This window comes from Xenopus tropicalis, chromosome 9 (genome assembly GCF_000004195.4).
Source record: "Xenopus tropicalis strain Nigerian chromosome 9, UCB_Xtro_10.0, whole genome shotgun sequence".
NCBI lineage: Eukaryota > Metazoa > Chordata > Amphibia > Anura > Pipidae > Xenopus > Xenopus tropicalis.
This window is the reverse complement of record NC_030685.2, coordinates 59,875,034-60,019,212: the sequence shown is the minus strand read 5'-3', so window position 1 is coordinate 60,019,212 and position 144,179 is coordinate 59,875,034. Positions and strand designations below refer to the sequence as shown.

The window sequence follows — 144,179 nt, the reverse complement described above, 5'->3', positions numbered from 1 at the left end:
AGTGATTGATTGCCTGGTCTGTAACCTCTTGCCCACATGCCAGGGCCACACCCCTTCCTCCGACTGAGCGTTCTCCCTTCTATTGGCTAAGGCCACACAAGCAGTTTAGTCCTCACAATATGTTAACAAAAATAATCCCATGAACAGGACTGTGCATGGCCGCCTGGGATGCCATGGGCAGTATATTATGCCGTTAGGATCAAACACATACCAAGGGTAGAACATCCCTCTGACCTCTATTTGAGGGGCTTTGTTTAGTTTGCACAAAAAAAAAACAACAATGCATTTTTATTGCTCAGAAAAGCTGTGATTTTGGCAAATGTGCTTAAATAAGAATATGCTAATTGGGGTTCAAACTTGATTCACTGCAGAGTTTTCAGCTGTTCCCTTATTATTATCATTATCATTCCCTTATTATTATCATTATCATTCTATTACTATTATGAACAATTTTTATAAAACACCAACATATTGCAGAGTTCTGTAATAAAAGGATGTATGAATTAAACATATAGGTTGCATACTGACCAATACAAGAGGAGAATACAAAATGAAGGAGGAATTATAAGACATAGGGTTAGTTATCATGGGGCCCCATACTACTAAGTTAGCAGGGTCCTTCCCTTCATGGGACAACAAGTCAATGGGGCCCCAATAAACTAAAGACACACCTCTAATCCACCCTATCCATGCCCCAATTATGCCTTTGTTCCAGCCAAACCTCACCCACTTCCCGAAGCCCCCCCCAATTGCTCATTTTCATCTGTAGCACCCCCCCCGCCACAGTGTGTGGTTACTTACTAGCTGGGATGATTGTAACAATATGATCATAAATCTGGTCATACACTTATTGGCAAATTAGGCTAAATAGGGCTGATCATTTGGCCTCAGGTTGGATCATAATGGGGGCCTGCGGAGACTCATTTGGTGGGGATCACATCAACGCGCCACTATTGTCATGTCTGGTAGGATCTACTGATTTTTGCTCAGATATCTGTTGGGCAGGCACTATACATGGTCCAGTAGGTCCTCTTGGTCTGGAGGGGAGAAGCTAGTCTGCTTGTCTGCTAGTCTGACACCAGAAATGATGATATTTTTGCAACTATTATAATATTGTGTTTACACAATATTCTTCATCATTTTCTATAATGGTATTTGCCTAAAATTGGGCAGATCTCGATCAGGCAGGTTTCATTTTTACTGGATTGGGGACTGTATCGGCTTGTTGATGTTATTGTTGTATGTCTATGCTCGCCGTTGTAATTTGATCACTTGGCCCTGGCATATCAGAAGATCTGCTCATTTGGCGACCTCACCAAATGAGCAACTCTTTTTGTGTATGGCCACCTTTACTTTCCTATGGCCATGTGACTTGTGCTCTGATAAACGTCAGTCACACTTTACTGCTTCGCTGCAAGTTGGAGTGATATTACCCCCCTCCCTTCCCCCTCCCCCCAGCATCCGATGGGAAGTTAGCAAGATGGCAGCTACCTGACACCTGTATTGCTAAAAATGCTCCCCATCTAGTGGTACACATGAGAATAGCATCCAATAGTAATACACTGAAGTCTGGCCATGACTCCTCCAGTTACATGGGAGTAGGAGAAATAATAGGTTCTCTAAAAGCAGTTCTAATGTGTAGTGCTGGCTTCTTCTGAAAGCTCAGACTGAGGCACAATGCACTGAGATGGTACTTACACACCAATATTACAGCTAAAAAATATACATTTTTCGGTTCAAGAATAGAATTTTAAATGGTAGAGTGAATTATTTGCTATTATTATTATTATTATTATTATTAACATTTATTTATAAAGTGCCAACATATTCCGCAGCGCTGTACAATAAGTGGGTTACATACATTGGACATACAGAGTAACATATAAAGCAATTAATAACCGATACAAGAGGTGAAGAGGGCCCTGCTCAAAAGAGCCAAATCTGTTCAAAGTTGAACATGTTGAATGTGGCCCCCACTGGGAGAAGGAAGTAGTGGCAAGATGGTAAAATAAAGTAAATCTGTAAATCTTCCTTTTGCACGAATACATAATCTTCTACCTTCATTGCTCATTATTGCCCAGTGACTCTTATGCGCTGTGACAGGAATTTGCTGTGATAAAATCTGGTGCAGGTTTCACAGGTAACAGAATCCAGCGCTGAACTGAATGGGGAGAGGCCTGTGGGAAGTAAGAGGGTGACTGCTGTGCTCAAGTTTGACCCTGTCTCTAGGGAGAATTACCTCACGGCACTCACACATGTTTGTGTTTATTAAATTATCTTTTATTTAAAGGCAAACTGACAACTTCAATAACAATGGATATTAACCACTTGAGTTATAAGGGTTTCTGCCGTCTCAGGTTCAGTTCCAATATTTCAGCAATGTCCAGCCCGAGGCACTCCGTCAGTACTGCATTCGTTTATGGACTAGATATATTGTCCCTTTAAACACAATTTAAAACAAAGATTGTATTTGTGTCTAAAAAGAATGTGGAATTGTACAAAAGTAGAGAAGTTTTACAAAATGACCAGAAAAAAAGGTATAGTCACATTTCTGTATAGGGAAGTGTAATACTATAATTAAAGGGGAACTTGCAAAGTAAACGATGTGACTTTCTTTCATTCTACAAAAAGAGTTGGAGTTCCCCTTTAAACCTCCTTCCTGTTTCTTGTGGGCCTTGAACGGGCTTAAATAGCGGAATGATCGAGATTAGAACATTTAACAAGGCAAAGTAAACAGTTCCACAGAATGTGAAATTGTATTGAAATATGTATTTTAATTAAACTGCATAGCACTGGTGAGCACTGTATCAATAATTAATAGAAGGGGGGGGGGATATGGGATGATAGCATGCCTCTAATAATGAAGGATCAGTTTTACAACTTTCATTAAGACAGTTCTTAAAAATAATGTTAATGGTTTTTTTTTATGTTGAATGTGGACTGAATGTTTGTGCATTATGCTTGGCTGGCTTCTCTGCACAACAAAACATATCGGAATAGTTATAACTGCTGCCCCCTGCTCCCCCTATGATGGGAATAGTCTAAACATGACAATTACCTGAGAACGCCAGTGCTTTCAGGTAATTCCCACTTGATACAATAGGAGACATAGAAAAGCACAATGGGCAAATTGCCCAAAACTTGCCCTGTCACAGGCCTGATCATATGAATACGGCATACAGGGGCGTAACTATACAGAAAGCCCGGGGGACAGAGGTCTTGACCGCAGGGTCTTCTTCCTTCATAGCTGTAAGAAGAAGGCCCCCTGCCCAGGGTCACAGGCAGGAGATCAGGTGGAGGTAGGCCGGATAGGTGCCCACCAGGCCCCTCCTAAAGGTTTTTGCAGGGGGACCCGACACGCTGTTGTTACTCTGCTGCAGGCATAATAATTAGCAGGCTGCAGAACTGACAGAGCATAGTGGGTTTTATATGATATTTTTCAATGAAAATGGCTTTGTTTTATCTTCAAAAGTATGAGAGGCAATTTAGTACAATTTAGTTCTGGCACATACATGTAGCACTGGCAACTGTGAAGAGGTTTTCTCCAGTACTCATTTACTGTCATTTCATTTAAAGGAAATGATTTCTGTTTACTCATAAGTAATGTTAGGGGTGTAACTTGTAGTCACTAGGCTCCTATCAAATAAAGTTCCTCCACCACAACTGATGCAACCTGAGTTGTGATTCCTGCCCTAACACACAAATAAATCTTATACATTTATACGATTAAAAAAAATAAATAAAATGCAAGTAAGAAAAAAAAAATATATATATATTTATACACAAATATATGCTGATTCTTCCAACTGCCCAATAACATAATGCTCTCCGGTAGTGAATAGCCTTAACTGACAATTGTTAAACACAGCACTTCATATAGAGGTAACCTAGTGCATTTTATTGCTCACCAAAATAAATATGAAAAAAATGATTAAAATCCTATATCCATTCAAAACAATGATTAATAAAATAATACTGGCTGCTTGGCAGAATTGTTAAATAGGAATCTGAGGCGAGTTACAATGCCGTATTTCAAAGCTTTTTGGAAAATAGATTTCTAGATAATAGCTTTGCCCACTTATTGTGAAGAAATATTCCAGTGGGAAAATATGCTCAGCGGGAGTTGGTAAGGAATTAGTACAGCTTTGCAGTTACATTATATCCTTAGATTAAAGCTGCTGTACAAGCAGGAGAATACACAAGCTCTAAATGCAGCAGGATGTAAGTTTAAATGAGGTTTGCCAGGATGGCATTTGCTTTAACATGTGACATATATAAGACTTATTTGTAGAATATTTTCAGCTATATATATGTTGTCCATAAATTCCAGCACACCAAATATAGGAAAAAAAGATTATTTAATCCTGCCAATATTATCAAAATATACAAAAATAAATGCACACTGTGCAAGAAAAAAAATATAACTTTTATTATTCATAATGATCTGTTTAATTATGAATCATAAAAGTTAAGTTTTTTATACTCTTTGGTGTGCATCTAGTTTTGTATATATATATATACTTGTATATACTTGTTACTTTTATAAGATTTTCAAAGGAATAGTTATCTAGGTAAATCCATCCGTTCTATATTCTGGATGAAATGTAAACATGGCCCCTCTTTGGGGTCAAAATGCCGATACTGCCTGTGTTGATTCATCTCCCTGAATCCTCTGGTTTTCTACTTTAGCACAAATCATTGCCTTTTCCTCCCAAGTGACTTGTACATGTACCCAACTACTTTTATCTGTCATGTTTTTCTAGCCCTATCAGTGGAAATTCCCCTAGCCTGCCCTTGTGCCATTTGCAAGGTCAAATACATTTAAGAAAGGAAAGATACAGGAATTGACAGGGCAGGACTTTATAAATGATAACATTGTTATTGAGATTTATTTTGATGACTCCATAAATGAGTAATTATATCATAAACTCCAATGGTGATTCACAGCCTAGAGACTCCAGATACAGAGCCAGGGTTGCAGAGGGAATGTAAGGCAGGGCACTACAGAAGGGCTAGCACTCAGAGACTCACTAAGACATAACTGCTCATTATTTCCCATCTCCGGAATCTGACATTCACAGTTTTATAACATGCCCTGTAGCAAATGTTACTGTGACTGTTTGCTAAACCTTTCTCACATTATTAAAATCCCCATCCAGTGGCAACTGGGGAGCTGAAAAGGGATTCCCTGCAGAGAAAGAGAAAGAGCAATACAGATAGGGGTTTTTAGCGCAGGGAAAGAGAAGAAGCAGTGCTGTAGAATATATTTCCGCTTAAGAAAGGAAAATAATAAAGGAAGGATTACAGAAAGCTTTGACCAAGGAAAATAGTTCAGAAAAATCAAGGAAACTGGATATTTAGGAAGTGACCCACTACTCTCTGGTCATAGTACTTTTATTCATATCTTTCTCTGAAATATCTATATCTTCCTCTTTGCATTCATTCTTGGCAGGCTATAGTGTTATGCAAACAGTACAAGGGAATATATTAACAGTTCATTGAACTCACTCTGCAGATTTGCATTTATGACTATAAAAAGGAGCTGCCATATCACTTGACTTGCTGATGCCTGATGATTGATGAAGGGTAGTCTTGAATAAAATGTTCTGCTGCAATTACATGGACATATTTTGCTTAGGTATTAAAGAAGGCCAGAGGGAATATTAGCTTTGGCCCTCAACCATTAAGGAGGAGAGATATAGATAAAATAGATATAGATATAAATAAAGAATATAGAATATTGATCAAATTGCAAGGATAGCAATCAGCTCTGGCGTGTTGCAGGTTGGACGTGATTTATCTAAACCCTGAAGAAGGGGGGGCCTCACTTGGACAGTAGGCCAGTAGGCTGGGCACAGGCTCCAGGCCTGGGCTCAGGCTCAGTTATCTAGGAGGATTAGTGGAGTTGGCTACAGCTGTTTAATGTTTGTAGTACAAATGGTGATGTTACAATAAGTTATAATGTTACGTACGTACATATATATGTATATATTAGCATGTGAATCACAGGGCATTCATGGGAGTTCCGTGCTCTGTGATTCCCATGCTGATATTTATTCATACAGTAGCACCTGGGCTCTATTTTATGATCTATTTTTGGTGTGTGTGCTGTCCATCTGATTTGTGAGATATGTATATGTTAATATCTGTTAAACACATGTTAATCCTAAATTGTGTGTTTGAGATAGGGTTGGGGAAAGGGTCCTATAATGAATGGCACTTGCACTTATAAATGGCCCTTAAGGACTGGTGTGGGCAAAAAAGGAAGTTTCACAAAGGCAGAACCTTCTTAATGGTTTATAAATATGTTTTGAAGAAGCAAATTCTGTATTTTGTTGTATTTGTCGTTTACGATCTGTTAAGAAGATTCTGCATTTGTGTAACTTTTCTCTTTTTGCCCACACCAGTCCTTATCATCTCCCACAGCGGCTCTGCCAATCAGATAACCCCTTTCAAGAGAACACCTGGGGGCAGGACCTAGATCTGTTGGCTGGATTTTTTGGTAAACAATTATACCATATGCAGAGAGTTTAAAGAGCAACTTAAACCTGTGCAAAATACACCAACATTATTATTTCATTGTCTGCGTGAGCCCAACCTGAATTGCTAGTCACATTAAAGGGGTAATTCAACCTTAAATTAAGTTTAGTGTGATGTAGACAGTGATATTCTGAGACAATTTGCAATTGTATGTTTTTTTTTAGTTATATAGCTTTTTGTTCACCAGCTCCTAAAGTTAATTTAAAGGTGGACCACCTCTTTAAAACATGCATATGATGGTTTAGCAGTACTAATCAGTACTACACAGTTGTCCTGTATGCAATCAAACATTATTATTATTATTAGGTGCTAGTAGAAGCTTTGCACACTGGCTTGGTTCCACTAATCAGAAATAGGAAATCACTTTAACCAAAGAACTACAAAGGCAATGGCACACAGCAGGACATACTACTCACCCCTGCTTGTACTGGTGGCCTAATGTGCACAATATGCTGCAGGTAACTCTCCATAGACATAAATAGAAACCACAGAGAGTGGCAAAGCACAGTTCTAAATGACCCACAGAGCTTCCAATTCATTTAAACTGGTGATGATCTGTGATCAACATTTTTGATTATGGAATGGCGTATGTCAGCTGGTCAATGACAGTTGCAGAGTACTCTTGCACTTCCACCTCATTGCTAGAAATGGGCACAATGGGCAAACTGGTACCAGAAAAAATAAGATGCAAGCACTTAATGTATAACTATCGGGGGCATGCAAACTGGCACAGCCTCTTCAGATGAACAAAAATCATGTTAGGTAACAGTGGAATATAATAATATTTTGTTGGAAAATTAAAAAGAGAGAGCGTATAAGAAAGAAGCCGTTCATTGTATTAACAAGTCTAATACAGGAGACTCCCCAGTGCTTGACAGAATCACACGTTCTCTGGCTCTTAGTATTCATAACCCTTGGTGTGTCCGGATACAAAAGGTCCATTGTGTGGGCTTAAAGGACCAGTTAAATCAAAGGAAAGTTTTAAATTTGACCTGGCATTCAGTTTATTTCAGGTCTGTACTAGTAATTATGTTTTCTTTGATGTAAAAGCCCTGGTTTTTATTGTTTTGTATTTGCCATCAGCTCTGCTGGTTTCAGCCATCTATTATAAAGCCAGTCTGGTCTAATGTGTCCTGTGGAGCCTTAGGCTAATGTCATACAAGTTGGCTTTTCTGCTGGCGTATTTCCACTGAAGAAATACCCAAAACTGCCCATTTTGCCAATCTCAAAACCAAAAAAAAATTCACACTTTCTAGAAATGTTCAAAAATGGACAGATAGGTATTTTTTTCCCCCCAAGTCAATTTATTTTTCATATTGATACAATATTTTTTTAAATCTGTCTTTTCTCATCTTAATGTTTTTGAAAGGATTCTGTCATGATTTTTAAGGTATACTTTTTATTTCTAAATTGCACTTTACATATAATAATTCAGTCTGCCATTTAAAATGTTATTCTTATTCCAAAAAAACTATTTTGTTTGTGTTAATTTGCGTAATATTGATGTGTAAGTAGCCATCTCAGTGCATTGTGCCTGAGTCTGAGCTTTCAGAAAGAGCCAGCGCTACACATTAGAACTGCTTTCAGGTAACCTATTGTTTCTCCTGCTCCCTTGTAACTGGAGGAGTCCCAAGCCGGACTTGGATTTCTTACTATTGAGTGCTATTCTGATATCTACTGGGTGCTATCTTGCTACCTACTCATTGTTCTGCTGATCGGCTGCTGGGAGGAAAGTGAGGGGTTGATATCACTCCAACTTGCAGCACAGCAGTAAAGCGTGACTGAAGTTTATCAGAGCACAAGGCACATGGCTGTGGCACCCTGGAAAAGAAGAATATGGCTAAACCTAAAATTAAATATAATAAAATCTGTTTGCAGTTTAAAAAAAAAAAAAAAGGTTTCAATGCAGGATTCTGCAGGAGAAACTCTATATAATCTATCTGGGCATCCAATTGTTGATACCCAGATCAGCCCACTTTGACCCAGCATGTGATTGGCCAAATGGGGCCCACATCCACTCATTTTTGTAACCTCACCAAATGAACAGATCTTGTAGTCTATGGCAGTCCAAAACTCTGCTAATAAGACATGCGTTTGGTTGGCAACCTTTTATTTTACTTACTCAGGATTTGTGAAGAGTTGCCAGAAAAAATCCATAGAAACCTTGCACAATTTTAGAAAAAGGTGTTTTCATGATTGCCAAAATTAAAGCCAAAGAAAGTAAATACCTGAGAGCAAAAAAATGAAAGGATCTGTAACATTTCTCATGCATGAAGTTTGTGGAGAAACATCAAGAACTGTTTTTTTAATGATAAATCTGCTCTTGATTATGGGGCTATTTATAAAGGTGCTTCATAGTTTATGTAACACAAAGCAAGGTAAAAGTTGATGCAATATAACTATGTTCACAAATCTCTGTTGGTATTCATACTCATGAATGAACAGCAAAGGGTCATTTATAACTGCAAGTGCAGTTGCAGAGGGCCACTTAATTAGCCACAGTCAGTTGTGCAAAAAATCCTACACATCCTTACTTGCATCATAACACATCCAAAGACACTCCTTGCACCTCCATATACAGTAGTTGCACTTGGTGCCTGCCTCCTGACTTCACTTCCGTGCTGCAGCTCTGTGCTCTGGGCTCAGATTACAGTAAAGAGGGGAGAGGATTTTTTTGAGAGCAGGAAGCCTGACACAGAATATCATGTAAAGAAAATAGAGTTTTTTTTCACTGGGGACTCAGACCAGCAGTTCTGTATGTTTATGTCTGTATTTGCATAGATGTTTCTGATTAAGCTTACTTAGTTTTTACCTTTCCTTCTCCTTTAAGTGCTAGTGCATCTATTCACATGAAAGAACCCCCGTGGCGGCAGTTCCATGTTTCCCACCGCAGGGGGCATAAATAGTTGCCGTTAATTTGCACCATAAAAATCGGCTGCACATGTTATTTTGTGACACTAACCAGATGTGAACATTTTTAGCACAGTTGCGCCCAATCCTAATCAAAGGCCAAGGGCAAGTACAGCAATTTTGACATCATTGGCAACATTGATCATCAGCCACAATTGTATCAGGCACTTCCCCTGGCGACCACAATGATGTTAGAAATATTGGAAAAAATACTTCATCCGAGTTTGCACTTCTTCATTTGTGGCTGCACATGACCCCTCAGGTGTGATCAAAAATAATTTACTAATTTAAACATTTTTAAAGTTTTTCTCTCATGAAGAAAAATTATACCATTATTTTACACCATTTTAGACCTGCTGTAACCCGTGGGACACTTTTTAGTGTAAAATGCTGTATAAGTTGTGTTCTCTGTAATATTACATGTGAACAGTGGAGTAACAATAAAGGAAGCAGTCAGGGGCCCTGACCACGGGGTCTACTTCCTCTGTTGTTGTATATAAATCCCCTTTCAGGTAGTACAGCAAGCGGGGAGTGGGGATTTGTAAACAAGCAGGTGTTTGGTTGGCACACATTTATTGACCCATGAAATGTTTTTTCACTATACTAGGGAGCTTTCAGTATAACTTGCACCCTCTCAAAAGTGAATAGCAACTTAATTCAGCCTCTTGTTTGGCCTTCATGTTTGTCATCCAGGATTCCCCAATTCTTTTTGGAATGGAGACATCTACTCCACAAGCTGGAATAATTCTTTATGTGGATAAGAGAGATCCCAGTGCATTTTCAGATGTACAAACACCCTGAGTATTGAGTGTTAATAAATACACCACTAAGCCATTATGTACAGCATAGTATTCCTTACAGTAATACCTCTCAAGGCTTTGAAAATTCTGACTGACCAGTCATTCTCAAACATTGTATTAGTTTTACCTCCTGTGAGTAACATACTGTAAGTTGTCCCAAAGTTGGCTCCATGAGTGCTTCTTTTTTACACAATTTGACATTTTGCAGGCTCTGTATCACAACACAAAGGTTTTCTAAGATCAGCAGTGCCCAAAAGATAGGTTGTAATTCACCAGCAGATCTCTTACTGGTGACCAGTAGATGCCCTTATCCATTAAGTCACCATTCTGTGTATTTCCCATTCAGATTTTTTGATACAGTAGCTTTGATGGAGTTTTGCTAAGAATATAAAACTGTGTTTTATATTTAATTGTAATGCAACTAAGTTATCATCTCTCTGGCAGTGTAAAACATGAGATTGTAGCAATAAATGCACAAAAAGTAAACCCCAGATGCAGAGCAACGTATAGCAGGTTAGATGCTATAGAATCAGTTCTAGAGCAGATATTAGAAGACGACTCACCAGTAACTCAGGGCTCGGATTTAACAGCACTGGACAAAGTTGCACCTGGGCAGTAAAGGTAGCCATATATGTTTAACCAGAACAATGACAGTAAAAATATAAATGGGATGGCATGAGTTATTGCCAAGGTGCAATTTTGCCCAATGTTGATAAATGAACCCAACTAGCATATGGTGCATGCAATGGTCATGTAAAGCCAACTTTTTGCATGTAGCATGGGCTGGTTTGTTTTTTTGCCAACAGGAGCACCAGCCCATGGTATCAGGTAAGTGAATACAATCACTGGGGGTACCTAATATTTTGGCACCCCCCAGTGATTCCACCTTTCCTTCTCCATTAAAAGAGACATATAGGATAACGAGAAATCCCTCCAAATTTGTAGGCAATATTGAGCAATATATGGTGCTGGTTTCCCTTTGGCCTAAAAATTAATATTATACTTCACTTTATTGGAGCTCTGTAGAGATCCTCCCTGGCCCTTGCCCATGCTTTAAATGAGGGTTTGGCATATCCCAATGGTCTCTGCCAGAAGCACAGTAAAGGTGGGCATGTGGTGGGAGACAAGGAGACCGATATTGGTAAAGGCTTTGGATAACGGTCGCCTCTTTGATCAAGCAGGACTGAAAATAATGATAGAGCACCTTTGAAGGTGCCCAGACATCTCGATGGTCATGGGAAAGATCATAATTGTCGCTTGTATGGCCACCTAGGGGAATAGCAAATCACAACCCTGCAGTCATACAAGCAAATACAGGCTTCAGGTCCCTATTAGGTCAGCCTGGGTGGCTGCTGATTGGTTCCTACCCTACAGTCCAGTGTGTTAAGTGCCGCCGGCAACCCTGCATGGCCTGGGAGAGACAACAGCAAGAAGTGGAACTGATGGGCGGGACTAGTAGGGATTTTACAGAAATTTTCAAGAAATCAGCATGAAACACTACTTTTTTAAGCCCATTCCTCCAATAATGCACTGGTATATACTTGGTTTTCACAAAATAAGAAACAGTTCCACTACTTAATTTTTCATAGCACTCCAAACAGTTCCACAGTCAAACATTTATAGGCATTTATTGCCCGATTAGGCATTTATTGCCCGAGTGCAGGAATCCTAATAATGTTACGCTACGAGATATGAGTTTTTAGAAAGCAAAGCCAAAATGTCATATGTTGTTTGACTTTCCATCCGTGCTCTGTACACAATATTTACATTATCCAGTCTTTGTTTGCAATCCTAATAAATGTGTCAGCAAAAGCCATATCTTCCTCTTTACATTGTCTATGTAAAGTCAAAGTTAAATATGCCAAATTACTTGTATTATTTACCCAGGACTGACATCTCAAAATCATGCACTGTGATTGCTAGTTATTGATCTATTTGCTCAAAAGCATACAAATTAGGAATGTGGTTATGTCAGTCTAGGAGAATAGCACTAATTGCCAGTCACCCTGGAGCCGCCCTGAGGCGGCTCCTTCAATGCCACATCCCAGAGTTTACCTTTCCTGCACCAAGGGGGTCCAGGTGGGGCTGCTCCACTATAAAATTATTATATATTTACCTATCGCAGTCCAACTATATCCTGGGACCAAGTTTCATGGTCTAAGAATAGCTTATTTGTTGGTTGTTTTCATGAAGTCATCCATTGCCAAGGTAATAATAAAAGCAAAGTGACCATTGGAAGTGTTGATTTTATCACCTTGGCTATTACTTGTCTCACATCTGTTCAAATTGTGCTTAACACTGAACAATGGCTTCAGAATTTGGCTTTTGTGGCTACTAAAGCAAATAAAGTGCATTAACTCATGGGCCATTAACTCAAGGTATGAAAACATAATTTTGCCTTTTTATAGGTCTCTGGTAAGGCCTCACCTTGAGTATGCAGTGCAGTTTTGGGCTCCAGGCCTTAAGAAGGATATTAATTAGCTGGATAAATATGCGCAACTAAACTGGTAAAGGGGATGGAAGATTTAAACTTTGAGGTTAGACCAGTGATCCCCAACCAGTGGCTCATGAGCAACATGTTGCTCACCAACCCCTTGGATGTTGCTCCCATTGGCCTCAAAGCACGTGCTTATTTTTTAAATTCTGGTTAGGCAAGTTTTGGTTGCATAAAAACCCAGTGTAATTGCCAAACAGGGCCTTCTGTAGGCTGCCAGTCAAGATAGGAGCCATAAAATAGCCAATTATAGCTCTTATTGGCACCTCCAGGAACCTTTTTCATGCTTGTGTTGCTCACCAAAACTTTTTCCATTTGAATATGGCTCCCGGGTATAAAAGGTTGGGGGTCCCTGGGTTAGACTGTCAAGGTTGTGGTTTCATATGAAGCAGCGTAGGTTCTTCAAGGTAAGAGCAGTAAGGTTGTGGAATGCCCTGCTGAGTGATGTTGATCTATCTATGCACTGGGGCTCATTTGGAAGAGTTGGACTTTTGTCTTTTTTTCAACCCAAAATGAACTATGCAAAAAGTATTCACTAATGATAGGGTGTGGCATCCATAAATGAACATGAGCATGTGAATCATTTTTTTTGCCAGGAACACTGATATTAATGCGAGATATGGAATTTTTATTGCTCACAACTTTCTTTCATCTGTCTTCTACCCGTGCTATGTCAGTTGGGAATGCCTCGTAATCTAGTTCCCACTATAAAGTCCATTGAGTTGCACTGATTTCTATTTTGGATGCCAGAATGGCTCCCACATGGCCTGGCCTACTTTAAAAGCTGGTTGGCTTTCCGTTGGAGCTATATAATTTAACCTATATCAGCAGACAATGCTGTTTGGAAATGCAAAAATCTTTGGCAACCACAGAGCTTAACCAAACAGTTTGTATTGTAGCACAAAATAACATCTGCTTATCCTTTATAGTTGCCAGATTTGCTAACCACTATTTATACTACTTTTTTTATTCAGTGTAATGGCTGCAACATTTTCTATTCAGAGTTTTTATGCTATAAAATGTCTCTTTTTCTAAAAGGATAAATACCATATTTATGATTTATACTTTCAGTGTTTTTAACATGAACTATACAGTGCTTTTTTATATATTTAGAAATGAGCTAGGGGGTTCCACGGTGTTTGGCACCTGATTTTGAAAGCTAAGAGAAAGAATCATGTATAAATGACCACAACATGTATAATGTACCAAAGAGATGTTCTATATGCTCACATGATTCTATAAACTCTTGCTTTTCTGTTACTTTAAGGTAAAATTCATTGAAGTGAGGCCTTGGTGGTGATTTATTAATATGAGCTAAACTGAACCAGAGAAGTTGTCAATTGCAACCAATCATATATATGCTTTAATTTTCTAACTTGTAATAGCCCAGTCACAACAAATGTCTCTTTGGTTGCCACTGGGAATTGCACTGGTATTAGTTATTACTCATGTTAGTAAATCAGCCTCCTTACATAACTGTTCCTTCACACTAAAGGTTTCAAATAGTATATGTCTTCTAAAACTATCGTAAAACTTAACGATACCACAATGAAAATTCTGTAGCTGCAATCGGCCATTTTTTTGCACTTTGCTGACAGCAGTCTCCATTTTCTATTTTTCCAAAGGCCTCTGAACTCATTTTTCAGAGCACAGAGACCTACTGCTTGCCCCTTGAATAGAGGTATGCTGGTGTTAGAGAGCACCCTAACACGAGCTGGACCTTCTCAAAGCATTATTCTGCGGGGGGCAAGTACCATTTAGGAATAGCATCAATCAGGCCCGGACTGGCAGTATGTGGATTCCGGCAAATGCCAGAAGGGCTGCTGTGAGATCTCATAGACAGTCACTATTCAGTTGGATTGTGGGGGGCTGTTTGGGCCTCTATGTGCTTGTAATGCCAGGACAGATATTGAATCCAAAAGGTTTGTAAATGAGCCTCCCTGTGCTTCACATGCAGAGATCCCTTTATGTTTTCCCATTACAACTCTAGCATTTAAAGCCCTCTATTTGAATATAATGCATCAACTGGTTAAAACAAAATATTTTTATGTGTAATTTTAAGTAAATAAGCTGTGGGGAAAACTAGGCAAAATCACAACAAAAACGTTAATAAAAATAGCAGTGAGTGACCTCCCAACTGTGACTCAGATCAACCCAAAAGCAGAAGTTCCCAATACCAAACAAAGCGTCAACAGAAGAAAAAAGAGCCGCACTATATGATGTCACCACTAAACTCTAACATAATGGGAGCAAAATGCCCCAGCCATAATATAATAAAGCCCTGATTCAAAGTGCATTGATGTTAAATACCCTCTATTAGAACCACAGTACATCCCAATCAAGAGCATGACGTGAGACTTTGATAAGAATTCCCCCTTACCTCCTGTATCAGTCAGTATTATTTGTATGTTATCTGTATGTTGGATATATACATGGAATATGTGGCTGCTTTCTAAATGTGTTAAAGGGGAACTAAGAAAAATTTGTTTTACATTTCACTGCAGTGTGCTCCTCTGAACAGTTTTGGAATTTGTATTTATTTTCAGTTTTTAGCAGTGTCTGAAATAATAGCAGTTTTAAGAGAATACCAGGCTTTTTAGTTCATCAGCTGGCCTTCAGAGTGTCAGCGACCCTAAGGTTGTTCCTCCTCACTCAAGATAAGGGTCACCAGAGGGCGCATTCACTTACCTTGACGCAATGGGCAATTTTTTAAGTGGAAATGCTATGTTTAGTTCCCACAAAGAAATTCTGTTGTCATTGTTAACACAAATGGACGATTATTTTGATGCGATTTTGCGGTATCTATCGCAGTTGTGTCTGATTCACCAAAATGCGATAGCAGTATTGGGGAGCTCAACTCTCTGTTAACTTACCCAAATGGGTATCAGGTGCAAATACTGGAAGAACCTCACCTTGCATGGGGGTCAATATCCAACAGCAAAAAAATCCAGTAGCACACTGAAGTTGCAAGCCATGTAAAAAAGTTTTTATTTGCCCAAGTACATACAAAAAACAAGAGCAACGTTTCGGGCCCCTCTGGACCCATTCTCAAGCAGTTTCACCAAAATGAACTCAATTGTCCATGTGCTTTGTTGCAAACCATCCATATATTTTCTAAGTTTGCCTAGCGTCATTTCTGGAGTTCACTGGCATCATTTCCAGAGTTCAATGTGTAAATGAGGTCTGCGCCCGATTCTTTAGGTGCAGCTGTTGACACAGGGCACTGAGGGAAGCTGCCGCCTGGTCAGAAGGTAGCAGTAGCTTTTGGGTTCCCTTGCATCAACAGAAGTGTCCAATATGGAATGCAAGTGGCAGCAAGCACTATACAGAAGTACAATTTGGCACAAGTACCCTTAATAAAAACAGTTTTAGGCACAACTCATTGTGGGGACAATTGCAATTGGCCCACTACACTTGCAGATGTAAATGAGCCCTCTGGTATTGGCAGTCTAAAACTGCAAAACTTAAAACTGTAAACTGCAAGGTGCTCTGACTAAAGTTTTTTGGGTTTTAATCCTAAAAATAAGAATAATAAATGCAAATCCCAAAAATAAGAGTTTGATTAGAATTTGCAGTACAGGTATAGGACCCATTATCAAGAATGCTCGGGACCAAGGGTATTCCGGGTAAGGGGTCTATCCGTAACCCTAGGGGGCTGATTTACTTACCCACGAACGGGTCGAATGGAGTCCGATTGCGTTTTTTTCGTAATGATCTGGTTGCGCATTTTTCGTAGCGTTAAAACTTACGCAAAAAGTTGCGCATTTTTCGTAGCGTTAAGTTTTAACGCTACGAAAAATGCGCAACTTTTCGCGTAAGTTTTAACGCTACGAAAAATGCGCAACTTTTTACGCAACTTTCGTAATGGATACGAAAAACTCGCGTTTTTACGCAAAAATCGTATTGGTAACGAAAAATTCGTACAGAATCCGAAAAAATCGCAAAACATACGAAAAAGTCGCAAAATGTTCGTTTTCAAGTCGGAACTTTTCCAATTCGGGTCGGATTCGTGGGTTAGTAAATCAGCCCCTAGGTCTACTAAAAAATCAATAACACATAAATTAAACCCAGCAGGATTGTTTTACCTCCAATAAGGATTGATTATATCTTAGTTGGGATCAAGTACAAGGTACTGTTTTATTATTACAGAGAAAAGGGAAATTAATTTTTCAAATCTGAATTATTTGATTAAAATGGAGTCTATGGAAGACAGGCTTTCTGTAATTTGGAGCTTTCTGGATAATGGGTTTCCGGATAAGGGATCCCATACCTGTACTTATTTTTGTCCTCAGTTTTCTTATTCACAAAAATGTTAATTGTTCTGTGTTGCTCCTTTAAAAAAATTCTTCAACTAAGTCAGCTTTCAGGCATGGCCCAAGGCAAGAGCCTAACTGTCACTGACGCACACACCTAGAATACAGTTTCTTTTACCTGTTCAGGTTCATTAGGGTAAGGCATCTGTGAGCGTGTCAGAATTTGTTTCTGTTTACTAAAGTCAAAGCCAAAGCCCATAAAGAAGAATGCAGAAAATGTCCCATTTTAAATCCCACAGGAGACGCATAGCAGTCCTGCTGCAGACATTGGCATGAAGCTTTTTCACTCTCTAACCTGTGGGCTGATCCATCCATCACAATTTAATAAAATAGACATTCTTGGCAAAAGAGTCAAGTTGAAATTTTGTAATAAAAAAGGAGGTTTACAGGCATGTGATTTCATATTTTGGGAATGAAATATTCATATCTGATCCCCTCTGGCAGTAAAATGCAATCAATGTATTTTCTTTTCTATGTAGACGCTCCAGTTCTAAGTGACAGACAACACAGATACGTGTAATTAAAGGCAGCATAAATTACAGTTACAGCATAGATTTCACGTTAAACTCTATAGATTGTATTTTTACAGCGCAGAGCGATTCCATTTAACAATGAAACATTGATTTAATCATATATTTATTTATACTGAAAGATTTGAGCCTGGTGTGTTTTATAGTCGCAGTTGGCCAGGGATTCTGTTTTCTAATAACATTCGTTCTTGAATGCAGCTCATAAATAATAGAGTGGATTCTTTGCTTGGAGGCCTGGATAAAGCATTGTGCCGAGGCGGTGTACGCACAGGAACCCTGCAGGAAGCTATTTAGGAGGGGAAGTTATTGTCATTTTTTTTCTTCTCTTGTGTTATCATGGAATAATTAAAAATTGGAAGCAGTTAATAGCTCGGCTCTTTACCCTGCAGCTCCAAAGCCTCCCGTTCAGGTCTGAATCCTATCAATGGGAATGTGGGTTTCCTTCTGGATTCAGGAGCAGAGCAGGTGTTCAAACAATAAAATAAGACCCCCCCCTCCCACCCCCTCCCCTAATCTGCCTCACAAAAGCTTCCCCTATGTTTACCAGAAACAGGAAAATTTCCCCCCCCAAAAAAAACATCCTGTGCCAGCACCTGACTTCAGATTTGTTCCTTTATATTTTCTCACAGTTAATGGATGTTATTTATAAAGAATAATGCAGTGTGCAAAGCAAACGTGGAAATAAAGTGATACTTTGTGTGACACACAATAACCCCCTTCCCTGTAGAGAGTGCTTCTGCGCCTCGCCAGCTCCCTGCATACTGATCTCAGTTTCCCTTGACACTGAACAAGAGGTTTCAGACTGACTTTTGAACTTGAATTAACTTTGACTTTTTCTGTGGAATTGCAGCATCTACATCAGTGCTACTGACCTCTTTGTATGCAGCAGAATCACACTGTACTCATAGGCATAGGGACCAGAAGCGACAGGGGGGCCATGCCCCCCTCAATTTCTGCCCCTCCCCCATTTGTTAACAGTGGCACTGCACTGCAGTTATTGTTAAATTGGTCAGGGATGGCCAAACACTTTGTAACTGTGGGTAGGCTTAGAGACAAATTGCACTTCAATCTGCCTGCCCAAACTCCTGTCTAGTATACTAATAAGCATGGGATTGAGCATTCTGCAGGGGTTTTAACTTTGACCCCACTGTCAAGTGCCCAATCCCACTGCACAGTTCAATATTTAGGGACATGTACAGTCCTAATCAGATACTGTAAAAAGTTTTCTATAACTGAGATGTGGGGGCAGCCATAGCAGGGGGGTTGCATTAATCAGCGAGAAGACTGGTAAAGGGTTCAAGAGAAGAGAGCTAAAAAGAAACATAGATGGGTTGGGGGGGACAGAAGGATTGAGAGCATGAAAGGTAAGGGAATCAGAGAGCCAACAAAAAAGAGGCACAATGAAGAAATATGGAGAAATGGTATTGCAGAATAATGAATGAGAGGAGAGGAATGGGAAATATTAAAAAGCAAAATGGTAAAAAAGAGAGAAGAAATGGAGGTTGAGCAAGGAAATGCTGCTCTACAAGGGAAGTAGAGTGGAGAAACGGTTGGGGGAGATAAGGTATTAGTATTAGTGGCGGGAAAAGTTAGCATGGAGGTGCATGGAGATGTTTTTTTCAAAATGCCTCGGATAATAGCACTCCTCCAACAGAATCCTGTATTCCAATCTGTTTTTCAAAAGAGCAAACTTTTTTTACATTTAGTTTTTAAATTTGACCTGAGGCTAGACATGTTTTTACTTTCCCAGGTGCCCCCAGCCATGTGCTCTGATGAACTTGAGTCACACTTCTGCTGCATTGCAAGTTGGAGCTATATCCCCCTCCTCTTCCCCCCCCCCCCCCAGCAGCCAATCAGCAGAACAATGGGAAAGTAGAAAGATAGCAGATGACACCTGTATTGCTAAAAATGCTCCCATGCCCCACCTAGTGGTAGATCCAGTTACATAGAACTCAATTTACATTAACCAGGAGAAACAAGAGCTTATCTCAAAGCAGTTCTATGGTATAGTTCTGGCTTCTTCAGAAAGCTCAGGCTCAGACACAATGCACTGAGATGGCTACCTACACACCAATATTACAGCTAAAGAAAAATTAATTTATTGGTGCAAAAAAATGTTTTAAATGGTAGAATGAATTATTTGCAATGTGAATAGTGTAATATGGTAATACAAACTATACCATAAAATCATGACAGAATCCCTTTAAGGTTTGATAGTGGAATGGAGCAAAACAACTATATTGGATAGTGCCTTACTGTGCATATATAAGCAGCAATTTCCAGGGCAAATGATAAAGTGGCTGAGAAACTATAAAAGGAAATGGAGAAAAAGGCATTAGTTAAATGGTATTGGGCTTGCAGAGAAAGTTAAGAACAAAGGAGGTAGAAAGAAGAGGTTGGGATGAGAGCAGAAAAAAAAATGGAAAAATGAAGAAGCGTAGGAAGGGATGATATTAAGGAGAGCAGTGGAGAGGGGAGTCAGAAAAGTAGAACTGAGGATACAGATAACGCATATGGAAATTGCACAAGGAAAGAGAACTGGAAGTAGAATGGAGTGTGGAAAAGGTTGGACGAGAGGTAAGCAACAAAGGAATTCAAAGGGGGGAAGAAAACTGGTAAATACAATGCAGGAAAGGAAGAATAGAAAGGGGTTGCATTGGGAGAACAGAATATGCTATATACCAAGACCATTAAAGCAGAGATCATAAGAAAGGTACTTAGGTAGTGGAGGGGTATGCAATGTAAGGAAAGGTAGATAAACTTCAAGAAGAAGTGAGGAAAGAAGTAAATATGAAAAAATAAGAATGTCTGGGATGTGAAGAAGACATAGTTAGTGAAAAACATAACAACAGAAAATGCTGAAAGTAGGATAGCGGTGGGAAGTAGGAAAGCCATATGTATGTATGTATGTATAACTTTATTTATAAAGCGCCACAAGGGTAGGCAGCGCTGTACAGTCTTACAGAATACAAAATTACACACAGGGAGGACAAGTGATATAATAAATAAATACAATAAATACATATACTGTATGTATATATATATATATAAGTGCCATGTGGTATGAGACACAGTAGGAAGGAGGTCCCTGCCCCGTAGAGCTTACAATCTGAGTATGAAAAAAGATGACAAAAGCAGAGGACAATTAACAAAAAACAGCAGCATGGTAGGGTGTTGTAAATTGTATATACATACGTATTGCTGAGGGCCTGTGCTTTTGGCCACTAGCAATGCCCCTGTTGGAACCTTACTTCCTTTATAATCTGACTGGGGCACAAAGCTCTTTGCATCTGCTACCTTACGGGTATAGTCACAGTGTATTTCTCCCTCCTGCTGGTTAGATAGTAGCATTGCAATAATTCCAGGTACCTTGCTTCTTGGTGGTGGAAGGGGGGGGGGGGAGAGTGGTGCTCATGTCCATTGCCTCTCACTATATAATATACTTGGGACGCCAGTAATCCATAGCCTCTGACTGTATATAATGTGCTAGGTGTGACAGTACCCACTGCCCCTTATGTGTAATGTGCTTTGTGTGCTTTATGTGCTTGAGATGTCAGTAGTCACTGCCTATCTTTGTATATAATGTGCTTGCCGTGTCAGTACTGACTATTACCATGTATAGGGGGTTATGTAATAAAAAGCACTAAGGAGCAGTAACCAATAGAAACCATTCCGCTGGAAGCATTGCTATTATTTTTTTTATTCACATAGTTCCTTAATGCAGGGTTCAAAGGGAATCCTCTAATACCTGGTCAAAGGCACGTGCAAATACAGGGTTCCTTTTCTTTGGCAGAACCCTAAAAGTAATGTCATTTTAAAGCTCTTACAAGGCTATGTAATAAAAGGCACTAATTTTGCCCAGAGGCAGTAACCCATAGCAACCAATCAGCTGGTAAAATGTACTGGTCTCCTGTTTAATAGCAAACTTCTTATTGGTTGCTGTGGTTACTGCTCCTGGGAAAACTTAGTGCCTTTTATTACATATGGGGAATAATATACATGAGGTGTTGGTATTCACTGCCTATTACTGTATATAATGTGCTTGCCGTGTCAGTACTGACTATTATAAATATAATTTAGTGACTACCCTTTCTGCAACCGCATGTCAGGGAAACCATCCAGCTTGCTGGGACATAGAGGGGTAACTGCAGTCACTATGTTGATGGAGCATTGAGCTCTTAGTTAGTAAATGAGTCCCCTTTAGTTAAATTGTCATATCCCAGAGATGACTCCCTTTCTCCCAACTAATCATCTAAAATATAACATATCTGTAATAAAACATATCTCCAAAGCCATCTCTATTTCTGGGCAAAAAACAACGTTTTTCTAGCCTAGTTGTTGCAGTATTTGTAGTTAATACACTCACAAGAAGCAGAATGATTTAGCAAAGGTTACACTTTCACAGCCATTAGCACATTTTAGTCAATAGCCCTTGTGATTACCCATATCTAATGTGTAAATACATATATGAACAAACACATATACAAACACAGACACACCCTAGCACATACATGCTTACACAGTCATAAAAGTTGTATGAATTTATAACTGTTCTGTTAACTGTTGTAACGTTCCCAATGAACAGATCATTGATATAACAATATTTATTAAACAGCAGAGTTAAAACCTAATTGAAGTCGCCTTTTTCAGTCAAGCTTTTGATGCATTCATCTCTGTGCCTCAGCAATCAGAATTATCCTGTAAGGTGTTCAGGGTCAGAAGCCATGAGGCTTGAAAATGTCATCCAGCGCCAATATTAGGAGATCTTATTTTCCTATTACTTCCGATGTGGGGAGCAGAAATTGCTATTTGCCTCAGGGGCACTCTCCAAGGCCTACATTTTACAAGCTATTAAACATATCTTATATTACAAGCTATTAAGCACATCTTAGATGGTGATGAAGATCTGAAAATGTCAGAGTGAGTGTAATTACTAAACTGGTGAGATGGATTTAAAAAACCTCATATAACTTGGCAAGGGGTCTTGATTTTCTTTCGAATCACCTATTTCCCCTTTGCAGATATTAATGAAAAGATAAGGCTAAGGCATTGCTCTGCCAGACTGATCAGAAATAGAATCCAATCGACCAGTTCTGTTCAACCCCAGATCAAAAAATAACAGTGCTCCAGCATCCACTGGATTGTGCTTTAATAGGGCAGAGAACATCTGGGAAACATTAGTGACAGTATGTTATATTAAAGTCAGGTGTTGTCCATTCTGTTCGCTTATAATTTATGTTGCAATTAACAGCACATTTTTCCAATATATTTTTCTAGTCCCACCTTAAGTAATGCTCTACAATTTTGGATTTAGGGTTGACTCTTTAAGACTGGGACCAGGTGAGAAACATTTGTACAGTGCAGAAACTTGTGGCACACCCCTTGAATCGAGGGTTGCTTGTAGAGTTGCCACCTGGTAAATCAGCAAATAGGGCCAGCACCGGTATTACAAATTTACAGGAAATGTACTTGCCAGTAACTTTGTAATACTCTAGAAATCACTCCCTTTTCTCACCTTCTCCTCTGCCAATCAACCCATAGCCACACGTCCACCTCTGCCCCACCCATTCCACCCATTCCACCCATTTCCTGGCCCCTTTCGTCTTCGGTATTCGATTAAAATGGAGTCTATAGGAGATGGGATTTACATAATTCGGAGCTTTCTGTATAATGGGTTTTCAGATAATGGATGCTAAATCTACGCACAGGCCGAGACCAGAGTGCACTATCCTAAGGGCTGTGGCAGACACGGAGATTAGTTGCCGCGCAACAAATCTCCTTTGTCGCGGGCGATTAATCGTCCCGATATGCCATCCCGCCAGCTAGAATGTAAATTGCTGGTGGGGTGGCATATGTGGCGCCGAAATCGCCAAAGTTTCCTCTCAAGGCAACTTCTGCGATTTCAGCAAATCACCATGCTGCATATGCCATCCCACCGGTGATTTACATTCTAGCCGGTGGGATGGCAACGGTGGGATTGCGCGGCGACTAATCTCCCCCGTGTGCCAGAGCCCTAAGGCTGCACTTAAGCTGTAAATTCTACCATAAACCTTATTTGGTTATCTATAAATCAATGCAATTAAGATTATCAATTTCTTTAATTGTAGGCGCAGGGCACCTGAGCCTCCCATAATTCAGATGAGTTTTCTTTTTGTTGAGTTTGTTCCATCACATACTGCATAAATGCAACTGTGTGTAGTTGCCAAAAAATGTAACCAAACAGGGAGGAAACAGGTGGAAATTAACAAGTTAGACATGCATTGTGTTGAATCTCTGCAAAAACACTTCTTCAGCTTTCAGCCTCCCTCTTGTTACAAACCTTTATTATATGGATGTGGTGGAACAAATATGAATAATCTCCACTTCCCATAACAAATACCCTTGATATTGGTAGTTTATAATATACTAGTGATAGTATTTGATCTCTAATTTTACTGCAATTTACTGGAAAAGCTTGCAGAGATTTCCATTTTCTGGAAACAACAGGCTATTACTGACATCGCAGTTAATAGCAATTACTTTACTAATGATTGACAGTAAATACCCTGCTGCTCTATTTCCATATTTCAAGCAGACTGGTGGGGAGCAGCTAGTTTAGCAATCATCAATTTGTTATAGCCCCTCCAGGTTTTAAAATGAGAAAGAGGGACACAAATAGGTAAGTTATTATGAAGATATAAAATAGGGAACAACAAATCGGATTTAACTCTAAACCATAGCTAGACTCAAGAGAAGGGGTGATGTAGATGCCCATTTTGCACCATTGCAGGCCAGAGACTAGTGTTGCCACCTGGCTGGTATGTTAGTGTCTTAGTCAGTAAAAACAATGCTTGATCCCTATGTTATTAATAGGAAAGAAACATGAATACATATGAAGGATGGTATTTTTTTGCTGAGAAGGTGGCACCCTATGCTTATTTGTTACTGTCCTTTACCAGTTTCCCCAGTATAACCTCTCTCATCGCATGCTTGAAAGTGCATCATGGATAGTACCGTAAGTTTATGGGCAATTTATTGTTCCCTTTGTGGTATATTTGTTGTTGCTGCTCCTGACTGTGGTTCCTTCACAACTGTGTTTACACAAAAGGCAAGTTTTTTTTGGGGTTTGATGAGGAATTACTCTACTGATGACTCATTTCTCTTTTTAGCTTTTTGTTTGTTTGTCTGAATTCTGCATTAATAAGGACAAGGCCAAATTGCAGTGTTTTGCATTTACTTTGAATGGCATCATTTTTTAAAATCATTATGTATAATATTAAAGAATGTGAAATTGAGTTATTCTTACCCAAAATGTTTTATATGGACCTGAGAATTGTTGCAATTGGTATGATTCCAGACAGGGGCACAAATAACTTAAGGGCTTGTACCAGTAATGCAATACCTGGAGCATTTCACAGATAACACCCCCTTCCCCCCCAGTGATGTCAGGCCATTCCCATTGGGATGCCAGGACATTCCACCAGCTGACTACTTTTAAGGGGATTATAACATTACATATAGAAAGTGATAAGAAGCAAATGCGTGCATTACTCAGATTTATGAGGAATGAAGCATATAGGGGAATACATAGCTACAAAGCAAAAGGCAATTACACAAGCCTTCAGTGTATTTTCTAGTATCACTAAATCTGCATTTGAAAAAAGACACTCATGTATATATACAGATATTCCAGCAGTCCGCAGCTTGTGTATGGTGCCATCTGACTGGCCTGCCTGACCAATATCTGGATGAAAATCAGACAGATAACAACCAGGCAGATTTGATTTTGCTGTTGGATCAAGGACTGCTTTTGTGCATATGTGATGTGATCATTTGGCCCTCAAGGTAGGCATATTGGCGAAAGGATCTTCACAGTTCTGTTCAGCTTAAGGGCACTAAGGGGCACAGAATCATACTTCTTAGTGTTCATTTCACATCCATCTGGTGCATCTGCAATATGATTCCTATCCAGTGTGAGTTGCAGATTGCTTCTTTGCACCCTGTGCCCACTTGCACTCACTGAATGACGTGCAAATGAGGGGGTGGGAGGGGAGCCATTCACGTGCCTTACCCCACCCACACATCATAAATACAATGCTGTATTCATGGTGAAAGCACAGGTCTTAGTGCTAAGTACAGGGCAGTGTGCAAAAGTGTGAAAACACGTCAGTTTGTGCCCACTTCTTGCACCCTGCCCTGCACTTCATAAATGAGGCCCCTAAGCCCTTCTTAAAGGTGTTAATGGAATGTGCCATCAAAACATCACCAAGCAGCACATTCCACTGCCTCCCCCATACTGAACAGCAATTATATATACATTACATTCATATTTACATTAGACAAATAAAATAGAAAAATCATTTGTAATAATGACAAGTACAGAGCAGTGCCACTAGAGCTATGCAGTGCAGATAAATCACTTATATGTGAAATGGGACACCTCACATTTTCACTGGAAGAACCCTCCAACACATATGTCTTTATCATAATAAGGGTAATACAATATGTGTAATGATGTGCAACAATTCCTCTGAAATCAGGTGTGGAATGCAAGTGCAGAAAGCAGGTTCCCTCATCAGGGTAAAGCCAGGAAAGAGCTGTGTAAGCGGCCTGTCCACTGCAAGTTTTCTGTACTTTCACTATAATGGGAATTGCCCACAAGATGCCACGGCCAATGGCTGTCTTACCTAAAAATTGATGATGGGTAAGCTTTGTGGGTGTTCTTGGGTGATTCCCAGACAAGCCACAGCAATTTCTGGTGTTTCTCCCGTGAATTTTCCCGTGAAAATTTAAGACCAAAACTTTCCTGAAGTCGCCCAAAGTTTCCGTGCAACTTCGGGCGACTGATTTGATGCGTATGCCATCCCACCGGCGATTTAAATTCTTGCCGGTGGGATGGCACATAGGGGATATCAGTCGCCCGCGGTAGTGAAGATTTATTGTGGGCGACTAATCTCCCCATATGCCACTGCCCTTAAGGTATGGAGATCAAAATTACAGAATGACCCTGAGCATTCTGGATAATAGATTCTATAACTGTACTGACATAAAACTTTGGGGAACAAAATTATTCTTATCTCTATTACTCTGTAAAAAAAAAATCTCACAACTACACAACAGCTCAATTCATGCATTCGGAAGCAGTAACTAGTAATACTTTAATTTCTCTAAAGTGTGTTACCTGAGCAGTACTTGTGCAACCAGCAAACAGGAAATGGCAATTTTCTAAAGGGTAGTTGTTTGTTTTGTGTCCTGTGTATAGCAGAGCACATGCCTAGTGAAGAATGGTAACTAGTAAGGGACAGTCTCCTTAGCAACCAAACAAACAGACAGTGGAAGCCCAGACATGGCAGGGAGAAACTGGCTCTCCTGCTCCTGCTGTTGTTAAAGCCATAACAGATTTCTGCTAATCCGACCCAGAACGCAGAGCAAGGACCCTACCTCACTCCCTTGATTTGCTGTTTATTTTTACTGCACTAGCAGCCAAATATTGGATTTTGTCATAGCTGTAATCTCTCTGGGAACTTGTGCAACTGAATGCAGAAGTCATGTCTCACACGTAAGTAGAGGCGATTGGCAATTTCGATTGGTTATTCACTTTCAGGAAACAGGAACATCCCTTATCTGTATAGACTGGGTGTTATGTGTTCACTATTGGACAGCTCATAATTCCCCATTTATTTCTCATTTCCTCTTCTGTATGCTTTATTCTGTGAGTAGACATTACTAGCTCATTCTGCGTGTTATTTTTTTCAAGTCTTGATTTTGATTATGAATGGGAATAATCCCCGTTTCTGTCATTCTGAACATTTTCAGCACAGTTCCATAATGGTTTTTAACATTACAATAATATGATTACATTTTTGGATGCCCAAAGCCATGCATTCAAGCTGAGGAAGTAATTAGGTAGCTAATCCAATAGATGGAATGCTTTATTAAAGGAAATAGCATGTGGTTAGGAACAACTTTTAGTGGTTTAAACATTAGGCCTCCATAACACTCTTGAAATGACACTGGAATTCTTTTCCAAGACAAGGGCCACACAGGCATGTGGCCTATGTGACAAGGAGCTAGCGTCACTGCAGCCTGGAATGCTGGGAAGATGGGTGCTGACAAGTGACACTAGTGATGTCACTGCTGAGGTAACAAGACTGGCTGCCCCATGGAGGGGCACATAACTTCCATGGCTTTAATGTCACTTACAGTGCTAGCTTTAACCCATACATGCCCAGTGAAAAAGTATCACTGCCATGCACAGCCTGTGGCATTAACCTAGTGGGTGTCTCTGTTAAAACTTGGTGGGGTGGGTGCAAGTAATTGCCTACAAAGTGTGACATTTATTTTGCCAATGTATATCTTTTGATTAGTCCTTGTTAATTTTATTACTACAATTATTGGGTATTATGGAATTGAGATATACTTGGAGAGTCTAAACAATGCACGTGAAAGAAGACCTTTTATTTACATTTATTTGATTTCAAAAGTTCTAAATATTCACCTTTTTTATTGGTTAATACTATTTGTCAAGCAGAAACCCCTCTTAAAAACTATGGCATATGGGACAAATTCAAGCTTTTAAATTCTAGTCTTCATAGTATTTGCTCTGACCCTGGCAATGTACGCACAGGTCAGATGAATATATGCTCACTGATGAATTTCTGTTCACCTGACCTGCACACCGTAGTCTTGTTGTAATTCCAATCGTTTGAGTTGTCGGCAACATGAATGAAGCAATAGAATGTGTCTGAATGGCCAGACATATGTTGACATGAAGTAGCATTGTCGTTAGGAAATAACTCTCTGTAACTGAACTGTATTTGAATCATGTCTTCTAACCCTCCTCACCGACTTCAGATTTGGCCACTTTTAGGCCAGATATCAGGTGGATAGCCCCTGGTTGCAGCACTTGCACAGTTATTGTGCTTGCGCTGTGTGTTTTACTCACTGTTCTTGAATGAGAAGCTATCCAGTTTGGATTTCTTTCGGTATTTCTTACCGTAGCAACCAGGCAGTGGTTTAAATGACAGACTGCAATATGAATAGGTGAGGGGCTGATTAGAAAAGTAAGTAATAAAAAGTAACAATAACAATAAAATTGTAGCCTCACAGAGCAATAGTTTTTGGCTGCTGGGGTCAGTGACCCCCTTTTGAAAGGTGGAAAGATGTAGAAGGAAAGTAATTCATAAACTATAAGAAATAAAAAATGAAGACCAACTGGCAATTTGCCTTTCTATAACATACTAAAAGTTAACATAAAGGTGAAACACCTCTTTAAGTAAATGTGGTTTCTGGGGAATCTTATTGCAATTTATTGGTGCTTTTCAGTTGAATGCGTAGACTTAACATTTAAAATGGGCCAGTAAGTAACACCTTCTTAAGACAGGTATTAACTTTACAGCTCCCTTGTGTCTGTGCATTCTGTACCCTGTACAAAAACAAAAATACCTTCACTCGCACACCCTCAGCTCTCCATACAAATTCACCACTCGGTGCACACTGCTGGAGGGGTCGTCACCCTCCCAAAAATCCTATATAGAAAAAATAGCACTGGCACTCCGGAGCTGTATAAGGGAATAGCCCTTTAGGTATCTTTATTATGGAAATGCATTCTGTACCCTGCATACTGGGGAATTGGAGCTAGGTGCAAGTTAAGGTTGCTATACACGTTAAGATCTGCTCCTTTGGCAAGGTCACCAAACGAGTGGATCTTCTCACGACGTAGCAACCTACGGCCGGTGATATCAGGCCAAATGATCAAATTAAAATGGCTAGTATATGGGTCATTGGACGAAGATTGGGGACAGCATCAACAAGCCGATGCTGTCCCCAATCTGATCTGAAAATCAAACCTGCTTGACCGAGATTTGGCCAATTATAGGCCACATATCAGTGGGATAGGTCCATACACAGGCATATAAGCAGCTTAATTGGTCTGAAGGTATCAAATCAGCAGCTGAAATTTGCCACCTTTACAAAGAGCATGTATAGACACAACTGTCTTTATGAAAAGCATTTAAGTGCACTCATTTCTAATGGAGTCCTAAAGTATTTGAGAGCTTCACTCAGGTAACAAATAGCACTGATACAGAAAATTTGACCCCATGCAGTGCATTCCATTTCAGAATTTCTGACCTTAGTTCATATTTCTGGAGGATCATTGGATGCTGGCCTTTTCTGCAGGTCCCCCCCCCCATAAAAAAATGTATTCTGCATCACTATTGAATAAAAAATAACAGCCAGATGGTAAACAAAATAACCTTGCTTGTCTATACTGTGGTAAACAGGTAAGCAACTAGGTAACATGGCCAGCCTTCTTTTCCATCCTCCCCACCCATGCATGGTGATGACGTGCTGGGGGAGGTAAGTTACCCTCCATCATTACACCTTAGGCACATAACTCTTCTGCCTACCTCTAGTTCCAGCCCTGGTGGCAACTATAATGCCAGCCACATTGCCTTTTTCCCAAAAAAGTAACCAACTTAAATGAACAACCTGCTTTTTAAAAATAAAATCTGTGCTTATATCATATTGCAGAAAGCAGTGTTTCTTAACCCTCAAATTCAGTCAATGGCTTGGTGACCCAGAAACTGGTTAAGTACCAGTCATGCACCTTATTATAATGGCTATGTTCTAGTGCAGGAATAAGTTTCACTGTATTAAAGGGGATCACGTGAACCCATTCTAAACTTATAGGATATGTATCCATGGCCTAAAGAGTTATCAGAATGTTTCTTTATACCTTTGCCATCTTCCCTTTGTAATTGTTTCTCTGTGGCTGTTATGTACCCAGTATAGCTTCCTCGATATCATTCAATTCTAGGATTTTTCCACATATTGTTACTGCTGATACCTTGAATTCAGATAAAAAAAGGCACCTGATGCCATCCTGTATGTGCCGCAGCTCCTTAATTCTGCACCTTTTTTTATTTTAATTTGATGTCTGTCAGAATTTCATATTAACTTGTTTTATGGGGATATCCTCCTATGCATAATTTGGATTGAAAAGACCTTTAAAAGCTCAGTTAAATGTGAAACAAGAAAAAAAATTCTCTCTATTCGTCGCACGTGGGGAGCGGGTATATTTCCATGGCACTTACTTGCCAGCCTAGAGTGTGGTACCGGATTGATTTATTGAGTCACACTGTCAAACTCTCACTTTTCTTTTCATCTGATCCACTTTATCAAACTATCTAAAAACATTATGTTTCACCAAGCAGAAGCCGTCCACTCGAGTCTGGGCATTTGAAGATCTAATGTGCTGCAGCCAGGCTCCTCAATGGGGCTTTTAATAAGTTCATTGCCCTTCACGCTGGTTATATCTCTGTAAGACTTGCCTCTTCTCTCATCCTTCACAGGAATGAACAGATCTGAACACGGGATACGTAGTGCTCCCATTAATTCAGCCAAGACTGAGAGAGATTTGCCAGAGTTATTTTTAAAGGTGAAATGTGTGTAGCGATCAGGAGCGTTCTGCCTCATTATATCACAGCTATTCCTTGATACGGCAGATTTGTTTAATAGAGGAGAATCAGTAGATTAAGCATTTATGACTAATCTTCTCTACATATAAGCCTTGTACTATGTCTAACCTGGATAATATATGGATCGTTAGGGCATTCACTGTTAAACAGCTTTTTTTCTGTGGGTTATAACAAGCAGTGAGGCAAAGGTGCTGATTATGCATTCATAGCGGTACAAAGACTATCTGTTCCTAGGGGATTGGATAAAGATATGTGCAGTGTAGGCTATGTATTGATCCCTTTATTTCATATTTGAATTGTGTTTCTCTTTTTACTATTGTAAATACAAGGGCTCATTCAGGCCTGGACTGTGGATTTAGGGAAATGCTAGAGGGGCTGCTACAAAAAAATGCCATTGGCAGTCACTATTTATTGGGCCTATGGGGGGCTGTTTGGGTCTCTCTGTACTTAAAATGTCAGGGCTTAGTTTGAATCCCAGTCCAGACCTGGGCTCATTTATGCTCACAAGTGCTGTGAGACAGCTGCCATTTTGAGCACAATTGGCATGTTTTCTTCCCCATAATGCAGCGTTTCTCTCAGAATTCTAGTATTGTAGTCACAAGGGGAATTTGCTCCTGACACTGATGTATCAAAATAAGAGAAACTGTACTTTGTTGCAAAGTGATGCAAAATCAGATGCAATTGCACTAAATATTTTTGAAGTCCAGTTGGCATGATTCCCGGTGTTTGGCATGCAAGTGACACATCCGCCATACTCTTTAGATGCAGTTGTGCCGTGACCATTGATGTGTGGCTTTGAGGGAACCATGGACCCTGGTCTAAAGGTGATGGTAGCTCCAGGGTTCCTCTGCTGTAATGGGCACAGCAGAGCTTAATTTGTAATAGGCTGCGCTTGCAACTACAGGTATGGGATCCCTTATCCGAAAACCCGTTATCCAGAAAGTTCCGAATTACAGAAAGGCTGTCTCCCATAGACTCCATTATAAACAAATCATTTTAATTTAATTTTAAAAATGATTTCCTTTTTCTCTGTAATAATAAAACAGTACCTTGTACTTGATCCCAACTAAGATATAATTAATCCTTATTGGAGACAAAACAAGCCTATTGGGTTATTATTATTTATATAGCGCCATCAACTTACGCAGCACTTTACAGAATAGAGGGGTACAAAAGACAGAGCAGTTAACATGTACATATAAACAATTCACATAAATGGTTTGCAGTTACATTGGATGAGGATCGGAGACACTAGGGGGAGGGCCCTGCTTGCAAGAGCTTACATTCTAAAAGGGAGGGATGAGACATAAGGTCAGGGTAACTAGCATGGCGTTGGAGTTGTAAGGTGAGTAGGTGATGTAGGTTTGTAAAGTGACAGTAAGTGCTGAGTGAGAGGTGAAAACCAGTGGTTAGAGAATGTTTGGGGGGTTTAGGTTATAGACTTGAGTGAAAAGGGGAGTTTTAAGAGGCCGTTTAAAGGCTTGGAGAGTTTGGCAGTGCCTAATGGGATGGGGAAGGGCGTTCCAGAGGATCGGTGCAGCGCGTGAGAAGTCCTGGATGCGAGAGTGAGAGGAGGTGATGAGTGAGGAGGAGAAAAGGAGGTCAATATTTAAATAGTTTTTGCAGACTTCAATTATGGAGATCCAAATTGCAGAAAGATCCCTTACACGGAAAGTGCAAGGAGAACATTTTGATGCAAGTACCTTTAATGAATAGGGGTTTACGCACAACTGACTATGAGAAACTTTGTGTGAAAACAACTGCGCTTGTGTAAATAAGCCCTGTGATTTTTTAGTACACAGTTTTTAATTTAGTATTAGAGGCATTACAAAATGAAGTTTGTTTGAATGTAAAAATAATAAAGCTATTGTATCCATTTTATAATTATTCTCATGTGTACCATTAGAATAATAATAATACAATTCACGGGTTAGTGCTCTAGATGTGGGCAGCCAACCTCTGCTTCTGCCCCTCAAGCTGGCCTGAAAATCAAATGAGCCATTGGTTTCCTGATGTATTGTGGCAGCAGCCATGCTGCGAGTAAGGTTTTTTTCTTGGTGAACAGTGAGTTCTTTTATTTTGTTAAAATGTCCCTGATATTTAATGCCATTTTACTCCAGCCACTTGATGACTTGGAGTTTAAAAAGTTCTGGTAGTTTGTTTTAATTGTAACAGTATTTGATTATGTGATGAGGGCATGTCTCCGAGGGGTTTTGTGGGTCAGTACATTTCCTCATTGCATATATTAGAGGCAAAGGTTGCATAAATCTAGTTTTCTTACACCCTTAAGGGTACTGGTTTTCTGATTTCATTGTGTCAAGCCCCCTTTGAGGTGCAACAATTGTTAACCCCCCCTTAGCTAATAACAAGGTACATGGCTGTATCCAGGGGTGTACTTGCAATGAGGCAAATGAGAACCTTAACCAGAAATCAATCTCTTTTAGTGCATGGAGTTGAACAACCACTCCTTTTGTGTCTTTATGTATTTGGGAATCTGGGATTAAAATTATTAGTACCTTTGTCATTTCTGATATTGCCATTAGAATCCATGCAGAACAAGTTCTATTAAATATTAGCACAATGCCATGCTTTAAGTAGGCTATTTATATTGGGGTGTCATTTTGTTCAAGTCTGCTGCTGGCCCAAAAGCCACAGTCATTTAAATCTGAACTCCATTTACTTTTATGTATTTGAAGCTACATTGTTTCAGGACTAGCAGTTTAGAAAGGGACAAACAAATTCTGATTTCAATTGCAATTTCATTTACAAATAGCTTTCTTTTTACTGAATGTTTGGGCCTATGGTCCAAGGCTTTCTGGTGGACCCCTGGCATCCCAGTCTGACGCTGACCAAAAATATACATTTTCTATCTACTTCAGTGGATGTATTTTTGCTAAACAAATGCTCTTTTATCATTAGACATCTCCCAGTTTAGCCCCTTTCTCATGCAAGGGATTATTAAACCTATGAATAATGAATTTATTATCTCCAGTTGAGATATCTCTTACTACCCTCTATGTACCCTGTAATGTAGAGAGTTTACTCTCCCTCACAGCCACATACCTTCCTCTGTACATTCCAACATTTAATTGAAAGCCCTGATTATAATACAGAAAGGATTTAGCCTCTTGTCTTTCTAATCTTGTCTCCTAATACCATGCTGTCATTGCTATCAATCTTTCCACTCTGACCCATGGCTTTTCTTCCTTCTCGTACCCACACACCCACGCTTAGTTATACACTTCCTTCAGACTGCACTTTTTCAGGGAATTTTATCTTGTTCCTAAATCCCCAGAATAAAGCTCTTAACATTTTTCAAACATGCTACTCACCTTCTCTGTATCTGATTTATTCTTTATGTCAGATTAATAAAATAGGGGTAGTGATATTTAATGGGATACTGACTACCGCTATGGTGCATGAATGTGGACAGGAGAATGTATCGGTGCCCCAATGTGTGCTTGGGCCTGTATAGTCAATCCTAAATGCCACAGTGAAGATGTTGTTACGCCACAGGTGTTGACGCACTGCAGTAGTACTAAGCCACTACTCCCTGGCTTTTATCGTTGCTTGGTTTCCTTAGTCTTTCCTTGAACCCTAGCTTGTTGCTGTGTTGTATTCCTGTGACCCTGCCTTACTTGTCTCCAAATCTATGTCTATGCTAACTTCAGACTGATTACACATTGAACCTATGCTGCCTGTTTTGATTCTGAATCTGCTTCCCCTTTGGATACTCTGGATTTTTTTGGCTCAAGTCTTACCAGCTGATCCTCAGGTCATTAACTCCCTGTTTATCCTTTGTATGAGTTTTGGGTTGTGTGCAGCAGCAAACCATCAATGCATCAAGCTCCCTCGCAAAAAAATCCTAGGGGAGAGGGCTGGCGCACACTAACAGGCCCTCCAACCCTCTACCCTGCCCTGCCGTGCTGCCACTGCCTGCAAAGAAGAGAGGGGGCATAGAGGTCACGTTGGAAGTGTTCAGCTGGGGAGGGAAAGTTACTTTAGAGCAGAACCTATAATCTGGGCCCCTTTATACTCTGGGCCCCCCTGCGACCACAGGGTCTGCTGTATAGTAGTTACGCCACTGGTTGTATAAGGCCCTTGTGGATCTCTCTCCATTCTGTTAAGCCTGACAGGTTGGTAGGTAGGAAGTTGTTTTTTTTGTTTAAAGGAACAAAATAGCCTGTAGGACCTTTTTGCCCCTGTGCAGCAGAAGGCTGTGAGTGCCAGGACAGGCAGAGACCCAGTTAAGTACATATAAAGGATCTGTTCTCCAGAATGCTTGGGGCCTGGGGTTTGGCAGGTAAAGCACCTGGTTTCTCTGATGAAGGTTTTCTGTGGGGAACCATAACGCTGAACAAATAAATGTAACTTTTATGCATTAATCATGGCTGTGCAAATGTGTAGTTCTGCCCTGGCACCCAGGTAATAGTGTATGTTTTTGTTGCATGACCCAAACTGTACATTACATATTGCATGTATATATGTATATGTTATATATTCTATAGATCAATACATTCTTATTTAACAAAACAAAAACAAAGGTATCTGGAATTTTTGATTCAGTCATCCAGTACTAGGATTATTGGCTGTCTCGACCTGTGGTGTGTTATATGGGACTGTCTGAGAGCAGGTGCCTTCATGAAAGAGCTGAAAAGGACAAACATTCCTATACTGGCTGGGATTCCCACATCAGAGGGTTTCTTTCCCAACCCTGTGGTTTTTCATTACTGCCTCCGATGTCAGGTTTCCTTGGTGCCTTTGTTTTCTTCCTTCAGACGCCAGAGATGGGGAAAATCAGGACGTTCTGCTAGTACTTAGTTATGCTCATAAACTGCAATTGAATTCAGCTATGGCAAAAGGTGAGAGGGGCTGTCTCTGCTTTAATGTCTGCGTGATAAGAAAGGAGAATTAAACAGCACCCCTGGATTACCGTAATGCGATATAGCCTGAATAAAAACACACAGCTCTGCCCTTGTGTGCAATTCTTCAAATGGCTGCAACTTAATTTATTCAGTAGTTTATTGATGACACTGAGCATAAACCTGTGTATATTTTACCTTGTGATTCATGTGGCGTGGTGTGGCGGCAGCATTGGATACAGATGAGGGGTTCCTGTAGATGCCATCCTTTTCCATTGCCACAGGGTGTGTGAGGGCATTATAAGTGGAGGAGTTTCCTAACAGCCCCTCTGGGGCATAAATAGCTATGTACTATCATGTACGGAGTCTGTGCCAGAGTTTGAACATCCCATTTGTCTTTTCCACAAGCTGGGAGCTCCCTTAACCCGCTTGGGCCTGGCACAATAGTGAAATCGTGTCAGCTTGACTATATCTGGCCCTCCTTTCGCAGAAATATTCCCTCTTTTGTTACACCGTTGATTCTGTGAAAAGACTGACCCAAAAATTGAAACAGGACCACCATATGTTCATAAACAGTCACCTAACAGATATATGATCCCTGACTTTTTCTTTTTTGCGTACACATTTGTTTTACTTGGCAAGGGTATTATTACATTTTTGTTAGGATTTCAAAACAGTTCTACAAAACAGAAGAAGACATTCATTTTTTAACTCTCAAGAGTGATGACTACAGGTTGAAGCTAGCAAGCGGTAACTTATTGAACAAGTCTTTGTCTTGTTGGTATAGATATAGTCTGGGAGCATGCAAAGTGCTTGCATCATTAAGGGTGTGCTGAGGTGAAGCCATTAAGAATCTTCTCCGCTCAGCACAAACATAGAAAGAATTTGGCATCTGCACATTAAAGCTGCCTGAAGACATTCTTAGCTGATGCATTGCCAGTCTCACTATTATACCCAAACAAAGCATGCACCATGGTGATACTGGATCCCATTGCACATATGCAAACTTAGCCCCACCTCAGCTTAACATGCCAGGGACCTGTAACCCCTCCAGCCAACAAAAGCTATTGAGATCAGAGATCTGCAGCTGCTGTGTGCACCAGCTAAACTCAATAGCCAAATGTGTTAATATTGCTCTGTTATTCTTCATGCTGAAAGACTTTAGAAATAGAGAGCAAGGTTCATTTAAAAGGATTACATGAATTAAATATAAAACACTTTTTTTCAAGAGCTATTTCACTGTCACTTTGAACTACAAGTAGTAAAGCTCACCACACAATCGTTACATGCTCAGGCATAGTAAGGTGCCCTGGCATCTGCTTGAGGGATATTCAAACAAACATAGGGCAGATACAAATCAATTGGTAAGGCTTAAAACAAATTAGAATAAAGCATGTAGCTGCCAGACAAGATGGTTAACTGCATAACCTTTTTATCAGTCGACGAAGAATAGGCTGGACTTCAGCTTCCAATTTATACTGTGCTTTATGGGGTTCATTTTTTTGGGCCAATGTGGCTTGATCATCCAAAAGCCCCTTGGGGGGCATTAGTGTAAAAAGGAAATTTAGGATTACTTTTTCTCTGTGAGTGTGATTGGTAGGAGGTGTCAATTTTTTTTAAATTTCTTAATAATGGGCCACACTTTTGCAGACCAAAAAAGAAACACCTGAGGATTCACATACCATTTCACTGGATATGGCTGGTCAGGATATAGTTGCAGTTACATTGCAGCTGTTGTAAGTGTGCATCCTTTTACTGCATTTCTTGGATTTCCTACACACAGTCCTGTGAGCATTGAGGGACTGACTGATTAGAATAATTCACTTGGAATAACTGTGAATGTATTGGGGGGGGGGGGGGGGTTATACAGAGCTCATTATTTCCTTTTAGCAGGTTAGCCTGTTATAGTAGTATTTTAAGTAAAAGGGGAAGTAGGTTCATTAAAAAAGACAGTTTTCCTTTAGTACTTTATAAAGGCAATATATATTTATAATATATATATATTTTTAAGCTAAATACATTTTCAACAGGAGTCCTATTTATTGTGCTGATTTTCAAGGTGTATTTAAGTGTATTCTGCCTCTGATTCTACCTTTTCTGATATGCAGTGCTTTCTTATGTTAAACCTTTCAGGTGACCTAGATCCTTGTGACATCAATGCATTTGCTGAAAATGCCCTCCTCCAGCTGCAATACCAATAATGATACCTGTTTATATTGCACCCATATCACATTAAAGGGGCACCTCTGTCTATATATAAAGGGCTTACATTCACTTTATTTTAATACATGCAGTGAGTTTCACATACATCAAAGAGGATAAACAATAATAAATAAAACAATGCCCCCAAATAGCCAGATTACCATAAAAAGAAGAATCTTTTGGTGTGGCTGTAACTAGCAAAGGTTGAATTACTTAGTTAAGCAACATGGGTATGCTGCTTTACACTCTACACCAGGGGTGGGCAAACTACGGCCCGCGGGCCACATCCGGCCCGTTAGCCCTTTCAATCCGGCCCGCAGTCTCTGCACGCACGGGGCGCAACCATATAAAAGAATGCACTGGGGAGCCGGGGAACAGAAGGACGGGACGGAGGAAGCAGCGGGTCGCTGGAGGAGGGAGCCGCAGGTCATGGCGGATGCTGGGGGGAGCTGGTGGGAGGATTTTGAGGAGAAGCTGGAAGATGCTGAGGAGTGGAACTGCAGGATGCTGGGGTGGGGAACTGCAGGATACTTGGGTGGGGAACTTCAAGATGTTGGGTAGTGGAGCTGCAGGATGCTGGAAAGTGGAGCTGGGGGGGAGCTGAGAGGCCCCATAATTTCTGATTGCAGCCCCAGGCGCAACGCTGTCCCGGCCCGGTCCGGCCCGTCTGTTAGTCAATGTGGCCCCTGAGCCAAAAAGTTTGCCCACTCCTGCTCTACACAAACACTAATGCAACAGTTAATTGCCTTCAGAGTGCAGAATTGGTCAGTTTGTGCTTTTAGTATTTTAAAGTTCATCCTTATTCATATAGGTTTTAAATTAAGTAAAAATCCATTAAATTAGTCTAACATTATTGACAGGACATAGAGAAAAAAAAGGTTATGGAATCCATCCACCTATTCCATCCCAGTGTAAAAAACTAAGGCAAAGGAAAGGGAATTATTCCTACAAACAGTGGGGTAATTTATCAGCACTGGGCAAATTTGCCCATAGGCAGTAACCCATGGCAACCAATCAAACTGTTGTATTCATTGTTCTCCTGCAGTTGGCTGAAAAAAAGCTAATCGCTGATTGGTTGCTATTGGTTACTGCCCCGGGCAGTAAATGAGCCCCAGTGAGAGAACAGTTAGGGAAACAGAGAGAAGGAAGCAATGGCACATTAAACCAGCCACAGCCAAAAATAATGGGCATAGTCTTTCTATATGGTTCTTGAAAATAATCATTATCCCAGCTGTTTTACTACAATTTCACACCATATCTTTTTTCTTTTAGGTTTTATAACAAGATGTGGGGGGAAGCCCAGCAAGCTCTGTGTCACCTCCTTCAGCAGGAGATGCCAGATGTTCCCCCGAAGCCTGAGAAGGATCGCTTGGCAGCTGCTCAGTTTCTTAGCACCTTGTATGTCAGATATTTGCAGATTTTCCGCAGCCTGGAATTGGCGTATGATCAGATGACACACCCCCAGAAGCGGAGGGTGGTCAGGGTTGTGCTGGATGGGGTGATGGGACGAATCTTGGAGCTCAAGAACGAGCTGGTTGAGTTGGAGATCTCTGAGTTTCACTATTTTGATGACATTCTGCAGGATTTGAAAATGGGACCAGTGAGTGTTTCTCTTGTTAAAGAGCAACCATAAGTTTTATATATATTGTAATTGCATGTGTCTCAGGCTGTGTGGCCATGACTTTCCTTGTCATCACTTGTAGCCTTCCTATTGTTCTATAAAACCCTACCAAGAAGCCAGAGTGTGGTATAGTCTAGTGTTCATGATATGGCACCATTTTGAGTGTAGTCATTTGGAAACAGCAGAGATATATGGGTATATTTATCAAAGAGTGAAACTACAGCTCACCTCAGGTCCTTTAAAGTTAAACTTTACCACTTTATCTATTCATTTCTGTGGGATTGTTAGAAGTATATTTATCAAAGGGTAAACTCTCACTTTCATTGATAAAAATGCCCTTAAAAATCGTATAGAAATAAATAGAGAGTGGTGGAATTTTACTTTGAATGACTGTGGTGAACTGTAGTTTCACTGTTTGATAATTAAACCCCTATGTGAACAATGCATTATCTGAAACAATTCTATATGCCTATGGCTTTAATAAAGAGATACCAACAGTGCATTAGGATACAGTGGCCCTTTATGGCAATACTTTTAAACAAACTGACTTTGGAAGTTCATACAAACTAACATTTTCTACATTTTTATTTTTTTGAATTCAGCAGAATTGTGGCCAAACAATTCAGTAAGCTTAATGGCCAAAACAGCAGTCCCATTAAATTTGCACTTAAAGTTGGTATTAAAAAACCATAAATTCTATAAAAAACCTGCTGAACTGTTTTCTTTTTATGAAACTTTCTCTGCGGTGTATTTCATGTAATAGAGCTTGTAAATCTGAGGCTATATCTAAACAATATTTAAAGGCAATACAACAAAACCAACAGAATGCTGAAGCAGCCATAAATTATTTCTGTCTGCTGCCAATATCTTGGGGTTCAGGGTGATATTCCCAGCAGCATAATTGCACAGAAATTCATATCCTACTGTCAGGTCATTTTATTCTTATAGGATAAAGGATTATGTGACCATTGTTGATATAAATTGATATAAATTGCCTTTGGTTCTTTGCCATAGGAATGCCTTGAAATTCCCATTCCAAAATACTTCATCAAAGAAAAACTGAAAGTATTAAAGGAACGGGAGCGAATTCTTTCAGACATCTTGCAGCGAACTGGAACTCCAGATTCCGAAATGGTACGTGCCTGTTTAAATGGAACCATGTTTCAAATCCATACTAATGTAAGTAGGCATGTATTAGTTAATGAGAGTTCTTCATGCCTACCCCCATACTGCTAGTATCCCATTAAATCTTCTATTCAGCAAACTCCATCTCCATGCTGCCAAATGCCAAATGTAGGTCTGTACTATGCCCCATCAAGGATACCAGAATAAGAGACACTAATTCTCTCTGCATTCTGTAACTAATGGGAATTACACAGCTGTATAAATGTCCCCTGGCTCACAGGGAGTCCCAACCCCATTTGATCATTTTGATATAGTGGATGGAATAACACAGGTTTTACAAAAAATAAATCCATTTGTTGGTATGGATTCTAATACCCCTGGTTCTCCAACATAAAAACAGAAGGTATGAGAAAATATTAAAGAGGCTCTTGTTTTCTTTTTTCTAATAGCTGCAATGTTGCCCTGATAGTGTTAAAGCTCCAATTATTAATACCATTTGTATAGTGATGATCTGTTACACAAGACATTGGTTATTATTCACATCAGTCCCTGTCCTAGTGGATCTTACTATCTAAGTGCCCAGGCCAGAATTGAACCAAGGACCCCAGTAATGCAAACCACTGTTCCACCTGCAGCACATGCGCAGCTTCCCAGATACATCAGGCCAATGCAAGATATAAACCTTAATCCCCAATCCTATCCTCACTTGCACTACACCCCTGGGTGCCACTCTGTGCAGGAAACTTTTTCATGGGCACAGAAGGGATGTTAAGACAGGTATAATGGCAGAGAGTAACTATTCTTTGTAGGTTTTACTTATCCATTAGAAAAAGACTTAACTCTTTTATGTCCCTTTAACATGGCTGTAAGCAACAATGCAGAGCTGTCAACCAGACAGCTATGTTGGTTGGGGGAACTGCGGCGCACAAAAATTTCCCCCCGCCCATACCCAGAAGTGACGTCACAGACATTACACATGCTTCCGAAATGCGTAAAATCACAGCTAAAGCTGAAAAATTCTTCCTTCACAATTGCATCAAATGACGTCACTGAACACTCAATGTGTGGCACTTAAAGGAGAAGTGAAGGCTAATAAAGTTAATCTCAAGCTGCAGGCATACCTTCAGTTAACTCAATAGTGCCCTTAAGTCTCCCCATATTTCACCTGCTAAGATGATCAGAAGCCAAACAGGAAGAAAAAATGCTGAGCTCTGTAAAGAAAGTTCCCATAATGCCTCACTCCTGCACCGAGACCAAGACCAAGTGAACATGCTCAGTTAGTTAGACTATGAGGAAGCTTCCTGCTGATTGGCTCAGATACACATTCCTAAGGGGGGGGGGGGTGAGTTCTTAGCATTCTTGAGGTGGAAGGGGAGCAGGAGAGAGCAGAGAGCTGCGTGTCTCTGGCATATGAATTACAGACACAACAAATCTTTTGACAGAGTATAGCATTTCTGTGAGTGCTTATGGCTGTATTTACATAGACCTTTCTGATAAAGCTTACTTAGTTTTTACCTTTCTTTCTTCTTTAAAGGCTTAAAGTAATACTGACACAATATTGATCATATTGATATTGATGGTTTTAATGCATAGGGCTGCATTCGTAAGGACTTGTTACTTGAAGTCCCTAAACCCTGTTTTTCCAACTTGACTGTCCCTTCTCAGCCTGTCAGTTATAGCTTCTAATGCTAATGGACTCCTGCTGCACAAATATGGCAGCCCCCTCATAGAGGAACATTGGGGATCAGATAGGTAATGTAAAAGCATCAGGCAAATAGTTTTATGGCAAAATTATAAAGCTCAAGTCAATGATATCTTTAAAAACAGTTTAAATTTAGGTGTCAGTATCTCTTTAAGAATGGCAATGGCTGACAAATTTTAAATGACCAGTAATCGTAAAAGTTTCAATAAGCTACATTATCTGCATCAAATATACATGTGCCCCAATACCCAACAATGACATTTAAGCTGGCCATACACGCACAGATATAATTGTTTTGCACTATGTGTGGCCTCATAACTTTCATCCCAACAATTTTGTTGTTTAGTCGATCGAACAGGTTAGAAAATAATGATAATTTCTGTGCATGTCAATATCCATAGGTAATCTGCAATGTATTTCCAGGACATAACTTTCGTACAATTGTTGTCTGGCAATAATGGTCAGAACAGTGTCCCATTTGTTAATTTAGGACTTTAATCCTACAGTTTTAATGTGAATACTAGTTTTAGATTGTTGCATTAAAATGTCCGATTGATACCTGAGCGTTTGTCATAAAATGACTAAAATCTAAACATGTATAGCCAGCTTTAGGGGCTGTTCTTAAGGCATATGGGAAAATGGTAGTAATCTGTAAATTTCTATGTTTTTTTAACCTATTGAAACTACAGAGTGGCCAGAAATATTTCATTCATATATGAGTTCTGTGCAAATTCAGAGATCCCCTGCAGCTGCACTGCCTGGATGTGAGTTTACAGCTGCAGGCTTGTTGTCCATCTCCACCTGATATTTGCCCCATTCTTTGCCTATCCAGCGTCTGTATTCCTGTGTGCCTTCCAGTCCTGCTCCTGCTTGTTTGTTTACATACTGACAGGAAGGAACACATTTATGATCCGCAATCAGGGATTTTGTTAGCTAGACATCATCAGCTATTCCCACTGGATTCAGCTTATTGAATCATAATGGAGAAAAATATACAATGTAAATAGTGTTAGCTTCCATTTATTTATACAATAAAGTATGCATTGCTAATTGTGTGCACAGAGCATTCCTTGCATGTTAGCTTTTATACATGGAAGTGGCAGTTGTCATGCTGATTGAGTCAGTAGATGAGTTCTTCATATGCATCATTAGTAAAAAAACAATTGCTTGATTCTGTTGATCATTACAGAGAATGATTGCGGTGTATATGTGTAGATTCAGATTTACTGCTTCAATTAAAGGGGAACTCCGCCCAAACACAAATTAAGCTTTTTGAAAAGTAAACATAATTTCAAGAAACTTTGCAAAATACATCATTTAAAAAATATGCAGCATTTTTGAGATTTAATAATATGGTTTGGAATAGTTATCTAATCCTGGCCCTGTTCTGATGATCTGGCCGACTACTTTGACAAGTAGATAACAGCAGACGACCTGAAGCCTGCATCCTCCAAATCCCACAATCCCCTGCACACGTGATGTCAATAAGAAAGGAACATCACAGTACAAAGCATTGTGGGTTATGTAGTTCCTGCATGCTGTCTGTAAGCTGTGGGGCAGTTGTTAGATTTTGTAACATCAATGTTTTAGTCCCTCCTCCCCAGCTAGGATGTCAAATGATGCAGAAAGAGAACTGCTGGATTTCAGCATATAACAATGGCATTTATTCATACTTTTTGAAGGAACAGATTTCAGTCATAGGTATATTAGGGGTTTCTGTGCTGTCTGGGGCTTTTTGGCCCTTTTGGTTCGGAAGCCAGAATTCCCATTTAAGGAAAAGTTTAATTATTGTAAATTTTACACTGTAAGTAAAACTCTGCTGATTACATCTAAAAAAAAAGTCTAATATATACATACAGGTATTTTTATTATGTCCCAGTCTGTGAAGCACTAACCACTAATAGGTGAATGAATGGCCGATAAGCTACCCATGTATGGCCACCTTTAGTCTGTGTTTTACCTTATTACACGCTCAATTTATCATGTCTGCACCACCTTACAATTATACGCTGCAGTCCTACATACAATTACATGGAGTGAAACAGGAGCCAGCCCTGTGCTGTCTTGCCTGTACACCTGTATTTTATTTCTGGATTAAGAAAGATATGTCTGTTATCTTTCTTAATCCAAAATTAATATAAAGACAAGATGGTACAGGTTTAAACATAAAGGCCTGTAAACCTGTCCTTAAATAATAGAGACAAATTGATTGCCAACACTCAGGCAACCAAATAATAAAAAAAGTAGGTGTTAGTATTACACTACCAGAACCTGAGCCAGAACTACCACTCCTCTCCTACAGGCAACTCTCATGTTTCAATAAAAAATGATTGTCAGAAGTTCACAGTCAACCTGCAACAACTTGCACCATTCCCTGTGAACAGAGGAGATGTCTGACTTGCCCTTACATCTTATGCACAGATAGTAGAATACCCACAAGTGTGCTGGCATATTAATGCAGGGTGGAACCCCAGAGCTTCCACCTGGTCAGGAGGTAGTGATAGCGCCATGGTTCCTCTGCATCTATAGATGCAGTAGCACCTGATTCAGAATGGAAGGCAGGAAGGACTGAGTGGCACAGAGTGCAACTATACAGTTACATTTTGTAGAGTGCATTTTGACGCAAGTACCTTAAATGAAATTGTGAAAATAGGTGCAACTGACTATGGGGAAAAGCGCAAATTGTCCACTGCGTTTGTGGACATAAATGAGCCCTAATATTTTTACTGTGTAGTCTGCTATTCTGTTACTGCATGAAAGAAGAAAAAAATGCAACTACAAAAAGTATCTTTATCTTTAAAAAATAAATACATAAATAAATAAATAAATCACATATATACATTTTTACCACTATTCTAAAAGTGATTTGCTGATCCATTTGAATGTAGCACTGTAATAATGTGCATGTATAGATAGTCCCTTTGCAGCTTGCATATTAGGTGTGATAAATCCAGAAGGCAGTGAAGGGGTTAAGTGGTGCTTAGGGGCCTGTAAGCAAGTTCAGGGAGGCTCTTTGTGAAGATTTGTAATGCACTTTATCAGGCCGCTCATTAATCCTCTCTTCTCTTTCAGGAATCTCTCATGCTAATAACTCTCTGGGTGCAAGACAGGAAATATCTGTTTGATTCCTGATCTGTTAGGTTCCACTTGTAATTTATCGTCAGTTCTTTAAATACTTGAGCTGCTTTTTTAGGGAGGAGAGGAAAAACAGTGAGAGAGAGACTTTTAAAACATTAGTAAAACACAATCACTGTGAAACTACACAGAAAATAAACTACTTTCTTACCAGAATGAAAGAATAGCACCTTCCACCCTGTAATAAACCATTACTAGGTACATGATTACCATTATCCTTTATTTATACTGTGTCGACATATTTATGTAGCCCTTATACAGAGATTGTTCATCATTTACATCAATCTCTGCCCTAATGGAACTTAAAATTTGTAGGGCTCATTTACAAATACAATGCATTGGCAAAGGGCAAAATTCTCATTCAGATGGCTGTGTTCTTTTACCCACAGTGCAGAGCTGTTTTCCAGAATCTCAGTGTTATTGCTGCCACCCAGTAAGCAGCATCTGCTGTGACTTTATGACTAATATTGTGACTAATATAAATGCTTATCAACAAAACTGCAATGCATGTGTTGTCAGTAATGGCACTAGTGTCTGATTCGTTAGGTGTAAGTCAGTCTATTAGTGGAAATAGAGAAAAGGGGAAACCCTGATGTGTGGAACCGATTGTTTGACTTTTTCAGTTAAAGCCCAACCTTTGATTAAGACACCCCCCAGCTCATATCAAGTATACAGTTGTTTAAAAATACTGATATCTCAGTAATTCAGCCAGAGGTGTTTCAGGGCTCAGGGCTGCCCTGAGGTGGCCATGTCAATGCTGCCCCCCCCCCAGCTCTCTAGTAGAGCAGAAATTCCAATTTAAAATTGGAATTTCAGCTCTTTAAGTTACCAGGCTGTTTGCCGCCCCTGGTAACTTGCAGGGTGCTACCACCTAAGTTTCTCAACTAACCTCATGGCAGCAGCATCCCTGCATTCAGCTATAGTTACAACATTATCTAGTACAGAAAATATATTTTCACCCTTAAGCTGGCAACACATTAAAGGTTAAAAGATCTGCTTGGTTGGGGAGATCACCAAACGAGTGGATCTTTCTTCTATATGCTTACCTTGAGTTGGGTGATATCAGATAACACTGATGGGATAAAGGCCATCGGGATGAGGACCACATCATCAAACTGATTTAATCTTTATCCCAAAGGGATATTAAACTTGCCCAGCTGTCATTGGTTGGGTAGCACGTTTTAGGGTGCTATACATAGGCCAATAAGCTGACCACCTTAAATCTCACCATGACCTTCAAGCTGGACTTTCAGGAGTATCTAGGAGTTCAAATAGGTATTCGCCCCAAATCTCTCCCTAATTGGAATTTGTTTTCCACTGCTTTAAGCCTTCTGTTTGGGAGCCACTTAACACATTTTCTCCTAAATTAAAATGTCAAGGAACTACATGAGTTGGTATCTTTATGGTATCTTTCTGTACAATATTTGAGCAAAGTTAGTGGTTTGCTGCTGTAGTGGAAGCATCCTGTTACTTGTTACTTTCATATGACTACATCCTAAAGATGTCAGACCATGCTTTGGGATACTAGGATACTTTAATTTATCATTGCATGTTCAAATTTGGATAAAATGAAAATGACAATGTCACACAAAGAAATCTATGAAGCCCCTAAACAGACTGGGGTCCATAAAAATCCCTTGGAAGGCCACATCTGACCTGCTGACTTCATTGGACAGTCCTGTCCTCCCACACATATGTATCAAGATTAGGACATTATTAATAGATGTGCAATGTAAAAAACTGATCTCTTGTTTCTCCCTTCTCAGGCAAAAGCTGTGAAGCAGATGTCCCTAGATGAAGCCATTCGTGTGATTCAGGTGTCAGAAAGGGCACGCCAAGGGCGCCTGAGAGCAAAGTTCATGAAAGAGATACATCTAGAAGAGAAAAGGGAGAGGCTTGCAAAACTGCATGGCGAGAAAGCTTTAGACCCTGAGGTAGCGGCGCTGCTTATTCAGAAGGTAAGCCCCATACAACTTCAATGGAAAATGTGTGTTGTTGAATTAATGCCATAAAGAAATTACATGTAGAATATTAGTATGGAGGATATGGGAATGATACGAGATGACAATGAAATGCAAAAGTAGCTGCCCTATGTTTATAATAATAGTTCATTAGCCTGAATCTTGCAAACTAAAGCAGGCAGAATTGGTCCTTAAGACCAATTTGGCAGCTTATCTGCCTGTGTATTGGCACCCCCATGGGCCTACCAGACTGACATCTGGCCTGAATTTGGCCAGATCATGATCGGGCAGGTTTGATTTTCAGTCAGATTGGGGATTATATTGGTTCATTGACATGGTTTTCGGCCCTAGGGCCATTCTATCTGATTAGCCTGATATCATTCACCTTAGGTGGGCATATTGGGAGAAGATCCGCTCGTTTGGCGACCTCACCAAATGAGCGGACCTTACTGGTTATGGCCACCTTTACTCTTGGCCAGATTTGTGAACAGGGCACAAAAGGTCAGGGTAGCAAATATCGGGGGGCAGCATGCAGCCTTTTGGCCACATCTGCACTAGGTACTGGACAGAAGATTTTGACAGCTGATTAAATCTCCCGCTCACCCAGTCCCCAGTGCAGCCAATTAGTGAACAGCGGCAGCAGTAGCAACAGAGAGGACTAGGTAAGAAAGGTGGTGCAAGGGGGTGCGAGCTTAGGGGGTTCGAGCAGCCTAAGGACGTACCAAATTTAAATCCAGCCCTGTTGGTGAAAATATGCATACAAACTTTTGATAAGTTGGAATGTTTGCACTGGTGAAAAATGGCCTAGTAAAAAGATGCACATGTGCCAGTGTGGAGTCAATACTCTAAAACTTGTCGTACAAATGTGGCAAATGTTCTTTTTTAGCAAACATTGTAACTTTAACCCTTTAGTAAAAATCCCGTTATCTGTGTGCCTTGAAATGCCAACCTAAACAATGAATATATATTAATTACCTGCTATATTTTAATGACTCTTTTTTTTTTCTTCACGATTTTTGACAATTTAAAAAATCTGCAGCAAAAGTGTTTTTTATGTGTTTTCCAAACTCGGCTTTATTTAACTATAAAAATCCAAATAAAAACATTTGGCAGCTATAATTTTATTACACATAGACACTAAAGAAGCTTGAAAGTGTTTATAAATAGTAGAATCGTACCAGTACAAATGTTAAGTTTGGCTGCCAAGCCCCAAACCATCCGCTGGGGAGCAGAATACCGTAGAGACATGGGCGTGCACTCCAGCCTTACAAGTTTCTGGCCTTTGTGGCATGTAATCATAGACATTTATAGAATCATGTGATGTTTGATCCAGTTTTTTTCCATGAATTAACATGATTGACTTTTTCTAATGTATTTCTTTTTAATAAAAAATTTAAGATACAAACTCAATTCAGTCATATTTCTGTATAACTCAAATTCCCAAATTGTTAGCTAGGCCAGTCCACCGTTATAATGTTATGACTGTAAGGGAGGAAGAATGAAATGTATTCACTGATAAACTGAAAATGTGGCTATATGTTTATAAATCACTAATCATAAAATAATTGAACATTTGAATCACTTCTGAGCTGTAGATAAAATCTTTTTTCCAGATGGAAGCATTCCTTTAAGAAAAGCATTAAGTGTAAATCTTTATTACGGAAACAGCTCTTTTACAGTCTCTTTAACTGCAGTGTACAGTGTTTTTTGTTAGATAAAATCTTTAGAAACATCCATTCTTAATTTAATACAAGAAAACCTGCTGAACATATTGCCTATTATTATCCTTTATTTATATAGAACCATTACATCACACAGCACTTTACAGAGATTATACACCATTCACATCACTCCCTGCACCAGTGGAGCTTACAATCTAATGTCCCTATCTCATTAACACAACAATTTGATAAGAAGCCAACTGACCTATTTGATTTAGTAGTAGGAAATCCACGGAGACACAGGAAGAATATACAGACTCTAAAAACTGGGCCATGATTAAAACTATACTCAGGACCACAGCACTGTAAAGTGGTTCTACATGTTCAGAAATGAGCCATTTGGCTGATTGTGACCAAATTGCCTGACCATCTTGGCATGTATTCCACAACAGGGGTCAACAGACCATTCTGTGATTCTAGTGGATCCTATTGGATCAGTGTTGCTCTGAAATTCTAAAATTTCCTCTGTCAACTTCTTGGTCAGTGCCTGGTGCATTGGAATAATATTATCCAATTATTTTCCCTCATTAGATATTTAGATTGTTTGGTTTAGTAATACGTTTGTTTTAGTAATAGAAGGGTAGCAAGTAAAGGGGCCAAGTAAAGCAATGGCAACTAAATTAAAGAACAGTAGCAGGGCATGGTGTTTGTAAAGCATGTTTCCAATATTATATTGCATTAATTCCTTACTTCAATAATGTTGTACGGGACTGCCAACTGGAGGACTGTAGGCCAGAGGTGGCCTTCCAAGGCATTTTTGGTCCCCAGTCTGCTCATAGGCTTCATAGACAACATTGTGCCACATCATCATTTTAATGTAATCTGGCCCTCAGTCATCCTGTATGAAACATGATGGGCCCACTACATGTAATAAGTTGGACAGCTTTGTTTTAGGTTATCCTCAAATTGTATCATACACACCACATAGAAGCCATTTTCTCTGTTTATGTATGGGGGGCGTGAATGCTCAAGCTAATCTCTCCATCTTGTTCATAACTCCTGTATCACCCGCGTTCCTTTCCTCTGTGTTTTCCTCAATTGCTACTTGCTCTCTAGAACTCAGGAAGCTGATTAGATTCCAGCCATATCCTCTCTGATTTTCCGTTCTCACCACAGGTCTGGCGAGGCTACATCCAAAGGAAGAGAACCAAACAGCACAGAGAGACGGAAATGATTTTTCTGGGCATGGTAGGTTCACCAGAGGCCAGTGTTTTTCAGACACATTCACTGCCAGACCACAAACAAAAAATCTTTCACTTCCAGTCTCATTCTCCTCTTCTTCTCCTAAATAAGCAAATAGACACATTGATTTCATCCAGCATCACAATTAGCTTGCATTCTTCTAGAGAGCCAGAGAAGCTCAGAACGGTACATTTCTATATATATATATATATATTTGTTTTTACAGAATTTCTGGTGCGATTTTGCTATTTATTTTGATCTGTAATTTAATTCTTGTTCTTTACTTTTTTTCTTATCATAAAACATGCTCACTGTAATTGAAAGAATATGTGTCTCTTTAAACAGCAGCATTGGCATACTGGTCCCTAAACAACAAAAATCAAGGGTCACAAAAACATAATTGTAATTGTACCTCCTTCTGTGTCCTTTTTTCCAAAGACATTGCTCATTGGATTAAAACTAGGGCTTCTTATTCCTGCACAAATGAACAATTCAAAAGTAATTGCAGATATTATTTATAGAAAAGCCGGCTTTTGGATTTTAGTTTTGTGTTTTTTTGGAGGGCAATAGAAAAGTGTTAGAAATAGGCATGCATGAAATCAAATAATTTTTTGATTCAGCTTAATGTTGGATCCTCCACAAAATATTAAAAGCTTTAAAGTGACATTGCTTTTAGCATTCTGCTGAAGAGAAGGAACCCTATATTTAGCAGACAAGTACTTTGCTGGCCTAGCCAGTAAAACACCTGCCAAAGCTAAGGCAATATAGTTGCCGGTAAAATTGCAATGCCCTGAACCTGGGCGACACTTACCCTTTTTTTTCTCCTCTGCATTCAGGAACCATATGAATAAAAAAAAAATCAAAAAATCAAATAGAGACCCACGTGCCCATATTGGTACAGATTGCACTTTTACCATGATATACAAAAGGTTTTTTTTAACAATGAGCAAGAAATTTAAAGTAATGTAAATGCCTTTAATTTCAGTGGTCATGGGAAACATGCTGTATAGTAATGCCATTGCTGTCGTGTCCAACTTTATTAGTAATGAAACTGGGTAGGGTTGTTTACAAACTGTAAGGCAGGATGCAAAGTGCAAAAAACTGGCACAATTTGCCATTTTTATAAGCATTTAGGATAACCTTTATCCATCCCATAACATGTGCATTATTGAGACATGCAAGGGAGCAGTGGTAAATGCAAGCCACAAGGGTGCCTTATCCTTACCATTTGCCCTATGGCCTGCGCCCTCCTATGCTGTGTTTTTCACTCATGAATTATGAGTGCAAGGAGCCCCCCCCCCCCGCCAAACTTGGAGCAGAAGTACTCTCTGAGTAAATGCAGAGTCTTAGTAAATGACATATAGTGCTTCTTTTGATTGTTATCAATTTACTGATTAGCTAGCACAGAGCAACACACTCAGTGGCACCCTCGTCATTCATATATTTCACATTTATTGTTGTTAAGAGTGTTTTTACATTCAAGTATTAATGAAAATTGTTTGCACTGAAAATTACATTCTGGGGTTGATTCACTAAAGTGCGATAAATTTTATAGCACGTTTTTTTGCGTTAAAATAGACGTGATAATTAGCGCGCGATTCACTACAGTATTATCGCGTGCGTTAAGTCGCATATTGCATGCGTTAATTTTCGTGCAACCGCATGCGTTAAATAACGAATGATTCACAATCACTTAGGCGCAAAATATCGCATAAGGCTATGCGAAAATTAACACCTTACTTTCATGCGTTTCGCAAAACAATCTGCCAATGGCAAAACGCATGAAAAAATTCGCCACGCAAAAATTCACCACACGTCCAAAAATTGACACAGGCGTCAAAAAATAATAGTCGCGGGCAACAATTTTTTTGGCCGCACAACATTTTTGCCGTTTCGTAGATCTTTCGAAAGATTTGCGAATTTTTCACCAAAGAAAACCAGAACACATTTGCTCATCAATAGCAGCTACTATTTATAAGCATCTACTATTTATATGCTACCATTTATATGCTACTATTTATATGTCGCTACTATTTATATACACTATTTATATGCGGCGACAATTTATATGCACTATTTATATGCTACTATTTATATGCGGCAACTATACGTGGGCGTTATTTAGCGCATGTACCGTCAAATACCGCACGAAAATAGTCTTCGCGAGTTAAATAACGCATGCAGTATCGCGCGTGCTTATAGTGAATCGTGCATTAAGTTGCGAAAATTTAGACGAGATTTTAGACGAAAATTTTTAGCGCACGCTATAAATAGCGCACGTTAAAACGCACTTTAGTGAATCGGCCCCAATATGTACTAAAGTGTACTGTATATAAAGATTTGTAACTGAAATGTGTTTTCTGTAAGTGCTTTTGCTACTCACATCAGTCCTGTACATATGTATGGAAGTTATTTTCATGAGCCGCACAATGTGTTCTGGGATCAGAGTTGTCCCAGTTTCTGGGCTGACTCACTCACTTTGGATTCTGATGGCGAGATTCACATTCCCTTTCAGCACACACGGTTCCTGTTGCATAATGGTACATCACAAAAGTCTGTTGGGTGTGGCAGTCCAAATGAGGTCCAGTTCATTGGGTCAAAGCTATTTACTGCAGCGGAACTGCAGGAGGCTCTGTGGCCATTGAAATGTCAGGAGCTTGTGCCAGGAATTTGTACAAAATGTGATTTAGTACACATTAAGGGGGTGCATGCCCTGCCTGGAAATGGCTGTGCCTTGTGCAAAGCACAGCGCTTTCCTTTACAAAATCCTGTTGCAAACCAGGCTGTTCTATTAACCCTTTCCAAAGTCTCCATTCACAGATTGGTATTGCTCCCTTTTGAGAGGAGGAATGTGATTCTGGCAACTAAGTGCAGAGCCTGATCCCATGGTTATGAGGAGCCAGATGAGGTTTAGTTGGAATCCTATTAATACAACGAGCCCATTGCCTGTATCTGATTATAAACTGATGGACTAAGAGACATCTGCACAGCTCTTTGTTATTCACATATTTCCTGTATTCCTATTCCATAGGGAGCAATGTTTCAGTCCTACCAGGGTACACTAAAGAGAAAAGGTCTTGTGTATATTAATCAGCTCCTGACAAAGCAAAGGGGAGAAGGTGTAGAGGTGGGAAGAAGGAGGGACTTAGTAACATATATAAATTGAGAAAAGGTGGACATAGCTGAAGGAAAAATCATAATAAAATTTAGAAAAGCAAGGTAGCCTGAAAGGACTTTAAATGGGGAAATTGTTCTGTGAGTGACATGTTCTGCAGAACTTTACCAAGTGATCCAGCCAATAGTTCCCTATCACATTTACACACAGTATAGTCACTTTTATCAGGATCCAATTGACATGGTTATTTTGGAGTGTGGGAGGAAACTAAAGGACCTGGAGGAAACCCACACAGATATGGGAAGAACATGCAAACTCCTTGCAGGTAGTGCCTTGGCTGAAATTGAACCCAGGATTCCGAGAACTAGCCTATACACTAACCATTTCACTGCGCCCATAGGAAGGTAAATGCTATGCAGAATGCGGCACTCACAGGCACAAGGGCGCCCTGGACAGTACAGGCATCAAGTACAGGGCTCTAAAGTATCTTGAGTCCTTTGGGGCCACCTCATTTTTCATCTGAATGAATTTCAAGGAAGGATGTACCAGGGGTGGCATACTTCATGCCCAGGTGTTCCCCACCTCTCCATAGTGGGCCATGATGTGCAGGCACCAAAGAGTGTTGATCAGGGAAAGGGGGCAAAGGGAGCAGGTGGTTAAGGTACGCTTGTCAGATGGATCCTCTGCAGGAGGACTAGGGGTAGGCAGAAAGGAGAGGTAGATAGCTCATACCCCCTCACTGTTGCGCCCTAGGCACGTACCTCTTTTGCCTACCCCTAATTCTAGCCCTGCATCTGTACGCATTGCTGACATTGCTTTTTTGCACTTTGTAGCTTGCCCCTATACCTTCAAAAAGGAATTTCATATACACTGAGGATTAAAAAGACCCTCACGGGCACAATAAAAAGTCTATGGGAGCTTACAGCAGCCCCTTCACATAACCTTGCACAGATTGCAAGTCCAGGCCTACAGCTAGTTTTTATGGAACTAAAACTTGCCCAAAATCCAAGAATTCAAAAATAATCATCTGCTTTGAGGCCACTGGGAGCAAGAACCAAGAGGTTGGTGAGCAACATGTTGCTCACGAGCTACTGGCTGGGGATCACTGTACTAAGGACTTCATGCTGGGCTTTAAAAGTTCCAATGTGGAAACAACTACAAACCTCAGTATTTTGCAGAAAGTTGAAGCAACACTTTCAGTCTTACACATAAGGCAAAACAGTAAAGATATGTCTTTAACACTGCACGGGTTACATTTAACTCTTGGAATTCCCATGCCCTGATATCTCACAAACTTGCTTAATGGACCAATGAAGAGTTATAGTGGTGGCAGCTTGGTGCATGCGATGATTTTATCTATTTCTGTTCCTCGCAATGTCATTTTTCACTGTCTGGTATATGAGACATAAAGCGAAGAGAAAAAATAATGTGTATGTGCTAAAAACTAATGTCTTGTACTTAATGCAGCAGCTCAGGATGTAATAGAAAAGCACTGACTGTGTGGCATTAATATAGCGTGATACATTGTCGTCTCAGAATGAAATGACAGACTCTCCACACTACTGTGTATAATGGGTTTGTACACATGCAGGGAGCTTTCTGTGACTTCTATGGCAGTTTTAAATACATTCTATTTTTATCTGCTGAATCTGCCTGACAAATTATCTCTTATGGACACTTTACATAAATATTTATGCCTGTGTTTGTGTGGGGGCAGAACAGTTTGATTTACAGGGTAATGCTTTGTTTAATGACCCACTCTAAGCTTTCTACAGAGCCAGAGACACATATCAAATATAGTACACATTTAAAGGCAACATGCCGAGTTCTTCCTGTGCTCTGCTGCTCTTGTTTAACCCTACCTTTGCTCCCCTAGGCACTTCAGATTCACTGAGTTCGCTTTACTTTTCATCGGCCCCTCTGGCCTCAAGCATTCCACATACATTACCTTTTCCATTGTGATGCAAGGGTAATGGAACAGTAAAACTGTAGAACTGTAGGATGCTATCTCTTAAAATGAATGGGAATAGTTTAGACAGATTAATAGACCCAAATGCCCTAAAATCTCAACACATTTTTATAAATTTATAGTTCCTAATTTCGCCTGCCCCCTGTAGTGTTCTAAGTACAGTAAGATATATTTTGATAAAAACTTTTTCAGTGGTATAGTGGACCGCCAGGGCATTTGTTGAAACCTGTTTGTAATTATGGAGATATCTTTAGCAATGACTTAATAGAAGCTATAAACTTTTTCCTATCATGCCATGGAAAAGCCAATATATTTATTTCCACGTAATATAACAAACTGTATAGACTGGCGTCACACAATCCAAACAAACCACATAAGCTAAAAATAGTGATGGGAAAGCTTTATCAAAATGATGCACTGAAATAATTTTAATCTTTAATGGTGGACAGAAATGTTATTCGTATTGGCATTTCATGGGCACTGTGGTCAGTGGAATATGCCATTCTGCAAGTAGATAGCATGGAGGGCTGCTGCTGACCTGTACTTTTGGCATGGTTTATGGTAGGCCCAACGTACAGGGATACTCCAAGGTAATTACAGGCAGTGCTGGACCAAACTAGCCGGCCACCTCACCTCCAATGAGGGAAACGACCAGTGGGCAGTAGGGGTTGATAAGTGGCAATGGGAAGTGGGTTGCAGGGTGAACTTGCACAGAGCTTGAGGGACCGAAGTATGTACCTAGTGATTCCCCCGCTATTGCATCACATGCCATTCTGCCTACTTCTACCCCTTGTTCTGCCCCTAATTACAGGCAGAGTAGCTCTAAACTGATATTCATTAATGGCATTTATTATCAACAACAAAATGTGCATGAAACATGTTTTCTATACAACATAAGTCTCCTGTCCTTAATTAGATCTGTCAATAACCAAACCTCCTGTTAACACCACATGAGAAGTAATTGGCCAGATCTGTGAAAAATCCCTTTACACTAAATGACATTGCGGTATTTGCAAAACCACTGAGAAACAGTCATGGTGTAAAGCAAACTACTGAGCCTGAACAGACTGCAGTTGTATTTGTATCTCGACTCTCCCAGATGCAAGGTGACATGAAAGTAATTATAAGTTATGAATTGTTTCTGGTCATTCCATCATTCTGAAGCGATGGGAAACCAACAGGGTGCTAATCTGTAATGATAGTCATTGGTGGTGGTCAACTGTCAAGGAAAACTGAAGGATCATAAATATTTTGGGTCTCAAATGTAGTCATGCCATTGCATTTTATCTTGTAAAGCTTTATGTTATGTGTGTACAAATAGTATTGTATATATTAACATCCAAGTTGCAAATATTGTGGTCTTATATAGGTTTTAGGTATGGGATATGTTATTCTAAACTCCTTATCCATAACGCTCCAAATTACAGGAAGTTAATCTCCCAAAGACATGATTTTAATTAAATAATTCAGATTTTTAAAAATAATTTTCTTTTTTTCAGTGTAATAATAAAACAGTACCTTATACTTAGATCTTATAACTAAGATATATTCAAACCTTATTGCAGGTTAAAAAATCATATTGGGGTTGTTTAATGTTTATATCATTTTTTACTTAAGGTATTGGGATCCAAATTACGGAAGAACCCCTTATACTTATCCATTCTGTATAACAGGTCCCATACCTGTAATATAAAAGGTAGATATAATATATCAAATTTCTGTAAGCTGCAGCCAGTGATAGATCATAAATATGATGTGGTAGGTAATACCTATTTAATAAAATCAATGGAATTGGTTAAAATAAAGTTTATACTAATATATAAAAGAAAGTGTTGCAGTTCTTGTAGAATATGAAAATACACAATTTCCTGCAGGATTCCTAGTCTGGAACTGTGCTCTGTATTTTCCTTCTCCACATGCGGGTCTCTCTTGCTGCTGCTCTGTGACACAGTCCTGAACATTTTAATGATGGCTCAGCACTGCTGAAGTGACGATATTAATGGAGTCTCTGTGGGTGCATTAATAGTCAGTCTTTCACAGCTAATGGACTTCGACTCTCCCCAACCTTCTCCTTCTCTCGTTTTCAGTCTGTGCAGATAGGTCCCTCCATAACGGCCTTCTAATGTTTAATGTTCTCTGCCGGTGCCCAGCACGTGCTTGGAACAGATGTTCTGGGTCATTAGCCCAGGGAAGCAAGAGCTAGAGTGGGCCTGCAATTTGGAGAATGTCCATTAACATGCATCCCGCATTGCTTGCCCTCCCCAAAACCTTTCCAGCCATCACATGTAGCAGTGGGAAAGTATGATATATGGCAAGGAAAGTTCTACATACGCTTACTTAATGTGCCAGGCCAATTCTTCTCAACGCACAAATATTTTTTTTAGCTAATTGCCTTCCTGGTCACTTTATCATCCTTTTGAGGTTCGTCCCTGGAGCTCAAATGCTATTTATCTGTTTTCGACTAATAAAAGCAATAGGTTTTGAGAAGATATTGAACTAGGGGTAGAAAAATTAGAAATTTATATAGCAAGAAAATGTGAGTTGTTCTTGATCTAGGCCACTGGAAGGCATCACACAACCATCTCAATCATATCTTTAGCAATGATGTTTGTATTAATGGTGATAAGGGAAATTTGGTAATGGCTATGGGATGATGCTTCCGATTTCAAGTACTTTAGGCTTGTGCTGTACTTAGTAAAAAATATCGGGCATTGGTATTCATTGCACTGCTCCTATGCTAAATAACAATGTTCTAAAACTCTGCCTTGTATAAACTGTTGAGGACATCTTGCTCTTTCGTTTTCCTTGTACATTCAGGTGGTATTTTATCCTTTTATTTCTGTACACAGTAAAATATGAATACACACACCGCGCCTCTAATGATCATAGATAGATGACGACCTTATATATATATATTTATAGCCAAGAATGTTTATTGCACACTTATACACTGTAATCATTCTGTATACAGCTATGAAACCTGTTATCCAGAATGCCCAACACCTAAGGATTTCCAGTTTATGTATATTTTTGTAATATGGATCATCATACTTTAAGTCTACTAAATAATGTAAACATTAATTAAACCAAATAGGATTGTTTTACCTCCAATAAGGGTTAATTATATCTTGAATCAAGTACAAGGTACTGTTTTATTATTAGAGAGAAAAAGCGAAATCATTTATACAAATTTGAATTATTTGATTAAAATTAAGCTTACTGGCTAATGGATTTCCAGATAATAGATCCCATACCTGTAATATGTTCAATGGAATATAAACAGATATAAACCATAGATACAGATGAGTGAAAAGAATGCAGCAAAACAACTCAAGGACAAAGAACAGCAGTGATATTCCCTCTGATGTGGAGCTCTGAGCAAATTGAATGCAAAAGTGGAACCAGTTATTCTCTTTTTGGAAAGGGATTTGTAAAAAGAATTGAGTGGCATGATCATTATTATTAGTAGTAGTAGTAGTAAATACCCAAATTGTCCAAATCATTGTAAACATAAGTGAAATCAACATTTAAAAAGACTATTAAGAGACAGTTACAAATCAAAGCAAATGATCAGATTACCTTGTGAAAAGATATCAAGAGTCACTTAAAAGGATAATTAATTGAGGTTAAAGTTAAAGGAACAGTAACACCAAAAAATGAAAGAGCTTTAAAGTAATAAAAATATAATGCACTGTTGCCCTGCACTGGTAAAACTGGTGTGTTTGCTACAGTAACACTACTATAATTTATATAATAAGCTGCTGTGTAGCCATGGGGGCAGCCATTCAAGCTGGAAAAAAGGAGAAAAGGCACAGGTTACATAGCAGATAACAGATAAGTTCTGTAGAATACAACAGTGTTTTATCTGTTATCTGCTATGTGCCTGTGCCTTTGCTCCTTTGAATGGCTGCCTCCATGGCTACATAGCAGCTTATTTATATAAATTATAGTAGACTTTCTGAAGTAAACACACAACTTTTACCAGTGCAGGGCAGCAGCACATTATATTTTAGTTACTTTTATACACTTTCATTTTTTGGTGTTACTGTTCCTTTTTACAAGGCTGAATATTAATGGGGGTTTTAAGGAACTTTAGATACTTTAAGTTTAGGAATAGGAGAATAATTTATAGGCCTACAAAGCAATCTGATCAATTAGACAATGTGCTCTTAGGAGCAGTCATTACACAACGGCAATGATGGCTAAGGCAATACACCGGATCACATTTTATGAAATAATGCATGGAAGGTTAACGCCACCGGCCAGACTAAGAGAGGGGATACACAATGTTTCTTGCAGAACATATCTGGTAAGCACGTGGTTTGGTTGGGGAGGATATAGACAGGAATGCTGTTCTAACTTATAAAAGGGAACTTGGGTTGAGCGAGTGCTGATGACTATCTTTAATTATTAAGGTGAGGAATGGATGCTTAAAAAAACTGAACAGCAAAAACTATTCCTAGAAGTATTAAATGTGTAGCAAGAGATGCAAAAAAAGCATCTAAAGCACCATGGTTACAGACAGCTGAATTATACATGAACGTTTAGAATGTTTAGTAAAATTCAAGCAAAAAAGGCAAAATATACTTAATTCTAAATACAAGAATATATACATGTAATTACAGTAGGGTTTGCAGAAGTACCAACAAAGATAAGATTGGGACATAATATCTTAATTGCTAGTGTCAAGGCAAAGCATAGATTTTTTAGAAGCCCAGCATTTTTCTTACTTTCCCCCTTCTGGTTTTATAACCATTTACAAGCCGTCAGCTCCATTCTGTATGGACCAGTTATAAGTGCTAAGGTTTTTTGTACTACCAAGGGAACACTGAATTTTTGTGATATTTAGCTGACATGTTTAATTTTTCTATAGTCCTTCCTCAAAATACCACATTTGAAATTCATGGTATATAGAATTTTAAGGAGGGTGATTTCAACTGACTAAAATAAAGAAAGTTCATATATATTACCTGTCATTTATCAAATTTAAATGGCTTGTCCACCTTTGAGTTAACTTTTAGTATGATGAAGAGAGTAATATTTTAAGACAATTTGCAATTGGTCTTCATTTTTTATCATTTGTGTTTTTTTTAATCTCTAGTTTGGAATTTCAGCAGTTATCTGATTTCTAAGGCTCCAATTACCTTTGCAACTAGAGAGTGGTAGCCTCACAGATCAATAGTTTTTTGGCTGCTGGGGTCAGTGACCCCCATGTGTAATTTGAAAAGAGTCAGAAGAAGATGGCAAAAAATTAAAATAATTTAACAAAACTATAAAAAATAAATAACTGCTTATAATTTGCAATTCTATAACTTGAAGGTGACCCCCATATGTAATAAAAGGCACTAAGTTTGGCCAGGAGCAGTAACCCATAGCAACAATAAGATGTTTGCTTTTAAACAGTTAGCCAGTAAATTCTACCTGCTGATTGGTTGCTATGGATTATTGCTCCTGGGCAAACTAAGTGCCTTTTATTATATAAAAGAGTACTTGAATCCGAACTGCTTGCAAATCAGTTTTGAATTCTGTCATACTCCACTTATGTTTAAGCTTTATTTCCCACAAGTTCACAGTGGAAGTAAGATCCAGGGACTGACTGGCCTATTTTAGCACAATGATTTGTTAGATGACAGTGATCTTTATTATATTTCCTCTACATATGTATAATGTGCTCAGGCAGGGTCGAATGGGGGGTGCAGGGCCTACCAGGGCTAGTTCCTCACGGGCCCCTGCACCCCCAAATGGGCCACCACCATGGCCTTCACACCGCCCAGCAGGGTCCATCACCACCCGTCTGACCTCCGATTGCATGTAAATTAAACGTTCCTTCAGTGTGTCGGGAGAACGGAGGCTTGGGGGAGCATCCTGCAGGGATCGGGTCTTGGGCCCACAAGGGCCGGAGCCCATCAGGTTTTTTCCCAGTGCCCTGGCAGCCCAGTCCAACCCTGTGCTTGGGACCATTGCCTTGCTGAACAGTTATTTCACTAATGGCTTCAGGTTTCTTTAGAGAATACCTATATTGTGGCTCTCTATAAATTTTCCTTTGCCAACTCCTTTTTTTGGCAGATTATAGCAAACTTCAACATCTGATTTGATATATTGTTTGTGGACCTCACAAATCTTTGTCAACACCTTGATGTTTCTGCCAATCCATAACTTAAACTGGCTTTTAGCATTTAATAAATCCAAATGCTGCTGGTTTGGAAATATGAGCCAATCTTACCCCCTCCTTGCTTTTTGTGTTTTTCATATTGGCGAACCATGTTATTCTTGGGCTTTATATCTTAATATTTTGCAAAATATATTGCTTTGTGGTTGTCATCCCTGGGTGTGTGGCAGGACTGTACATGGTGTGAGAAAATAATTAGTGGACTAAGCAATATGATAGTTTATAAGGTTCAGAAATACAGTTATTAATTTGTCATATGCTCAGTCTCTACACTGTACGCTTTTCCTCTGCAGTTTGTGATACTTACTGGCCATGAAATGCAACCCTGGGTCTCTGTGTGGGTTCCATGATTGTATGTTCTTTTTACCAAAGTAAAAAACAGTATACAAATCAAATCTATGTTATGTATAACATAAGTACACCCCCAGTAAATGTTTTCCTGTTTGGAAACATCATGAATAAAAGATTGATAAGAGTCAAGAGTAGATGGGTCTGAAAACATTTATGTTCTATGAGGAAATCAACCAAGACTGGGAGACAGGGTGTATATTTAGAACAGGAGGATTAATAATACAAGAAATTGTGCCCTGAAGCTGAAAGGAAGAATGTTAGGAAGTACTAATGTACTTTGTTTAAATAAGCTGAGAACTGCCATGGAGATGGTAACAAGCATTGCAAATAAACAGACTGCCTGGGACAAACACAAGGGTTACCACATAAAAACCTGGATTAATTCAGAAACCATAAAATAAAATTGGCAACTCAGATGCACTTACTGGTCTTCCACTGTTGCTGACTTCCTATCATTAATAGCAAAGTTGTTTACAGTATTTGTTTACCAGAATATACACATATGCCAAAGACATTATTTTTTAAGTTCCGTTGTTTGGCAGATTAATGCAGACATAAATGTTATATCCTTCTTGTTCCTCGTTATTTCCACAGAATAATTAGATAGCATAATAAATAAGGGCAAATCACCCTGAATGCATACAGATTTGCCTGATTAGGCTGTTTAGTAACCAGTGCCATGCGATTAAGGCTATTTATTTGTTGTAACTGTCGTAACTAATTGCTTGTCCTTAACTTCATGTGGTGAGACTGAGCAGATGTATGTGAGAGCTGCATAGGACAGAGGCTGCTAGCACATCATTAGCCTGCATGGTATATGGTCTGGGGCCCACTGCTAACTGTCATTCACGTTCTTGGCAGCATTGGCCACTTCCCTACCCAAAGCAAAACAAAATCACCAATTCACACTACTGATGTGCATGTCCGAACATCAAACCTCTAGTTATATAGAAATATAGTGGTGAAGCACAATATTTCCACAGGGATATAGCTGCCATCATGAAAGGACATATTAAAAGCTGCCTGCCCCCTTTGAAATTATCTGCATTACAAGTGCACTTAAAATGGTATTTCAACTTAATACAATGTATATTTGCTTTGTTTATGCAAATGACTGTATTACAAAAAGGGACTGAATAGAAAATTAAGGAATACAAAGTAACAATAGCAATAAAATTGTAGCCTCACGGAGCAATCGTTTTTGGCTGCTATCATCAGTGACCCCCGTTTGAAGGCTGGAAAGATGTAGAAGAGAAAGGCAAATAATTCAGAAACTATAACAAATACATAATGAAGACCAGTTGCAAAGTTGCTCGGAATAGGATATTCAATAACATACTTAATTTTAACTTAAAAGTAAATTACCTGTTTAAAGAAACTCAGTAGGATTGTTTTCCCCTCAGTAGGGATTCATACACCTCAGTTACAAGGTACAATTTTATTATCACAGAGAAAAGGAAATCATGTTTAAAAATAAGAATTATTTACTTATAATGGCATCTATGGGAGATAGCCTTCATGTAATTTGGAGTGTTCTGGATAATGGGTTTCTGGATAAGGGATCCCTTCCCTGCAATAACAACAAACAGCTATATTTCTATTCTGTGCATGAAGTGCTTTACAGAATCTTTAACATTGGCTTGAGAAGCAGACAAGCTGGTCTTAGAGGGGAGGAATGTCAGTTTCCCCTGCACATTCTCAGTTCTTTCTCCATGTGGCTGCTTGGTGACAGTCACACTACCCTAGCAGTGATACTTTGGGGCCTTTGAGCCCTGCAGAAGTTATCACAAGTCTGCACTGGGCTACAGAGCGTGTGAGAATGTATCTCTTAGTGGAGATTTGTGGTAAGGAGGAAGTGCTAGAAGATAAATGCACAGAAACGTAGCCTATTAGGTTACAAAATATACATGCAGCGAAATTTCCAGTATCGGATTGTTTTACTTGAAGCACCACTAAGTGAGGGGAGATAAGCAAGAAAAATGGCCAATAAAAGAAAATGAGATAAATTATGTAGATAAATGATACTCTCTTAGTCTGTTAAAACTTATGACATTCTCAGATCCAAAATAAATACAAAGATTATTAATAAGGTTTCTGAATGGATAAAGAATGGATAAAGAATGAACCATGTGCTTTGTGCACTTGGATGATTTCATGGGAAACGGGTTTAGGAGACCTGAAATCTAGCACAAAAGTTTAACATGTATAACAGATGCCTTATAAAATGTTAGCGATATCTGAAACACTTGGCATTCGGTCAGGGTAACCTCTCTGATTTTGAAACACAGCCCCAAGCAGTTCATTTTGCTGTAAAATCTGTCTTCTAGCATAGAGCATTCAGATGTAGAGGTAAGGAGCTGGCAGTTAGAGATGTAAGTGCTATGGCATGCAACCATTGCTCTACACCAGCATTCATACCTTTCCATTATATAGACCAGCACTCAGTAGCCTGGCTGCAAAAATCAGTATCTACAAAATCAAGATGTACAGTTAATTTTACATATGAATAGATATATAAATATTTATACAGACAAACACCACTGTAGTAATCTGAACTTACAGTATTTATGTGTCCAAAATGTGATTTATTAGAGAACAAATCTAACATTTCGACTGGATCCCCAACTTTTATCAGAGATATATTTATATTTTATTTTATATATCTATATAAGCATATCAATACGTCTGTATAGGTGGGTATATATGTATACAGCAGCGAAGAGATCCGCACTCACAGGACTTATAGAATTAATCTGGTGTTTATTGAGAAGACTAATGTTTCGGCTACCTCAGTAGGTAGCCTACTGAGGTAGCCGAAACGTTAGTCTTCTCAATAAACACCAGATTAATTCTATAAGTCCTGTGAGTGCGGATCTCTTCGCTGCTGTATCTAATTCTTCACTTGGACCTGCACCCAGGCTATTGTGACCCGATTGACGTGAGTGCCGGCTCTCTCCTGATGCATATATATATATATATATATATATATATATATATATAACTAGTGGACTATTGTCCTTTTTCATTTTATACATACGGCAAAATCATCCCCTTTCAGCCTCAATTATGAACACAAGTAGCAGTAAAATGGACTAAAAATTAAGCATATATTGACTCTATTCAAAAAGGTACATGCTTCTTTGCAACTTGCAGAGAGCACCAATGTGCACCTTCAGCCTGAATTATACAAAAGCACAGATAATGCTGCAGTGGTTGCAGCAATACCAGCAAATTATTGTGCCAAGCCAACTGATTTCTAATGCCATTATTATTGTTGTGCACCAGAGGTGACACCTTTCAAACACAAGTGCAGGGGGAAAACCATGGGGCAGATTTACCAAAAATGAACTCACTGACATTCTATTCATTCCTATGGGGTTTTTTTTAGAAGTGTGTTTACCAATGGGTGAAAGTAAGACTTCACAATTTGATGAAAAAGCTTCTAAAAATCCTATAGGAATTAATAGAAGATGGGTGAGTTTTTAATGTGTTAAGCTCTAAATTGACATATTGATTAAACTGCCCCCATGAGTCACTACTTTGTGCGCAATTACCAAAATGGATGATCATTTTTTTCCATATTGGTAAATGGCAAGTAAATTGCAGCGAGGACAACATAGTTTGTTCCTGTAATTATGCTTACATTTTGGAAAAAAATACTGCATTATAGGTAAAGACATTGTGATCTGTGTCCATATTTTGCACTTTGCATATTGAACTACAATTGTAAATGAGCCTTTTTTGGTACCATGTCTTATAGACCAAAAAAAGGTGAAAAACTGATGCTGCAACTAATTTTTCAGTCTGGTTTACAAAAATTATGAACAACCCAGCTATAGTATGCCCATTTCTTTAATCCGCAGAAAGACCAACAAAACATATTTGGGAAGGATGATATAACAAGAAGTGACAGAACTTCTTTAAACCAAAATAGAACATGTTCTGGTTCCCATACTGCACAAGGCTGTGCTGAGTTATCTTCCTACGTCAAGGCCTCTAAATTATAATACATGAACATAGAACAATGTCGAGCATCGTCTAAAGGAGCAGTTTCCCAATCCTATTGTTTTGGGATTTCTTTCAATTATATAAGAAACACTTGTTATTCTTCCGCTGGGTTTGTTTGTTTTATTATTTAGTGCTTTTTCCGTATTTCTTTCAAGAAGGAAAGAGGGGGCTGCAGAGTCATTTTCCTACAGTCCATGTAAGCAGCTGCTGGCCAGGAAGCTGGTGACAAAGCAATGGCAGTGAATGAGCCAGACACACGTGGATCAGTGTTTTGAGCCGTGGGAAGTACACAAAGGGGAACTGCAAATCTCCTGTCTAATCACTCAGTACAGTAGAACTGCATTATATCCAAAGCACCTGAACCTGTTAATTTGCTTCCTTTTTTGATGAAGCTTTGTATGTACCAAGCAGGTGCCTGTCACACAATAACAAAATATTACCCACAAACACCTGAAATAAATATAATATAAAAAGCTACATTGTATTCCTATTCACAGCCAGAACATGACTTACATTACCCAAAATCCACTCCCCAGTCTTTCCCCCAGTCTTTCCACTTGGCCTATTCACAATACAATAGTTATATTTGTTTACAAAGGAACATGTTTATGTAAATAACATAGCCTTACACATAATTAGCAAAGTAAACACATAGTAGACACTGGATAAATGCTTTAGTTGAGTTGGTTGTTAAATTTAAGCATTATACTCTCATTATATACTCATTTCAGAATGCAGATTCACAGAAACTAAAGCTAGATATTTAAGCTGCATGTGGCTAAGTTTTCTTTATTGCTATATGCTTATTTACCAATTATAAGCCATCATTTCTGTTTGTTGTTATGGCAAAGCATACACTAATGACCAAAAATATGTGGACTTCTGTATATCCAACTTCCTATTTCAAAACCAAAAGTAATAATATGAGTAGCTCCTCTCTTTACTGCTATAATAACCGTACCCTTTATTTTTTTTAGGAAGAGCTTCCCCTATATGATGGTACTTTATTGGTACTATATGCTTCAATTCTATCATGATTTTTATGATGTACTTTTTATTTCTAAATTTACACTGTTTACATAGCAAATAATTCACTCATAATTCGCTTACATTGAACCAACAAATGTATTTTTTTAGTAATAATATTGGTGTGTAGGCATCTCAGTGCATTGTGCCTGAGTCTGAGCTTTCAGAAGGAGCCAACGCTACACATTAGAATTGCCTTCAGGTAACCTATTGTTTCTCCTACTCCCATGTAACTGGAGGAGTCCCAAGCCGGACTTGGATTTCTTACTATTAAGCGCTTTTCTGATATCTTACCAATACAGGTGTCAGGGAGTTCCTATATTGCTACCTTCCCACTATTCTGCTGATTGCTCCTGGAGGAAAGGGAGGAGGGTGATATCACTCCAACTTGCATCAAGAATATTGTTGTATGTAGTGGCATCTGTGTCGAAAGTCATAGGTGTGGTTTAAATACTCTATTCAAATTATTTAAAGGGACAACCCCATTCCATTCATGATAATTGGGGATTATTTCTGACATTTTACTTTGTAAACATAAAAAAACACGTATAATAACTTTCATCTCTGAATATACATATTAATTCATATGGGTGTAAGCTTTTTTGAAGGGCTAGGCTCAAGTGTAGAAGTGCCAAAAGCCACAGAATTGCATCCCATAAAGCCAAATATAAAGATAATGATGTTCCTTGCATTCCAGGTAGGTTAAATTAGAAAATACCCCATAACACTAGAATAGAAAAGATCAACTAGGCTTGTTTTATTGGACCTAATTTAGGTACCATTTTACTTAGCCCTTAATGCTGTGCCTAGTAATAATACTATGACTATAACCTTTGCTGTGGGATGTTTACTGTCATATACACTATAAAAATAACCCTTTCATTTAAATATGAGTTCTGTTTATGCCCACAGATGCCACCGCCAAACTTCAGCAAGGTTAGCATGGCAGAGGTACTTGCTAGAAAGACAGAATCAGAACGTTGTCAGCTTCAGGAACAACATGAGGCTGAGTATCAGCATGCCCTGGTTCAGATTAAGGATTCCATCCGAGAGACAGAATCCCTGGACATGAAGGAAACGCTGCAGGAACAGATCCGTCAGTGGTTCATTGAGTGCAGGTAACATATGTTCAATATTTAAAATGCTACTCACAACATTGGCATCTCTGGGCCACCAGGAAAAAAACAGGGTCTCTGTAGAAATCCTTTATTATCTAAAAGTAATATCTCTATGATATACACCTATACGCTAGCATGGAAAATGATTTCCACTTATCCTGGTCCTCAAAAGGAGGAATCAACATATAGATGTTTCCTCAAAAGATATCACCTAATACCCCAATTCGAGAAATGAAATATAAAGAGATAACACAGCGGTATATCACCCCTAAATGTAAAATCGCCATGCAACCTACTTCCCTCCAGGTTACAAACACTTAGGGGCTGATTTACTAAGACATGAATTCGAATCCGAATTGGAAAAATTCTGATTTTGCCAGATTTTGCGCAACATTCGGAATGGCAACGAAAAAGTCGCGATAATTTTCCGAAAAATCGGCAAATACCGATCATTACGAAAAAAACGCAATCGGACACATTCGGCCCGTTCGTGAGTAAGTAAATGTGCCCTTTAGTGATGGTCATGCCCGATAGTTAGACATTTTTGGATTGATATAACTCAGATAACTTCACAATTTCTGAGCACCCCCTTAAATGTACATCCTGAATATGACTTATTAAACTTCCATACCCTGACCTTCCTAACTCAAGCAAAGACCACAACATATGGCAACAATGGGCAGCAGCTTGGTCATAGCTCTAAATGGATTTCCTCTACTCTGTCGCTGACACAATTCGTTTCCAGAGTAAACTACATTCAAAAAATGCATTCTTGCTGCTATCTTAGAAGATAATAGGGAGGATCATATGACAATCTGGCAACAATGAATTAACTATAAAGAAACACAGACCTTTCTACAGCAAATTTCCCAAACTAATATACAGAGATCTGGAGTCCCCCCCCCCCCCCCCCAAAACAACCCCATCAGCTTATCCCTATTATCTTGTTTGTATTAATGCAATTTTCACTACATAATAATAGAAATTGTAGTGACAATTTATACTTCTACTCCGACTGTACCTAAAAATGTACTTCTACACATTATTGTAACGCAAATATATAAACACAGAGATTTTTTTTTTTTTTTTTAAATTTAGCCTAAAATGGCAATAAATGAAGGTAAGCACAAATTATTTTAGCCCATTTTCTGAAAAAATACTTGTATATGGTTCATATTTGTTCTGTTCTTGTTCATCAGTGCCCTAAGGCTATTGGCACAACAATCCTTGCTGAGTTCTAGAAAAATGCTGAGCCTTGTATGCACATTATGAACAATAGGCAGGACTGCAAATACAGTCAGCCAAAGCCTCCCATATATATATATATATATATATAGAGAGAGAGAGAGAGAGAGAGAGAGAGAGAAGGGCACTCACCAAAAGCTTCATATACTGCCTGGGTGCCATTTTTGGAGAACTGTATACAAATGGGAAAAAGACACAGCACTCACAAAATGTGATGCTTTATTAGCAAAATCGACGTCAACATATATATATATATATATAGAGAGAGAGAGAGAGAGAGAGAGTAAAAGTACTGTACTCCTGTGAACTTCACACAAAAAAGTGTTTTATTTACAAAATTGCAAAACACCCACTTTTTTGTTTGAGAAGGTTCTGTGAGCACAGATATATATTTATATATATATATACACAATAGCTATATTTTGGGGTAAAAATAGTGTCACGTTTTGAGCCAGTTCATCTCCTAATAGCTATCAGGATCAAATTCAAATTTTGCCCTTTAAGTTATTATTAGAATGCCCTCTGTCAATCAGTGGTTAATTGTGGTATTATGTTATACTGACCATATGTATCTTAAGTGCTGATCACAGATAACAATCTTCCAAAGGGCTTACATCCTAATTTCTTTTGCTTTACCAAATACACAAATGGGTAAAGTTACTTACCAGTAACAACCAACAGCTAACCTTAGGTTATAAAAACATCTCCACCTACTTACAAAATAGTCAAATCATTACAAGGCTGCACTTCATAATGTACTCAGGTCACTTGAGATTAAGCAGTAAATTGTTAGTGCGAACATTTTGAAAATCTATCTCAAGGGCAAGAGACGGGTTGATTTAGTGTGTCCATAAAAACAAACCCTACCAGTCTGAGATTTTATGTTTCAGGCTCCCATGTGGATATAATAAAGAGATATCAAAACAAAGAGGATAGCTGGCTGCTAGGTGATGGCTCTAATATGTAATTTAAAGTGCATAATACAAAATGTCCTTCCATGGAGGGTTTAAAACTATTATAGATGGAGCATGAAAAGAAGCTTCTTGTCCTCTGTGCTCTGTCATTTCTTTCATATCTATAATATTATTGCTTTGGCCTCCTCTGGCTTTGTAAGCCCATCTATGTATATGGCACATGGTGCAATTTTCAGTTGCAAAATGCCATGTCTTTTTACCCACAATGCAGCATCTCTCCCAAGAATATGGCTGCAAATTAGCATCCATTTGGCAAATTGCAAGTTCCCTTGTGTCAGTGCTTGCGGATGCACGTAATTTATCACAACCATCTGGGTAGGAGCAATGGCGCTCCAGCAAGTTGTTCCGAGTATGTATAGGGGCAAGTACCTTTGTGAATGGTGTCAATATACACAATTTTTTCCATTTCAGTAACTTGCACTTGCATACAGGACTGTATTTAGGTCTGGATACTGCCCTAGGCATTGAACCTCAGCCCAGTACCGTGGTTGGTACAATTGCAGACAGCCTGCCTATTCTGCACATGCCTACAAGCCTTGATTGCTGGGAAAGCATTTACCCCCCTTTCCACTCAGCGCTGCTTCCAGATTTAGCAGCAAGTATCCTATGACAGCCTGGGGGGTGGGTTTTTTGCTCATTTTTGTCATTTTTCTATTTGCTATATAGGTGCCTGTGGGTCACCCTATAAAGCTGCTGCTCTAGGCAAAGGCCCATCGGTGCATATATGGTAGATACGGCTCTGTTTGCATAGTAAATTAGACTTATGGTAGCCATACACCTTCAGATCATCTCGCTTGGCGATATCGCCAAGCAAGCGGATCTTCTCCCAATATCCCCACCTATGGGTGGGCAATATCGGGCAAATCCAGGCTAATTCGGTCGTTTGGCCCTGGGGCCAAACAATGGAATTAGAACGACGGGTATAGGAGAAGTCGGATCGGGGACTGCATCAATGAGCTGATGCAGTCCCCGATCGGACTAAATTTTTATAACCTGCCTGATTCCAGGCCAGATATCAGTCAGCCAGGCCCGTCGTTGGTGCCCCTACACAGGCTGTTTAGCTGTCGAATCGGTCTGTGTATGGCTACCTTTAGTATGTTTTCATGTATAGAAAGCAGCTGGACTTTTTTTAGCCACCTAATTGGTTTTGAATTAGTAAATAGGTTAAAGTGGACCTGTCACCCACACTTAAAAAGCTTTATAATAAATAATAATTAAACAAGAAACCCAATATCATTTTTTTTTATTACCACATCCATACCCATTATAAAAGCATTTAAAAATCCCAGCTGTCAATCATATATTGCCTGACCCGCCTCTAAGGCATAGGGGTGGGGCAGAGAGTTACTTTCAATTCAATTCATTAGATGTTGCTGCCCTCCTCACATTCCCCCTCCCTCTGAACCATGTAATTATGTAACCAGTGTATGGATATGGGCATCAGGCCCCCCCATACTGGCACAGAAACAAGATTTTGGTAGAATTCATAGTTACATAGTTAGTTACATAGTTACATAGGGTTGAAAAAAGACCAGTGTCCATCAAGTTCAACCCATCCAAGTAAACCCAGCACACCTAACCCACACCTACCAATCTATACACTCACATACATAAACTATAAATACAACCACTAATACTAACTGTAGATATTAGTATCACAATAGCCTTGGATATTCTGATTGTTCAAGAATCTAGGCCCCTCTTAAAGGCATTAACAGAATCTGCCATTACCACATCTCTAGGAAGGGCATTCCACAACCTCACTGCCCTCACCGTGAAAAACCATCTACGTTGCTTCAAATGGAAACTCCGTTCCTCTAATCTAAAGGGGTGACCTCTGGTGCGTTGATCGTTTGTATGGGAAAAAAGAACATCCCCCATCTGCCTATAATCCCCTCTAATGTACTTGTACAGAGTAATCATGTCCCCTCGCAAGCGCCTCTTTTCCAGAGAAAACAACCTCAACCTCGACAGTGTCACCTCATAGTTTAAATCTTCCATCCCCTTAACCAGTTTAGTTGCAAGTCTCTGCACTCTCTCCAGCTCATTAATATCCTTCTTAAGGACTGGAGCCCAAAACTGCACCGCATACTCAAGGTGAGGCCTTACCAGGGACCTATAAAGGGGCAAAATTATGTTCTCATCCCTTGAGTCAATGCCCTTTTTTATACAAGACAGCACTTGATTTGCTTTTGTAGCCACAGAATGACACTGCCTGGCATTAGACAACTTGTTATCAACAAAAACCCCTAGATCCTTCTCCATTAAGGATACCCCCAACACACTACCATTCAGTAGATAGTTCGCGTTTATATTATTCCTACCAAAATGCATAACTTTGCACTTATCAACATTGAACCTCATTTTCCAGTTTGCTGCCCAGTTTTCTAATTTTGTCAAATCGCTCTGCAAAGCGGCAGCATCCTGCATGGAACTTATAGTTTTGCACAATTTTGTGTCATCAGCATAAATAGAAACAGTACTCTCTATGCCCACCTCCAGGTCATTAATAAACAAGTTAAAAACAAAGGACCAAGGACTGACCCCTGCGGTACTCCACTAACCACACTGGTCCAATTAGAAAATGTTCCATTTACCACCACTCTTTGTACTCTATCCTTCAGCCAGTTCTCTATCCAATTACAAATATTATGTTCTAGGCCAATATTCCTTAATTTGATCATTAACCTTCTGTGAGGTACTGTATCAAATGCTTTAGCAAAGTCCAAGTAGATGACATCAACTGCCATTCCAGCATCGAGGTTCCTACTCACCTCCTCATAAAAGGCGACTAAATTAGTCTGGCAAGATCTGTTACGCATAAAACCATGCTGGCACAAACTAATAGTATTGTGAACTGCAATGTATTCAACTATCCTATCCCTTATTACCCCTTCCAAAATTTTTCCTACTACTGATGTCAGACTAACAGGCCTATAGTTTTCAGGCTGAGAACGGGATCCCTTTTTAAATAACGGCACCACATTAGCAATCCCCAGTCTCTCGGCACCATGCCAGACCTCAATGAATCCTGAAAAATTAAGTGAAGAGGTTTGGCAATCACAGTGCTCAGCTCATTTAATACCCTGGGATGAATCCCATCCGGCCCTGGACCTTTGTTTACTAGAACTGGGCATATTAAAAGGGAAGCCTTCATTATCTGGCTTCTCAGATGTATAGACAGATGAAAAATAAGAGTTAAAAATTTCAGCTTTTTCCCCGTTCTCATCAACCAACGTACCTCCCCGTGATAATAAAGTTCCCACCCCTTCTTGCTTCATTTTTTTACAATTCACATAATTAATAAATAATTTTGGATTCTTTTTACTCCTAGCTGCAATATCCCTTTCCATCTCTATTTTAGCTTGCTTGATAGCTTTTTTGCATGCTTTATTTGCTTCCTTGTACCTGATGAAAGTTTCTGCTGTCCCAGCTAACTTGAATGCTTTAAAAGCACGTTTTTTCTTACCAACCTCGACAATAACACTTTTATTCAGCCATAAAGGTTTTGCTTTGCGATGCCTCTCCTTGCTTACAAGGGGGATATACTGTTGTGTATACCTGCAAAGCAATGTTTTAAAGATGTTCCATTTTCCTTCTGTGTCTAACCCCATGAAAAGCCTTTCCCAGTTGACACATTGCAGAGATGCCCTTATACTGGCAAAGTCTGCACGTCTAAAATTGAGCGTTTTAGTTACTCCCTTATAGCGCTGTCTCTGCAGCATTATCTCAAAGGAGACCATGTTGTGATCACTGTTCCCCAAATGCTCACCCACACAAATGTTAGAGATGAGTTCAGTATTATTAGAAATCACCAGGTCCAAAATAGAGTCATTCCTAGTAGGTTCTTGAACCGCCTGAAATAAAAAGTTGTCATTTAGCATATTTACAAACCTACTAGCTTTTTCTGACTTAGCCACCCCATTACTCCAGTCAATGTCCGGATAATTAAAGTCCCCCATAATAACAACTTGACCCAGTTTTGAAGCCTCCTCCATTTGCAACAATAGCTGGGCCTCATCCCCCTCATCTATACGGGGTGGTTTATAGCATACACCAATGACCATTTTCTTTGTGACCTTCAGCCCTACTGAAATTTCTACCCAAAGAGATTCAACGTTTTCATTGGTAATGTCTTTATTACATGGCTTTAAGTCTGACTTTACGTAAAGACAAACCCCTCCACCCTTTTTAATCTCTCTGTCCCTCCTAAAAAGTGTATACCCATTTAAATTCGCAGCCCAGTCGCATTTATCATCCCACCAGGTCTCAGTGATACCTATTAAATCATAATTTTCAATACATGCAATAGCTTGCAGCTCCCCTAATTTACCCGACAAGCTACGCGCATTAGCCAGCATGCAGCGGAATTCAATGCCTGCTTTGATAACAGTGTCCACAAAATGGGGCCGGCCTGCTTGCTGCATTTGTGAATTCCGAGGCTGAAGAAAATAAAATTAAAATAATTTATATAGTGTAAGTAAACATAATAGAAAACAATTTGAAATTATTTCTTAAGGTGACAGGTCCCCTTTAAAACTTGTTGTTAATAGGGGGCAAAGATAAGAGAGATAGGAAGGCATAGAAAAGGGTGCAACTCTGTCTGGAGGTGATGCGACTTGTAGCAAAGGATGTAGGTATAAGAACTTATTTAAAAACTGAAGCATATATCTGTTATGTTTCAAGTTGCCGCTATTTGATGGAACTGATTTTCTCTATAGAGAAGTGAAGGAAAGTTTTCCATTGAAAAGTACTGCAACCATTTTAGTCTAGTGCCCTGCTAACCCAAAGCTGGATTTCATTTGCTGCAACAAGTTCATCTAGCCCAAAACCAGCAATCATTTTTCTTCTTCCTGCAAATTACTCCTCCATTTTTTTCCTTCCTACAAATTCCTTCTGACATGCCTGGTAGACATCAGGGCAATATGGAATTCTCTTATAGGGATGCAGACTAAAGCAGGTTTCAGAACTTGGCAATAGAAGCTGCCAAGTGGATTAAGATACACAGCTCTAGAATTCGTTATAATAAAAGTAAAAGCCATTAGATCAGATAAGAATTGCACTCACTGTGATTTATAAAATGGGGGGGTGTACTTTCTTTTGACACCAGCACATGGATTTGTAACAATGGGATGTTGCTGTCCCATGGGAAAGGGGAGGTTTTTGCTTCCATCATCATTCCAACAGACTGAGCATTTTGTTGGCATACTTAAACAGGCTGAGTGTATAAAATGCTTCTCATAAAGCTGTGTATCCATTCAGTGGATGTCCAATAATCAGCATGTCTGGCCACCAGTGTCTCACCCCTTACCCTATCCCCTTTTGTCCATACAGAATACTCAGTCTGGATATGTGATTTGTAGATGAATTCTGTGTAGCTACAGAGACACCCTGTGCTTATATGGCTGTCTATTGGGCTTGATTTCTTCGGTTGACATCATTCCTGGATCCTCCATTGTGCCTTGTACTCTGTGAAGACTTCAGAGTAGGTGATACAATGGAGGATCTAGGGTGTTCATGCTCAGTCATGGAGCTGCCATTGGTTTTGAAAAGAATGGTGGTTGTACATGCTTGCGCCACCAACATGTGCTTGATGTTGGAAGAGGTTCGGCTAGTTGGGCAATGGCAGTATATCAATGCACACCACAGCAAGTACTGCAAAGAAAACATTATCAAGATATGTTCTTTATACACAAAGGTCAGATATTGCAGTTCAATGTTAGCTTCCCTTTACATTTCCTTCTGGTTAGTACTCACATTAAAATCAACCTGTGATTGACCTTTTTATATATATTTTATGTACTGTCTTCTCTGGGAGGTCCATAGTTGTATTGGCCTTTAGCACCTATAAAATAATTCTGTTTTAATACACCCCAAAGCAAAGGGGGGAGCAGGTTATTATAGAGAACCAAAGGTTAAAGATATGGAGTCTCCCAAAACACTTCATGATGATATCTCCCCTCGGGTTCTTTATATAGCTTCTAAATGGAACTTGAAGTTTGTTTGTGGGAGGGAGATGAGCGAATGAGTTCAGCTCTTTATTAATTCATTCTGCATTACTTTTCCTTCGAGGCTGAGCATCACACTAAATATTTTTGCACGACACATTGCTGGTAAAGTATGAACTTGCAATGTGTTTTATAAATGCTGTGGGATTTATCTCACATAATAGAGTTTAGCCTTTAATCCTTACACAAGGAAACAGGCAGGCAGTTCTGCATCAAGGATCATTATGTGTGCTATGATATCCAGAGAAATAGCTAGCTTTTAATATAGTTAAACTTATTTATTTTCCTGTTTTTAAGCATGTGGGGTTGTATAATAAATTGATATTACAATACTATATACAGTTATACTGTATATCTAAAATAGGTAAATAGTGGATTCTCTGCATTTAGGAAAATAGAGTAGAATGCTGTGCCAAATGCACTAAGAATACTTATGATATTATGATACTACAACCACTTGCTACAGATACCTTTGCACTACTAAAATAGTTTAATTCTACAATGTACAAAACTAGTGTAAAAAGCGACAATTAGCAGTTATGGTTTGTCTGCCTATGTACCATACACTAATAAAGAGGAGAGTACATTGCTGATGCACCTATAGTAAACATTCTCCCCTCCAGCATCCATTTCAGTATCATTACACAGATAATGATCTCACAAAACTGTACTATACTGCTGAGTATCTTGATAATGGACAGACTGCTGTGTAATGTTGCTGGGATTGTAACAATGGATAATAAGCATGACACACTGTGATACAGAATAGTTATGCCTTGGTAATGTACATGCTGTGCTCAGTGATTACCTACATGCGAATAATAAAAGCCATATGCTGTATAATAATTATTCTAAGAGATGGAAAGGGCTAGATAATAGCTAAATGTATGAGGGAATATAGTCTGCCTCAGGCCTGGACTGGGATCCAACATAGTTTGTGACAATTCAAGTACACAGAGGCCCAAACAGCCACTACCAGCCCAATAAATAGGGACTGTCTGTGGCATCTTACAGCAGCCCCTCTGGCATTTGCCAGAATCTACAGATTGCCATTTAGGGTCTGGTCTGTCTGCATTATAATATGGCACCAACAAACTGAACTTGACGCAAGCAATAGAATATGTGGCAAGAGAAAGTTTGAAGCCTTACACATTTGCAATGAGCACAAATGGATGCAAAATTGAGCATGAAATGACCCATGCACCTTTTCTGGATGTTTTAATAATTAAGCACCAGTGCATTACACTGAACCTTCTTGCTTCCCCTAATGTATTCATCAATAGATGCAACTGGCTTGCAGCAAATAACTTGGCTGCTAATGCTGTTAATGCCGCTATTGCCTGAAGTGAAGCCATTCAGACACAACTACAGTGGAAATAGAATGCACAGCAACTTGCATAAGAAAACAGCTGCTAATTCATGTCCATCTTGATCTATTGTGTAAAGGTGCAGTAGATGCAACTTTGTGCGCCACTCCCTTTAGTGTGCAAATGCTTCAAGTACAGGTTATGTATTTGCATGCATAATAGTGCAGAGGTGCCTACGTCATCACAATCAGTCACATTAAAGCACCACAATTGGTACAATTTTTAATATTTTAAGCCCCACTTACACCACTACATTGTCTGACTGTGAGCTTAGATCCTGGGTGTGCTACAATACCTATTACTGTTTCATCTCTGGTTACTGACTCTTGGCTTGCTCCTGACTATGCTGACTGATGTTTGCTTTGACCCACGTCTAATTCTTGACACTGATCCTGATTTGCCCTTTTGAGACCACACCTTTGGACTTCTGTCTTTTCAGTCTCTTCCCCAGTGTCAACTTTGACCATGGAATTTTGCCAAGGCACCCTTAGTTTCTAACAAGATTCCAGATATAGGAAAATATTGGTTTATCAACCATTCAACCACAGTTAAAAGAATATATAGAAGAGTAGATAATCACCAAAAATGTCTTTTAACTGGGCTTCAGACATATATACAAGAGCAAAATAAGCTTTCTCCCCAAATCTCACACTAACTGACTTTCAGGCTAAGCCCCTCTACCACTGCTCCAGGCCTCCTGGTGGAGCTAGCCCGACACAGGGATCTAAGGTGACAAGGTCTCTGCAACGCACACATATGCTAAGGTCAATTTCATTAGGAGCCAGTTAACCTGTGTGTATCTGCCATGTTAGAGAACCTTATGGAAACTCCTGCAAGCAAGAGGCAACAGCTCACAGTACACTTGAGTCCCTCCTCTGCTGGGTGACACCCAGGGTGTTAAAGCCCCTGTCTGCTCCACTAACTGCCCTGAGCCTTTCACTCCTATAATGGGCTATTAAAGAATCTAATTACTCCTACTAAGACTTCCTACCCAAAGAAACACAGTGGCATCTAAAATGCCTGGCCAGTAGAGGATCTACCAAGGCACCTCTAACCTGGAAAGTTTAGCTACCGCCTCTCAACTTGTAATCCCTACATACATATTTACATAGTTAAATTGGTTTGAAAAAAAGACCAAAGTAATGAATGTATATTGCAAAGTTGTTTAGTTTCTTTTATTTGGCAAAAAATTATATTTTGGGTTGACTTTAAGAAAAAGTGTCAGTCTGTATTTAATTGTGTGACGTTTTATCCCATGATCTTTTTATTTTGACACTCTCTACTCTGGGACTGCTGCCATTGGGACTTTATTTTAGGGGAACCTACCGGCCATTGTTCCATGAAAGGATAAGAAATAGCACGCTAGTTCTGGGAAACCATGAAATATCAGTATTCTGCTTTTGATATATTCACATGACTCAAACAAGTGCAATTTCGCCAGACATCTGGTACATGAATGAAGTGTGCAAATAAACAACAAGTAGAACTCTGGTAAAGTCACATGACATTATTTTATATCATTGTCACTTGGGTTTTCATTATAGCACCCATTCAAATCCCAGTCTGCAATGTTAAAAAGCTGCAAACTGAATATAGTTGTCTCAGGAATGGAAAGCATCTTATGCTTTTGCTTGCCTATGAATAGACAATATTTGTAGGCTGCAACTTAATTAAAGGGTTTATTGGCTGGCACCCACTGGAATTATTGTAACCCTCACAATGCTTCAAGGATATTTTAGATAGGTACTGAAGCAAAAAAAAACATTATCCGCAAGACAAAGGAGGAAAAAATTCCTGACATGCTTCTGTAAGCAGAAAAAGCTACCGAATGAATAATGCATGTCCCAACTGGGGACAGGAGAGAGCTAATGAGCGAGCGGAAAGCACAAGGCTGTTGTAATAAGTGACCCAGACAAGCACACTGCCTGCTTCTTCTAATTAGATGCCACTCAGATCTGTTCAGTTAATCCCTTTACATGACTGTTTACCAGGTGGAATTCCAAATCAAGTACTTCATGACAAAATGAGCATACAATGCCACCGACATCTTTTTCCTGTGCAAGCTGTTTGGAAAATGAAGGATTGTCATTAACATCATCATCAGTTGAAAACACTGGGTCTATATTCAAATTTGTAGGCCCCCCACCAGCCTGCAAACCCTGGGGGAAATTACATGCATCTCACAATTATATAGGAATTGTACATCAGTTAGGATTCTGTACTCCCAATCTGCTTTCAGTGCTTCCCAAATGATTTCTTTGTGTGGTTCTATGACACTGTCACCCTAAATAAAGTGATTTATTTTAACACTCTACACCCACCAAGACCTTGGTACAGGACAGACACAAACATGCCCTCCACTGTATAATAAAAGAGACACATATTTTTTATTGAAGAACTGCTCACTAATTGCTTTTATAGATATGGAAATATATTATTTGATTCAATAAAAGGAATGCTAGCAGATGTTTTGATCACCTTATATGCCGTAAACCTAAAGGTTCTAAAGTGCCTGATAAATAAGACAAGTTTTGATAAATAACAGATTGCCTGCTTGAAGGTGCAAAATGGTAGACAATTTTAGAACATGGATAACTGGCCAGGATTGGTGGGGCCCCATGCACGTACAGGTATGGGATCTGTTTCCAGAATGCTTGGGACCTGGAGTCTTCCGTATAAGGGATCTTTCCAAAATTTGGATCTCCATGATTTAAGTTTACTAAAAAATCATTTAAACATTAAATAAACCCAATAGGATTGTTTTGCATCCAATAAGGATTAATTATATCTTAATTTAGATCAAGTACAAGGTACTGTTTTAATATTACAGAGAAAAAGGGAATCATTTCTAAAAATTGTTTAAAATGGAGTCTATGGGAGATGGCCTTTCCGTAATTTGGAACTTTCTGGATAACGGGTTTCCCGATAAGGGATCCTATACCTGTACCAGTAATTGTATGGACCTTTTCATCTGCTGTTAGTGTTGTGTGAATGGCCAAAGGTCTTTCAAGGTTCTGAATTGTAATCATATGTTTACTCGCCGCTTTTTGTACTGTTTTATTCACAGAAATAGTTGGTAGTCATAAGAGGACAACCTCAGTTAGAAGCAAGGAGTCTTTAAGTCAATGAAGAGCTGTTTTTTACACACCTTCATGATAATTCCCATGGGCGTTTTGTGTTTAAGAATGTTCCATCGCTCACTATGTGAGTGCAATGAGCAAGTCATTTAATAATTTCTAAGACTCATTGAAGGTACCATGGAACCCTTTAGACATTTGTTATGTATAAGGGTTGGCCTGTATGAGCAAAGGTTACATGAATAAACTTCTAGAGCAGAAGACCAGCAAGTGGGTGTAAGCACATTGCTTTTCTCTTTCTGCCCTCCTAGACAGCTGCCTTATCGCCTTGCCCTTTGTTGCACCTCTGGAACTGGGCTTTTTGTTTTGACATGTATCTCTATGTTACTTTAGTGAGTTTTATTATTCACCTTTTCTGCTCTTCTATATGAAATGGGACTTTGGCGGCATGCGACATACAAAGCTGTGTTATTAGCAAACTGTGATCTGGCTTAATGAAGTTCATTCCCACACGCTGAAATAGTATATTCCCACTGGACATTATTATATATATTAAATGAAGCCCGGTTCATTAGAGAGCTACGGTACTGTGCACAGTGTCAGTCACAGAACCCAGCTTTATGCAAAAAGCCAGACATTTCAAAGGGTTTTGTTGTCAATGGAAATACTGCTTCACCATGATTTCCTTCAGTGAAAGCACAGCTTATATAGGTTGGATTTTCTCATTCCTTTTGTCCCTAGTTTCAGACCTTCCATTAATTAGAGTGAGAACAGTTACATTTTGAGGCTGCACATCTGCAGACTCCCTTAACATGTAGGAAGCTATGCCAACAGAAGAGTACTGTAGCCCATGTCTCCCCAATTTACCATATTTCTGCTTTGTGGAATACCACAACCCGGTTAAATTGTCTGCAGGTTAAGATACATATCCAAGATCCTATTAAAACCCTCTGGACATCTCATTATGCTGAAATATGCAGATCTTTATATCTCACAAGCATTTCATCATGCCTTGTAAAACAAAATAGGAAAAGTTATGAAATCTCTTTATGACAACCAGTTGGAAGGGTGACTTGGAAGGACCCTTTAACTTTCCAAAGAAGTCACAAATGGGAATTCCTAACATCTGGAATCAATGCCTTTTATGGGGTGACACTGGATTTGTAGGTAGAGAGGGACTCTCATGGAGCTTCTGAATGTCTAAATTTATGAGCTTGCTGACATTAATGAACAGCACAGAGAGAGGCAGTCTATTTAGGCTGAGACGGAAGCGCCTAAGATCCTGTGTTTTCTAAACTAAGTTGAAGAGGAATAAATCAGAAATATTGTAAGTGAGACGTGTAAAGGACCACTGGACCTCCAGTACTTAGGGTCATTTATCAGTCTTTATTCATCGGTCTGGTGAGCATTTAGGTGTAATGGATGTGACATCTGCACGCTTCCTCCTTTTGCTTCCTGTTCAGAAACTGGAAACATTTCACCCTCCAACATCTATCTCTTTATCCCATCCCAATTCTACTTTGCTTTTGTAGAGTAGCTTGATTTTAGTACATAGATGTGATGCTCTGCATTATGAATTTCAGTTCACTCAGTGTTGATTCAAATATTTTGTATTGATTTGGCCAAAATCTAGGGACCTAATAATTAGATGTGCTTAATTCTTATAACTAAAAATGTGTGCAATCTCTTTATTTGACTACTTTGATAAATGTAGAAGAGCATTCTATCGCAATTGCAATAAAAGGCATTAGTTTCAGGTGAATGTTTTTATTATTATGCTTCATTTATATAGCACCAACAGTCTTTCACATCAACCCCACAATCATAATTCTGTATGTTTTTGAGGTGTTGAAGAAACCCAGAGCACAGACAGAAAATTTCCCGGTTTTCCGGATAAAGGACCTTTCTATAATTTGACCTTTCTATAACCTGAAGTCTACTGAAAAATCATTTAAACAATAATTAAACCCAATAGCATTGTTATGCATCCAATAAGGATAACTTACATCTTAGTACTTAAGGTCCCCATACACGGGCCAACTATAGCTGCCGATATCGGTCCCATGGACCGATTCGGCAGCTAATCGGCCCGTGTATGGGCAGAACAGAGCAGCCTGGCCGACCGATATCTGGCCTGAAATTGGCCAGATCTCGATCGGCCAGGTTAAAAAATCTGGTCGGATCGGGGACCACATCGGTTCGTTGATGCGGTCCCCGAACCGACTGCCCCATGGCCGCAAATGTAATTGGCCCCAGGGCCAAACGATCGGATTATTTTTTTTTCAAGCCACTTGCTACCCGATATCGTCCACCCGTAGGTGGGGATATCGGGTGAAGATCCGCTCGCTTGGCGACATCGCCAAGCGAGCGGATCTTATAGTGTATGGGGACTTTAAGGTACTTTTTATTATTACAGAGAAAACTAGTAGTACTTGAAGAAATTATTTGGTTTAAATGGAGTCGACAGGAGATGAAAATAATTTTGAAACATTTATTATTTGATTAAAATTAAGTCTATGGAGGGGTGGCCTTCGCCCAATTCGGATCTTTCTGGAACAATTCCCATACCAATATATATACTGTATATAAGCAGCATGATGAGCGGCACTCTCAGTAATTCCCATAGGGATACTACAGTTGCAGTTATAGATAAACAAAAGGTGCATGAACTTTCTCATAAAAAGCACAGATGAAATTGTTTGTAGGTGTATCTGTGTTATGGGACTGGCAAGAATAGCCATGTCTGTATGTTCTTCAGCATTTGAATTTATTAAATTTCATGGGAGCAGTTGGTTTTGTGTTACAGGACTGACACAATCGCTAATAAGAATTGACACGCATATTTATATAGTGTTAAATCTCACGCAGCCACTAGCTTTGTTATTCAGCTGCAGAGCAAAGAAACATGGGCCTGGTACCTGCTAGCATCAGTAAATTACAAATTTAAGGTTACCTCTAAAAATGCTGAGTGATTGCATTATCTTCATTTTGATGAATAGGGGTAAGGCCAAAAAACCACATTAATAGCATTCGACTGTTAAAGTGGCGAAGTGCATCTGGTTTCTAGATTTATTTGGGATATCTGTCTTTTAATGTCCATTAGAAACATCTGCTGTTGCATTTAAATGCTGTGATTACCCTTTGAGCCCTAATTATTGCTGTATTTTTTCTTTTATGGTAGAGATTACCAAACAACAGTTAGGGTGAAGACACACTTTTTAAAAAGTCTGTTGTGGTGACTAATTGCAACAACTTTCCCACCATAGGTTAGAATATAAGCCACTGCGACTAATCACCCAAGCGGATTCGCTGCACGGATTAGTTGCTGCGACTTTAATTGCTGAGTGTCTTCGCCCTTATGCTTGCCAAAATATGAAAATCTGCAACCACTTCAGGTATAGGATCCCTTATCTGGAAAAGTGTTATCCAGAAAGTTCCGAATTACGTAAAGGCCATCTCCCATAGACTCCATTATAAGAAAATAATTCTAATATTTAAAAATTATTTCCTTTTTCTCTGTAATTATAAAATGGTACCTTGTACTTTATCCCAACTATGATATAATGAATCCTTATTGGAGGAAAAACTAGCCTATTGGGTTTATTCAATATTTAAATGATTGTTAGCAGACTTAAGTTATGGAGATCCAAATTATGGAAAGATCCCTTATCCGGAATACCCCAGGTCCCGAGCATTCTGGATAACAGGTTCCATACCTGTACTGATTTCTCAGCAAATCAGATTTTTACCATAATAGATATGAATTTACTAGATGTCTGCAAGTACCCATAATAAACACTCACTATACATCTGTATTTACATAATTAACATGTGAGTCAATTATTATTGTGTTATGGTTTGCATGGCGGTGGTAGTTAATGGTATTAATAATCTAAGCTTTGCAAATCAGCTCTATACTTTATATCTGTGTTCATTCTATCTCATTAGGTAAGAAATGCTCAGAGATAGGAAGGGGAAGCTGGAATGAAGATTGGGAAAGGGAGAGAGAAGTGACATAAACACCAATGTCAATAGTAAAAAATATTTGGCAGCATCCTATGGTGTGTGGACAATGTGGAGCCTTTATTTAATCTGGTTTTGTAATTCTTTTCTACTGAATTCTATTTTATCCAGCTTTATATGTGTACTTTTGTATTTGCCATGCTAGTTGTTAGCACTTGCTAGCACTACTTATACTGTTGTACAAACCCAGCTTTCAGTAGCAGCCATCACATGCCTATAACCTAAAATGAACAGTCAAGATTACAACAATGATTATGCCAATGTGTCATTTCATGGGGCCACATAGTGCTACCAATATGTGTTAACTTGTTTCCAGTAACCTCACTATATGTACAGTAAGTACTCATCTATTACTATTATTATATACAGAATTCATTTTTTATCTTTCAGAAGTGTGCACAAGCAATTATTCACTAATAAACTATGTAATAATAAGGAATAGTTCATGTAAAAGAAAAATGCAAGATAACTGTTATCCAGAAAGTTCCGAATTATGGAAAGGCTATCTCCCATAGACTCTATTATAAGAAAATAATTCAAATTTTTAAAAATGATTTCCTTTTTTTCTGTAATCATAAAACAGTACCTTCTACTTGATCTCAACTAAGATATAATGAATCCGTACTGAAGGCAAAACAATCCAATTGGGTTTAAATGATGTTTGGTAGGAGACTTAGGGGCTGATTTACTAATCCACAAATCCGAATGGGAAAAATTCGGATTGGAACGAACATTTTGCGACTTTTTCATATTTTTGCCATTTTTTCGTCACAGGTACGACTTTTTAGTAAATTGTCGCGACTTTTTCGTAGCCGTTTCGACTTGCGCGAATTGTCGCGACTTTTTCTTAGTCATTACGATTTGCTCGTATATTGTCGCGACTTTTTCGTATTGAGCGCTCGTAAACGGCGGGCAAAACTCTCAGACTTTGCATGATTTTGGAAGCCTCCCATAAGACTCAATGGCACTCTGCAGCTTCAACCTGGCCCAAGGAAAGTCAACATACTGAAGCTTGAATGAATCCGAAACTTTCGTACTCGGCGCGATGGCTACGAAAAATTCGTGACAATTCGCGCAAGTCTTAACACTACGAAAAAGTCATAACGGCTACGAAAAAGTCGCGACAATTTACGAAAAAATCGCAAAATACCGATCATTACGAAAAAAACGCATTCGGACACTTTTCGGACGTTCATGGATTAGTAAATGTGCCCCTATAGGTATGGAGATCCAAATTACGGAAAGTCCTTTATCCGGAAAGCCCCGGGTCCTGAACTTTCTGCATAACAGGTCCTATACCTGTGTCACCTATTTCCCTTTAATAGTTGTATTGATTTAGGATTTGTAATAGTCAGGAAATAAATAGATATTATACTCTAAATGCAAGTGAACCAAGATGGAAGAACTGAAACAGTTACAAGGACAATGGGTTAAGTGATCCATAAATAGAAATATTTGGAAGTTTCTGAACTACTCGTGAATGCAGCGTGAAAAATGCTAAGCTTCAGGTTCTCACCTATGGATTAAAATTCATGTGTTAATTTGCAAGGATTTGATGTGCTTACAGACATTAGAAAAAGCTGCTTAAATAGGCTGTAATGTTAATTAAAATATTCTCACAAGGATTTTAGTGTGATCTTTAGAGACATTGCCTTTACATGTACTGTACAAAGCAGGGTCACAAACTCTGCTGTGTGATAAGCACTAGGAATGGCGAAATGAATGCTTATTCCTATCATATATTTATATATGTATTGGGCCAAAACATGGATGCTTTACCTCCGAAGGAAGATGAAATCAGCCCAGTTTTGTGTAGTTATTTCTTTCTACCTCCCTGTGCAAGTGATGGTGGCGACATAGAGAAGCGAGAATTGGATATACTGTAGTACAAGGAAACCTGAATTGGATTCAAGCTAGTGTGTATAGGTGCTAGAGAAAGGCACACAAAGTATAAGATGTACATAATGCAATCATAATGCAATCAGCACTTGAAAGTCCTCTGGCTTAGGTATAGTTCCACCCCTGTAATATGAAGTCATATGTAAAGGATATATCCCTTATCCCTTTATGTGTTCCTGTGCTTTGTGGATGGATTCTGTCTTCAGATAAATAGATAAATAGCAATGAATCAGATACAGACGAATGTTTATTGCTTGCAGTCCTTATTCAATGGAACTGTTACCGCATTAAAACGATAGATTCAGATGACTGCAGGCTACACAAGTCAATGAATGACACCTCAAGTTCTATGCAACACTCATCCAGAAAGGCATCAACTTAGCCTAACGGATCAATAAAGTTATTTCTGTAACTAGATAATTGCAAAGCATAGGGGGTAGCTATGTACATATAGGCATATAGTATTACTGAGGATATATGTACCCAGCCTTCCCAATGCAGACCCTGGGAGGGCAGGGAGGGGGGTGATACAGGTGTGAGCTTAATGATCAGTGAAGTAAATAATGAACATGTAGTTAGAGAGAAGGAAATCCACCAGACTTGGCATGAAGTCCCATTAATCCAGAAGGATGTTTTGCTTTGAGCTAAGTCAGGTGAAGAGAAAGCATTATCAGATCTGTTTAGGAAATATGTGGCATTCTTGTAAGGACTTCAGCCCTGCTTATACAAGAGTGTGGGTTTTGTTTCCCTTGTTTCTCTGTGTTTTTTACGTTTTAAAATGAAACACTCCATAGAAAAGGTTATCTGGGTGAATGCATTCAGTGTATTGTGTTTTCAGTATATTATATGAAGTGGAACTGCACTTTAATCCTCTCAGCAGGAATTAAGCCAAAAACACAAAGAAATATGGAAGGAAAACCGCAGATTAAGAAGCGTGCAGCCCACCCGCAACTCCACTTTCCCTGCTTGCCATGAAACCACAACCTCTAGTCAATAATTTGTCATATTCATGTAACGTTTCTAGTGTGTTCTTTCTGTATTTCTCCAGCCACCCCTGTTAAGTAAATCATTTGCACCAATGTGACAAGGGTTCATTTTCAGTTTACTTTCCGATGTCTGGTGACCAAATTTGTTTTGTTTTTCACGTTTAACTGTTGGGGCCTTGCTAAAAGCCTGGCTTGCTCTGCTCCTTGGACTCGCCATTCTTGTGTGCCAGGTTATAACTTGGATGTTTTAATCTCCTAAAATAGTTGTAGAGGTGATAAAAACTCCTGCTACTATCAAAGGAAATTGCCTGAGGACAGGAGTTCTTAAATAAAACACATAACATTTTTAAATACTTTAAGGAAGCGCCAGGTGACAGAAATGGGGTAAAATGACAGCATTTATTCACATGTTATCAAGTAAATAGGACTTTGCCAGCCTATCCCAAAGCAATATTCTAAAGCCAGAATTCCATAAGAGTTTGCTACTATGCTCTGCCCTTCCTCTCGGAAGACTTGAGTTTTACTTGCATAGTTGCCATTTGAGATCATGTCATTATATCCACCACTGAGTATTAGACGGCCTCTACCTAGAGAGAGGAGGGCCCCAAACTCTGCTATCCCACCATAAGAGAAGTTCAGCAGCCCTGCTGCCGGTCTGCAATATCTCAATGATAAGAAATCCAAGCAGGCTGTCACCTAGCACAAACAGTAGTAGCGTCTGTATCTATCAATCCACCGTGAAGTCACAGGAGAGAACCTCCTTTCTCCCTCTGCTAAATTTACCTGTGCAGTACTCTGGCAAGGTTCTACCTCTGCTTGAAATGCATTATCATATATTCACTGTTTTAAACCAGTGCATATATAAAAACACAGCTTGAAGCCAGTGTCAATTATGCCTCAAGAGGGAAAAAATTCCCTCCTGACCACAAAGGCGATCGGAAACATTCCCTGGATCAAACATTCAGAATCAACATGAATTAATACAATACTGACTCTCAGGTTTATACTGTATAAAGATACAGAAAGCACAATATAACAATGCATTTAGTTATTATTAGATAATATGAGAACATAAAGAAGCAAAATATGAAAAAAGGGGTGGGTGGGATGCTCAGAAGATAGTGAATTACTTCTTCCCCTTACGTCCCTCTCTTTCTCTGCCCCCCAGCCCAGCTTTCTCCTGCCTTAACTCATTCCTTCTCACCTATTCACAGCTACATCTCATTCTGCCAATCTACAGACATAAATCAGTGTGATCTGGCCTCTGGTCATTCGGATCCCTTGTCATGCAACCCCTGCACGTATAGCTCCAGGGCTTTCCTAGATAAGAGTGGCCTGTAGCAATTAATGTAGAACAGCCCATACAGTAGAGTTGCTTTGCCATTATGGATATCATGGGGTAGCTTACATCAGTTACAAGCCATTGTGTTATTTAAGAGGAACAATGAAGAATGTAATCGATATACAGCGAGGCTTCAGGGATATCATTAGCAATGGCCTGGGAGCTCCCTCTGCTGTTCACATCCCACCCATTGTGCTGTAAGTGACCCTGGGCTGACTTTGCTTCATGCTCCATCTACTTTTAACACATTTGCCCTTTAGAAAACGCTGCCCCTTTTCCTAGCTTATTAGGGAGATTCTTGTCAAGACAATACTAACCTTATAGCTAGATCTTTTTATTAATGCTCAAACCTTGAGGAAGATGATCTGCCATACAAATATATATATATATATTGAATTTGAGAGTCATCCCTGACTGGTCTAGCAAAACCCTGGGCTTAACAGCAACTGTTCGGTGTATAAACTTTGCATTCCTAACCTCTTTTCTTATAACGAGAAAATGTTCTATAAATCTCAGCTTCCTTTTGGTGAAGAACTAATCCTTAGTGCTTGTTTGTAAATTTGTTTTTTTATTTTTTTTCTTGCAGTAGATGATTATATATGTAACTGATTATCTGTGAGTTCCTCAACCTAACCTATATCTTCCCTGTCCACAACCAGCGCACTTTTTCTGTGAGTCACTAACAGATGAGTGTATTGCAGTAGGAAGAGGCTGAGGAAGCATACTACTAATTTTCTATGTCAAAGCTGGAAAACTGGGCAGCAAACTGGAAAATGAGGTTATGCACTTTGGTAGAAATATAAGAAATGTGAGTTATGCACTAAATGGTAGTTTGTTGGGGGTATCCTTAATTGAGAAGGAACTGGGGATTTTCGTACGTAACAAGTTGTCTAATTCCAGGCAGTGTCATTCTGTGGCTACTAAAGCAAATAAAGTGCTGTCTTGTATAAAAAAGGGCATTGACTCAAGGGATGAAAACATAATTTTGGCTCTTTATAGGTCCCTGGTAAGGCCTCACCTTGAGTATGCAGTCCAGTTTTGGGCTCCAGTCCTTAAGAAGGATATTAATGAGCTGGAGAGATTGCAGAGACTGCAACTAAACTGGTAAAGGGGATGGGAGATTTAAACTATGAGATTTAAACTATGAGACTGTCAAGGTTGGGGTTGTTCTCTTTGGAAAAAAGGAGCTTGCAAGGGAACATGATTACCCTTTACAAGTACATTAGAAGGGATTATAAACAGATAGCAGGGGATATTTTCTCCCCTAAAAATGATCAGCACACCAGAGGTGCGCCATTTAGATTAATTTTAAGCAGTGTAGGGGTTCTCCATTTTGAGGGCAGTGAAGCAAGGCCACAAAGGCCCAGGCCTAGGGCAGCAAGCACAAATTTAGAGGCAGCATGCCACCCAGCTGCACTTAAACTTTACTCACATACGGGGCACTAGGGACAGGACGTGCAGAAAACTTCAGCCCATCATGTCCCCAGTGCTCTATATGAGAGTTAGATGGATGTGCATGCACAATCCTGAGGGGGATAATGGGGGCCTCTGGCGCTGGTTGTGAAATGCCCTGCCAGGTGATGTTGTGATGCCTTTAAGAGTGACTTGAATGATTTCTTAAACAGGTATAATATCCAAGGCTATAGTGATCTTAAGATCTACAGTTAGTATAAATATTGGTGTATATATATATGTGTTTTTGTACAGATAGGTTGGTATGAATGTGTGTAAATATGTGCACTGGGGTTTGTTTGGAGGGGTTGAACTTAATGGGTTTGGGTTTTTTTCAACCCAGCTTAACTACCTAAGTTATCAGGTGTCCAGTACAGTTAAATGAATTTTGTTATAATAGATATGGTTCAGAGAAACTGTGCAATAGTTTAGACTGTTTTACTGAAACTGAAACTGTTTGTGATGGAGATTATGAAAAACCATGAATCCTGGCTAACCTCAGTGGGATAAGAACTCCTTATCTGCTTTTAGATTTTATATTGCGATGCTTAAAAATTGTGTGCACTTGACTGAATTACCCTGGAACAGGTTTCTAATCCTCAAAATAGAAGGCAGGCTTGCGGCCAGACAGGGGATAAATCTTGGTGCAAGACGGAGATGTTTGGAACCTGCCCACAATAAATCAGCAAACTATGAATATATCTGAGAGGCAGCATAAAGGTCTCTACAAGAAACATTTCTACATTTAGTGAGCAGGGTGGAATCCTCCATGGCGCACTTTCATTAGATATACCTTGGTCCTAATCCTCATGTTATTCCTCAAGTATTAAGAGCATGAAGGGAGTCACACAGATCACTCATACCTCTGATTTTGTGTATGCAATGATGGTTTCCAAAGGCGCAACAATTTGCTAAAACATCCATTTATCCATTTTTACTTTAAGCTGTAACAAATCTTAAACCTAAAGTTTCTTATTTTGGCAATTGCATTTTAATAGCACAGGATATTAGTAGCAACTTGCTTACTTGTTTTAATAATCTGCAGGAAAAGGGAAAAATACCCCCATTTTTCAATAAGCTCATTCATTTGGGTATAGATAATAAAGTATTTTTGAATTTATAGATATATATTGTTTTATACACACTGACATTCATGGTTCCTCGGATTGAGAGAGCCATTATAATGTGCCTCTGACGTGCCAGAACCATTTCCCTCTTACTCTTAAACATTATTGAGTCATTGAAGCCCTCCCTTGCCTTGTTTCATGTTGATGTGATGAATCCTGGATCTTGGTGGGGGATTTATTAACATTCAGATTTTCATGGTTTTATCTTTTTTTAAAACCATGACTAAACTCATTTACTTAAAAATAGAGCAGTTTCTGGCTGAAATGCTTCTGGGTGCAGGAACACCTTTTGGATTTTTTAAGCGTTTGTCCCCAGGCCATTAATCTGCCCTGTGTGGTCCTACACTTGCTCCCCCCTAGGGTCATAAATGACCCATAGGTTCTGTAGAATACAATGGTGTTCTAGAAAGCTTATGTGTTATTTGCTATGTAAACTGTGCTTTTAGTTGTACCTGTATTACAGTAGTGACACACAGGGAGATTAGTCGCTGCGCGACAAATCTTCGTTGTCGCGGGTGACTAATCTCCCTGCAATGCCATCCCACCGGCTACAATGTAAATCACTGGTGGGATGGCATACGTGGCATAAGTCGCCTGAAGTTTCTTCTCGATTTTCCTCTTCGATTTACATTCTAGCCGGTGGGATGGCATTGCGGGGAGATTAGTCGCCCACGACAACAAATATTTGTCACGCGGCGACTAATCTCCCTGTGTGTCACTGCCCTAAAGGGTTGCCACCATGGCTATCCTGCAGCTTATTTATATAAACTAACAGTAGTACATTATATTATAATTCCTTTGATGCACTTTCATGTTTTGGTGCTACCATTTCATTAAGTACCATGTCCTTAGAAGCACAGGAGGAAGTAGGTTCCTAGAGCTAATCTAACAGTGCTTATTGAACAGTGTACAAAACATGCTGGTATGGAATGTGGAAGGTTGTACACACACATACCTGTACGTATATGCATATGTGCTTAATACAGTACATGCATATGGACAATGTGTTCACAAACACATTGTAGGTACTACAGACATCTATGTTTTTTATGAGAATAGACTATGAGGTTCCTTTGACAAGATTGAAACAACTATAATCTTAAACATTTATTTAACTAATATGGACACATAAAAAATTCAGAAATTGTGTTAAATCAGATAATGTTACATTTGTTAACCAAATACCGAGACTTGTTATTTGCTATCCACAGGCTATTTTATCTCACAGCCCACGCATAATACAACATGGCATACATTCAAATAAATATGGTGAGAAGCACAACTTACTCATTTATCTAATTCTAGATATGTATAATGACTGTAAATGATAAATTCCTGGTGCTAACGACATAATGTTATGATAACAACTAAAACGTAAATGCAGCGCCATTTATCTCGTTAAGTATTTTCCATGATCAGTAAATATTATGACATCCAAGGGTAATTTCTATATAAAACACTACAAATGGTTGTGAGCCCTTATTTACGAAGCCACGTCAATAGTGACGTATTTGATGGTGCCGCACTCTTTTCCCCTTCACATAGCTTAACAACTCTGTATTTATTGTTTTAACATTTTAAGTTGTGAACTAAATGCATCCCCCAGCAGTACAATCATTCTTCATAAAAGCCACGATGAAAGAGGTTTTGGGTACTAATAGTGTTTTGTGTGGCTAAATTTAGCCATGTATGCCAAAATGACATTTGTGTTTATAACATTTTAAACTTAAAGAGTCAGTGTTTAGCGGCTTAGTATACATATACTATACAGAACAAGGAGAAAGCATGGGTTTCAGGAAGGACTCACCTAGGTCAATATGAATAAAGTCCATGGGCACAAAATCTGGATAGGATTTGTACAACCTGTTTACTCTGAATTTGGCGCAAAGAGCACTGCTGTGGGCACAATGAAATCTTGAGACCCTGCTTGTGGGTCTGAATTATATAAATTCTAGAGAACACCCAAGTGGACGCTTTCATACCTCCCCCAGACTGACCCTCAGCAATACAGTGCTGCTGAATTCAGGCAGTCTTGTAATCATGGAGGAGGTGGTGGACTTTGTGCTTCATTCCAGAGTGCAAATACCTTGGCCAATGGCTGCTAAGTGTAGAGCAGTGTGCAAAAAACATGGTCTTTTGCCCTTGGACCCAGCCGTTAACCTAGTAAATGAGGCTTCCAGCATTTGCTCTTAGTCCTGCTATATTGTCAATAGTAATGTGGTGCAGTTATAAAGAACACAGATATCTATTGAAGGGCTGATTGCATTCTCTTCTGCCTGCAGTAAATTCTGAGTTACTGCAAGCTGCAAGGAGGGACTTAACATTGATAAAGTCTAACATTGATAAAGTAGGTTGCTCTAGTATCATCCTACCATTACCTGTGTTCATTAAAGGTGCAAAGTCTTCATCTGACCTGGCCTGTATGCATGTTATCAAACTAAGCCAATTTAACATGAGTATTGGCACAATATTAATTAATTTCTAAAATGTGGCATCTTGTAGATTTGTTTCTTTTCCATATGTCTTATACTCACTCCAGTGATAGTAAACAACCATCATCTCAGCACAGTGACTGGGCAATTGACGTTTACTTGTGCCATAGCCCCAGAAGCTTCCATTAACTGTAATAAATGGCAATTTGGGACAATTCCACGCTTCATCCATGAGAAAAACTGCAGTTAACTATAACATCATTAATATAATGAGTTGTTTATTTATTCTCCTTTTAATCCTGCTTGATGGAAGTAGCAGGGAAAACTAGCACATGCACTGCTCTTGAACTCAGTCTGTATTAAAAATCTTTCCCTGCCACAGCAGGTCATTCGTGGAACTTAGGCCCTCCAGTTTGCCCTTTAGGTAAATAAATAACAATTTTGACTTCATTGTTCAAAATGATCTCTTGTTCCCTCACCTTCTGTGCCCCATTGTCTAGTATGCAATTATAAAGGGATCCCTACAGAAAATGAGATTATAATTCACAAGTAATAGCCCATAATAAAAGGGTTGTGGGAGAGGAATGTTGGTACTTGTTCAGCATAGGATGTGTTGATAGAAAAAGCTGATAAATAATGATTCTGCTTTGTCCTTTGGCTCCACATTCCCTTGAACAGCAGATGGGCTGCTGCAGGTCAATGAGCCATGTTATGTCAGGCTCTACTCTTAGTAAGAAGATTCCATGGAATGAGGCAAAGGTCCCACATCCCTTCTATTTCTATTCAGCCTCCACACTCACATTAGGTCAGGATCTACCATTAATAAAAGAACACTGCCACAGATTTCAGAAAAGTTGCAACAAGGAGATTCATCATTGAAGAACTGGATGTCAACATCTTAATCATCTCTGTGACCAATATACTGGTATTCCTCATGTTCAGGGAAAAGTGGTCCTGAAGGCCCCCCAGGAGTCTTAATGCACCAGAGAGTTTTACTAACATTATCCAGAAGTAACACATCTCCCTCCCAGACCTTCCAATACTTAACTTTTTACAAAAGGAGCAATTTCCAGCAGTACTTTGTCACCCACCCAGCCATCACTTATTGCTCCATCAACATCAACCAAACATAGTTTCCACCAAGTGCTACTTACACATTCCTATGGAAACGTACACAATCCATATTGCTTGGCCAGCTAGATATTAAAGTATTACTTCAAATAATTCACAGCAGCTCACTGATTAAGTTCCATATTAAATCCCCTTGTAGATATCAAAATATGACTTCAAATAATTCTCAACTTACTCATTATGTTCATTATCCAATCCCCCATAGATATATAAATATTACTTTACATAATCTCTCATCAAGTTCCAAGTTCCAAATCCCTATATTCATCCACCCAGGCATAAGACATTACAACACAAAAGAAAAAGTACATTCTCCAAACAATCAACAATCAAAGATAGTCAGAAGCCAGTAATCTGCAAGATATTCAAATAGTTTTAGACTTTATTCTAGACTTTATCTAGACTTGTATTATAGGTATGGGACCTATTATCCAGAATTCTCAGAACCTGGGGTTTTCTGGATATGGGGTCTTTCTGTAATTTGGATCTTCAAGTCTACTAAAAATAATTTAAACATGAATTAAACCCACTAGGATTGTTTTACCTCCAATAAGGAGGGATCAAGTACTGTTTTTATTACAGGGAAAATGAAAGGAAAAATTAAATTTTATTAAAATGGAGTCTATGAGAGATGGACTTTCCATAATTCAGAGCTTTCTGGATAACAGATTTCCAGATAATGGATCCCATACCTATACTTTGGTGAAGTTGATGCCATGTTAATGAAGACTTTTTTTATCCATAATAGTAATGCAGTGCCACAGTAAATGGCAAATTAGTGGGTGGGATTAACCAGAGCCATACTCGTTACATTGCTTTGAAAACCAATTATGTTGTTACTTCTTTGCAACTTGAATAGGTTCTTGATGGATAGTAGAGGGCCATTTGTATGTCAGCTTAGATCAGTGGTGAATACTTGGGGACAGAGTGATTATTTAAGAAAAAAACTTATATCAGAAATTGTTGGTCTCATTGTTTAACTTCAGTAGAGAAATGCCTTAAATGCAATTGCTCTGCTCAAACAAACTAAAAGAATCATTTGAATTTATATGCCTTGTTACCAAAGTTACTTTTTATCCTGTCACCTTGGACATCATCATAAATGCTCTTAATTCCATGGGAACTAATCATCTGAGCACTACCATCATACCCCGTGCACATATGCCAAATTATCCTGGAAGCTAGATTTCTATTACTGATACATTGAATATGTATGAATAAAATTCTCTCATCCTTGTGGGTTTTTTTAACATATAAAGTCTTCCCAATGTCCTCGTGTGACTAGATAGACCAACTTACATACAAATCTATGTATGGACACAACTGATAACATTTCTCTGATGGAACCTTTTCTTTTCAACATGATTTTTTTTTTTACTTTGTTTCTTAAAACCACATTGTTAACATGAATGACATTGATAGGTACCTACATATTTTTGGCATTATTTTATCAATTCTCTGTAAGGATTCTTGCTGGCCATATGTAAAGCTTTTTCTTTTGTGGTTTGAAAACTGATGGGATGACATTTAAATTATCTTTTAATAAAGCTTCCATTAGAAAGTGTTCCAATATTCCCTTACTGTGCCTTTTATTTCTTCCTTCTACATAGTAAAAGAAATAAGTGATCTGAACTTGCTTTCTTCTTTCTGAATCAAATGTGTTTTAGATTTAGTTCTTCTCTGGGTTCAGCACAACATCTACAATACCTTTATCTGTAAAATATTGAATTATTTTTGGGGGGCTCAAGTTCAAAATCCACCTAGGTTTTGCAGATCCCCCTTGTTTTCAAAAACTGTCCTATTGGAATTTTTCTTTAATTGGTTGTTTAGAATGTGAGGAATTTGCTTATATAATTGGGAAGGAGGATGAAATTTTTGTTTAGGGAGGCTACCAACAAAATTACTTTTTCACGGGAGATATTACATAGGCACTTATGTACCCCTTATTTTAAAATAAAAGGATGTTAGTAATCAGTAAGGAGATCTTTATTTAGGTCCTGCAACTCCAGAGGTGCAATATTATATTGTTATATACAAATTTCAGTAAGTCATGTGATATAAATTACATCGCTAAGCACGGGTTCTAACTAATTATGTCACTAAGCCCAAAGGGATATTTTGTACTTAGCTCTTCATGTTTTATATAGTAAATAATGTAACCCCTATTATAAATAATGGGGATCATAGTTTCCAGGAGGCCTGATGCAAAGAGTGTTCAGGGCAAGGGCAAGTTTGGGTGAAACTAGGGTGGATAAAGGGTCAGAGAGAGGCAGGGTCACCATTTAGGGTCTTTGTGACAGTTAACCCACCCCTGCCCTTGATAATATGTTGGAGTATGCCAGGAGTCCACCAACAATTGGTGAAAGGACATAGTTATGAAACTGTTACATTCACATTATTTATTTTTTTCCTACATCTTTGCCTCAGTAATCAGTATTAGTTAGTGAAGTGAAAAGTCTGATTTGTATTCAAATTGATCACAAGTTTTGCATAGCCTGATGTCGGTTCATATGGTTTTTAATCAAATCCACTAGGCTTAGGCTGCATTAATCTGCACTGGAGACCATAGATCTGTGCCAGCATAATAAGATTAAAATATCATTCAAATGCCAGTGCTTCAAAGTGTCTATATGCGGGCATTTTAGCATAAATTGCATTATCATCAAATGCTTTCCCTAATCATAGCACAGCTTGTCCCCAATCTCTACTACTTACAAAGATTTCAGTCTCGTGGCATTTAACTCTTTCATTGATAGAAATTCCTCAGCAAAATGTTCAGTTTTGTAGAAAAAAAACACAAGTGGTTATATTATGACTTCATCAGTTGTATGACTGCACATCAGTGTTTTACAGCCTGTTTCTCCCATGTATCCTGTAAGAAACCTTACTTTCAGGGCTCTTGGAGTCACCTATTTCCTATTATAAATATTAAGGCCTGTACCTACAGACATATAGGTTTTCAGAAGTGAAACATACATCATGTTAAATGGAGAGTATATTCACTAACATATACAAACTTGTGTTTGGTAACGCATGCAGCCATTTCACTCACATATACTAATGCACTTTTATGTGTTTGCAAATATGTCTGGCACATGTGCTTTGAGAAAGGCTTAATATATCTCAGTACATATGTCTGTTTCTTCTCCGATTTACACACAAGCCTCATTCTATTCGGCATAACTGCTTACAGTAAGATCCAGTGCACAATAACACAGGGATATATATATATATAAGCTCTGCTGTGTAATATAAATAAGCTCTGCTGTGTGATACACCTCAGGCCATCACGTGTGCATGTTGATTAATTATATTTGGACACAATGTATCACTCAAGGGGCAGGTTTCAAAAACAGGTCCTAGCCTCCCTGTGTTCTGTACTGTGCTCCCTGCCTTCTGGGTGAGCAACCAGAATGCAGCACAAGGATCTGCCCTTTCTGCATGAATACAGCTCTACCTGTGTTTGGCAGCACTGTATTTATGCAATTTCAATTTTTCCCTGTTGCTCTAAACCAGGGCTGTCCAACTGGAGGATGCAGCCCTCTGCAGGATTTTTATGCACCCCAGCCTTCTAAAAGGCTCCACAGACTTCACTATATGCAATCATCATTTTCAGTTGGACAGCACTGCTTTAAACCATATCAAACCAACATTTACTTTTATTGGGGGTTCAGCCACACTGGACCAATTAAAGCCAGGTGTTGATGGTTTTATTAAACTTTATGGTATTCCTGAATGACTGAAAATTTTTTAGCATATTTTGTAACTTAGTTCTTTGCAACTACTGCATATTAATATTATTTTGCACCTACTGCATATTAATAATTGTGCCCTATTTAGTCAATCATATAAATGAGTCTAAAAAGCAATTCACTACAATGCTAAATGTTGTTTTTGTGATAATAGCTTAATTTGTTTAGTTAAGTTTGTATAAAGATAGTTAAATAGGGCATATCTTCTATTCATTTCCATAGAAAGAGATAATTCCTTGGAAATGTATTGTTTGTTCTGTGCTATATTTGAATTTACAGTTATGAATAGGAGCTGACTAATTGCTCATCTTATAACAGGAAAAGAAATACCTTTCTCAACTTAGGTCTATATTTTACAGGCATGCAACTGGAAAATTTCCTGATTTCCCTGATGAAGACGATGGTGGTTCCAATGTTATCTTTGCTCAGAAAACACCAGAGCAGGTATCACAATTATCAGATATGTGGGCAATCAGCGCACCAGAAAATTTCCCAATGGGCCCCAGAATAGAAACATTTCTATCAGTCTTTTGATATTTCCATTGCAGACGTAAATACCATTAATAATAGTCAGCACTTAATGCATCTAATGTTTATGAGAGTGGCCCATTCATATCAGTTTTTCAATTTAGAACCTGTGACCAAGGGTATGACAACAGTAGATACAGATACCATTAACATGGCCTGTGACCTAATGAGGTTCTGTGGCTAGTCAGATCTTGTACTTGGGAATAGAAAATAATAAATAGGTAAATGCACAATGCCAATTGCAGCAGGTAAAGGATAGGGATCAAAGGAAAAGAATCTGGAAATGAGAAGATGCATGGAAGTTTAGACTGCAAGTAGGAGGATCAAACAGACCCTTGAGACACTAGCTATGCCACTGACAAGACATTTATCAGAGGAGATATATGGTTTCTGCCCCATGTCATTGTATTTTATTATAGCCACCTTCAACATTGATATGGTAGGTTACTTATTTTATAGATAGATTATATATATGTGTGACCTTTTACTGTTGTCTACCCATGGCCTATTAATTGATTATACAGGTATGGGACCCATTATCCAGAAGGCTCGGGACCTGGGGTTTTCTGGATAAGGGGTCTTTCCGTAATTCAGATCTCCTACCTTAAGTCTACTAAAAAAAAATATTTAAACAGTAATTAAACCCAATAGGCTTGTTTTGACTCCAATAAGGATAATATACAGTATATCTTAGCTGGGATCAAGTACAAGGCACTGTTTTATTAATACAGAGAAAAAACATATCATTTATAAAAATGTAAATTATTTGATTAGAATAGAGTTTATGGGAGATGGCCTTGTCGTAATTGGGAACTTTCTGGATAATCGGTTTCCGGATAAGGGGTCTAATACCTGTACAAACATTCCCATACATGTACAGGAGTACTGAACACTGGCTGCTGCTTGTCAAGTCAGAGAATGGTGGTGTAAAGTGGTACATATTACACCAGGTACATTTCAAACCCCTCCAGGTTGAGGCACAAGCCTTGGTGATGATATTTTGCAGAACAATCATTTCTTTCTTCTGCATCCCAGCTGCTACTTGTTATTTAATATGTCTGCTCGATAAAAGTGAAGCCAGCTACACTGTACCATTTCCAGCTTGGACTTCTGTATCCTTTACCCTTTCTTTGTGACTTTATTTCTGTCACCGGATCCCCTGCTATAGGGAAACAGATTCTAATCCCCCTTGTGCATGTTACTGACCCACTTCTGCATGGGCTTTGTACTCTGGCTCCTGTCTTTGATCCCAAGAGCGATAATAAGCATCAAATGGCTGCACATGACACTCAATACTCCTGACCACAAGAGAGACAGAGGTGCCTCGCACTCATTCAAGCCTTCTTACAAGTCAGCTGCCTTGTCAGGGGTCTCCACCGAAATCCTGCTTCATTTATTATCATAAGCTTTTGTTTAGAAGGAAGACTCTTTGCAGATTTTGGTATCTTTATTTATCAGTTTAAAAGATTACAGATGTTATATAGTCTCTGTTCAGACCAATAAAAAAGAGCTATCATTTTCCAAAATACTCTGCTCAGATAATAATTTCTAAGCAAGTCATTTTGTGCCTCTCACCTGCCTCATTTTTATACCCATCTCACACATCTGGACCACTGCAGCCTGACAATGTATAGGCGGCTCAGACTGGCCTAGGATTTATTTGATAGCTTACATGGAATCTAGGCTTACAATGGGCAGCTTTCATTATTTACAAAGAGGCAGTTTAAGATAAAGTGTTCACAGGAACTTCAGTAGCACAATAAGCCACTGAGTTGGGTAATGCCCTCACTAAGAAGAGCCAGATGTAGCTAGCATGTTGTAATGTCACCTACAGGAGGCTCTTCTGGCAGACAAGACAGTCAGCCTCTGGTTTTTTAAAGCCGTTTCAGAGTAAGAATATCCTATGTGGTGAATTAGAACAGCCTCCCTCAGCATTACATGGGAGTTGCCTAATCTGAAACTAGATCAATAAGCCCCAGGAACTTAATCAGTGTGATAAAACTAACTTGATGCAAGTTAATTAGGGAGTTTTGTGATTCAAACAAAGATTTTTCTGCACTGGCACAAAAGGAGCATGCTAATTTGCTATTCAGAAATATGTGTATGTTTAATAAATATGTGTGTAAATATGTGTATGTGTAATGTATGGTACTTGGTGGTACAGTGTCCTCCTTGTTCTCTTTTCAGGTTGCGGCAGAACTTGCTGCCAAGGAAGAAGCCAAAGAAAAGAAAAAAAAGGAGAAAGGGAAGAAAGAGAAAGAAAAGAAGAGTGGAAAGAAAGAAAAAGATAAATCTAAAGGCAAGAAAGGAAAAGGGAAGGAAGAAGTAAGAATGAAATCGTTCTCCACAATTCTTTCTTTTCATTTCAAACATACACTAAATATTTCTGTGTTGTACTTCCCGTATATACAGTTTGTCTCCTAGACCTGGATTTTGCTTTGGCACAAATGTGAACTTTTAACAAATCAAGCTGATTAAAGGAAAAGTAACACCAAAAACTTACAGTGTATCAAAGTAATAATAATAATAATAATAAAGCATCAAAGGAATATAATGTGCTGTTAAAAGTTGTGTGTTTGCTTCAGAAACATTATTACATTTTATATAAGCAAAGCTGTTGTGTATCCATGGGGGCAGGTATTTGAAGGGAAATACTGCTAAATGGCACAGGCTACATAGCAGATAACACATGCATTCTGTAAAATGCCATTCTGTTCTCCAGAGCTTATCACTTGTCTGCTATGTAACCTGTGCCTTTTTTCATTTTTCTAGCTGAAATGGCTGCCCCCTTGGCTACACAACAGCTTATAAACTATAGTAGTCTTTCTGAAGCAAATACAGCTTTTACCAATGTAGGGCAACATTATATTTTAATTACTTTAAATAACTTTCATTTTTTTGGTGTTGCCCACACCAGCCAAAAAGATCTTTACTTTCATAGGCAGTAGCCTGATCAAAACTAATTTCTGGTTCATTATTGTGTATCTTTGCACATGAGCCCTATGGAATATTATCAATAACACCCTGTGCTTTGGTGCTCACATCTGTCATATAGGTAAACCTGGCATTCTTGCTGTAGTGGGGAGACGCTGGGGTTAAAATCACAACAGCACAGTGCCACCAAATCATACAGATCCTCTAGGGTATATAAGAGAGGAACCACCAGTGAAAATAATGTACAACCACACATGTTAAAGGGGACCTGCACTATAACCTTATGCCCATCCTAAGCAATACCTCTACTCCCTCCCACTGTCAATCAGATGTCACTGATTGTGCACTGATATCAATGGCTGATGTTAATACCAATACAAAGACATGTTCTGTTCATAGTCCTTTGTGCCCTGCTTCTTGCTGGCTTGCTGCACTTCTACATTGAGCTGTTATACATACATCCATCAAGTCCTTACCGGTCTATTGCACTTAGGAAAATGAAACATCCGTGGGTTACGAGACTGAGCAAACTTCTGCCCTGTTACCTAAAGCCCCAAAGTTTATTTTACAAATTTCTGAACTATATTTTAACAATACTTCTAGGTCAGTACCAGTATTATGCTATGAAACCTGAGACAGTTTGGGGATGATTTTAACCTTCTATTAGGCAGAGGCCTGTTTGAATGTTGTTTCTTTAAGAAAAATTGCTCTATTTCCTTGTACTTTAGGTCATTTCTGATTGTTGGATAACCTTTGTAATTAAGCTCCAACTTGTAACAACATTGGATAGAGTACACTGGCTTTGTGCTATAATAGTTCTACATTTGGCATTCACATATATACTTTAAAACCCAAGGAAGCCCATTAGGTCGTATAAAGCAACCCTGTGCAGGCGTAACTAGATGTTACTGGGTCCCACAGCAAGTTCCACTTGGAAAAATATTGGTAAATTGACCAATTTTACCAAGATATATTGAAAATGCTCATTAGTCTTGTAGATTGTAAGCTCTTTTTGGCAGGGCTCTCTTCACCTCTTGTGTCGGTTATTGATTGCTTTATATGTTACTCTGTATGTCCAATGTATGAAACCCACTTATTGTACAGTGCTGCGGAATATGTTGGCGTTTTATAAATAAATGTTAATAATAATAATAATAGTAGGGCCTCGCTGGGCCCTTTACACTCCTGGGCTCCCCTGCAATAGCAGCATCTGCTTCCTCTGTAGTTATGGCTTGTGGCTAAGCTTGTGCTTCTAAACCCAAGTTTGCCTATGTGGAGAGAAATAAAAGCATAGATGTGTGAAGGAAGAAAGTTATTTCTGATGACTAGTTGTAGGTGTTTCTCTGGCTTTACCACTGGAGATTATGTGCTTAATTACAATATCAGACAACCTTGTTCTTGTTAAAGAACATTTATAGATGTTGATCTATCCCTTATAAAATAGCAGGAGCTAATACCTTCCAGAATGTTTTCTTGGAAGGGCATGAGATCCAACATATACTGTAGCTGAGATGGAGCAGAAGGCACTTTTGCTTCTTGTGCTCAATGACACAGTCTAGCTACGGAGAGAACACTGCCTCATGGGAGGTGAGAGGAAACAGGCCAAAACAGAACGGGTGGGCCCTACAGGTCAGAGACCAAAAATGTGGTTACAGATTGATGTTAATCTCCAAAAGTATGCATTTAATCAACATGTAACTGTAGATCTCACACCACACGTCCCCCCTTTCCAGGCCCCAGAATAAACAGAATATCGGCTCCATATATTTCCCTCAAAGGATGAGGATTATTAAGTATTATTATTAGGACTGTGTTGCCATTAACATTTTCCTGCAAATTAAAATGGATTATCCAGCACAGAACTGAAATTTGGCATTAACGTGTTTTTAACCTTTGGCTGTCTGGTTTGCTCACCTTGTTGTGACAAATACTTGCACCATACTGCCTTGTCTAGCTGCTTTATATCTCTTGCCCTCAGAACTCAGCCTTCTTCTCTGTCATCACCAAAATTTCCTCTCATGTCTCTGTCAGAAAGACTCAGCAAAGATGATTATTTGTTGAGAGTTGTTTAGGAAAAGCATCAGATGGGACAGGGAGAAACTTGATGCCTGCAATCTGCTGGTTGAGGATCAGTGCTGAACACTTTAGATGCCTATTCTGGTTCTTTATATCTTCCTGGAGTCACCACGTTTAGGCTAATTATACACTTTGGGGCTATTTATCATGGCGTCCACATACATGTGCCACATCACAGTCTAAAAAATGGCGTAATTATCAAGCTGTGTATTGATTTCCATCTATCGTGTACCTCTATGTAAAAAATCCGGGGGAAATAGAAGCAGTCACTTGAAAGTGTTGTGTAAAACTATGTGTTCATCCATCACAGGTTGTGTTTTTTTGTTTTGTTTTTTTGCGCCGGAATCTATTTCTTGAATTTTTCCCATTCTCTAATGAATTACGCAAGGTCTGTAGTGGTGTAAAATAATGGCATCAAATCCAGCGATCAGGATTTTTTTTTATTTCTAAATTCCATTGTTTACATAGCAAATAATTCATTTGCATTGTGCCTGAGTCTGAGTGTTCAGAAGGAGCCAGCACTACACATTAGAACTGCTTTCAGATAACCTATTGTTTCTCCTACTTCCATGTAACTGGAGGAGTCCCAAGCCGGACTTGGATTTCTTGCTATTCAGTGCTATTCTGATATCTACTGGGAGCTGCTATCTTGCTCCCTTCCCATTATTCTGCTGATCAGCTGCTGGGAGGGGGGTGATATCACTCCAACTTGCAGCTCAGCAGTAAAGTGTGACTGAAGTTTATCAGGGCACAGGTCACATGGCTGTGGCACCCTGGGCCATGGCTAGCCCCATGTGAAAATTTAAAATGAAATATAAAAGAAATCTGTTAGCACTTTTGAAAAATGCATATCAATGCAGGATTCTGCTGGAGAAGCTCTATTAACTGATGCGTTTGAATGACAGTTTTGAATGACGTTTTCTAATGACAGTATTTCTTTAAGTTGTTTTAATACAACTTCTTATAATTCTGATATCTCACATTTTGTTGGATTATGCTTGATCTGCTTTCATTCCTGTTTCTTTTCCATGTATAATCTGATCATTTATGAAGAATTTACAACTTTGTGTCAAGCAATATCATCCATCTCTGACTTTCCCTCACCCCACTGGCTTCCTGGTTATTCCCTAGAATCTTGCTCCTATCTGACTTCTGTAGTTGCACTTTATCCATCTGCTTGTTTGGCACGCAATGCCTGCCTGAATCCCCCTAATGTTTGTTGATATTTCATTATCTGATCTTGTACTCAGTTTTCTATAAAAGGGCAGCACCTACATAGATATTTACTCAACATGAGCTCAATAGATAGAACTTGAGTTGAAAAATTATATTTCATGCCTACTCATTTAACTTAAAAAAAAAAGGTTGAGGAGAATGCCTCATACAGACAAAAGCAAACAAAAGGAATTCTGGGAAAGAGTTTGGAATTCATTCCCAGAATTCCTTTTGTTTGCTGTTATAAAGCACTCATGGAAAACTGTATTTTGCTTTACTACCTTGTGGTATCCTGCCCCCTTAGGCTTCAATCTAATCTCTCTCTTTTTGCTTCTTTCCCCAGATCTCCAGATCTTCCCATTTAGCCTGTTTCATGGCCTGTCTTATATTAGTTTTGATCCTGCAGCTTCTTCTTTGGCTAAAGACATTGTTGCCTTCTAGCCTCCAGTGTTTTATTCTGCATTCCAAAGTTTGTTATTTACACTGTTTATGCCTCATTAGCATGCTTATTTGGCCTCTTAAAATGCTCCTGCTTTGCTTTACTCATCAGTGGTTATAGAAATCATGAGTACATTTAGATATAAGCAAAGCAGAATGTAATGCAAAGCATTCTCTGATTGTTTCTGTTGAAGTCCAACTTTGAGGTCTCTCATTTGTTTTGGACCCCCGCCACCACCACAATGATCATAAAAAGGTCTATCTGATGGGCACCACTGTAAAGAGAACCAAGCATAGCAAATATTTGTGCTTATTGTTGTTCAGACTGGACCCCTTGTCTACTGGATCGTCACCATAGTAATAAATACATTGCACATTTGAATAATCCAAGTCTGAAATCTTCTGGCGTTTCTCATCTTCCTTATTCAAACTTGCCATAGCTTTGGGTGGACACTGATTGCACTGGCATTTAGGCTATTAGACTGCAATTTCCACTAGCAGGGTAGGCAACTAAAGGTGTTTTGTTGTAACTGATGGCACAAGGAGTGCTTACTTATATTACTTACTTATAATCAAATAGAGACCGATTTGGTAATCCTACGCAAACAAACCCACTGCAGTTTACTAAGGGTAATCCATACCTGATTACAGATTTAAAGGAATACCATCATGGGAAAATATGGTTTTTTTTCAAATGCATCAGATAATAGAGCTTCTCCAGCAGAAGCCTGCATTGAAATCCGTTTTCCAAAAGCACAAACAGATTTTTTTTAATATGTTATTTCAAAATTTCATCATATTCTTAATTTTCCAGGATGCCACAGCCATGTGACCTATGCTCTGATAAACATCAGTCACACTTTACTGCTGTGCTGCAAGTTATAATTATGTTAACCCCCTCCCTTTCCCCCCCAGCAGCCAATCAGCAGAACAATGGGAAGGAAGCAAGATAGCAGCTCCCAGTAGGTAGCACTTAATAGTAAGAAATCCAAGTCCAGCTTTTGACTTCTCCAGTTACATGGGAGTAGGAGAAACAATAGGTAATCTGAAAGCTCAGAATCAGGCATAACGCCCTGAGATGGTGCCTACACACCAATATTACAATATTTAACTATGGATATGCTGGCTGATGTGTAGGCCATATCCATTAAACAATTTTTTAAGGAAAACCGGAAGCACGTTCCAGATTCTTGGCCTGGAAGTAAATACTTTTGGACATTATCCACTCCTTTTGGGGCAGCTAGTGACACTATGTTCTCTCTAAAACTGTGAATATAACCTGTGTTTTTGTCTGTTGATTTCTAGGAGGAAGAAGAGGGGTGGAAAATGAGCTCTAGTGCTTTTATTCCTGACATTACTTTAACACACCAGACATATCAAGGTAAATTTTGAAAAGTCCAGAGATAGGATTCACTAGTTACAGCAATTTAGTAAAATAAATAATAAAATGCCAATTATGGGTAAAGAGACCACGTATGGTACTCTCACTTTCTACCTATTTGTGAACTTCCTGTGACATAATGTAAAGCAGCCTTGCAGGTTTTAGAGGATGTTGAACCTGTCCCATGGGGACTATTTATAAAGTGTTTAATTAGTAATCTTTAATTATTATAAACATTACCAGTATAAAGTTAGAGACAAGACAGAAAGGTGAGTGGGGCACTCACTAGAAATACATCAACATATTTTTGCTTTCAAAAGTATAACTTTATTTGCCTTTAGTGGCAAAGTTGGGGAGAACTGCCACAAAACTGGCATGCGACCAATATGGCTCACAGTTTTACCGAGGGTCTTTCCTAACTCCGGGGTACTCTTAATAGTTGGTTGCCCAACCATAGAAAACCAATGAATTGTTCAGGCATTAAAGTAAAAGTAGTTTCTACCTTTGCATGTTACATACCTGTACAACTGGTCATTTTAAAATTCATTGCCAAAATGCATTTCACAAATTTCTTTTTCGTTTTTAGAGCAGTGATAGTTGCCATATTTGCAGGGGTGCAGTATCACTGTACATCCGTCTGCATTGTACATGTTTGTAGACCTGGAGAATAGATATTGGATATTCTTTAGATATTGACCTAGTTGGATCCCTATTACCTCCTTGATTTCTCTCCACCCCCACAAATTTTCTTTTGACTTTAATCTATGTCTTCTAGATTAATGTATAATACCGTTCCTTCCCCATTTTCTCTCTTGTTCTGACTATTTCTCCTTGTATCAACAATGTTTCTCCATTGCAACTTCTCATACACTGTAGGTGTTTGGCAGAATCGGGATGAAGCTTGGAACCTTCATCAATCCCATGATCCAGAGCTCATCAAAGAAGACAAGAGGAAGGAAGTAGAAGAGGAAGTTAGAGTACAGGTGAGCAGCATCACTTTTGCTTCTTGTATCATATATATCTGCGTATGTGCCTGCAAGTATGCATGCAATGTCCCTCATATTCAACTGCATATGAGCCCGTGCATATTTAGAATAGACTTTGATGAATTAGCATCAAATGTGCAATTGATTGATCATTATCATATGTGTACAATAAGAGCCAGTAATCCCCAACCATTGGTTCGCGAGCAACATGTTGCTCCCCAACCCCTTGGATGTTGCTCCCAGTGGCCTCAAAGCAGGAGCTTATTTTTAAATTTCTGGCTTGGAGGCCAGATTTGGTTGCATAAAACCCAGTGTAAAGCCAAACAAAGCCTTCTCAAAGCTGCCAGTCCTCATAGGGGCTACCAAATAGCCAATTATAGCTCTTATTAGCACCCCTAGGACATTTTTCCATGCTTGTGTTGCTCCCCAACACTTTTTCCATTTCAATGTGGCTCATGGGTCTAAAAGGTTGAGGATCCCTGAATAAGACCAATGAGAACTTCTCCTTTATATAGGTTGATGAACTGATGAGACAGGAGTTGCTAAACCTCAAGCTGGCAGTGGACAGAGACAAAAGCAAAAAGAAAAAAAGCAAGAAAGGGGGAAAGGTGAGTCCAGTGCATCAAAATCATTTCCTTGTTTGTACAAGCAAATATTTGCCCAAAAGTACTGTGTATTAGGCAAAATATCTTCACGTCAAAGCATGCATTATTGTACAGTATTTTTTAATTGCCTCATTTACTGGAAAGGTCCTTAGTTCCACCCCATCCCTAGTGGAATTAACCTACCACTACTCAACTATGTAGCGGAGGCAACATTTTATATAAAACTAGCCCAACCCTGCATTCATGTAGTAACTGCGTAGTCATGTAAATCACATAAAATGCTGTTTAAGTGCCATTTTTCATGCTTATATATGTTTTTAAAGCTGGAATGCTTTCAGTTTTGTCAAAACCCCTCCAATGCAATTAAATGAGTAAAAAGAGCTTAAAATTCCATCCACTGCAATCTCGTGAAAGTACCAGTAGCTGTCAGCGACATTACAGATAGGCCCTTATAACTTCCAAAGCCCTTGAGCAATGTCTAACAGTTCAATGTATTTGTGTACTGTTACCTTCACACCTGCTTAGTAGCAAAACACAGCAAACAGGGACAAGCCCCCCCACCCAATGCTGGCAAACATTTCTCTCAAGTGTGTTACAATAATAGCAGATCAGTGCTATAAATGTGCATAATTAGCTGTTACAACTGACCTCTGCTACACTGGTTTGGAATCAATATTATTGATAGCAGCCTTTCATCCCTACTCTTGTCAGCCACTCACTCACTAAGCTCATCATCCGCATTTTAATCTATCGTCTCTGACTTATTCACATTGTTTCTTTAACAGTCCGTTTTGATTAAAGCCAAAAGCGTACAAGCAGGGTTTCCCATGTAGGAATATGTTAGTCCATGCTAGATATGGCAATAATCAAGGTCTTTTCTGGTTTTAGAAAAAAAAGAAAGGGAAAAAAAGTGGAAAGAGAAAGAAAAAGGAAAAAGATCTTACTCCCAACAGGTGAGTTTATTCATACAGTGTAAGGCATGTAAGCCCCTATACAGGGATCCCCAAACTGTGGGGCTGCCTCCCTGGTTGGGCTTGAAGCTTATATTCTAAGAAGTTCATGATCTTATAGCAATCTGCAAAGCTTTGTTGCCTTCAAGCCTGAAGTCACACTGAGCATCAGTGTAAAAATGAGGAACACACTGATACGAAATTCAACTGTTATTAAGCCACATAAGTCATTTATTCAACCATATAAGAACTGGGGGGGCTAGGGTTGCCACCTTTGCTGGTGGCTAAATCATAACACTGATGGTGGGGCTGATTGCATTGTGGGTTGGCACGATGATGTTGGAGGGGGTAATGCCACCAGGGAAGGGTTATTAGATCACTTACATGCAGTTGGTTGGATTTCTGTCCAGTTTTCTTAATGTTTTAAACTGGGCAGAAAGCTTTGAAATGGGCAGCCCTTTGAAAAACTGGGATGTACAGTTCAAAACCAAATGGGTGGCAACCCTATTTCTATCTATATTCTGCCTGATAAGTAAGTTCAGTTCTCTAATAAAAGGTATGGGATATATTATACAGAAACAAAGTACAGTGCTGCGGAATATGTTGGCGCTTTATAAATAAATGTTAATAATAATATCCAGAAAGCTCTGAAATACAACAAGGCTAATTTAGAAAGACAATTTCATTTTTGACCGATTCATTCTTTCTTTATTTAATAATAAGAAAATAACTGTACTTGATGATAACTAAACCATGTTGATAGAAAAAAGATATTTAAATGTTTTTCATTTATTGGTCAAATTACTGTTCAGGTTTCACAAGGCTGAAACCCGAACAGACAGTTGAGAACTGAAAAGTCCTAATAAAAACCAAACTGTTGAGGCGAAAACCCTATTTACTGTCCTATATATCTTGGCTGAATTACTCATACACTGATATTTTCCTTTTTTCTGTAATCTTGTTATGAACTAAGGGGGTAGATATACCCAGGCAAGTAATAATGTGCCAGAAAATAGGAGAATAGACTACATTCATTTAAAAGCAGTGCACACATTTAAATTGCATTAAAGACCAAGACATTTACATTTTAATAAACTACAAAAGTAGAGATTGTTCTCTGGTCTTCCATGCAAAGGGCATCCAAGATGAATGATTTCTTACACTTTATATATATATATATATATATATATATATATATATAATATATATATATATATATATATATATATATATATATATATATATATATATAATGATTCCCACACTGGAAAAACAAGGGAGCAATCTGTGATGAATATAAATACATAAAAATCACCCACTACTACTTTCTTCCAAACTGGTGAAAATGGATTCCTCCACAATATGGCTGCCCTTTGCTGGAGAAGTGAAGGTGTATTATTTCTTTAAGATAGGGAGGAAACAGATGGCATTTCATTTAAATGCACTTGTTATTTCTGAACATGGTTTACCAGTCACTCAGAAGCAAAAATATCTTATTTGCAGGACCATCGATTCACTTTATGAAGAACTTGTTACAGAAGGTCTCCTTATCAAACCAAAGCCCGTGCAGCTGTCAGATTATCTAGGTAAGGAGTACTGGAGCTGCCCCCATGTTCCATGAATAACATAATTCTTATCTTTCTGATTAATACGGTGTATGTTTCTATCCTGCAGGTGAATACAGCTATCTTGGCACCACTCTACGGCAAGCTGATATTGAGCCAATGCCATCTCTAAGTGATGTCAAACAGCTGCTGGTCCTTTATGGAATTCTTCCACTTGGTAAGAGCAGAACTAGTTGGGTTGTTTGCCATTGGTGCAGGATACAATGGGGTCCTAGACTGCATCTGCCATTTAAAGAATATTCTATCTGACAGCTGTTCTTATAACCAACTAATAAAACTGATCTAGCTGTTGTACTGAGCAGATATGCTGAAATGTGCCCTGTTTGTGAATTTGGAAGCAACCATATACTGTATTTACTAACCTCCCACTTTTGTGTAATTTAGTTGTTGGTGTTGCTGTGTAGTACACCCTGAGTGGGGAAACCAAGCATCTTCCACTGCTAAAGTCTGAAGCAGCCTATAAGGTGGGGCAGGCATTTGTCAGTCAAATGACCACTCTGTTGCAATGTAGCTTGGCCAACATTCCATATACCACCTCAACCAGATACTTTCTCTTAGGCATTTGTAATCACAGACTGGAAATGATTAGCTCTTTACCAGCCACTGAACCTCTCTGAGCTTAAGCAGAACTTGAGTTTCCTTTGATAGGCAGACCGGAGACACAGCATTACCTTTATATGAGGCTCATGTTTAGTAAGGAGTTACCTCCTCATCCATATGTTTCTCAGAACCTGCAGGGAAAATAGTTCTAGGGATTCACACTGCAGACTGATCTTTAGCCTGTGGCTTGTCAGCTGATGCTTTATTACAACTCCCACCATCCCTGTGACTGGCAACATTGGTTGCTGGTAGTTGTAGTGCAGAAATGCCGGAATTTCATTGTGATAAATAATGCAAAAAGCCTTTAATATTTCCTTATGTCCAAAAAAACATACATGAGCAGGGACAATTGAATAAGTTAATATGTATCTGTTTCCAATTATATTATTATTTGTTAAATATCTGGTACAGTCTTTCCTGTGTATAAGGCAGTTGGACCATTTTCCTTATGGACTATTTTTATTGGAATTGCAATAGTTTTTTTAAATATGTTGATTCTTTGTTGAGACTCTTCGTCTCAGTTAATATTACTCTCTGTGGGGTTTAAATCATTCACTTGGTGTCTTCCGGCCCGGCCTGGTATAACACATGTGGGGATGGCTGTGTAGGGCAGGTCAGGTCTGGGCTGGATATTATCTTTTATCAGGGAGCAGGTCTTGGCCTTGTTTCTCAGGGTGTTTGACAGCTGTGAGAGAAGGGAACAGAGGGGGATAATGAGAGGCAGATGTAAGGCTCTGGTGTCGGCCAGTGCAGCTAATAAACACAGGAGATGTGAAGTGTGTCAGCACTTTATCATATCACATTCTCAGGCAGAGGTACTTGTCTTGTCTACTGAAGTTCAAAGAGTAAAATGAATGATTATTAGTGGTAATGAGTAAAGGTAAATGAATTGTGAAGTGCTTGCTATTTAATTTATCCTGGTAGCACAACTACTGGAGAGAGACACGACTGAAAGAAATTGGCAACTCTGTTTCCACAACAGAGAAAGCCCCTGGGTGTTAATATGGCCAGCAAGTGCTGATCATGGAAGCCCTGGCACACCTGCTTACATGGGCGTCCGCAGAAAATTTTCCAAGGGGGGGCAAGTAAGCTAGCATCATCCTGCAACAGATAAATATATATATATATTTTTTTTTTTTGCAGGATGATACTAGGGGAGGCTAAATATGGCCCATACACAGACTGACCTATAGCTAATGTGACACTTAGTGGATTCACTGCTGACGTAAAAAGTTAACCTCCCAACTACCTCTTGCCGTTCCCACTGACTCCCAGGGATACTGTACAAAAGTGCGGGTGGGGGTGCTTTTTTTTTTTTACCCTAAAATGTTTAGTATTAGTAGTAAAAGTATTCATACGCGCACTTCTGTTAGGGGATCTGCAAACATTTGTGTTTGGGATCAGTTAGCTTAAAGGGCTAGTTCGCATTCGAATTCACTTTTATTTTTAATGGTTTTTCAGTTATTTAGCTTTTTGTTCAGCAGCTCTCCATTTGGTATTTCAGCAGCTATCTGGTTGCTAGGGTCTTATTTACCCTAGCAACCAGGTAGTGATTTAAACAAGAGATGGGAATATGAATAGTTAAGGGGCCTACTTGGAAAAATAAGTAATACAAAATTATAATAATAATAAAATTGTAGCCTCGCAGAGCAATATTTTTTGGCCCCCATTTGAAATCTGTATAGAGGCAGAAGAGAAAGGCAAATTATTCAAAAAAATTAATTAGGAAGACCAATTGCAAAGTTGCTAGGAATAGGCCATTTTATAACATACTAAAGGTTAACTTAAAAGTGAACCACCCCTTTAGATGTGTTTATGTTAGTTTTATAGCAAGAAAGGCAGTGGGTACTGACTCCCCATTATATACAGTGAGACGCAGTCCGTACTTACAAACCCAGCACATTATATGCCATGAGGAGCAGTGGGTACAGATGGCAGATATTCAGGCCCTGGCACTATAACACTGGCACTGATACACAACATTGGCCCCACTGTAACTTACTATAAATGAACAAAACAATGACAAAAAAAAAAAAATAGTAAGTGCAAAAAACAACAACACATATATAAACTCACAATGAGCTTTTTCAGAGGGAAAGAGTTAACTTACCCTCCATGTGTTAGGGTAGGGGATAGATTATAAATTAAACAATTTAATGTCAGCTAGTGATTCTTTAGAACTGTATAGTACCTGTGGGATGAAAACTGCAGCAAAAGTTGAGAGTTGGTTCTCAGGTAAAGTTACAGCTGCAGATTCATCTTTTCAGTCTTTATTTCTGTTTCCAGTTTGCAAAATCTCCCGATCCCTGTGTGCATCTGTGCTCTGATTGGTCAATTTTACTGTCTGTCAAGGAAGCTGTGCTCTGATTGGTGAATCCACAAGAAGAAAGATCCAATCGGAGCACAGCAAAAACGGGCTTGAGGGGAAAGTGCAGAAACGGAGTAAGGTTTTTGTTTTTTTTGCTACTTTTCCAGGGGGGGGCAAGTGCCCCCTCTTGCCCCCTTCTGTGGACGCCCATGCCTGCTTATGCTATGCTGAGAAATGCTACTTGGGGGGCTTTTTGAGTTAAATAAAAAAAAAAGTCATCCAACATTTAGAGAAGGGGACATAAGACTTAACCATAGACTGGATTTTATGATCTGACAATTTTATGTCACTCAGGAAATCTAGACAACACTATGTTGGCCTGGGACCTATGATGGTTCAAGCCATACTGTAAATTAGTCATTTGAAAAGAAACCAATCACAATAAGTATGCAAACATGTCTTGCAATAGAGAAAAACTTAAATGGCTAGAGAAAAACTTAAAGGGCTAGACTATAAATATGGTTTAATCACTGAATGAAACTGCTGTGGGGGAGTTTTAGATGGAATGCTTTATGCCATCTATACTATGATCATGGCAACTACAGAGGGGGCACAAACTACAAATAGTAATAAGAATGTGCTGAATTTACAAGCAAATCAATGTATTTAGATTACATAAATGCAGCACTTAGCCTTTGCTGAGCTTCCATCAAACCAACTTACTTCATATATTGAAGAAACTTTTGGCTGGAACTTTTGCATTAAAACAGAGCATAGCCATGCTCCGCCATAAATAGGGCTACCACAGGATAAAGTAGTACAAGTTCTTAGGATTTTGTTTCACCCCTCCTTGTTGCCCAGGCTGTGAGTCGGTGCATGAGAAGGCTCCTTCAGTGAAGACACTGCTCCTGGCAGGACCATCTGGCGTGGGGAAGAAGATGCTTGTGAATTCCATCTGCAACGAGACTGGAGCCAATCTGTTTAACCTGTCACCTGAAAATATTGCGGGCAAGTACCCAGGCAAGAGTGGCCTGCAAATGATGCTGCACATGGTGCTAAAGGTGTGTCTGGCAGGATAAGTATAACTTTTCCAAATATCATATAACATTTGAGAAGTACAATTTAACTACAACATACCAGTACACTAATGGAAGGTCCATCTTATACTTTGAATATCTCTTTCAGAAACACTGCATTCAGTCATGCTGCCCCTTTACACACATAGCTTTCTTTACTATGGCAAGCCTTACAACTTGCGTTAAGCCATATCAAACAAGTATTTTAAATACAAATTAAAATGAGGCATTAGAGTATGGCTTGAAACCCCTGCATTTACAAAGGGCAGAAGATTGAAGACTTGGGCACACTGCATTGATATAAAAATCCAAACACAGCTCTTTATATCTCAAACATGGGCTTTGGCCTGGCGAGACAATGTATAATAATAAATGCTTTCTGAAACCTCTCATGACAAATGTCAGTCAAAACCCCCAAGCTTTGTGATCAGGACAGCAGCTTGCATAGTAGTATATGCTCATACGGTTCATTTCCTTATCACTTTGGTTATTGTGTAGAGGTCCAGAAACAACCAACCAGCCATACTCAGGCCCACCTTCGACATCCACCTATTTAGTGTTTGAGTAGTGGATGGAACACAAAAATCTCTGTATAAATGTTATTTAGCTTTCATTTAGTTATTCTACATTCTGTGGGGGGTGGCAGTGAGGTACATTTTGGTGCAGCTATGCACATTGTTCAGTGACACCTTACTGCAAGGATATACCTGCCTATCCTTCCTGTAGAACAATTATGCAATTTATTTAAGAAGATCCCTGACTTGCTGCACTCAGCAACTCCCATGGATTAAAAATATAAAAGACTTCTGCGCTGACTAATGACTTGCCATACTATGTGTATGGGGTCACTAGGGAGCCAGGCCAGAACTTCCAAAGGGAGATCTCAGGAGTCAAATTATCTGCCCAGTTGTCCTGTGGTTAAATGTTTGGTAAATTTGCCTTTGTGTCACCAGAATTACTCAACATTCTATGGCAACTAAAATCGTTAATAAGTCAATAATTGCACCTTTGGCAATCATTGTATAATTTCTAACAAAGAAAAAGCCTAACTCTATATATAGTCTGGCACATTCACATTCAATAAGGTTATTTAGCCTTCAAGAGTCAGAGTAGCTTGGACAGTCAGCCAAGTTTTTTAAAATACAGACCTAGTTTAAAGCCATGTCGCAAGTATAAAATCCTGTTTCATACTGTTAAGGGAACATATAACAAAGGTCTACCAGATTTTTAGTTCTGAGAAAGAAGTTCTGAATGGCTTGGGCTGTTATTGGTTAGAACTCCTTTATTTTTTGAGGGTTTGTTCAATATGAGGCAGCATATTAATCAAGGAAAGTTACAGCTAAGGAAGGAAATTGGGCAGTTTATTAGGTGAACAAACTTTGCTAACACAAAAGGCATAATTATGCTGGGCAGATGAGATTCATATGAGATAGGGAGGAGACGCGCTGGCACCACACTGCGCTTGAATGATAGAGTTGCGAGTGTGGGGGAAAGATATTTATACAGTGTGCAGTTTTGCTAACTGTAATATTATGGAATAATTAATTATCTAAACAGAGTTCACAGCAGCTGTGTTTTTCATAATCAGCAAACCCCTTTCCTGATTTATTATCTGTCAAAAAGGAACGTGAATTAATGGGACCCACACACAGGAATAGGGGCATAACAGGGGCATAAAAAAAGACCCTTGGGCCCTGGTGTGGGGCCCCCTCATCATCATCCCCAGACATCTATTTCGATTGATCACAAACTTCTTCATTCCAACCCTTACTTGCCTCCATGTCGGTTAACTGCTGCATGTATGATTGCTCATTGAATCCTTCATGGAGGGCCCTGGCTCTGAAAAAAAAGGCTGCACAAATCAATGAGTGCCAGTAATGACAGAGATTCCCCCTGGGGGGGCACAGTTTTATTGCTTTTGTGGTAATATTTTCAGGATTTATCTAGTGGATGGGCCACCTATCACTATGAGTTCATTTTCTGCTCATATTTGGCTCTTGTATATTTATTTGTGCCCCAGAAAACCTTATTTTGCAAACCCATTTAGTATTATTTGCAGTGCATTGCTACTGAAAACTATTACCCTATAGTAATAAAAACAATCCTTTGTAACCTGTGGCAGTGAAATGACACTCGCTAATAATGTACATGTGCACTAGAATTAAGCCCTAAGTCACTACTGATGAAGGGCCAGATATTGACAATGTTTAGACACAATGGCCTGTATTATTATTATACTGTAAGTGCTTATATTGTGGTAGTAATGTGCAGGTACAAGGATGGCACTATGATTAAGATATGGACTGTACAAATATATAGCGACATCGATAGTGGCTTACAGTTTTACCTAGTGCTTTGTTTGGATGTTGCTTATATTTAAAAATCACACAGAACCAAATACAGTGTTTCATGTGGCTTTATTGCCCATGTACGTTCCAATATTATGGAGACTTTACCTCTATACTGCAGCGATGATCTCAAGGCAAGGCAAACTAGAAGGATACATATAAATGATGCCTGTGAATAGTTACGTCTTCTCTTATAGTTTAGGCTCACTTCCATTAATAGCATTTTGAGCTCTGCAGCTGCTGAATGGAACCAGTCAATCCCATTGTCGGTCATTCTTTGCAATGGGGGACCATTGACTGCAATGGAAAGCTGAAGTAGTCATTGACTGTTACACCTTGACTGTTGTCTGTATCTGTACAACAGTGTATATTTCTTGTATGATACAGTATGTGTATTCTTATGTCGTTATCCAGACTTACCTGCTGTGTGTCCCGTATCCAAATGGGAGAGATCTGTATGGAAGTTTAGTAAAGTGCTATGATTATAGGTTGACCTCTAGTGGTCCTGAAAGTGAATTGCATTAATTTAACTCATAAAATAAAGACATCTGCTTTTTCTAAAATATTGCTTGGCCCAGATTCACAGATAATATGAGCTGTGCTAAAAGGTGCACTTACATTTTGTTTTGACTCAATACAATATACACAGATGGTTATAATATTATATACAAAAGCAAGCATTCACTGACTGCTATTGAATTAAATGGAAAGCCTAGATTAGGTTGTAAAATTGCTTACCTAATACATTGCGTTTGCATTATATAATGAACTGTGTTATTGGATGATATGAAGCATGCTCTTGAAGTGGAGTCATAGTCACGATTTCATTACCTGAGAGTATTAGTGAACTATAAAAAGAAATACCCACCTTACTGCTAAAGTACAGACCACCAATATGGAAATCTGCAGGGCCACTCCATTACTGAATCCTTTAGGCGGGCATACTATACTGACTGGGTTCATGCCAGAAGCTTCAAAATGTTACAACCCAACCAAATTCCTTCCTAGATTAAAAAAAAATTGATCAAACCAACATTATATTCAAGATAAAATACGAGTGCATAAGTTGTCATGTATGTCCTTTTTTCATAAGATACTGTATGAGTAGCACATTAGCACTTTCATAATATTATCATAATATTATCCATTTTCAGTTCCACTTCATAATATGTCTAAACATATTATGGAGGTTAAAGACAGGTCCCATTTACAAACCAGCTTGTATTATGTGTGCCATTTCCTCAACATTGAAATGCCCTCTGTTGTTTTCTTGCAATGTTTGTATGCCACAAGAGAAACAAAGTTGGCACTGGTATTGGCCCAGGGCACTACTCCTTTATGGATGTTGCTTGCCCTATTGTATTTTACAGCACAATGTTGACTTTGATCTTAATTAGCATCAATGTGCCTTTATCGCTTTCCTGTCCTGCTGATTTTAGGTCCCCTTTAGACTACTGTGAGGTCCATTGTCACTCTGCTTACATGGATTTTTGTGGATCAGTAATCATTTTAAACACCTGGAATTGCCATGGGTATGGCAGACCATTGCAATTAAGTTCTGCTTCATTTACTTAGGGATGGGAAGCAATCTGAGCAAAATCAGAGAAAGAAAATATTTGGTTGGGGCTTGAAAAATGCCTGTGAACTTACCAGTGTAATTATTAACTCTTGTCTACTGAGCTGTAAAGAGAATTTTGAATGATATCCATCAGTAAAACTGAGCAAAGCTTCCCATGCCCGGACAGACATCTTGACCAAGTTGGCAGCCACAAATAAAATATGAACCCCCCATCCCAGCTATCAGATATCTGATCTGTGCTTGTCCATACATAAATTAAGGCTTGGAGACTCCAAGGCCCCTTAGGTTGACCAGAAGATCACTTTAAAATGCAGGGACATGTCTAATAAATACATCTTGCAGGGCAGTACAGCTTGCATTTAAAATAAATGGCAATCAGTTCAACCCCGCTGGCTGGATTTTATAGATGTGTCCCTAAATATCATGTGATCTGGTCTCCCTAGCTGAATGTAATATGGTTGGAAGGGAATTATTTGTTTGCTAAATAAATCTGTCCTTTGACCATGACAGGTGGCACGTCAACTACAGCCATCGGTCATCTGGATAGACGACGCTGAGAAAACCTTTTACAAGAAGGTGCCAAAGACAGAGAAGCAGGTAACTTCCAGTGATTAGACTTTGGATCTGTAAGCCCCTGTAACAAAAAAATTGTAGCTATTCACTTATTGGCCAAACAACTTTTTAGTTGGTCCTCATTGTTTATTTATTTATTTAAATGATCATTTTGTAATTTTTCCATTGCTTAAATATACAGGCCCCTGCACTATTCATCTTCCACTTTAATTTAAAAAATTCCACCTGGTTGTTAGAAGAATTAACCCCTAGCAACCAAGTAGTTTACATTCCAAGGCAGAGTGCTGCAGAACAATATATGTAAATAATTAAAAATAAACTGATATTTTTCCCTGTGCCCCCAAGTCTGTAAAATTGTTGGCAGCCCAAACTTAACTACAGATGCAAAAAGATATGACAAAGTGATCCTGAGTTCCTAAAGGACATCAGTAAAACTGATATTAAACATACAGATTTTACTGCTCAATTTTGACCCCGGATATATCCCTATATACACTTACAACTAGTGTTGCTACTTGTCTGGTTTTGAACTGGACAGCCTGGTGTTTTAAGGGACTGTCTGGATCAAAATAATGTTTGGGTTTTAACATTGTAAAACCGGTCAAAATCTGCCGAATCACAACTCTGCCTGCAACATCACAGCGCCAAACACATGGACCCAACCCTAACAGCACCCTACCCCTTTCCCCATGACATCATTTCGCCACCTTTGTCAAAGTTTTTGCCCCAGCAACCCTTCCTGTAACCAAAAATGGCTAGACACAGTGCTGTTTAGGGAATCAGCTCTAGAAAATATTTATTTAATGCTCTCAGTTCCACTTGCAGGAACATTGAACATGTAGCTAGAGTTACACAGATTAGGTGGGACTCTCATTGTGGGATTCTCCTGCATTCATTAGATTACTGGTACTTGAGAGCTGGAGAAAAGTTTTATTGTGTGATGTTACTTTAAGAATATGACTGTTGTGTGTGGTGTTGCTGAACTACAGTTCCTAAATCACTTTAACCACTGATAATCTGTGTAGGTTAAATCTGAGTAAAGTTAGGCTGAGCAACAGTATTTACACCCCATTTAAGAACCCGTAATAACATGTTTGAGTATGATGAGAACTGTAGCCCAAAATCATTTGGGTAAATCAGAAATGAGCAGCACTGTTACTTGTAATCTGTCTGTACTGATATGCTGCCCTATTTGGTGGGCCCCAGGAAGCCGTTGTTTATTGTGTCTGAATAATTATACACTAAACACTGCTAAATAAAAATAAAGATAATAATTAGCATTTCATTGCTGGAAAACTGCTAGTGTATTGCTTTTGGGGAGCAGGAGTCCTCACTAAGGTTAATAGAAGACCAGTGGTTCTGCTTGAATGATTTACTGCCCTCTGGTGTTGGTAAATTGGAAATGACTCAATAGCAAACACAAGGGAGAGAAGAAAACTGGGTTAGCAGGAAAATCTCAAGAAAACACATTTTATACAGGATTTGTTTATCTATATGTAGCTGCTGGATTAAATAAAATTGGTTAAATCATGCTGAGTGATGTATTACAATAACATAAGTGATGCATTCCTAAAGCAACACTGCTTGAAAAAACATGCCTTCCCGATAACTCAAACTGGTCGTACACAACAGCTTATCAGCACATGGTTTGGGGCCCTTGGGTGGGCCTGCCCGACCTATATATGGTTAAAATTCAGGCTTGAAAATCCTGTTGGGTAAGAACTGCATCAGTGAGTTGGGGAGGACATCTCTGTAGGCGGATTTTATCCCCCAAGCTCTCAAGGTAGGCACCCCAAGGTTAATTACAGATGTAAGAGTATTCTGCAGCAATAATTATCTCTATATCCCTATTATCCCTATATTGGGAGGACAGGGTGGCAACTACAGCCAACATTTGACCAGCTCAGCCAGTAAATCACCAGCTAGGGCAAGGGATGTTGCTAGGGCAACAGCTCATATATACCTGTATGTAAAACCCTGCTTCATCTAAATCAGGGGTGTCGAACTCAATCAGAGAAGGGGCCAAAATCTAAAATCCAGGGCCGAATGGTTTACTGAACAGTCATAAACTGACAACGTTAACCAGAAATGTGAATTTAAAATGAGTGGAACAATCTTTTCCTTAACAGTGCTGTTAACCAACTCACTTAAATTGTCTGCCTTCACCGTCAACTTTTCTTTTCCTGGACATTTTGGGATCAATATTGGCAGTAAAAGATGTAGTTTATTGGAAATCTGCGTTAGAAGGAAAAATTTGTAAACTGCACAGGGATAGCTTGATTTGGCAGATGGAGTCAGTCAATAAATGCCTGGCTGGGTACAGATAGCAGATTCTGATTTTTATGCCTGCACTTTATGCCAGGAACTGGCAGCTTCTGCTGTGTATTTTTTAGCACACGCTCTCCTTTGTATTTTTTAGCACACGCTCTCCTTTGTATTTTTTAGCACACGCTCTCCTTTGTATTTTTTAGCACACGCTCTCCTTTGTATTTTTTAGCACACGCTCTCCTTTGTATTTTTTAGCACACGCTCTCCTTTGTATTTTTTAGCACACGCTCTCCTTTGTATTTTTTAGCTGCCAAGCTCTTTAGCACTCGCCTCCTGAATCTACTGTGGCTTGTGATCTCGCCGGTCGTACTTGCTATCTATTGCGCATGCGCATAGAATCTATGCGCATGCGTAATAGATAGCAAGTACTGCCGGCTATGCCAAAGAATGATTCTACTGTGGCCGGCCGTACTTGCTATCTAATACGCATGCGCATAGATTCTATGCACATGCGTAATAGATAGCAAGTACGGCCGGCGAGATCGGTGCGGACCACATTGCAAGGCCTGGTGGGCCGGATTTGGCCCGCGGGCCTTGTGTTTGACACCTGTGATCTAAATAAACCATTTTCTTTAAAATATACTTTATACTAGTATGTGCCATTGGACAAATTAGGTAATGCTAAATAGAATTTTTTTGTCTGTTACTCCCACACTATTTTCTGCTGCATTATTTTTGGTCACGTGATCTCTGAGGGAGCACACAGACTATCACAAAATGGTGGCTCAGGGTAAAAGATGTAAAAGGGAAATATTTACTGATATATATATATATATAGATTTCAGTTTGGTAAGGCTCTTTAATAGGTCGCTTAATATGAATGTGTTAATTAAGTATTAATTCTGAATTGAAATATGTATCTAACCTGGATCTTCACCTCTCTAACTACCACCTTTAACCTGTAATCATTTGTCCCATCATTCATTACTCTCCCTTATCTACCCTATTACTGTTTCTTAGCTGGACCCTAAACGATTAAAGAAGGACCTTCCCAAAATCCTGAAGTCTCTGAAGTCAGAAGATCGCATTCTTGTGGTGGGGACAAGCCAGAGGCCATTTGAAGCTGACATCAAATCTTTCTGTAAAGTTTATAAAAAAATTATCCTGATCCCTAGGCCAGACTATGCTTCAAGGCTAGGTAAGTCAAAAGCTATGGAATTCTATAGTGGTAGCCTTCAATAAACTGATAGCAGCTATGGCAATGTATTATAATCCCAAATCCCTTATGGGGTCCAAGTAGTGTGGGGCACATCAATGAATCATTACATAGCATTATACAGTCTATTGTAATTTAGAAGCTGAAAGCAGGATTTATTAGCATAGATTTACTAGAAAGGGTATGACATTTATTACTTAAATATTGATAGAAAATTATTAAATATAATTTATTAGTGCCAACTTCACTGCATGTTTTGGGGGGATGCTGGGTGTAGTGATTCAGGAATAACTGACAGAGGTTGCAGGATCAAGGATAGTGCCAGAGAACCATCAAAAACAAACCCACTAGGATGTATCAACCCAGTACCAGTATTGTAGACACCATTCTCTCTACACTCTCTGTCCTCATCCTCCATTATAGTCTTCCCAGGAGATAACTGTCTCTGTGTGTCTCCTCAGTTCTGTGGAAGCAGCTGATCACCGTAAGAGCCGACAGTGCCAGTGCCTCTGTGAATCTCAGTGCTTTGGCTAAAATCACTGATGGTTTCACCCCAGCTCACATTGTGCAGGCCGTGGAGAGTGTGTTGAATGACAGAAGAGTGGGGCAGCTTCCCCGCAAGCCACTGACTGCTGCTGAGTTCCTCAATTCACTCTGCCGACAGGAGCCGGTGTATAAGGAGGAGGAAGAGGCTTTCAAGGTGGGTACTTTGTGCCTCATCCATTAGGACAAGGGTTAGGATTTAGGGAAGATTATGGCAGAAACAAAGTTCTGTGTTGCTGCTCTTTAGAAGATAGGGAGGAAAGTAACACAGTTGGCCTGTGACTCTACACAGTACATTATAACAATGAGCCAAGAGCACAAGGCCAAAAAGCCAAAGCAGGTCTTAAGTTTCTTATAGAACAGAGAGTCTAGTGATTGGTGAAAATGTGTGCCTGTTTAATAGCAAACAGGCAGTCACTAGAGTGGTATAAGGCACTCTGCAACAGCATTGCACAAAAACTAAAACCAATGATTTGGAAAAATATTGTATTTTGACACAAGTGTAATAAGATTAAAAAAAGTTTTTTTTATCCTGGGGACTTACTAGGCAAATGAATATCAGGATTTTGCCATCAGCTTGGTAACTAAAAGAACATTTAAAAATACAGACCCTAACAAAAATGGTTTATTTGCCCCTGTTTGGGCTGCAGGGTTGGTATGCCAAAACACCACTGGGAAGGAAGAGAAGCAAAGCAAAGGCCAGCGGAGAGGAAGATCCTGAGAAAGACAAGGGCAAAGGAAAAAAGAAAGGAGCCAAGAAAGGAAAAAAGAAATAGGCTCCTCTGCTATCAGTATTAAACTGTTACGTCTTACCTCCCTCTCAGTTCGGCAACAAGGTTAACATCATACACAATAAAGATCACAATGAAAATATGGAGACTTCATGTGTGTTCTGTGGCAGTCACAGGCTTTTTTATAGGTTGTAAATGTAACTTCTTTTGCTGACAAATTACGCATTCCCTGTCCCTCATACCTGTTCCCTGACTGTAAATATTCCAAGTACCCCACACTTAAGGGTTTGGGCATCACCTGAAAGATTCATATACAAGCTGCGGCAGATGCTACTCAGCAGGCAACTGCTGTTACATTGGAATTTTGGGGGGAAAATGCTGCATTGTGCATAAAAAATGGTGATTTGCATCCAGATTTTGCACTTTTGCAAATGAGTCCTATAGAACTTGTCAGTATACACAGCTTTCTGGCTCATATGCTCTATAGTTTAGAGCAGAAGCAATGCAGCAACATTATTGAGGGAATAAAGGGAGCACATTTATTATATTATTATTTATTATAGTGTCAGTGGAGCTGAATGGGCCAAGACTGACTTTTAACTTTCCCCTGCGATACATTTATGAAGTTCTACAGAGTACATTGCTATATTGCTGACCCATGAGAGTCCTTGCTGTCTTGTTGAAAGCCCAGTGGCATCCCATTATATTTTTTACTGACTAGTGAGGTCCATTTTCAGTACTGTTAAAATATCTGTGGTCCCTCTATATGTTCAGCTTGGAGCCTTCAATGAAGAACCCGCTTATTCCCTAATGACAGTTGGCGGTTCAGAGATGGATTTCCTTCAAACTCTCTTTATACATCCCTGTTCTTGATTATTATCAGATCAACTATTCTTGTGGCCCCTGGACAGCTCTTAGCCTTTTCACTGGTAGCATTTATACGAAACTAGTTATATACAGGATTGTCAAGTGCTGTTCTTCAAGTCATTTTTAGCAGTATAAATGCTTTCATGACTGAAATGCTTGGCCCTTACTAAATTACCTTTACTGAAGATGTATTCTTTAGTCCTTGTATATTACATGTTCTCCGGGGTTTGCATACCATTTTCTCAATTTTAGGGGCACCTGATAAATTCACTGTTTATATATTTGATGTATAAATTCTAGTGTGTCTTTGTGTATACACATAGGCACATATATATATATAATTACATACATGAACCTGCTTGTACAATACCTGTCTGACCTTCATCAGTGCTGTAATGGTTCTTAATAAATTATTTGTACCTGGTTAATTAATTGTGTTCATTTATCTTGCACCACGGGGAGAACAGCTGGTGCATCATGGGAACAAGATTCAGTGACAGAGCTAAAAGGTGGAGTCCTTAAAGAAACCACAGAACAAGTCAATTGGAAGGGTACTGATTATTTTCCTAGGGTGGCATGATCCTTTGCCTTGGTACCACCAACAAGCAGGCTTTTTAAATATAGATTATAAATGTTTCCTTTTGGCGTATTCACTTTTTCCTTTGCTGCCTATTTGAATTAACCACTTGTTAACAATTAAGGCAAAGAGGATATTTACATATATTATAGTAAGGCAGCCATATATTATAAAACGAGAAATAAGTCAAATGTGTGGATTTAATATATGTTGCCTGTGTGCCTTCTGCATTGGAATGAGCGAGGCTAGAACCAACATGTAATCAGCGGGATCATTAGCATATTCACAATTAAAATGTCAGCTGCCATGTCTAATATAAGTAGCAGTTAAACGTGTGAAAACACACATAATGTAACTATAAAACTGAGCTCATACATCCTAATTTTATCAGATCTTGACTCCTAAATACGGTCAGTCAGGGTGGATGTAGGAAAAGATGGTTATTGAGGTAAATTAATTAGCTTAATTCTTATATATATTTTTGCAAAAGTCTATATTTGTGGAAATATTTCCTATTTTAACCAATTTATTATAGATTTAGCTTGCTGGTGTACAAGCCTGAAGGGTTAAAAAATCTGATAATCTAATGGGCAGTGATTAGTGTTACTGTAAGAGCGACATGGTGTGTTAGTGTTAATGCATAATGACAGATTAATAGGGGGTGGAGAGCAATGTAGTTATTGTTAAGTGCCTGGGGCACTGATAAAGTACAGATGTACAGCTGTGTCTGACAGAACTGTGTGTGGCCAGGACTGGAGGAGTATTGGGGATTACAGGGCAAAATGGAGGTGCAGACAGAATTCTGTACTGAGATGAGCATTTTTGGAGTGTGATGATTACAGGGTGCTGCCCCTTCCTCCATTCTGCCCTTGGCACAGGAAGAACTGACACTGTGATGAATGGGTACAGATGTGTCCTCATTGTTCAAAGTCCCTTTCTCTGTAATTTGGCAAGAGGCAGGAGGATCCTTCTCCTCCCTCTCTGTCAACCTCAGTAATGAGAGGGGTGGGAGATGATGCAGGTCCCAGAGTTGGCGCACAAGATTCACATTATTAAAGAAACAATGATTTCCATATGTACAGTATAGGGAAAACACAGCAACCCATGTACCATATCAAGGTTGAAGGCACTTGTAGATAATAAGCTTAGCTGAAGCAAGGTACTGTCTTGCATAGATTCATGGGAAACGAGGATCATTCGTCCCCTTTACAAAGCTCTGGTAAGGCCACCTCTGAAATATGTGCAGCTTTGGTCTTCAATCCTCCAAAGGGATATTAAAGGGGTTGTTTACCTTTAAAGGAACAGTAACACCAAAAAAGTAAAATGCTTTGAAGTTATTAAAATACAATATAATGCACTGTTGCCCTGCACTGGTAAAAGTTGTGTGATTGCTTCAAAAAGACTACTATCATTTCTATAAATGCCCACCAGCCAATCAGAAGTGGATCTGGCAGAGGGGAGGGGGGGAGGGAATGAAACACATGTGCAGTATGAAGCAAGGAGGGAAAGGAAGGGAGAATACCTTTTTAGAGATGGCTGCCTGTTCTAGAAAATGTGAAGTAAGTGTGACTGAGTAAATATTTGGTTAGGTGAGCCAAAAGTGTGGCGTTTTTACTAAACAATAAGAGGACTATTGGGCAGTATGCTTTTTAAATTTTGACTTGCATTCTCCTTTAAGGTGGGATATGGTATGTATGTATAAATATATAAGGGGATCATGCAATACTCTCTGATTTACCAGTAGGTGATTCTTGCAGACAAAAGGGATCCAATGAGATCAGAAGAAGGGCAGTTCCATCTTAAGATGCAAAAAAGATATTTTTACAGTGAGAGCTGTAAATTCTGTCTGAGAAATGGTTGCACAGGCAGATACGATACAGCAGATACAGATTCTTCACCCACTCTGACCTACAGCACTTACATTTGCCCATTTGTGTCTGTTAGTTACCCTCCCATATAGATTGTAAGCTCTACGGGGCAGGGACCTCATTCATCTTGTTTCTGACTCTTATTGCAACTGTACCTTGTATTTATTTGTATTTATTGTTGTACTTTGTATTTATCCAGTATCTTTAACCCCCTGTTTGTATTAATGTATTCTACTGTACAGCGCTGCGTACATAAGTAGCGCTTTATAAATAAAGATATACATACATACATACAGTAGATAGCTTCAAGAAAATGTTAAATGGTTTCTTATAAAAAAAAATATATATATATATACTGAAATGAAGTCATAGCACAAAGCTGATCCAGAACTGTTAAGGTGGCCATACACGTCGAGATCCACTTGTTTGGCGAGGTCCTTTCCCAATAAGCCCACCCAAGGTGGGTGATATCAGGCTAATTCGATCATTCAAGGCCTTTAGAACAATCTTGTTACAGCGACTAGTATAGGAGCCATCAGTCAGAGGACCACATCAATGAGCCAATGCAGTCCCTAATCCAATGGAAAATCAAACCTGCCCCAAAACCTGGACGATTTTCCCCCGGAGTCACCATACATGGTCGGAAAAACTCAATCGTTCTAAAGACCTTGAATCAGCAGATTAAAGGGGTGGTTCACCTTTAACCGAACTTTTAAGTTATAGAATGCCCTATTTTCAGCACATTTTCAGTAGGTCTTCATTATTTATTTGTTATAGTTTTTGAATGTTTTGCCTTCTTCTTCCAACTCTTTGCAGTTTTTAATTGGGGGTCACTGACCCTGGCAGCCGAAGCGCGACTTCGGCAAATTGCGGCGCCACAGGCGATTTACATTCTAGCCGGTGGCATGGCATTGCGGGGAGATTAGTTGCTTGCGGCAGATTTGTCATGGCGCGACTAATCTCCCCATGTGTCAAGGCCCTTAAAATCAAGAAGGAGTCAGAGGAGCAGGGTAAAATGTACAACAAAAAAACTGGTGTAATCCAGCATATCTTTCTCACTTTCCACCCTGCCCTGTGCTCCCCATACTGCTCTAGCAGTGCACTTGCTTCTGATAATGGCCCCTACTACATTCACTCACATGCAGATTAATGGAGTCCCCCCTGGGTGAAGCAGTGCTGCTGCTCCGGCCATGTGACTTGTTCCATTTATAGAAACAGCCGGCTGCTGAGCAGCGCAACACAGAATATCTCACAACACACACAGTGTGGCACCAAGATGCAAACGCAAAGTAACACAACTATAGCCATGTCACAGGTAGAGGGCCAGTGGGAAATGTAAGTTACTGAGGCTGCTGTTACACACAATGAGTGCCACGCTGCCTTCCCACAGGGCTCGGCCCTCACTCTGCAATCCGGATCACCCACTCGGATCGAGCTTTGTGAGGAGACTGAAATCAGCACTGGATGTGGGAGACAGAGAAGCTGTAAATGAGCTGTTCCGGACAAGAGTCAGACACGTTGATGCTGTAATTGAACTCGCCAATGATGATTGGATGAAGGAACCTTCGGCACAGATCCCACAACAGGTCCTTCTCGGTAACTTAGCTTAAATATACAAATAGCCAACTGTCTGGGCCTACTGGCTACTATAAGCAGTGCTTCACAGTCACACGTTAAAGGGCAACTAAACCTGTGTAAAAAAGTTAATATTCTCCTATGACCTAAGGTTGTTTCCCACAGCCACCAACCCAATGCTCTGTACAGAACCACTCATGTTCCCTTTTAAGGAAATACTGTTGTCATATTATTATCTCCTTTAAATTAAGCTTCACTTTACACTAATACTGTTTTGTTATATTTGGAAAGTTTCATTTTTTTCTATAGTTCAATGCATATGTTTTTTACTGCTTAGCTTAGCCTGCTCCACCAAAAGCCTATCAAGCAGCAAAGCAGGAAATTGTGGGACACTGGTTCTGATACCGAGGGGGCATTTATACCTGGGGAGTGCAGAGCGCTAAGGAGTGCGAGAGAGATTTACTCTCTAAGAGACCCTCCCTTAGGGTTGTAGCTCTCTGCAAAGCAGACAGAAAGGACAGTGGGTTGTGCCTCTTATTGCTCCTGCCATGCACCTTAGAATGGCGGACAAGGTAGGGGCAGGGAGGGGGTGTGAGGGGAGGGCACCTACATGACTCCCCCTGCCCCTTTTCAATCCAGTGTGGGCACATTAGATTCAACGAGCAAGCCACAGGTCTCAGTGCTCCAAAAGGCCCATGGCTATTAGCATAGGGCTCCTGGTAATAGATAAAATCACATGAGTACCAGGAAATGGATTCCATCACACAAACATGATACCAATGCCTTCCCCCCCACCCCAGTTTCTATCAATACCATTAATCATATGAACATTTTTAAGAGGTGACATTCATGCCAGTGACAGGAGGCATAAAGAAATATCAGACGTTTCTCTGTTGAGACATGGAGGCAGTCTATTAGAGCCATTAGCCTTATTTATCCACACATTTTTTGTCAGACAGTTAAATCCTGTCCTTAGAGTTGAGTAACACAGAGACTACAGTGCCCAAAGTGCCATAAGGAACGGCAGATGACTTTTCTGGCTGAAGGCTAGATTATAGAGAGTGGTGATAAATGGAACAATCACGTTGGAGCAGTATTGTTAGTGGAGTACCTCAGGGGTCTCTGCTTGGTCCTTTGCTTGTTCACTTATTCATAAATGACCTTCAGGTTGGCATTGTACTTTGTCTATGTTTGCTAATGATATCAAATTGTGCAAAATCCTAAATTCCAATATATATATATATGGGTTATAAGTATATAGCTTGTATACTGTATGTTTTATAACTTTGACGAAGATCTCATTTGAAACTATGGTCTGGTTTAAAACAGTTAAGCAGAGACATTTTCTTGATGGGATGTATACAGGTATGGGGCCTGTTAAGAAGACTGGATAAGAGGTATTTCTGTAATTTGGATCACGATGCCTTAAAGGAGAAGGAAAGGCAAAGTCACTTGGGGGTGCCAAAATGTTAGGCACCCCCAAGTGACTTTAATCGCTTACCTTTTACCCCAGGCTGGTGCCCCTGTTAGGAGAGAACAGCACCAGCCCGGGGTACCTACAGCGAGCGCTTCCTTGTTCCTGCTTCCCTTTCTGAAAATGCCAGCGGTCGGCGCATGCGCAGTAGAGTTAAAAGCCGACTTTTCTGTTAAAGTTCAACTATTCACTCTACTGCACATGCGCCGACCGCTGGCATTTTCAGAAAGGGAAGCAGGAAGAAGGAAGCGCTCGCTGTAGGTACCCCGGGCTGGTGCTGTTCTCTCCTAACAGGGGCACCAGCCCGGGGTACTTGGGGGTGCCTAACATTTTGGCACCCCCAAGTGACTTTGCCTTTCTTTCTCCTTTTAGTCGACTAAAGAATCATTTAAACATTAAACCCAATAGGATTGTGTTGCTTCTGTTTAGTACTATTTTTATCTCAGTTGGGATCCAGTACAAGGTACTGTTTTATAATTACAGGAGATTGCTTTTAAAAATTTGAATTATTTGATTATAATGACCTTCCTGTAATTCAGAGCTTTCTGGATAATGGGTTTCCAGTACAGGAATACTACTTCTTGAGAGTTCTGTGCAGTAATGCAGCTTTGCTCTGTGCAGTAGTGCAGCTTTGCTTGGTCTGTGCCGTGTTGTAATCCCCAGACAGCCCCTGGCCTTTCCAGGTCCTTGTAGGGCGCCTTAGCAGATTAATGGCTGAGCCATGGGAAGCAATATGAAGGATTGGGAAAGAAATTGTTTATTTCTATATGTGCTTGTCTCAGATTGTCTAAAGAAACCTTGTACAGTTGTGGAAATTCTTTTCCAAACACCAAATGCAAGGGGCTGCATCCCCCTCCTCTGCTCAAGTTATTTGCCAATGCGTTACCTTTACCCAAGTCACACTAGCGTCAACCCATGTGGGAGAATCTTTATTCTTGTGTTGCAATCACAGATAGAATGGCAGCATGGTCTGGTGTAACTGGGGTTGACGCTAGAAGGAGCTGGTAATGGGAGAAGTACAAACGTACTACACACCATCATGTACTTATCAACGCCGGATTTCTACTGGGGGCGCTCCCCTATCCCGCCCGCCACGCGAACAACAACCTTCCCGCCGCACGCGATCACCACAAATCCGGGCCTGGTACTAATCCTAATTATGAAAGCAATTTTTAGGTTGAGTGTCTCTAAATAATTGAAAACATGAAAGTAAAGTGTGTATCTTGGGGGTATATGAAAAAACATTTCTTAAGGAACCCACACTCAGATTTGTGGCAGGACTCATGCACCATATTAGGACCGCGTGTCATTCCTAAGTCGTCTGTATAGGGATGCACCAGATCCACTATTTTGGGATTCGGCCTGATTAGGGCAAATACTGAACTGAATCAGAATGCCAGTTTGCCTAGTGAAAGGTTCAAGAGAACCGTGCATGCAGCGTAAAAATTGGGACAAATTTATGGGACAAAAAGTCACGTGATTCAGTTCAGCCAGGCACATGGATTCGGGCAAATTTGAATCCTAGTAAAGAGGCTGAATTTTGGCCAAATCACAAACTGAATTCTGGTTTTGGTGTATCCCTATATTTGTCGCAACCTGTTGCTGTATCTGCTTGAATCCATGATAACAAGACACTGAGCACCACACTGCCCTGCTTTGGAATGCGACTTTTTTTTCATGCTGACAATCTTTGAGGACTAAACTGGGCCAAAACCTGCTGAAAACCAAATACTATTTAACTTATTATCACATTTATATTCTTGTGTCCTTTCATTGATAGGTTAAGGCCACTTAGAACCATTCCGATGATATTGTATGTATTTATACAGGTTTTTAGATTTTGTCCTGGAAATCAGCATTTCTAATTTGACCTTCAACTTGTTACCATGTGTCACATTAATGGGGACAGCCATGTCACCTGTTCCTGCACCCAGGCATAGTTCTGAGATTAATCACATCCCCTGGCTTGGATTCAACCAGCGCATACTTGTTCTACTGACCACTTGTGTGTGACATTTCTGCAAATTGGCAGGTATACTCTGTCTGTATCTTTTATAAATACATCCCATAATATGTTCTATATTTAACTGAGCAAGTTCAAGGCTAAAGATAATAATGTCATGAAATAATGTATATTTTTACTGTTGTTCTAGCTCACTGGGTTAAAGGGGTGGTTCACCTTTGAGTTAACTTTTAGTGTGTTATAGAATGGCAAATTCTAAGCAGCCTTTCAATTGGTCTTTATCATATCCCTGTCCCGCTTTCAGCGGGACTGTCCCAGTTTTAATAGTGCATCCCACTGTCCCGGATAGTTCAATTAATGTCCCGCATTTCCGTAATAGATTACATTCATCGAACTATCCGGGACAGCGGGATATGCTGGCTGGAGCCGGGCGCTCCTGCTCCTTGTGCGGCTCCTGCTCCTTATGCAGCTCCTTGAGCAGTGGTGACAGGCCCTTTTATAAGGTTGCACCCCGTGCGTATTGACATCACATGTATGCACAGGGCACAACCTTATAAAAGGGCCTGTCGCCACTGCGCATGGAGCTGCAGTAGAAGAAGGAGCTGAAAAAGAAGACAACAGCGACTTCGGGGGGCACTGTGCATGTGGCAATTGGGGGCACTGTGTATGGGGGGTACTGTCCATGGGGGCAATTGGCTGCACTGTGTATGGGGGGTACTGTGTATTGGGGATACTGTGTATGGGGGATACTGTCTATGGGAGCACTTTCTATGGGGGCATTGTGTATGGGGGTACTTTCTATGGGGGCTACTGTCTATGGGGTCAATTGGGGGCACTTTCTATGGGGGTACTGTCTATGGGGGCACCTTCTGTGGGGGTACTATCTATAGGGGCACTTTGTATGGGGGTACTTTCTATGGTACTGTCTATGGGACACTTTCTATGGGGGGTACTTTCTATGGGGGCACTTTCTATGGGGGGCACTTTCTATGGGGGGCACTTTCTATGGGGGGCACTGTTTATGGGGGGTACTGTCTATGGGGGCACTGTCTATGGGGGAACTTTCTATGGGGGGTACTGTCTATGGGGGCACTATCTATGGGGGGCACTTTCTATGGGGGGTACTGTTTATGGGGGTACTGTCTATGGGGGCACTGTGTATGGGGGCACTGTGTATGGGGGGTACTGATTTGCCTTCTGACTCTTTCCAACTGGGTCACTGACCCAGCTGTCAAAAACTATTGCTCTGTGAGGCTACAATTTTATTGTTATTTTTCTATTCGGGTCCTCTCCTTTTCAGATACCAGTCTCTCACTCAAACTCCCTGGTTTGAACCCTAGCAACCATTTAACTGCTATAATATAGCAGTTACTGGAAATGGTTGCAATGAATATGAACAATATACTCAAATAATAAAATGAAGACCAATTGTAAATTGTCTTAAAATATCTCTCTACATAATACTAAAAGTTAATTCAAAAATGAACAACCCCTTTAAATAAAAGCAAACCCACATCTATCCTTTTGCATGTAGAGACACAGTGATAATTTCATTACAACATTAGGTATGGGATCCATTATCCTGAAACCATTATCCAGAAAGCTCTGAACTACGGGAAGATGTCTCCCATAGGGTCCATATTAAAAAAAGACTTTAAATCCTTAACATGTAAAATCCATATACACATATAGACAGGGCAAACTTTTGGTCAGGTGGCTCATCACGTCGCTTCATTTATCTAGATAAAGACACTTTTTTCCACTAAGATGAATGCTGTGCCATAATGAGCCCTAGGGCAATGGGTAAGCCATGCCATATCAAGAATAACGCAGTGTTTTTAGCAGATGGTCACGTTCTAAGCACTGTGGGTACTGGAAAATACTGGACATGAAGAGGGATATTTTCCCTTTAAGTTGTTGCAAAAGAAATCCAAACCCCATAAAACAACAGTGCCTCTTTCTTTTATCGCCCACGAGACTTTGATAAGCACACGATTAATTCTGTGTATTAAGACCTTGCGGCTCATCGCTTAGCAAACATTCTTCATGGCTGTTATTAATATCACGGGTTGGGCCACAGGCTCTGGTTGTTTTCTGACATGAGGTCACTGTTTCCAGCTTCTGATTACAAATATCTGTTGATTCCTAGTAATGTGTTAACACCCCCTAACCCCCCCAGCCCAGCTATGCGTGCACTCACACCACCTCTCATTGTTTTCCTATTCCAGAAACTCTCCCAGAAATGTATTATTATATAGAGGAGAAGGCAGAAGGGGGATATAATAGTACTCGGCTAGGATTCTATACATCTCAGCCCTTATGTTACTAGATGTCTCCTTCGCCTTCTGACCCATCCGTTACATGTACCTAGAATTCCATTCCTTTCTAATGGAAGAAGGTTCATTCCTATGTCTTGGTATGCCTGCGTATGTGATTGTGATTATTCATTGTCATTAGTGTTATTGTGCTGGCTGATGCACATATATGCCCCAATTTTGTAACCTAAATGTAGAGGAAGAAGAGGCAGCTGGAAGTATTATGGACAACTCTTCATTGGGTACAGTACATTGTCCTTTTCACTATATCCAGTAATGGGTTGCACGTGACTGAAAAAGCTAAATTCTCACGTGACAACATGGTAAATAAAAACAGATACTGTTATGAAAACAACCACATTTTGCAGGGTGCACAAAGGTGGGCCAAGAGGTATTGGTGCCCAAGGAAAGTACCTTATTGACGCGCCCCTGCCTCCTGCTCTCCACCCCCCTCAGTTGCCTGCCCACTGAGTGCTTGGCACAACAGTCCCCACTTATACTCACACCCCAGACCCTGCCTCTTGCCACCCCAGCTCACTCACCTGCTCCCGCTCCTGCTCACCCTTTGAAAAACTAGGACAGATTTAGTGCAGCAGGAATTTTTTTTTCTTTTCCAAATTGCTCCCCCCAGTTCCAGCCTTTTATGTGTACTAAAACTTTTTGTCTTTTGACCAACCCTGGGGAAAGGCGCAGAGACAATATTTGTTTTTGAGGTTGCAATCAGAAATCATGAAGTCCCAAAACATTTAATTGGCAAGGCCCTTACTTCTGTGGAGCTTATGGTATTAGCCCACTGCTTACCCAGGGCCCCAGGGGAGTGGGCCCAGCAAGAATGCAGGCCCCAATTTAAAAGAAATGCCTAAAAGACAACACTCCCACCAAAATGGGACCAGGCCCCTGGTGCCTTTCCCCTCCAACAGTGGCTTTGGGTGTTGCCTCAAGCATTAAATCTACCTGTGCATTGATACTAAACTTGCCTGTCTATGTAGCACTCAGGGGTGTGACTACCATACAGCAGATCCCTGGGGGGGGGGGGGGCATATGTTACAAGGGGGTTTAAATCACAGGGTTTACTATATGATAGTTCTTCATCCTCCAGCTGGTTCCAATTTGCTGCTCACTTGTGTTTTGCTATAGGCTGTGCATGGCAGCAGGGGAGGGAAGCTCTTCTGCCAGTCCTGAATCTGCATTGTCTCTATGATTGGAAATCCAAGCAGGCTGTCACCTAGCACAAGCCAGTTTGCCTCAAGAGGGAAAAAATTCCTTCCTGACTCCAATGACAATCGGCAACATTCTCTGGATCAAGAATTTACTTTTCCTTTCACAGTAAATAACAGTTTTGGGTGTCCTGGACTCCCAGTTCTACCAGCAGCTGCAGGTTTGATAGATGACCAGGCTGGACCAGTTACACACCGGTGGCACAGGCTCCCTAAGTGACACAATAAAATTTACACAAATGTGCCTTTCCTTTTAGCAGGCCGACCAGAGCAGTTTGGTGCAGGGGCCACTTTAAAGGAACAGTAACACCAAAAAATGAAAGTGTTTTAAAGTAATTAAAATATAATGTACAGTTGCCCTGCACTGGTAAGTTTGCAACAGTAACGCTACTATAGTTTATATAAATAAGCTGCTGTGTAGCCACGGGGGCAGCCATTGAAGCTGGGAAAAAGGAGAAAAGGCACAGGCACATAGCAGATAACAGATAAGCTTTGTAGAGTATAATGGGGTTTTATCTGTTATCTGCTAAGTAACCTGTGCCTTTTCTCCTGTAAATGGCTGCCCCCGTGGCTACACAGAAGCTTTATTATATAAACTATAGTAGTCTTTCTAAGGAAAACACACCAGTTGTACCAGTACAGGGCAACAGTACATTATATAGTAATTACTTTTATACACTTTCATTTTTTGGTGTTACTGTCCCTTTAAACTAGTGATCCGGCTTTAAATATAAAGTGATATAGAGTTTCAATATGCTTTGTAATAGATAAAAGTAAATCAGAAGCATAGAATAACGTGCCTCTATATTTCAGTAAGGATGTTAGGATTTATAAAACTGGTACTCTAAGTAAATACACCATATAATGTTTAGGTTAACTAACTGACTACAGCAGTTATCCTGGGGGGTTAGTATGTACCTCTTTTCTTATGAACTCTGTCCTTAGTAACCAGCAAGTCACTTATTGGCAGGTCTGCACTGGGATTCAAAAGAGGCCCTGGCATTTAAAGGGGAACTACACCTCCCTAGCTATAAAAGCCCCCTTAAAGGAACAGTAACACCAAAAAATGAAAGTGTATAAAAGTAACTAAAATATAATGTGCTGCTGCCCTGCACTGGTGTTACTGTTCCTTTAACTGGCCTGCCTCAACCCCCGTCACCTCTCCCTTATCCCATACTCAGGCCCAGATTTGTGGCAAGGCTTGGGCCTAGGGCAGCAGAAACTGTTCAATCGTAGAAGCTTGGGGTCTCACTGCCAACATGGACCCTGCTTGAGCATGCTCAGTTGGGGCAATCAGGAAATCAGCTTTGACTGCGCATGCTCAAGCAGGGTCTGTGTCGGGGGTGAGACCCCAAGCTTCTACAATTGAACAGAAGATGGCGCCCAGGTACGCAGCTGCGCTGCTCTGCATTTTTAGGTTGGGGTTTGCGACAGGGGCAGTTTTTTAAGTTACAGAGTATGCGATAAGGGAGAGGTGAGGGGGCTCAAGGCAGACCAGTTAAGGGGGCTTTTATACCTGGGGGTTGTAGTTCTCCTTTAAGGTACACAGATGCCCTACAGCCCCCCACCAGCCCAATAAATAGTGACTGCCTATGGCATCTTACAGCAGCCCCTCTGGCATTTGCCAGAATCCACAGATTGCCAGTCTGGGCCTGCTTTTTGTGTTATTGTATAAGTCATTAATGCATCTGCTTCAGAGAAAGCATGAACACCACCATTTGATAAAAATGATAAAATGCTATTTCTAGTAGCCCCACAGCAACCAATCAACAGGCAGCATGTACTGGTCACTTGCACCAAAGTTTTATAGTGTCCCTTTAATACAATGGTGTATGGGCCTTTGAGAATTAAGTGCCCGGCCACCAGTTCAAAGAAACATTCTGATAGCCCTGCTGTAACATATTCAGCATTTCATGACACCATTCCATCCATATTACACAATGCATATATCTCCTCTCATGCCACTGTTCCAAGCCAGACCCATTATATTATGCCTTGTTCATTCCCCTCCAGTATATCGCTGCCCAAACTGCATGAATCTCCTTCCTTTGATGGAAATAAAGGAAATTAAAACCTGTGTGGATTTACCATGCAAAAAGGGTCCAGCTGGCAGGATTATCCCAGGGATATAGAGTCGGTCCCAGAATAAACATTCCCATGAGTGCATTGACAGTAGAAGCTGCTGCTTCCCTACATAGTTACAGTCAGTGAGGTTGGAACATCTAACGGGAACCCCAATATCATGTGTGGGGGGAAATCTTGGGATGATGGCTATGTCTTCCGATGCTTCTCCAAAGGGGACCTGGGGGAAGTTGTGATGTTGTTCAGAGAATCCTTAGACATAGTGAATCACACAATATTGATTAAGGAAGATGAGATGAGGTGGCATTGCCAGAGCCAGGGTATGTGATTTATATCTGTGTGTCTTCACCTATCTACCCACCCTGTGACCCTACTAACTAGATTGCAGTGCATAACTAACGGCAGAATGAAAATATATCCTGTGAGACGTGCAAACAGCTGTGTAACCAGAGAACCTGTTACTGAGAAATGAGATGTCTCCGCTCCTACATCAGCATTCAGTGGACTCATGAGGCTGACAGGCCAACTATCTTTCCTATTCGTCCATTTGGGGAATTCAGCTAGAATTAAATGCAATATAATTATAGACATGAATGGACAGTTTGTAAGTATCCAACGAAATGGGCCACGGGTCAGTCTTCTAGAATAGTGATGGGCGAAAATGTTTCGCCAGGCATGGATTCGCGGAAAAATTCGCCGCGCAACAAAATAATAGCCGCGGGCGACAAAATAATAGCTGCACGACAAAAGAATAGCCGTGGGCGACGAAAGAATAGCTGCGGGCGACAGTTTTTTTTTGACGCGCAACATTTTCACCGTTTCGCGAATCTTTTGAAAGATTTGCGCAATTTTGTCAGCGAAACGGGACAGATTATTCTAGAATAGTTGGCAGAAGACTGCAAGCTCTACAGGGCACAGACCTCCTTCCTTCAGCTTTAGCATATGGCACCAGGGGCGGGCGAAGCCGACCAAGCACCCTAAGCAACCCGGTTGGCCACTTCGCCCCTGCATAGTCTTCATTATTTGTTTCATAGTTTTTAAATTATTTGCTGCCTATTTCTAACTCTTCGCAGCTTTCAAATGGGGGTCACTGATCCCTGAGCCAAAAAACTATTGCTTTGTGAGGCTACAGTTTAATTGTTATTGTTACTTCATATCACTTATTTTTCAACTGAGGTCCTATCAGCTTTTCATTCAATCCACACCCTGGTTGCTAAGGTAATTTGAATCCTAGCAACCAAATAGCTGCTAAAACTCCAAACTGGAGAGCTGCCGAACAAAAATTTAAATAATTAAACAACTACAAATAATAAAAAATGAAAACCAATTGCAAATTGTCTCAGAATATTACTTTCTACATCATACTAAAAGTTAATTCAAAGGTGGACAACCCATTTAATAGCGCTGCTGCTACTTATGATTTTTAAAAGAGTAAATAGATTTTTTATATTTAATTTTGAGATTATACATGAGGCTAGACATATTCTTAGTTTCCCAGGTGCCACAGCCATGTGACTTTTGCTATGACTTCAGTCACACTTTACTGCTTTGATGCAAGTTGGAGTGATATCATCCCCATCCCTCCCCCCAGCAGCCGATTAATAAAACAATGGTAAGGTAACCAGATAATAGCTCCCTGCCAGCTGCATTGCTAAAAATTCTCCCCCACCCAGTGGTAGATATGAGAATAGCACTCAATAGTAAAAATCCAAGTCTGGCTCACCCACGTCATTACTTCTCCACTTACATTGAGTAGTAGGTTGTCTGAAAGCAGTTCCATTGTGTGGCGCTGGCTCCTTTTGAAAGCACAGGATTGGGCACAATGCACTGAGATGGCGCCTACACACCAATATTACACCTAAAAGAATACTTTCGTTGGTTCAAGAATAACATTTTAAATGGTAGAGTGAATTATTTGCTATGTAAACAGTGTAATTTAGAAATAAAAATCATGACAGGATCCCTTTAAGGATTTCCCAGCTCAAATTGTAGTAAAACTGCATTTCTGGTTTTTAGATTTAGAAAATGGATTTGCAGTTACAATAAGGTGCAGTATTAGTGCCTCTCATGGGCATCTATTTATGTGTTCTTGTGCAATGGTTTTTTTCTCTGCATGTTTCCCTTTGTTGCATGTACTGCACTGAACCAATGAACCCAGGTGAGATATTGCATGTTGCATAGGTAAAGGCACAAAACAATCATGGGCTTGAGAGCCCTTACTGCTCATTTACACAGCACTTGCACCCCAGGGGTGAGCAGAGTCTGATCTGAATAACGTGTAAGGTACAGGGTGGGAGGGGGGTGTCTATGTGCCCCCCTGCCTGTGCCTCATGGATCCAGCACTGTCTAACCCAAGCAGAGCTCAATTCCAGGCGCATTCTGTGGGTCTTTGGTCTGTGCGGCATTTCACGAATTTTTTGCCACTTCGTGAATTTTTCCATAGTTTTGCTAATTTTACAGCAAAGCGAATGGGACAGATTCGCTCATCACTATTGGCCAGGGACCATATTGATGCAGTCCTCTCCTAATGGGTATCCAATTTGGCCCAAATTAGATAAGGATGTGCTAAATAGGCAAGCTGGCCAATGACCAGATCTTACCATGTATGATAAGCTTAGGGCTTCATTGCACTCAGCATACTGAGAGGGCTTTTTTTTTTAAACAACAAATAAAAGATGGCTGAATTGGTAGCCACTGCATGCCGATAAAAAAACATGCTTATTAAAAAATTAAAAATTCTGCTTATAATAAACACATTATATAGGTACAGAATAGAATGAACATTGTTCAGTTTTAGCGTTACTTGCCCTTTAACTAATTTTTTCTCCTTTTGTCTCACCCCAAAACACACTGAACTCTAAGATCCCAGCATAATTTCATGCATTATTGCAGGTGTTGCTGAAAACTAATTGCGGGTCAATATGTTCATATCTAATAATGAGTTCAAAGGGCAAGTTGGGTTAGTCTACCAGAAATTCTTCATTTTCACGGCCGATGCCTTTGTTGGCCCATACAAAATATTTCTATAATTACACTAGGATGTGTCGGTTCCCACTGGACTGTGTGTTAACAATATGCTGCTGGTCTATATTTATATATTAATAATGCAGCAGGAGAGGAATGCAGGCCTGGGCACAATGCCGACAACAATAATCACAAGCTTTGTTTTGTCAGCATGTGACCTGGGGCCCTTTGTTGCAGTTATCACCCCCATGTGTCTCTCATAAACAGACATATAAACACACACATATAGTGACCTATAAATACTCAGCAGGTACCAGGGCAGCATAGGAATCAGTGAGGGCAGAGCTGGTGCCCAGATGGAAACTGTGAAGAATCAAGCTTTGTACAAAGTTCAGATCCTAAAAGATATTGCAGAAGTGGGTTCCCAGGTATATCTGGGGCCAGAAAATATATTTCTTGCCGCTCTGGAAGTTGGAGATCTGAACATTATCCGAATACTAGGAGCCAGGCATGCAAACTGCGCTTTGGAGGTCATGGGAGAAGAACTGGGGTATGAAGCACAGACCCCGGCAAAGTTTGGCCTTGCAGGTACTCTGGTTATTTATTAACTTGGTGGGATTAAAATATGTGAACATCAAATCACTTGTCTACTAAATTAGCTCCTAAATTGCACAAGTGCAGTTCCCAGTAACAACCAATCGGTTCTTTGCTTCCATTTTCCCACTTGCAGCAGACTGCAATTGCATGCATGGCATGTAGTACGTCTGTTCATAAATCCAAATTGTAGTTTGTATTTTTATCAAGCTACCCTGAGGAACTGGATTGTGTGTTACTGGAGACAGGGTCACCATCGGGGGAGGCCATTCAGGAGCCCCTTAGCAGTGGGGGGACCTGGGAAAATAAATGCAAAGATCCAAAAGTTTGTTTGTGGGTAGGATTTGGGCTGATTATGCACATTTGGGCATAATGGGCTATACTGGGGCAGATCAGGGTGTTGGTCAGGTGTGCTATTTAGTTGGGCTTTTTTTTTTTTTTTAATTGCTCCATGATTTCTGATAGCACTCTGAAGAGAAAGAAGGGTTGGGTATGTACATTATTGGAAATGTGTGTTATTAAAAGATCTATGTGTTACTGGGAAAAGCTTGTTTATGTGAGATTGTGGGTGTTATTTGGAGGTGCTGTGTGTAACTGGAGAGCTGTTTGTTGTTGGAGCACGTGAATTATGACATGAACGTTCTGATGTTGAGGGAATCTCTGTGTTTAAGGGGGATGTGTCTGTTATTCGAATGTATTATTGGGGGAACCATTTGTGACTGGAAGCAGAATAATATTGGGGATGCTGTGTTTTATTGGGAGGACTTGTGTATCATTGGTGGTGTTATTGGAGAGTTCCACCATGTATATGTATTGGTGCAGCATTGTGTTACTGGTACAGTACAACTCTGATTTTACATCCCCGAATTTTACATTCTCACAGAATTGCAGCTGAATATTTATGGTCCCACCCAACAATTTTCTGGTTTCCTAGAATTTATGTTGTTTTGACGTGGTACGCCAGCCAGATTTTTCCTGTATTAGTTATGTATTGTCTAAAAGGAGTATCATTAGAAGGAGAAGTGTAATATTAAGAGAGGCTATATTGTGGGGACAGGCTGCACACAGGAACTTTGGGACATTTTACTGCTACATAATTTTTTCTGTAAAAATCATCTGTGAGGGCAAATTCAGACAGATGGGAGAAATTATAGAAGTGGAGTCACAGGAGCAGTGCACTTATGCCTTATGATTAAACCACTTCTAATGAACTAACAATAATGTGTTTCTCACCTCATCCAGACTTTTGTCCTTAAGCTTCACAGTAATACAATGTTTTACTCTCTTTGCACAATCACTTCCCTTATTGTATTCATTATCCCTAATTCTGTCTCTTACTCCCCCCAGGTCTGTGGACCCTAGAATATACACAAGAGCTCACCACTCCTCTTTGCATCACCAGTGCCCATGGCTACAGTGAATGTGTTCGTTACCTCCTTCACCGCCGTGCAGACCCCAATGCCGCTCCCGGTGGGAGGGCACCCCTACATGAAGCTTGCGCTGGGGGACATGCAGACTGTGTCCAATTGCTGTTGGACTATGGAGCCAACCCCAATCAGCTGAGTGATGATGGA

The 144,179-nt window shown here is 39.5% G+C and overlaps 2 protein-coding genes across 2 annotated transcripts in view; both read left to right on the top strand.

The window, feature by feature from the left end:
• The first annotated feature begins 26,880 nt into the window (after positions 1–26,880).
• Positions 26,881–126,404, top strand: iqca1 (IQ motif containing with AAA domain 1). The gene is made up of 19 exons (XM_012971325.3): positions 26,881–27,125; positions 39,384–39,711; positions 40,747–40,866; positions 47,461–47,652; positions 50,493–50,564; positions 68,109–68,314; positions 99,489–99,573; positions 101,845–101,982; positions 107,626–107,701; positions 108,578–108,684; positions 109,203–109,295; positions 110,181–110,245; positions 111,746–111,828; positions 111,917–112,024; positions 115,637–115,836; positions 120,289–120,375; positions 123,640–123,817; positions 124,297–124,535; positions 125,029–126,404. Exons 1-19 carry the CDS (start codon positions 27,115–27,117, stop codon positions 125,152–125,154), a joined length of 2,514 nt encoding a protein of 837 aa, XP_012826779.2. The 5' UTR covers positions 26,881–27,114; the 3' UTR covers positions 125,155–126,404.
• Positions 126,405–142,313: 15,909 nt separating this feature from the next.
• The window catches only part of asb18 (ankyrin repeat and SOCS box containing 18), a 9,848-nt gene continuing 7,982 nt past the window's right edge, over positions 142,314–144,179 (top strand). Inside the window, exons 1-2 of the mRNA XM_002932020.5 lie at positions 142,314–142,599; positions 143,953–144,179. The exon at positions 143,953–144,179 is cut by the window's right edge and continues 41 nt beyond it. Of these exons, the coding sequence (XP_002932066.2) occupies positions 142,368–142,599; positions 143,953–144,179 (459 nt within the window). The 5' untranslated portion in view covers positions 142,314–142,367. The remainder of the gene's footprint in view (positions 142,600–143,952) is intronic.

What these genes read in the sequence shown, in the direction of transcription:
- iqca1 (XM_012971325.3), top strand. An exon ending in AAATGATTTTTCTGGGCATG is followed by an intron (nt 50,565 to 68,108) that starts GTAGGTTCACCA and finishes TTATGCCCACAG; the next exon opens with ATGCCACCGCCAAACTTCAG. An exon ending in AACACACCAGACATATCAAG is followed by an intron (nt 107,702 to 108,577) that starts GTAAATTTTGAA and finishes CATACACTGTAG; the next exon opens with GTGTTTGGCAGAATCGGGAT.